This window comes from Malus sylvestris, chromosome 10, assembly GCF_916048215.2.
Source record: "Malus sylvestris chromosome 10, drMalSylv7.2, whole genome shotgun sequence".
NCBI classification, from domain to species: domain Eukaryota; kingdom Viridiplantae; phylum Streptophyta; class Magnoliopsida; order Rosales; family Rosaceae; genus Malus; species Malus sylvestris.
The window spans coordinates 33,083,061-33,202,474 of NC_062269.1; the positions used below are offsets into that span (position 1 = coordinate 33,083,061).

Below are 119,414 nucleotides of genomic sequence, written 5' to 3' on the forward strand. Positions count from 1 at the left end.
TCAAAAAGTACACTATTCGTCTATTAAGAACTTGCCACGTGATGGCTTGGTGACAAGAGTATCTCTTATGTCAGTTGTCTTTGTGTGTATAGTGAAAGTAAGGACTTAAAGCATGACGAAAATTTCTTTTTACAATCACAAATTTTCCTGGTGACCACATTCAGGCTTCAGCAATGTAATAATTCCCAAAAAGAGCATATAAGAGGTGACGTTATTATGGGAGTATATAGAAGCAAAGTTTCACGTGAATACAATCAAAACTTTTTACATATAAGTAATGAATGATTTCCTTCTTGGGAGGGTTTTGGGAAAGGATGTACCCAGTACGCCTCTCCCCGTTTCTCTCTACTACATGTAACCATTGTGTTTGGGTTTTAGTGCTTAACGGGTGCTGGCATAGTACTTCTCTGAAGAGATGACTCTTCGAAGATTATGCAATTATCGATAGAGTCCCCAACTACAGGATGAATAGCAAATATCTCAATAAATTTTCTAGGTTGCGATATACTGTCACGTTTATAGCCTTGCATACATCATTGAAAATCAAACTTACATAAAAGTGGGTTTTTTTTTTTTTTTTTTCAGTTTACAATTCTGCAGAAATTTCAGCACTGAAGGAGTTGTTCTGTATGTACCTGCCACATGAGGATTTCACATTTACGGAATTTCCTCGCTTCTCATTTTTGAATACTAATCTGAATAATAAATGGAAGTATCGAACTCACAATTCGATTGCTACTTACAGTTCTTGTAAGCTTGGCAAGCTAGCCAATTTGTTATTCTCTATATGCCTTCAAAATCGGCAACAAATAAAAGAAATGCAATTACTGAAGAAAAAATATGTTCTCTGAATTCAAGTATGTAAATTCGGAGCAAGATTTGAAGATCTTACAAAGATGATAAGGTTACTAATGTGAATATGCCCACATAAAACAAGTATGTGGCTAAGGATGGAGGATGAAAGCAAATTATATGGCTCAAATACGTAGAAGTTTAGTTTTTACTATTTTGGAGTGTAAGTGGAAATCTCTCTATGTATATATAGAGGTATGTTTGTATCGCACTGGTAGTACAAAGTGATGAACAAGAGAAATGAACACTATGTTTATTTTCTTTACTGAAGCCAAACAAAACACTATGTTTTCGTCCTTTGCCCTTCTATAATTGCATATGCCGTATAGGACTAGGATTTCCATGGCTTTTTTTTTCTTTTCTTTATGCTACCCAACCCATCCATAGACTTGAATTTGCCACATAATGCAATGAAAGCTCCAGTTCAATCCATCACTTTGTTGGAAACATTTGGCCTTGATGCTTTGAATTTGGATGGAGGCATGTCCATTGAGGGGTAATATTCTCATTAAGTCCTTTTTCAATCATCTTTCTGTTCTACTTCTAAATGAATGTATGATGCAAATAACCTTGTTTCCTCAGGGCCTATGATAATCATCACGCGGGTCAAGAAGACATAACACTACCAGGTTGTAGAAGTTAATTGCTGTTTGGAATTCTCATCTTTATTATTTGTATTTATCTGCACCAAGAATCAAGTTATATATCTTTTAAGTACTAATCAAAAGTCCTTACAAGGTGTTTTGGGGCACAGACACATGCAGAGAAAAACAAATACAATATAATATAAAAAGTATGAAATTTAATCCAAAGAAGAAGCAAACAAACAAAATATCCATAAATCGAGTCATATCTTAGTTGGAGGATTCAAAACTTCAAAATTACCATTATCAATAGAAAAGCTTGTTTTTCTCTATAAGAGCTATTAGAGTTTTAGCCGGAAAGAACGTAGTATAAACAAGGGGTGATGCTAGGGTAATATAAACAATTAACATTTAAAATTTAAGGAAAACTAATGAAAAGGGCTTGAAAACTTTAAGTTTTAACGATAAGGATAGAGTGAATAGTACTATGATTGACTTTTTAATGTAAAAATGTGGTTTTTCGTTAAAGTGAACAGTATCATGAGCTTTTTGTTAAAGTTCCTTAAAATTTAAGTTGGATGTGGAAATAAATTACAAGGGTTTAAATAAAATTTCCTTTTATAAAATGTTAACGAACGAGCCCTTTTACTCTTTGACGTTTGTCAATGAATTAGGAGTTCCTTTGTGAGAGCATACATAAATGAACAAGATTTGAAGAAAAAGAGAGGACCCAGCACTAAAATGAGGAGGGCAGATGATGTATAATTATAAGTTGCCATTTGTAAACAATATCCGGATGGCCCTTTGTAGTACTTTTCATTCTCTTGGTTCTCTTACCTCTTTCATTTCTCTCTTGCAATCAATGCATAGTCTCTCATGCAACCAATGCATAGTCTCTCATGCAACCAATGCATAGTCTCTCATGCAACCAATGCATAGTCTTTGGAACATCACTCATTTGACGAACCATGTGTTCAAAAAATGAAATGCTCGGTCAATAAAAGCTCACCACATGACGTGTTTTGATCACATAAGAGAGTATCTCCTTTTCGTTAGATATAAAATTCATTTTTGTTTAGACAGAATGTAAGCGCCAGATGCTGGCTTCACTTGGTCAGATATTGTACTAGATAGATACTCCACGAAACAAAGAGGCAAAAATTGTACCAGATAATATACATTCCAGACCAACGATCTAACCGATTGTAAAGTGTAAAAATCATATATTTTAGAGCTCGAGGTTTTGGTCGTCGTGTTTTGAAGACGAACCGAGTTCAATTACAGGGCAGTACTCCTCAATCACAGTAATAAGCTGAGAGAAACTTCTAATTCACCAAAAAGCAGTCCTAATCAGTTCTGGCTCCATTCAGGCAATTAACCCTTTTGGATTGCTCCGTTCTCCTTCAAGTACTCGACAAATTCGTCAATAAGATAAGGCCAGGCACCTTCCGCGTCATAGTTTGACAGTGACGGATCCACAGCCTACAAGCAGAATATCAAGTTAACCAATGAAATAAAAAGAATGGGTAGCATTGTTCCTGTTTTTTGGTTACATAGATGCTTGATATAGTACCGTTGCAAACTCCAATAGTTGAGACCATGTGTCCCTCGAAATGGCCTTGTTATGCCGAGCCTGAAACGATGGAATCAAGGACGGAAAATATATTGACAGGAACAAATCAAGAAAATAATAACCTAGAATACAAGAAATTATGATACTGTGGCAGTATGGGAGACCACAATATGTTTGCTGGTAATTTTGTATTTCTCACAATCAATTTGGGATGTCTAATGCCATTTCAACGAATCAACGCAAACAAACTTTCTAAAGATGTAACAGGCGTGACAATGATTTCGTAAAAGAATGATGCAGGAATAAAGGTAACAACATGAGGCCTCCATTTTGCAGAGAAACTGTAACATTTATCAGAACTCCTTGGCAATGATTCCTATCCGATAATATAAATGATTACTGCAAGCCCAGCGTAGCTACTTTCAACAAATAATAAATTTTGTAACTTACCGGTAAGAACTGACACCAATGTTCAACATACGGCCACTGCTTTTCAGCAAACACTAATTGCCACATTCCAATTGCAGTATCCAATGCCAAAGATTTCTGACCCTGAAATGAAAATGAAGCAATATACGTGTATATGATTATGAACACGGAATATAATCACGCGTGCACACACACACACACAAATTAATACCAGAATTTATTTAAGATACCGTATCAGATATATTTTTTTTTTTTGTTTTGTTCATGAATCATAATATATGTCAAGGAACTCATTTCTAGTTTTATCTTTCAAATTTGAGAAATAAGCACTGTCTAGAATACAACAAATAAAATTCTTCATGCGCTAAAAAGTAAAAACACATACCTTTTCTTTTGCCCAGTCAAAAGCAAAATTATATATCTCTCGAAACTTTTCTGGAAAATAAAAAGAAGATCATGTCAGCAATATAAAGGTACTCTCGCAAAATTCAAGTCACATGAATATCTTTACATTACAGTTAAGCTATTTGAACAAATACATGTTAACATCATGAGTATCTTCCACAAAAAACCAAAAAAATGATGTACAAATAAAAATTTAATTACTTAAATAAAACTATAATCACATTTCACTTACGTTCATCTTTCAGCTCGGATCTCATAAATGGTATCTTTTCACGGAACTTGTCCAAAGAATCTATCCTGCCATCAGATAACACAAACTTCTGTTAATTGAATTTCTCTAGTTATAGACTATGTACCTATTATAATTTGAGGTTTAGAAGAATATAAAAAACATCAAAATCCTTTGTACCTACCCTAGTGGTTCTAATCCCTCTACGAACTCCTCTTTGGAAAATTCACACATGGTAGCTGCCTTCATGTGCCAAGAAACAACTAACTGCATCAACAGCCCATTGTACCAAAAATAACCAGCCAAGTCACAAGGTTAAGTTGAAAAAATGTAGGCAAATAAAAAAACAAAAGTTAACCAATCAAATTGGAAACATATATTTGATTTTCATGAAGCTTACTTTTCATATGACAATATCTTCATTACCTGCATCGCAATTTCTCTTTTATGTAGTTCAAGGTAAATTTCACCAATGTCCCAAAATTTTAGCCCGCTACACATTAGTCTCCAAACTTGAAAATGTAACATTTAATCCCCTAGAAATCTATGTTAGACTGTGCCCATACATGTGGAAGGCCCCAGCCAGAAAATCACTATATCTATATGAAATTTTGTCAGAATTTCTGTTGAATTTTCAAGCAAGAAGGTTCTTTAGTTCAAATAGACAGAACTTCGTAGAATTTAATTTTTACATTGCCTAAACATTAATTTGGCGGACTTGAAAGGAACTTTGTAGGCATGCACATCTTAACCATAACAAGGTTTATTCGAATATACCTACCATGACTATATCTTGAGGATCCACCTGTCAAATCATGACAGCTAGCATGTCAATCAAAATAAAAGAACAAGAAAATGAAAGAAAACAATCATAAGAAACAAACAATATTAAAGACAAATGATTGAGACAGGTTAATATCTGCACCAAACAGTTACCTGAAGATCATTGCAAAGGAGGCTGATACCATCAACAAGTATCATATCAACATCTGGATCTGAGGAAAAAAAAAATTATTCTATTAGTGAAAAGAAAATTCTGCTAACCATATAAACTTAGGTTAAAAACTACCAAAAAAAAAAAAAAAAAGAAGAAAGAAACATTTGTTGGGCCATTTGATTTTAGGTACAATGCTATCACAGTATCACTATATCACAAATGAGAAATTTATATATGTACGTGCAATATTATCACTAATCCTCTAGTACATAAGTATGAATCAATCCAGTATCGCGAATATATATTTGAGTAAGACACAGCTGATGAAGAAGCTTGAAGGAAAAAAAATCCATTGGGTTCACAACTAAAGTAATAGGATTCCAACCAAATTCAGCTATTACAAACTTGATGACACCGCATGCTTGTGAATTTATAAACTGATTACATCTCTGTCTTTTCAATTTCCTATGAATGTGAACAAAAGATATACACTAATGTCTAAGATTGAGGATAAAAGTGAATGGAAAGGTAAAGCTTGCCTTTATATGTATTGTATAATTCCTCCAATTGTCTAGAATTAGTATTAGAATCAGTATTAGAATCAGTCTCTGCTTGCAGCTGGGGCTGAGTGTAGAAGATATCAAACGCTCCTTCAAGATGCCAATCACTCTCCTTCAGAACCTGCAGAGCAACTTTTTCACTGCATATGATGGGAAGTTAGACTAGTCAATCCAAGAATCATACAAAAAGAGTAAGGGTAGAAAAAGGTACGATACACGCCCACCAGTCTAATACAAAGCACATATGTGTGTGCACAGACCAATTAAACCAATTCAACTTCAAAAGATACATAAACAAACTGACGATTAAAACTGCTCAACTCAACCAAATCTAACACAACACAAACACATGTCCCTTAGAAAGACAAAAATTATGATGAAGTTATATGTAACATTTTAAAATCCTCATGATCAATTCAACATGCAACGCCAACTGGTTTTAAATGGTGCTCTAAATATCAATGCATGACATGCATACGCTAGCAAAACCACTGAGCAAAACTGCCATGGATTTCAAAGACGTGAAATGAAGAAAAACAGAAAAGTTGCGTATGATTGTCGGATTACCTTGCTCCAGTTATCATGATGAACTGCTGGAGCTTATCGCGTTGCCCTTTACCCAACTTGTTCTGTCAAAAAGAGAATCCAAGGTGAAGCGGAGAGAGGGAGTACAAAACCAAATTATGCATGCATATTGATTCAGGTATTCGCAAGTGTATGCGCGCACAAACAAATGAACGTATATGATTAGCATAACATCAACATCCACGAACTAATTTTTGCAAAAATGCAACTGAAATGTGGGTAATCTTTTAAGAGGACAATGAAAAGTTGGGTAATGGGCTCTGTCTTGTGTTACCAATACTATAGGTTACTTTTTACGTCAAGAAAACCCAAATATAACCAAATTTTCCTCAAATTCACATCAACAAAGGTTTTCCCTGCCATAAATTTAATTTTACATCAATTTTCTTCAAAACCTAAGAAACCAACAGCCTCTTTTTAACTGATCTCACTACCAAAAAAGCCCGAAAACTCCCTAACCAGTGTACGTTCTCGAACTCAAAACACACATCTTTTAATCCCTTTTCTCAGCTTTCCCAACTTCTCAATACATGAAATATTACTAAAAATCGAAACTTTGGTCTGACAGGAGTGAAAAAGTTGCTATAATTTGCAGAACAAGTCACATCCAGAACAAATCATGAAAAAGTGAAACATTACAGAGTAAAAGTTAAAATTAACCGTAGAGAAGCGAGAGACTGGTCAGGAACAATAAGCATACATGAAACTGAACCAATCAGAATCGAAGATATTTAACACAAAAATCATGGAATAAGAAAATAAAGCTGAAAAATAGAGAGTGCTCACCATCTTTGAGGTGGACGATGATGAAAACGCAAACCTTGAACTGCTCCTAGAGAGAGAAAACCAGGGTTTTGCTCAGTTTCTGTGTAATACGTACACAGAGAAATACAGAAGAAGAATCTGTCTGTATCTCCCTCAATGGGGTCTGGCTTTCTGGGTTCCTTGCATATTGTGTTTCCAATTGGTTTTTATTTCTGTTTTTCCTTTTTTTTTTTTTGTTTAATTGCTTTTTTCCGAGGCCACGGGCAGCGACCGTTAAATGCGTGTGGATTTACCGTGAGGGCCGCGTGTTTAATGTCCAGTAAGCGATTATAAATACGTGACACAACTATCTTTAACATTCGTTTGACCGCTAAATACGTTCGAGATTTATTATGAAAACTGTGTGTAAACGGCTGATAATCGTGCATGAATTGGCCGTCAAATGCATGTGAGGTCCACTACAAGAGTCACACATATTCATGGTACATAATCGTTCATAAAAATGTGGGATGACGATCTTTTAACGTTCATCGACAGTTAGATGCGGATGAAATTATTTAGTGAAAGCTATATAAGTATTACAAAATGGTTCATAATTAGTAAGCTTCTGCCGGACGCTATGCCCTACCCGGCTACAACCCTTCAACACTCAATGCAGGAGCAGGACTGCATTATTTTTTAAAAATAAAAAATAAACAATATTTGGGTAAAATATCTATGTAAAAAGGAACAATATGCGTTTCGGTTCAAACTCTCTTTTCTTCTTTATTGTAGATTAGAGTAGAGTATCGCTTATAATAAAAAAATATTCATTATTAAACTCTTGTAGTTTAGTAAGTGTTGCAACTCGAAAAACATGTTTTTAATTTTTTCTTAATTCTTTTTCTTGATGTGAGTAGAATATGTGGTATAAGAGGAACATTATGGAAGTGTAAAACACCTAACGCATGGTCTTAGAGTTCTAATTTTGTCGGAAAAAACGAAAGAAATAATTGGAGTTAAATTGCAACAATTAATAAATTACAGAAGCTAATTCGCAAAAATGAGAACTATAATATCATTGGCCTTTCAATAGCACTTCAAAAATTTAACTCATGCATCACGTCGGTCCCCAGACTCTAAATACGTCACTTTATTCACCCTAATGAGTAGTATTTTATCTCAGCAACAAATACAACTTTAAACATTACCAGATAATGTATGCACCCATGTGTCTGTATCTCTCATCACGTAATATAAAATACTACGATGCAAATACACTCCAATCTCTGAAAACTGGCATTAAACTATCAATAAGCCTATACGTTTATTTGCCTGTGTTAGCTTTGTATACTGAGTTGCCATTCTTTGCCTCGCAAACAAACTCTTTCTGCTGAGAAAAATGGTGGCGGATCTTCGAACAGATTCTTCGGATTACCGGACTGAGCTCTTGTCGCCGGACGTGATGGGAGAGACAGTGAAAGTGCCAACTGAGGCATCATGGAGGCTCAACATGTATGGATTCAAGCTTCCAGCTGAGAGAAGCATGGATTCTTATTTTGGCCTTGGCTCTTTTATCTAGTCATTAAGTAAGCTCTTATGTCCTTCTCTTAATACTTTCATATTATTAAACTCAAAGTTTCAATGAGATAAACTCATTTTATGAGATGGGTTTTTGGCCTGGAAGTTTAACACAGGTTTGTCGTTAATTTAGTTGTTTTAGGTCAGTTGGTTAATGCACTGTGCTCGTCACCTTACAATCAAATTCAAATTTTCCTCCCTGTAGATTAAAGCAGTTTAGAAGATCACAAACACACGTTTTTTTCTTAATTGTTGCAATGAATTTTTTCGTTGTCTTGGATCTATCTTGCTAAATAACGAAGAACTATATAGAGAGCTCAACCGTAAAATACAAGCTGGATGGATGAAGTGGAATAGTGTATGGGGTGTGTTGCGGTATCGTCGTATGCCACTAAAGCTCAAAGGAAATTTTACAAGACAACAATAAAGTCAGCCATTGGCACGAAATGTTGGGCGATCAAAAAGCAATACGTGCAAAAAAAAATGAGCGTAAAGAAGATGAGAATGCTTTAGTTGGAATGATCCAAGACAAAGGTAATGCACTGTAAGCCAACTCTTCATATGGACGAGTTAGACATATGGATTAATTTAGACATGAACACATCGGTTCTCATGTCTCAAACATTACTCATACTAACAAAATTGCCCAGAAAGAAAATCTGGATAAGAGTTGAGTACATGATCAAAATCTCACATCACTCCGATACAAAAACTGTGGAAGTTTTTGACAGTCAAAATCTATCGTTCCGATAAATAAGAAAACTACAGAACACTTGATTTAAGACTAATACTAGCAAGACTTGATCTCATATCTAGACGGTACAAAGTATTGGCAAGAGAGCAAATGGCTAAGAAAGTTGAACCCAAGCGAATTCTTCTTTGTAAACCACACTTGCATCACAAGAGGCTTCACATGTATACACGGCGATTGTAGCCCAATCAAGAGAGTCCACGTCATTCTTCACGTTGAAGTAAAATAGCAACTGAGGCATAATCTGAAGCCAATAAAACTCACAAGGTTAAAATTTTGACTAGAACGAAAAGGGCAGTCGTGGTAGTAAAAGAAACTGAAATGCACAAACTTGGAATCGAGCTTCAATCAAAACGAACAATTGTTATATCTGGTACCTGAAATTCAAAACACATTGGGCCACTACAATAACTACATTTAGGAATATCAGCCGTGGATGGCCGGCCACTTGACACAGGCCATAAGGGTTTAGCACCGGAACTCCTACAATACCTGTTATTTGGAAGAAAAAAAATGGAAATGGATCAACTATTGTGAAGTAAAATAGTGGTTATGATCAATGAAAGCCAAGGAATGTAACAAGCGCAAAAAACTTTGAAGTAACACTCTGCACCAAGTCACATCCTTCAGAAATCTGTATCTTGATTTGAATGGATTTATCCAAAAAAAAATTCACCTTAGTATTTGTTCAGGGGCCAGGGCTATGCGCACGTGGAATGAAGCCCAGCTCTTTCTATCACCATCACCCTTTTACAGAGGTATAAACGTGTAAGAGTTCAAGCAACTAAAAACTATTATTCTCTTATCAGAGAAAAAATGAAGGAAGAAGAGCACAACTTTCATTTCTACCAATACATAGACAACATAAATGTTAGTTATGCGAGAACAACAATTAATACCGTAAAATTGTCTGCTATCGACATTAGCCCATCATCCATTCGGTTACTAGAGACCAAGGAATTAGTGCCCACACTCTCATCAGGCATCTCCGTGTCATATGAACTTTCAGGCTCCTGTATAATTTTGTACTCTGGCCATAGATTATTACTTGCAACTGTTCACAATTGAAAAACAAGAGAGTGTATTAAGATCTTGAACCCAACCCACCAAATCTCAAAAGTGCAGTTAAATTGCCGACCCAAAACTCCTCCCAAGAAAATACAACTTCGTACTTGCCTTTTAGAACTACAGCAGAAGTGGTTTCACTGTTAGCAGAGCTACTGTCGGCCAGCTGAATCCTCAATCGTTGACAATCATGTTCATGACCAGACCGAGAATGCTTGACCTACAAACCACCAAAACATATTTGGTATGCTTTAAGGATGGCTGATGCTACTTCAAAGGGGAAAAAAGATGCTGCAGAAACCCAAAAAATCCAATTACCCAATGTTTCTCTGAGCAATAAAGTGTTTTTCTGCAACCAGTACAGCGTTTACTCCCCTTCCAGGTACCACACCAATTACATAGTGCAGCTACAACAATCAAAAGGCAAATATCATCAAAAGATCCCTTCAATTGGAAGAGTGTTTAAAAGACGTCAAATTGCAATACTGAAGGAGCATAAATATACATAAACAAGGTTGAACAAGCTAAAACAATCTGGCAATAATTCATAAGCAAAAGCTAGCAACTGTAAATGCTAACTGATACAAGATGCTACCTCCAGCCATAAGAGGATCCTCCGTACTATCCTTCTTCGGAGGCTCACTTGAGTAGAAAGGATTATCGCGAGGTAATTGGCAGCGGAAAACCTTCACGCTATAAGAAAAAACATCACATAATCAGAAGAAAAAAAACCACAAATCCTTTGGTATAGACATGATAGGGAGAACAATACCTTCTAGAGGGCTCGTCCCGCTGGCATTTCCATTGTTCATGTTGATCACGACGAAGACACGCCATTGACGTACACATAAACACAAACAATGTTCGGTGAAATGCAGATTCCTTCTCCTCTGGCGCATATACCTAGCCACGCAATAAAGACCAAATATCACAATCTAATTGTCAACTTTTACTACTTGAAAATGGCATAAAAAGCGCGACCCCAAGCAAACAAGGCTTCCCGCTCTGCGAAAGTCGGGGAGGAACTCGTATGTATGCTGCTTTACTCTTGCTTTGCATGCAAAGAGGCTTGTTCCACGATTCGAACCGTGACCATTTGATCACATGTCACAAAGGAGCAACGTTTCCGTTCCGTTACACCAACTCGCCCTCGACTTGAAAATGGCATGATAAAGATATAATCTGATCAATGAAATTCAAGCATCCCTCACCTGAAGCACAAATTGCAAAGGTTCACCGCATATATCGCAGCAGCAAGATCTTCCGGACGGCAAGTTTTCTGGATCCAGCCAAGCCTATATGACAAGCCAAAACATCAGAAAAGTCCGACTAGTATGTAAATTGAAATTGAAGGGTTTAATGGCATACGGGAACGCCTCCAGCCTTGGAAGGAAAGAAATGGCGAAGAAGAGAGCGGGATTTCTTAGGCTTTTTCACAAAACCTAAAATCACAGAGTTTCTTGCTTCTTCGTCTTCCTCTTCTTCGTCATCGTCATCCATAGCAACCTCTGGCTCTTTCTGTTCTTCTTCTTCGTCGCTATCATCGTCCAGTGATGTGATTCTAAGGCCTTTAAACTCTTCCGTACCGTCACCTTTCACACTGCCTGCCATTTCCCTTCACAATTTAAGTAGGGTGAAGTTTGCGGCGGAGCTGGTGATGTCAGCTGAGCTTACGGCGGATGAGCTGCCGTGAAGGTTGAAGACGAGAAGGAGGAGAAAGGGGTGGGTGAGCTGGGCCGGATATGGGCCTTTATTTTATTTTCTCAATTTTCTCTATATTACTGGACACGTGGCTTCTTCTGATTGACCTTTCAGATGTGTACCATGTTCCTTCGCACAGTCTATCACAACAAACAAACCTATATATCCTAAACCCCCGAGCACTTCCCTGCCCAATCAGTTCACCGCCTTCTTCCTGTTGGCTCTTCATCTCCTCCTTCCGTCTTCTTCCTAGGCCCTAGGGTTTACTGAAACTCACAGGTATGAACTTTGACTCCGACTGGTTCTTCATATGGCGTTTTTTAATTCCATATCTTTTCTTGAAATTATTTTGTTTATTACTCACCTCCTGTTTATTTATTGTCAAATTATTTTCTGAAATAAAAGAGGTGAAATATGTGATTGCGTATTTTGGCTAAACGTGGGTGAAAGGAAAGAGCAAATTTGAATATGTATTTCTGCATTTCTAATATATGTGAAGATATATTTCAATTTTTGGGGTGAATTTAAAGCTCGAGTCTTGAGATTTTGAAGTTGCAATGCTGTCTGTGCAGAGTAGAATTTTCTGATGTTTGTAACTTTGTATGATGTTTTGGAGTTGTGATTTGTCCTCCGTTTCGATAAGCACTACCAGAATTCTGCTCATAGGACATGATTGTATACGCAGAAATGTGATTTTACATTCGACTTAAAAAAAATGTGATTAGTTTTGTGGATTGAAACCGTGTGAATTTAGGGTGCATGTTAGACAAAGGGCGGAGAGGGAGATTCGGAGAAGCTCTTTATTTGGGTTTTTATAATAAAGTGAAAAAAGGGTGATATGCGTTTATAGGGTATACTAGTGCTGATATGTGAAAAAAGGATGCTATTTTGTATAGAACTATGGGATCCGGGGCTAGAGCCGCTTAATTCCAAAACATTTAACCCACAAATTAGAAACCCTAGCCACAGATAACTCACAGAGTTCCTTTCAAAGTCCTTCCTCCTCATCAACCCTCTGTCAAACCACTTACAGCCGCATCTCCTCCTCTCAGCCTATCCTTACTCTTGTCTCTCTAGTCTTCGACTAGTTTGAAAGTTTAAATGACTGAAATTTTGTTTTGAACGTGGTTGGTATTGGATGATATCACAGGATAGGAAGTAAGCCAGGTCAAGGAAAATTCTTTTTGTTACTGTTAGATGGTTATTCTTTTTTTCTTTTTTTTTGGTTCTTTTTTTCCCTGATAGTTAACCATTTTAGTTTCAATTAAATTTATGTTTGTGATTATGGTTTTATAGATTTGTCCTGAGGCTTACTGTGTGACAGTTTTGCTCTTTGTGTGACAGTTTCTGACAACAAACCGGGAGTGACAAATTTTTAGTAGCTATGGTTTGTTCTCCATCTCTCTTTGCTGTATTTCGTTTAAGCGTTCATAATGTGTAGGACGCATTTAATATTGTATGGCAATGTTTTTTTGTGAAATTCAGCCGCAGGGAGATTACATAGACCTTCACAGGAAGCGGTATGGGTACCGACCTGACCACTTCGAGCGAAAGCGCAAGAAGGAGGCTCGTCTCGTCCATAAGCGTTCTGAGACTGCTCAGAAGGTCAATTCCAATCCTTTTCCTTTATTTTTCGTGGAAAGTGACAATCAAATTGGAACTTTAAGCTTATTTTGTTCATTTGGAATGTTTGTATTGGAACAGGCCCTAGGTATCAAGGGTAAGATGTTTGCTAAGAAGCGCTATGCTGAAAAGGCTCTCATGAAGAAAACGTGAGTTCTCTAGTGTCTTTTTCCCAGTAGAATAGACTGTTGAGATGTACCTTACAGCACTTAAACTACATTCATATGATGTGCTTCTAACAGTTTGTTTCATATTGCACTTGTCATGACTATTAATTTGCTGCTGCATATACACATAGACATAGTTACATTCATATTTAAACTGCATAAGCTACACTTTACATAACCTTATTTGTGGCTTTTTATATTGTTTAGTGGCTATTGTCTTTATGTTGATTCCTTATTGTATCTTTTGTTTGTTATGCTACTGACGATTTACATATATGTAGAGTTAAATTTATGTTTTGTGAATGCCCACAGGTTGATTATGCATGAGGAGTCATCAACTAGGCGCAAGGTGGATGATGATGTTCATGAAGGCTCTATTCCCGCATATTTGATCGATCGTGTCAATACAACACGTGCGAAAGTACGGATTTCCAGCTATTAATAGATATTTTTCTTAAAAAGGAAGATATTTGTTCATGTTTCTTATCTGACGTTATGCTGGAAATAGATTCTGAACAACACCATTAAGCAAAAGCGGAAGGAGAAAGCTGGGAAATGGGAAGTCCCACTGCCCAAGGTAAGAGCACATGCCACGCTTTTTCTTTTTTTCTCTGTTTTCCTGTGCGACTCATTTTTTATTGTATGCTAATCATTGATATAATGTTCTGACAGTTTTATATCTTCTCTAGGTGAGGCCTGTGGCTGAAGATGAGATGTTCAAAATTCTTAGATCTGGAAAACGCAAGAGTAAGTATCTCCAACTTCTTCCTCTCTACTTCCATAGCAATCAAAGTGTGCTGTTGGTTCATTTATTGTCTAAATTTATCGTTTATAATGATTTCCGGCCTAAATGCGATCAAGCTAAAGTTCGTATAACATGACATTGAGGATAATTGAAAGTTTGAAACTGATGCCAGTATTTTCATGTGAATGTATTACTTAGTCCTCTGTTGCTTATTTGCTCAATTCTTTTTTGTAGCCAAGCAATGGAAGAGGATGGTCACAAAAGCTACATTGGTGGGACCTGGTTTCACGAGGAAACCTCCTAAGTATGAGCGATTTATCCGTCCCAGTGGATTGCGATTCACCAAAGCTCACGTGACACACCCTGAACTTAAAGCCACTTTTAACCTTGAGATCATTGGTGTGAAGAAGAATCCTAATGGTCAAATGTATACATCTCTTGGTGTGTTGACCAAGGGAACCATCATTGAGGTAAATCTTTCATTATGTGATCATTTATGACCATTTATAATGCCAATCCCTTGGTGTTTTACGCTATCTACTTATTTTGTGGATATCAGGTGAATGTCAGTGAACTCGGTCTAGTCACACCTGCTGGGAAAGTTGTATGGGGTGAGTTCAGCCTTTTTTGTGGTGGTCGGCATTTTATCTGATGCCATCTCATTTATAGCTTTGCCATCACTCTTTTAAAGGCGGATAGTTTAGATTCTGACTTGTTGCTGCATTTGTCTCTTCTTTGTGGTTGATGCAGGGAAGTATGCTCAGGTGACAAATAATCCAGAGAACGACGGGTGTGTTAATGCAGTTCTGCTCGTTTAAGAGGATCGCTTGATGAACATCAGTGAATTGTAGTAAACTGATGTCGTCTCGTTTCGTGGACCACGAAATTTTGGGGTGTTGAGTGCATATTGTGGCTTGTTCAGAATAGTTGTTTATTTCCAAATTAGCATCAACCGAGAAGTTTTTTCCAACTGACCTGGATGCCTGAAATGTATTTTGGTTGAGGTCACTACAGAAGCAGGCTTGCAATTATTTGTCATTTCTTGGTACTGTGGTAGCACAATTTGTACTGATTAGTCTGGTAAAATTACGTACAACTCAATAGCATCACTCAGATATGCATGAAAATTAATGTTCGGGTCGAGCGTTAATGCTCGATAAGGGGTGAATCTGCTAAGACGCGTTAAAAACCGATCATGTTCGTGTTATATCGTGAAATTCACTAGTGATTTGTTAAGAAATCCAACATAAATTTCACGTAGAATAAACTTTACATAGAATATATTTCTTTCCACACGTGAGACCAAAACGTGTCTGTAAAGAGGAAAACGGATCAAAACGGAGACTAAAATGTGTCTGTAAAGAGGAAAACAATCAAAACAGCAGTTTAATTCAACGTGTCTTTGAAGAGGAAAATGGATCAAAACTCGGTTTGATTCAAGCAGTAAGCAATTCTTTTTTCTTTTGTATTCTTTCAAATTTGTCACCCCAATTACAGTAGCAGAATTTCATAAGTTGATACATAATTTTGTTTTCCCAACCCATGAAATCATCCTAAAATTCAGCATAAGATCATACTTCAAATTTACAACGAAGGTGTCGATTCATTTTGTTTGAAGCCCGGTTTACAAAAGCTCAATCCACAACAACTACACTCTCCGTACTTCTCTTCGCAACGTTGAAAGATGTCACCAAAGCACCGAGCATCACTAAACTAAGATTGAACACTCACTTAAGCAAACTAATATCGACGGAGTGGACCTAGCTAGCTAGCTTGCATGCCAGGAGATGCGACTTCCAAATTCAAAAGTGAGACACCGACCGACGCATTGACGCATAACATATTCCTGCATGATTGAATGTTTACCAAAAGGATCATCGGCCAACTTTTCCACCCAAAACCATCACGGGTGATCTCGTGGTTGAAGATGAATTTTAGGTTCGTATTCTACACAGTACGTTCTAGGTTCGATTTCTAACATTGGTGAATCGCACGATAGTAGAGATGTTGAAATGCCTCTGTGAGTCCCGACTCTCAAAAAGATGAATTACCGTGATGAAGCCATCAGCTAATCATTTTTAAAAAATTAAAAAGAATGCTTTTCCCATCCAGTACCAACAGATTATCTAAAACGGTGTAAAGTTTAAAGCATTGCATTTATTTACGAATAATATATTGTTTGAGTAAGAACTTCATATTTGTCGAGGTTTGTCTCGCCCCCCCCCCCCACCATGTCCTACTTTTTCCAAAGTGGAACAAGATAATTAGTATTTATTAATTTAATTTGTTTTTAATTACCAGGATTCCACTAATATCCCACCAATGCTCTTCCTCTCTGATTTTTCCTAGGAGAGGATTAGAATTTCGCATCCCATTGAACGTACACGCATTATCTTTTTGTATTATTTATTTATTTATTTTTAAACAAATAACTTTATCTACACTCACGGGATTGGTGTGCTAAGTCAGGCTAGCAATAATGTGGTTTAAATTTGTATTTGTCGAGAATCGAACCATTTACAAGTGAAAAGATATATCACTAAATCATAATACTAAATAGCTCTTTTTGGATTATTGTGTCATCGTGCAATTATTAAAATTTATTTTCCTTCTTGTTATTTTTTTTTTTTTTAAGATGTGTTAGATATTAACTACGTACAGCACTATAGCTAGCTATCCAATGTTGCAAAAGCAAAGCAAAACCATATAAGTTATCTTGAGAATTACAATAATATATATATATATATATATATATATATATATATTCTTAAACCCGATGGATGACTATTGTTCATTAACAGTGGGCTTCCTGTTTCATCTTTTGTTTTCTTCATGGTTTCAGGTTTTTTCAGGTTGTATAGTGATTTGCCGCTTTTGCCCTCTTCTTGGTTTTGTTCCCGCTTGTTGGTGATGCTGGAAACATGTTTTGATTGCTTTTGGTTTACATTGTGCCGCGTGTTGATCATCCTTTGCATTTGGCTTTTCAACTTTTCTCTTTTATTTTTCTTTACTTTCCCGCACATTTGCTCTCTTATTTCTCTTTCTTTTTTGTTTCGACTTCTACGTTTCCTCCCCTTTCTGTATTGCTGCTTGCAAATATAGGTTTGTAAACTCTTCTCTTTTATTTTTCTTTTCTTTCCCGCATGTTTGCTGTCTTATTTCCCTTTCTTTTTGCTTTTGACTTATGCTTTTTCTCCTCTTTCTGTATTGCTACTTGCAAACCTGAATTTGTAAGTTTGGTCCTTATTTTTGTTGTGCTTTTTGCCTTTGATTTTGGTTTGCTTTCGAGCTTTTGTTTTGTCCACGGAACTGTGACGTTGTTTTGCCGTCTATGATGTTCTTTCGTTGGAGCATGCATTTTTAATTTGTTTTTTTTTACTGGAAACAGGTTCTGTGTTGAGGATTTATGGTTGGAGTTCTTGCTTTCTTTTGTCAGGTATTAAGTTTTTTTACTTTTTCCGTTTGTCAATTTATATGGGTGTTATATCATACATTTTAGTGTTTAGTTGAATTTATGCTGTTTTTTTTGCTGGTTGGTTTTGCTTCTGTTTAGAAATTGTACTATGATATCTGTTAATGTCACATCCTAGTCTCGACTCCGTCGTAGCACCCCCTTTCTGTTAGTTGATGTGGGATCTTACAATCCAATCCACCCCACTTAAGGGGAACCTGGCATCCTCGCCGGCACATCCACATCGAACGGCAGAGTGGCTCTGATACCAAATTGTCACATCCCAGCTTGACTCCGCCGTAGTACGATATTGTCCGTTTTTGGCTTACAATTCCCTCACGGTTTTGTTTTGGGTTTCGGCGCGAGAACTTCTATAGGGAAGGGAGCATGTACATATAAGGCACATCACCCCCTCTTCGTTGGTCGATGTGGGATCTTACAGTTAATATTTCACACTATATAAGTCTAACTATATACTATATCAAGTGTTGTTATTAAAGTGGTGATGGTGATGCTTCTGTTAATATGGACTCTGTATTATTAAAAGTGGTGACAATGATGTTTCTGTTTATTGCTGCTTGCAAATATGGGTTTGTAAGTTTGGTCCTCATTTTTTGTGCTTTTTGCCTTTCATTTTGTTTTGCTTTCAAGCTTTTGTTTTTCCCTTGGAACTATGATGTTATTTTTCCGTCCATGACATGATGTTCTTTCGTTGGAGCATGCAATTTTAATTTTTTTTTTTTTTTGAATCAGGTTCTGTGTTGAGGATTTGTGGTTGGAGTTCTTGCTTTCTTTTGTCAAGTATTAAGTTTTTTGGTTAATCTCAGTTTACTACCCTAAACTTTCTTGATTTTCAACATTTGATACATCAAGTTTTTTTCATCCCAGAGTGGTACCTGAAGTCATAATTTTGGGACAACTTCATACCTCCATTAAGGTTACTGTTAAATTAGCCTTTAACTTGTGATGTGGCGTCCACGTGGACAATAACTGGACGTCACATGTCAATATGGGTCCACGTGGATATTAAAAAAATTTAAAACTTCAAAAATTCAAAATTAAAAAAAATTCAAAATCAAAATTATTTTCTCTTCCCCTTCTCTTCGACTCCACTCTCTTTCATACCCAACCCACCTCTCCCTCACTTCTCCCAACTCCTTCCTCTTATAGCCATCCCTCACGAATAGGTCATCTATGTAAAACCCATCCCTTTCCTCCTACACCACAGTGGCGCAGTACCATTTTCCTCAACTGTAACCACTGCTGCTACTGCATCTCTAATCAGCCCTTCGTCATCTTCAGCCTCACATTCTCTGAAACCCAAACCTTCTGGGGCCTCATCGCCTCTCAGTTTTCGTCATCTTCCACATCTGTCAAATCCGTCCTCATCTCCACTCTTATCGTCGGTGCCGTAGTTGTCTTTGTGCACGACACCTTTAAGGTTCCCAAAGACCTTTTCCTCTACGAGCAAGAGCCTTCCCCCTCCACTGGCTTCTTTTCCTTCCTCAACAGTGTCACACCCTATGTCGCTGTCAGCACATCCCCAGCCGTCGTCGCCGCTTACGGTTGAACCTATCTACCTCCCCTAAATCGTAATTAGATCGCGCACAAGGCGAATATGGTATAATAAATTTGAGGTGTTTGTCATATAAATATATGTAGGGTGGATTTTCTTGGCGAATTTGTATGGATCTAGTGTACCTTCTTCGTTCTGATTTAGATAGAAAAATTCATGGTTCTTGGTAGATCTATAAATCAAACTTATGTCCTTTCATTTCTTCATTAAGTCATGTAGTATATTGGGGTCAAGCTCTGGGGTACGTCGTTGAAGGAATATGGGGCTGGGGTAGGTGGCGGTTGTAACATCCCACATCGTCCAAGAGAGTGGATCTTGTAAGCCTTATATGTATATTCACATCTTTACCTAGCATGAGGCATTTTGGGAGTTCACTGGTTTTGGGTTCCATCGGAACTTCGAAGTTAAGCGAGTTCGCGCGAGAGCAATCCCAGGATGGGTGACCCACTGGGAAGTTCTCGTGTGAGTTCCTAGAAACAAAACCGTGAGGGCGTGGTTGTGGCCCAAAGAGGATAATATTGTGCTACAGTGGAGTCGAGCCTGGAATGTGGTGAGGGCCCGGGTTGGGATGTGACGATTTGGTATCAGAACTAATCCCTGGCCGAAAGTGTGCCGACGAGGACGTCGGGCCCTTAAGGGGGGTGGATTGTAACATCTCACATCGCCCAGGGGAGTGGATCTTGTAAGCTTTATATGTATATTCTCATATCTACCTAGCACTAGGCCTTTTAGGAGCTCACTGGCTTCGGGTTCTATCGGAACTCTGAAGTTAAGCGAGTTTGCTCGAGAGCATTCTCAGGATGGGTGACCTATTGGAAGTTCTCGTGTGAGTTCCCAGAAACAAAACCGTGAAGGCGTGGTCGGGGCCCAAGGCGGACAATATCGTGTTACGGCGGAATCGAGCCCGGGATGTGGTGGGGGCCCGGGCCGGGATGTGATAGCGGTGCAGCGGCGACCATAGTTGCGATTGGGAAAATGGTATTGGCGCCATTATGGTTTATGAGGAATGGGCTGGGGCAATGAGGTGGGTCAAGAATGAAGGAAAGTGTAGTCAAATAAGGAGGGGAGTGAAAAAAAAATTTTACTTTTTAATATCCACGTGGACCCATATTGACACGTGACGTCTAGTCATTGTCCATGTGGGCGCCACGTCACAAGTTAACGACTAACTTAACAGCAACCTTAATGGAGGTATGAAGTTGTCCCAAAATTATGACTTTAGTTACCACTGTGGGATGAAAAAAACTTGATGTATCAAATGTTGAAAATCAAGAAACTTTAAGGTAGTAAACTAAGATTAACCCTAAGTTTTTTTACTTTTTCCTTTTATCGATTTATCTGGGTGTTATATGATGCGTTTTAGTGTTCAGTTGGATTTATGTTTTTTTTTTTTTTTTGCTGGTTGTGTGGAGCCAAAAATAATCAAGAAAATCACAAGGGCGACACATAGACTTTTGGGTAAAAAAGACAAAATTACCCTCGAGGCACACCGGGATTCTCACGCGCATGCAATGGACAATAGCGGCTCAATCGAGGTCAAAGATGATCAAAATGGTATTCTTTTAAACCCTCTCATCACTCCTTATTAAATCCTCACCCACAAGGTAACTCTCGATCATCTTTTTCAAATTAGGATTAATTGCCAAAATCAATTGATTAATTTCCTAATTAATTGATTAATTGCCAAACTAATTGCAAGGTATTATTTTACATAATATATTGCAATCAATCCCATAAATCAACCAAATGTGGCCGGTCCCAATTCTCCTAATAGGGTTGGCCACACTCCTATATATAGCCACTCATTTTCTCCAAAACCTAAGTCCAATTCTCTCCCAAAAATTATCTAAACACTTTCTCTCAAATTCTAACTTTGGCATCGAAGATTCTTCGGCCAAAGCCCCCCCTCCCCATTCATCATGGGCGTGAGAGGCTCTTGGCCTTGATCTTAGGTGTTGATTGTTTTACACGTGCATTTTCGTCAAAGGAGAAAAAGACGGAAATTTGCATCTACAGGTTGGTTTTGTTTCTATTTCGAAATTGTACTATGGTATCTGTTAATATATCATACTATATAAGTATAATATAAACTATATCAAGTGTTGTTAAAGTGGTGATGGTGATGCTTCTGTTAATATGGACTATGTATTATTAAAAGTGGTGATTGTGATGTTTTTGTTTATAACCAAATAAGAACACTATTAAATTAATCGTTTTCCTACTGCAATTTAATAGCAACTACTTTCATTCGAATGAATGGCTATTCACTATCAATTTTGAAATCACCGTGGCTAATCTACAGCTGCTTTCATATTGATTGGCCAAAGAAATCTTATGATTTGGATTTCACTTGGCTGTGAATATCAACCATAATTCAGAGTAAAAAAGATAAGGTTTCTTTGGTAAATCAATTATGGTTTAGATTTCACTAAGCTGTGAATTTAACAACAGCTACTTTCATTCAAATGAATGACTGTTTGCTATCCTTTTTGAAATCACCATGACTAATCTACACCTACTTTCATGTTGATTCACCAAAGAAATCTTATCATTTAGATTTCACTAGGCTATGGATTTCAACCATAATTCACAGGAAAAAACATAAGGTTTCTTTAGTAAATCAATTATGATTTACATTTGACTAGGCGGTCAATTTAACAACAGCTACTTTCATTCAAATGAATGGATGTTCGCTATCCATTTTGAAATCACCATGACTAATCTACACCTACTTTCATATTGATTCACGGTATTGATTCACCAAAGAGACCTTATGATTTACTTACATTTCGCTAGGATGTGAATATCAACCATAATACATAGTACAAAACATAAGGTTTCTTTCGTAAATCAATTATGGTTTAGATTTCACTAAGCTGTGAATATTTACATTTGTTGGTGGTGTTGACCTTTGGTGTTTTTCCAAGTTGTTTAGCTTGCTATTGCTATATGGCATGTAGGGTTTTTAGTTGGTTCTCTAACTATATTATCGTGGTGATTAAATTTGGCGTGATGTAAATTAAAGTGTCTGGATAAAACTAGGAACAGGTGATGTTCATTGTTCCCTTAGATGGAGTAATGCATTAGTTTAGCTTATGAGTCATAAATTTTTAATTATAATTTGATCGTTAGTTAGCTTAAATCAGAGCTGATATGATTTAGTATCATTTGCCAATTTGTTGATAAAGTCTGAAAATACTCTTTATCTTCATTTTAACTAGGTTATGGTGTTCTGGACAGGCCTATTTAATATTTATTATTTGTTGCATCAAAATCATCTCAATGCTTAATGAAATTTGATAGGATCCACAAACAATAAATTTTTAGTCTAATTCTATTAATCCAAAGAGACTGACAACTGATTTAGTGATTGTGTGTGTTTTGATTTGATTATTATTATTGGATAACTATTCTCACTCAAAATTAGATTTCAATTATAGTTTCTCTATATGTTTATAATATTTATAAAAATGGATATTATAGTGTGGCTGGTATTTTAAACTTTTTCCTTACGCCGTTTATAAATTTATAAAATTTGTATTTCATTTGTATAGATTAAATGGAAGACGAAGGTCCAACTTCGCTTGATCAATTGGTGGCATATAAAAAGGTTGTCAGAATTAAAGTACGTGTTTGTAGGATATGGAGACCAAAGTATCCAGACATAGGCGACAAATATACAGGCCTGCACTGTATATTGGTTGATGAAAAATTTTGTGATAATTTTTTTATCAAATTACTTTATAGACATTTGATCGTCTATGTTAAGAATGAATTGTTTGCTTTAAAGCACATAATATAGTTTTTATACTCTCTGTACTAAACATTGTGTACAATTTATTTCTAAACTCTTTATTCTCCAATTTTATGTTGTCAAATCAAACATTTGTTTTGGCGTTTACTCTGTGTACTGCACAGTTTTTTTTATGCGTATTCATCTCCTTTGAACTGTTAGTTACAATTGTTTGTTTACTATTGCTATTTACTATCCATGTTGTTGTTTAATATTGGTCATCTATGCATAATTCCATGTTATTTCAACTATAAAAGTTAGAACAATTTGCTTATCCACAGTGTTCTCAATGTTTTTTTTTCTTGTTTTTTTATCTCTTTTATTGTCAAGCAACAAGCTATCGAAGCATCTTCTAATGAAATGGACTATGAAATAATAGTTCCAAAGATTGAAGTGGGTGCTTGTTATGAAATCATGAATTTCCATACTAACATGGCAAGTGCTTAGTATAGAGTTGTTCCGCATGACACCCACATCATATTCACTTACAAGATAGTTTTTAAGAAGTTGGCATGTGTCTTTCCGCCTATTCCACGACACAAATTTTTCTTGCAAGATTATAGCATATTGTATCCTCGGTTAAACAAGCTTGATATCTTAACAGGTAATCATATACATAAATAAGCATATTAATATGTGTCAGTGCTTATTTTATTCAACGTTTTCCTACCAATTTGGTTTTTTTTTTCAAATTTGAAGATGTTATTGGCCACCTGATTGTAGTCCAGCCTTTAGAACCAATACAGATCAATCAGAGAATTGATCACAAATGTGATTTGGTTATACAAAACATCAGGTCATTTCGTGTCCATAATAAAATTTAAATTTTTTTTACCTCTCAATTCCATCTCAATAGTCTAATAGTCATATTCTTCTGTTAAAAATAGTTTCAAGAATTTTAAATACAAAGTTAAGATTTTCATGACTTTTAAATTTTTTTTTTTCTTTTTGGCTTTTGTTGTTTTACAAAAATGAAGAGGGTAAGATTACACTGTGGTCAGATGTTGCACATGCCTTTTCTACTTTCGCATTAATAGAGTTGCCCCAACCAATCATTGTTGTTTTTACAAACCTGAGGATAAAACTGTTTGCTGGTATTTACTTTAATATTTTTTTTTTTATAATCTGTTTAGCTATTAAATTGGCTTTTGTTGCGCTTGCAAAACCATGTTAGGTGATTTTATTTTATGAGAAGTGTATTAAAACATTGACTGCATTAATGTCTTATCTCTTTATGTCGATGCACAACAAAAACAAATGTTATCTTATGATGTTGCATCATTACAAGTATAAATTAGCAATTTTTCTAGACATTAATAAATATATTTTAGTTAATCATAATCAAAGATAGCTTCTCACATAAAAAAGAGTCAAACTGCTGATGAGAGATCCACATCATGTTTGCAAAAAGGATGTTATTACCATAATAAACATATTGTACATGTTGTTTTTTATACAAGAAACTTAATTTTCATCCTGCCCTTTTTGTGTTATATATGATTTTATTGTGATACATAGTATTTAAAATCTATAGAACGATCTTAAATTCTATAACCTATAGTTTACAATTTTTGTTTGCCTAGATTGAAAACTATTTCAAATGTCAATTATTGCATAATTTTTCTCTTTTTCTATCTTGACTTTTGTTTAATGTACATACAACATCATCTTGAACAGCACTAGTTCAACACTTTTCTTTATAGATCCAAACATTCCATAATTGAATACGTACAAATCATTGTGAGTCCATTCATTCTGCATCACGTGGTTCTCATAGAATGATAATCATCGCGTGGTTATATTTAAAAAAAAAAATTATCTCTCTATTTTTCCAATCTTCAATCTAAATTATTACAGGTTTTCAAGTTGGCCTCATTCTATTAAAACACTACCTCCTTCTTCCAAGCAAGCCAATGAGGAAGACATTTTGCAAACTAGGAAAAAGGTGACAATTGAGGACTTAGGATGACTGTTAAGGTGGAATACTAGGTTAATCATTTTTGTATACTGATGATCAGGTATTTGATAATGTCTTTTCTGTAAATTATATAAGGGGAAACTTGATATAAATCCAATTTTTTGAGCCAATAGTAGGAATAGTCCACTTTATTAAAATAAGTCCAATTTTTTATATTTAATTATTTAATTATCAATAGTTATTTGTTCAATGATAAGATTTATTATAAAAATCAAATTTCTTCCCAATTATCTCTTTGCTTATTTTTTTTTATTTATCTTTTTGTTATTTCTCATTCTTCCTCCTGCTTTAAACCCCATTTATAGATTTTATTTTTAATTTTTATAATCAACATATATCACAGGTTAATTATATTTATCTACCTATATGACAGATTCTTTTTTTATAATCAACCTGTTATAGATTAATGTGTTTTGCTTGTAGGTATGTTATGTTTTTTTCTACCTTTTAATTAGGTTTCATATCTCACGTATAGGTATTATATACATTCATATTTTTGTTACTTGAGTTAAGGTAGATGTTTTGCAGATAAATTTATGTTAGTATATTAGTTTTTTTGTTATAAGATATTAAATATATTTTTTGGAGTTTGAAAATGCATAATTTTAGAAGATTTTAATTGACTTTTAATATTTTTAGAAAATATAAAATGAGTATAAAAGAAATAAAAATATATAATTAGATAACTTGATTCACTCTTAAAAATACTCTATGTTTTTGGACCTGGATCTAAAAGCCCCTTATTATATAAACTTAGACAGCTTTGTAAAAATATTTGCTCCATTTTCTGTTTAGTATTTATAACACTATTTGCATATTTATATGTTACAAACATAATCTACAATTATATTTTCACTTCCGCAACAACATATAGGTAAAATTTACTAGTATAGATATATAGCTTGATGGATTACTTAAAAAATGGTTTCTTAAAGCAATGAATAAACATATCCAACAAGTTTTGCTTTGATTGAGCCAAGTCTGGTCTCCAATGGAATTCCCAATGACACAGCATACGCCATCAGCATCACATCACTCGCACATTCTCACGTATTCTCAGATTTCTTCTTGGAGATGAAGTCAAGAATTTCTTAAGATTTTAGACTGCCGATCAACTGTGACATATTAATTAACATCGGTATTATTTTTTGAGTTTTTGACAAAAATACTCATTATTTGCAAATCTAAATAAAAAATACTCAAACTTTGAATCTTTAGCTAACTATATACTCACTTTGACTAGGGTTTATTCACTACTTTAGTCCAGAGTCTTGCTCTCTTAAGATCCTCATTTTAAAGGACGTGTGATATAAACTAGTACAATCTTGTGGTTAGTATACATTTGGTGGAGAGCATGCCTCTTAAGCCCTTGATTTGTTTGCCACCAAAATTCCTGCAACTTGAACCTCCATCTTCAACAAATTTGACCTAAACACCAGACTAGTGACTTATATCTCCATCCCCAATAATCTTCAACAGCTCGTCATGCCCTAAGGAAAGGGATCCTTTCTAAATCCCTTCCTCCTAATCCATCAAGTTTTGGGATCCGGACCATTGAAATTTAATCCAACGGCTACAAACATGGACCCATTTTAAAAGTTATTATGACTTTAACCGTTGGATCAAAGTTCAACGGCTTGGATCCCTGAACTTGGTGGATTAGAAGAAAAGGATCCTTTCCGGATCCCTTTCCATGCCCTAAAGCCCTTGTCCTTTTCTTTCAATATTAATATCTCTCCACCTCATCCTGGACAAAACGAAAAGTCTAAAATCAACAAACAACTAGTGGAAGGGCTAGGATTGTACGTGAGAGAGACGCGGGGGGGGGGGGGGGGGTTTACAATATTTATGTGTATACTAAAACGGATTGAACTCATTGGTCTTTCCAGTCGTATTCATTAACACAATGGAACTCGAAAACTTGAAGAACTAGCCTTGGTTGTACCTTAATTACCTTGGTGCCCAAAGAATCCTCTTATTATGATGCAGTTTAGACTAGCATGAGCAATTGGAGTACACAAACCGAAACACCTCTTAAATTCAATAGAATAAAAATATTACACAAACTTAGACAACCAAGTAAGAGGTAGAGAAATACAAAGAAATCGAATTTGGTAGAAAAAAAGAAGGGTAAGGGAAAAGGTTTGCAAACAATGAAGGGGTGAGTTGCTTTAGAAAAGAGAACGGAGTTTCACATACATTTTTTTATTCTCTTACACATCCATTTTTAATTTTTACTATTGGTTCCATTTGATTTATTCAATCTGATAATCATAAATAAAAAGAGGTGTTAGAAACTAAAAATGATGTGTGAAAATCATTTCCGCTATAAAATAATAGAGTACATATTACTCTTGTTGAGAAAATAAAATAATAGCAGGGTTGCTTTTTCTATTCAAGATTGCTTGTCTCTTATAAAAACTCCCATACCTAAACTCATTGTTTCATTAACACAAAAAAATAGAAAAAAAAAGTGAATTACTATGACAAAACCACCCGCTGATCTTTTTTTAAAAATTAAAAAGAATGATTTTCCCACCTAGTACCAACAAATTATCTAAAACGATATAAAGTTCAAAAGCATTACATTTATTTACGAATAATATATGTATATATATATATATTTTTTTTTTTTTTTTGAGAAAAAACTGGAAATATATTACTAAAGCTAAAAGCCAGAGCGCTACAAGAAAGCCTACCGCGAGGCCAATAAACAAAACGAATAATATATTGTTTGAGTAAAACTTCATATTTGTCGAGGTTTGTCGCACCACCCCCCAACCACGTCCTGCTTTTTCCCAAAGTGGAATAAGATCATGGACAAAGATTTCTTAGGGATCCCGTAATGATGATTAATTTTAAATTTTAAATATTGAAATGATTTCTAACCGCATAATGTACAATAAACGGTCACGATCACGGAATCCCTAAAATTCTCAGGAAAAGAATCGAACAATGATCTTTTTCCCAAGATAATTAGTATTTATTAATTTAATTTGTTTTTAATTACAAGGATTCCACTAATATCCCACCAATCCTCTTCCTCTCTGATTTTTCCTAGGAGAGATTAGAATTTCGCATCCCATTGAAGGTAGACGCATTATCTTTTTGTATTATTTATATATTTATTTATTTATTTTTAAACAAACGACATTATTTACACTAACAGAAGGGTTGTGCTAAGCCGAGCTAGCAATAATGTGGTTCAAATTCATATTTGGCGAGAATCAAACTTAAAACTTTTCACTTACAAGTAAAGAGAAATATCACACCGTAGTACTAAGGGACTCTTTTTGTATTTTTGTGTCATTGTGCAATTATTAAATTTTATTTTCCTTCTTGTTAATTTTTTTTAAAAGATGTCTTAGATATTAACTACGTACAGCGCTATAGTTAGCTATCCAAAGTTGCAAAAGCAAAGCAAAACCATATAAGTTATCTTGAGAATTACAATAATATATAGCTTGATGGATTAATTAAAAATGGTTTCTTAAAGCAATGAATAAATATACCCAACAAGTTTTGCTTTGATTGAGCCAAGTCTGGTCTCCAATGGAATTCCCAATGACACAGCATACGCATCGGCATCACATCACTCGCACATTTTCACATATTCTCAGATTTCTTCTTAGCGATGAAGTTAAGAATTTCTTAAGATTTTAGACTGCCGATCAACTGTGACATATTAATTAACGTCGGTATTATTTTTTGAGTTTTTGACAAAAATACTCATTATTTGCAAAGCTAAATAAAAAATACTCAAACTTTGAATCTTTAGCCAACTATATACTCACTTTGACTAGGGTTTATTCATCACTTTAGTCCACAGTCTTGCTCTCCTAAGATCCTCATTTTGAGGACGTGTGATATAAACTAATACAATTTTGTAGCTAGTATACATTTGGTGGAGAGCATGCCTCTTAAGCCCTTGATTTTGTTTGCCACCAAAATTCCTGCAACTTGAACCTCAATCTTTGACAAATTTGACCTAAACACCAAACCAGCAACTTATATCTCCATCCCCAATAATCTTAAACAGCTCGTCATGCCGATAGGCCCTTGCCCTTTTCTTTCAATATTAATATCTCTTCACCTCATCTTGGAGAAAACGAAAAGTCTAAAATCAACAAACAACTAGTGGCGGGGCTGGCTAGGATTGTACGTGAGAGGGGGTTTTCTCAAATATTTATGTGTATACTAAAAAGGATTGAACTTATTGGTCTCTCCAGCCGTATTCGTTAACGCAATGGAACTCCAAAACTTGAAGAACTAGCCTTAGTTGTACCTTAATTACCTTGGTGCTAGGGACAGAGCCAGAAATTTCTTCTAGTGGGGGCAACCGAAACAACTAAGAAAATTTTATTATAGTATGGTTATACGCAATATGATATTAAGGATGGTTTCAAATGATGATATCACAATTTCAATGTTACAAAAATTTCAATATAGTAGTGAAAAGTGGCAAAGTGATGAGAAAAATATAAGTACATGATAGGTGGGAGAAGGTTTTTTTGATTTGAATGAACAAGAGCACTATTGCTCATATAATATTTGATATGGAGTATAAGTAGAATGAATGTATGTTGGATATTAGATACATATATTTTCTTCAAAGATAACCCGTGTATATTATATAATTGTAGTCTGCAACTAAACAAATGAATTGCTTGAGTGGAGGCATCTGCCCCCAGTGAGCCTTCATTGACTCCGTCGTGCCCAAAGAAACCTCTTACTATGATGCAGTTTAGACTAGCATGAGCAATTGGAGTACACAAACTAAAAGACCTCTTAAATTCAATAGAATACAAATATTACACAAATTCTGACAACCAAGTAAGAGGTAGAGAAATACAAAGAAATCTAATTTGGTAGAAAATAGAAGAGTAAGGGAAGAGGTTTGCAAACAATGAAGGGGTGAGTTGCTTTAGAAAAGAGAATTGATTTTCACACTTTTTTTATCTTCTTACATACCCAAGTTCAATCTTGACTATTATTTTCGTTTGATTTATTTAATCCGATGGTCATAAATAAAGAGAGGTGATAGAAGCTAAAAATGATGTATAAAAATTATTTCCGCTAGTAAATAATAGAGTGCATACTCTAGTTGAGAAAATAGAATTAATAGCGGGTTTGCTTTTTCTATTCAAGATTGATCATCTCTTATAAAAACTCCCCTACCCAAACTCATTGTTTCATTATACAAAACAAAATATATATAAAACCCAAAAGACCAAATGATGTCGTTCTCCTCATCCTCTCTCGTGAAGCTTAATAAAAGTTAGAGCCAATGGGTAGATTTCATACGCCTTTCTCATAATTCACAAGTCAAGACGAACGTGTGACCACTCTAATCAATATATTCTCTTGAGCTACAAGATATAAATGTCAACAGAAGGCTATAATATTGGGATATTCCAACATCAAAAGATATAGGAGAAGGATTGTCTGCCCTTCCACTTTCGGTTCCCTCATGTGCTCTCCTATTTTGTGTGGTCACGGTTAAGTCACGTTAACATTTTATATTTTTTTTATAGAGATAATAAGACAAAAATAAATAATAATTTAAAATATTAACATGACTTAACAATGACCACACAAATAAAAGGCACCGAAAATGAAATGGCAGACAATCATTGTGAAAAGATATATTGACAAAATATGCAATACATATAGGTTTGGCTGCACAGTGACATAGACCTTGTGGTGCCGTATTTTTACTTTTCCCTTAAATTAATGGGCATCACAATATCCTAGACCGCTCACATTTCTCATCATGCCTCTACTTATCACTAGGCTTCACATTAATGATAAGACTCATTTCTATTACAACATTGTCAGCAATCTAATTAAATTTGTGTATCTAAATTAATAAGAATGAAAATTTTTAGGATGAGCGTGAAAAAGAGATTTTATAAAGAATGAAATTTTAACGAAAATTTTTATGTATCGTTCATTTTAATGAAAAATCATATTTTTACATTAAAATGTTAATTCTGGTATTATTTATTTTACCTTTTATTTTATTCTTATCGTTAAAACTTAAAATTTTCAAATCATTTTCATTAATTTTCCTTTCAAATAAATGAGAACTCGAAACCTTTGGACATCGTTTGGGTCATTTTCATCATTGGAAATTGAAAATGCATTTTTGTGATTCATCATGATTAAATTATTTACACGAGGAATGCTGACTATTTTTCCCCATTTATCTTCACCACTTAGTGGATGCCATATAGACTTATCTTGCACCAAATTTATGCCTTCATTGTGTTTAAAATTTCTTTTGTCTTGTTCACTAATGCCCCATTTGAAAACCCATTTGTCAATTAAATCATTAATCATCCAATTATTAATATTTATAATGTTATAATGTTTGTTTAAATATATATATATATATATATATATATATATATATATATATATATTAATAATGTTATAGGATAAGTATGTATCTCTTGAAGGTTGAAGCGAGATGAAAGTAAATATTAACGGAATGGCATAAGCAGTGGCCATGAATTGATAAGTTGGTTACATTGCATATTTTTTTGTATTACACAAATTATGAGCTTATAATGTGATGCAGGATGACTCAATCTCTATTTAATGTAATAAATATATGTTAGTGGGGTAGATTGAGTGGGGTTAATATTAATGAGTTCATTAACTCTAGCAATGATGTATGTATCAGTAATTATTAAGAGGGGGTTAGATTTTTATAAATTATGAGTATTTTGTATTCTAGGGGGAAGATGATGATGAATTGAAAAAAAAAATTGAGTGCAGTTTGAGAGAGTTTTCTTATTTTTGTTCTTGTTCTATCAACTTGGATATTCCAATGGAATTAACAAGGTATAGACACTCCAACGATCATTGGCCATTCTCATGCAGAGAATCAACAACGCTCATGTGATAAACTTCTTGGCATTCATGGTGAATCAACAAGAGGTTTAGGACATGAAATTCGGTATTGTCTTTGACAATCAACGAATCTGCGAGGAAAAGTTACGCATTTGGTGTGTTTTTGTTTTAACATTCGTACTCCATTCGAGGATCGATATCCAGATTTGTTATAAAGACAATACCGAATTCCACAATTCTAAACCTCTTGTTGATTCACCAAGAATGGCAAGAAGTTTATCACACGAGCGTTGTTGATTCTCTACACGAGAATGGTCAATGATTGTTGGGGTGTCTATACCTCGTTAATTTTGTTGGAATATCCGAGTTGATAGAACAAGAACAAAAATGAAAAAACTCTCTCAAATTGCACTCAATTTTCAATTCAATTCATCATCATATTCCCCCTAGAATACAAAATACTCATAATTTATAAAGGAGTGTGCGGTGTGCTATCCACACACCAATTTTTACTTCTCTCACACCCCTTGTTAATTTCTATCATTTGATATTCTTCAATTCATCCAATTCTACGGCCAAAAATTAAAAGGGTGTAAGAAAAGTAAAAAAATGTGTGTGGATATCACACCTCTTTATAAAAATCTAACCCCCTCTTAATAATTACTGATACATGCATCATTACTAGAGTTAATGAACTCAATAATATTAACCCCACTTAATCTACCCCACTAACATATATTTATTACATTAAATAAAGATTGAGTCATCCTGCATCATAATGTTAAGTTGTATTGTTTGACTAGGATGCTAAGGTGAAAATGTTCAAAATCAAACTGTCCAGAATGAAGCTGGTGCACCAAGCTACAATTTTATTGGTTTTGCACCAGATGGGAAATGTTCAAAACCATGGTTGTCCATGAATTGTAGATGTTGTTTTTGCACTACAAGAGAACCAAAGAGATCATGTTGTTTTTGCACCAGATGAAAAATGTTCAGTTAATTATTCTTGGAGTGTGAAAATTTAAGTAGTGAAATGTTGTAGCGAGGTTTGTGTTAATTTTTCTTAGTCTCGAGTGTGAAAACCTTTGGACCTCCTTTGGATCATTTTCATCATATGGAAAATGGAAATGCATTTAATTGATGGATCCTGCAAGAGCTCAACTGGTTAAAAATATTCCTAAGTTTGATTTACTCTTCTTCTTTGTATCAAAAAGCAAAATTTTGATTCCTATGGCACACAAAAAGTAACGTTGTATGAAGAAGGTTAATTCCCAAAGAACTCATTCTACAAACCAAATTATACTTAGAATCCTACATGCAATATCACAAGAAATTTCTCCCCACGGAAATATGAACAACGATCCAATTTCGTCTATGAAGAATTTCGAATCCCAAAAGATTAGGACCACAAGGTCTATCTAGAAAATAAGATAATCGAGATTAATGAATCTCTCTCTAGCATGATATTAATCTCACAATTTACATGACTTGCGAAAATTTGTAATAACTATGGGCGTATTTGGCATGCCGGATAACACACCGGATAGTACTATTTAATACTATCTAGTGTTTGGTGTCATTCCGTATTAAATAAGCACCAGATTATTTATGTGGTCCGGCCTATTTTATACGACGTACGCCGGATAACTTATACAGTCCAAATCGTCGGTATTAATTAGTCGGGTCGCTGAAAACAAAATCAAGCTGACTCTTTTTCCATCTCTCTTGCTAGTTTTAAATTGTGAAACTCAGTGTCATACATGTTCTTTAATCTCCTTTTGAGTAAGTAAATGAACATGATAATCTTTGATGAATTGAGTTTTTAATCTGGTACTGCACCAAACGCCCGATTAAATAGTTAGTACTATCCGATGACAAATTATCCTATCCGACTGAAATAGTCAGTACAGTCCGACCTGTCAAACGAGGCCTATATGTATAAACTTGTTGTAGGTAAGTTTTTATGCAACACACAAATAGTGTTTTCTTTTTGCCAAACATGATCAACCAACAACCACCACAGGTGATCCAGTGGTTGGGAAAGAATTCTAAACCCGTATTCCACACAACACGTCTTGAGTTCGATTCTTTACATTATATAAAATCACATGATGGCGGCCATGGGAGCTAAAATACCTGAGTGGCTTTTCATTGCAAAAAAAAAGAAAAGAAAGTAAACTACCGTGACGAAGTAATCAGTTGTCTCCTCTTACAAAAAGAATTCATCAATCAGCGTAGAGACGTGTAAAAAGAAAAGCATATGAGTCGGTACGCGTAGATTCTATGCATCTTGCAAGGGAAGGAAATATTGCCGCTACCTTTTTGTGTGTTGGGCATGCAAAGATTTAACCCCAACAAAACTTATTCCATTTAAAGCCACTTTGTTAGGAGTACCAATGAGGAAGGTTCGCGTATGAAACAAAATCATATTTCTTTATGATTATTTTTCTTCTTAATGTATATTTTTGGGGCTATTTTCAACTTTCTTTTAAATATCATAGCTTAGGAAAACTTGAAATTAAATCCTTATAAATGAAGATAATTGGCTCGTTTGGAAATGCTTCTAAAATGACATAAAGTGGTTACAGTACTTTTTTAGAATTCACTTGAATTTGTTACTAAGGATTAATTTCAATTACATTACCATAATGATAACTTGATTAATTATTTTTGTTTTTGGAATTATAATTCATTTAGTTCAAAACACAATTATGGGAAATTTTATTTAAATTCATGTAATCTCTTTCTATACCCAACTTAAATTTTAAATGTTAATTATCTTTTTTATCCTCTTGCATAATTACCATCAATTACAAGATGAAATTAATAATAAAACTACAATTTATCAATAAACCCGCACATTATAATTAAACATTACCATCACTTATTATCTTACGTTCATTCTGACTAAAATCCTAATAACTCTTATAGAGAAAAACAAGTTTTTTTTTTTTATCGATGGCTACAATCCTAATTCTAGCAAGGATGGAGGAGCTGGATGAACCAGCTCTCACTCTCAAACCATTTGAATTAAATCAATTAACAACATATAAAGTACAAATAAAAGCCTTGAAGATGTACCTATGTTACAGACCACATCTTTTATTGTCTCAACAAACCTTCTATAATCATGGTCAGTTGATGTGCTCTGGACTCAAATCTCCAAGGAGTCCCCTTGAAATAAAAGGACCTGCATGAAAACTAGGAGAGAATTTATAGCCAACACGAATCTGCACTATGTCCGACATTGCCGGCCATGAGCGCTCTATGGCTTCGTGAAATTTTTCCTCCTATTTCTCGCCTCAGCTACTGCAATTGCATCCGTGAGGGGTACAAGTAGACCTAGCATTTGTATCATGTTTTCCGTGTTCGAGTTGTTTTCGTGTCATACCCGATATCTTAACGGGTCGTGTCGTGTAACACCCATTAAAATAAACGAGTAAAATGACCCGACCCGAAATTGACCCGATAATATTAACAGATAATATGACCCGACCCGTTACCTGTTAAGGAAAATATATTTTAAACCAATAAATAATCAAATGAAAAACATAATACTAAATAAGTATATACATATCATATTGTCACATCCAAAACATAAAAATGCATTTTTCTTTTAAGTATATTTTCACTTACCTAAAGTCTTTAATAGTTTTTTAATTAATGTAGAAGTGTAAAAAAAATATAGAAAAAAATATATAAACGCTCGTAATGACAAGCTTTACAACTTTCATGAATAGCTTAACTTTGAAATTCACCACTATAATCATATAAATCATAGATCAAATTTAACCGTTGATTGTTGCTTACATTTATGCTTCATTGTTCTCATCAATTTTTTTTTTCTTCAAATTTTCTTTTTTGAAAACTTGATCTATTAGAGGATGCATGAAGATGAACGGTTTGGATCGTTGATATTATATTCAGAGTTTTATGGTTAGTGAAAATATTGCTTGATGTTTATAAAGTTTCTACAAACTATATGACATCGACTCATATTTCAGTTAACCGTAAATATCTAAACATGATATCAAAGATCTGAACCGTTCATCTTCTTACATCCGCCAGATGATCATGTTTTCAAAAAATAAAATTCAGTAAGAAGAATAAAGCGTAAATGGCAATCGACGGTTAAATATAAATTTAAGGTTTATGAATTATAGTGTTGGATTTTGAAATTGACCCCTTCATGAAAGTTGTAAAGTTTGTCACTATGAGTGATTTTATTTTATTTTTTTACATTTTTTACACTTCTACAATAATTATTATTAATTTTATTAATTTTTCCCTCAAATAAAAAACATTATTCATGAAGGTTTGGAGGATTTTAAAAATCTAAACGATAATGTAAGTGTAACCATTATCTACTCGTGGAGGAATAATGATGAATCACAAGTGTTTATATATTCTTTCATATTTTTCATACTTGTATGTATGTCTTCTTAGTTTTTGCCTATACAAATACTATATTAGTTTATTTTAATTTTGGACAATAACATGTTAAGTAAAATTTATCTTAGTAATGATAATAAGGAACTCTCATAATAAAAATAAATAATGACTAAAACTTTTTTTTTTAAACTTATATAGAATAATAATACAAAACTATATATTTAATATAGAATATATTGTATATATTAATATGGCTATTGTATTTTATAATAAATCTTGTAGTAATTAAACTTTAAAATTATCAAAATATTTTTTTTTCTTAATGGGTCGAAACGGGTTACCCACGTGTATACCCATTAAGAACCCATTATTAACAGGTTCTTAACGGGTCACTCGATAATGACCCGATAAGTTATCGTGTTGATCCGAAATCCGTCGGTTTCATGTCGTGTCACCGTGTCGTGTCAGAAACTGCCGGGTCTAGATACAAGGGACCCATAAGATTTTTTACTTTTGAATTTCTTTGAAAACAAAACTACTTAGTTTGAAATTTTGTTTTATAAATGGGTGTAAAGAGAAATTAACATCTTGATTCTTTGAATTGGGTATGGAGGGTAGTTTATGTAATAAATATAGGTTTAAAGAGAGATTAATTGACACACCCCGACCGAGATCGAGGCATGCTGGCTGTCACGTGAGGGTAATGTAGCCATGTGCACAGTGCGGAAGCAATAAAGATAAGAAATATATGGATAAATAAAAACCAAAAGCTAATAAAGTGCACTAATAAACAGGAAGTGTTAGGAGAGAGATACAAGTGTAAATACTCCTAATTAGAGCATAGAAAGTATATGTGCAGTCCAGTAGGACAAGTACTAATTATACAATACCAGAAAATGTCCTACAATTATTTTATTATGTCAGAACCGCCGAAATCCTCGTACGCCACCAACCGCAAGTTTACCTAAAACCTGAAGGGGTGCAAAACAGAAAATGTGAGTGGGCAAAAACAAATGTTTTCAAATTCATTTCATTTCTCAAAAGTTCTAACCCCTCGCCGGAAAACATGTATAATTTTTCCCAGAAATAGAATATAAACATATGCATAAATATATATATATATATATATATATATATATATATATATATATATCTCAATTCAAATCATGCTCCACATAATCATGTTCATAAGTATGCCATGCCAAAACATAAAATAGAATAAGTAACTTAGGTGAGAATAAATTAATGGAAAATAACATATTAGCCGAAACCCATGTATAAGTCTGTACGGCTGAATTCATAGCTCATTATTCAATCTAGCCGGAGTCACTACAGTGACCTATACAGCACTACACAGCACATAAGTCGGAACCACTAAAAATGTCTGTACGACAAGACTGGGTGTAATATAGTTATGCTCAATACTACGCTCTCATGATAGCTGGGCGATAAATCGCTAGTCACCTACAAGTCAGAACCACCTATGATGGTCTGTACGACAAGACTGTGCACCTAAATTGGATCCAATGTGAGCATATAGTGCGGGATGTGACATTATAAACAAGCATGTGTCATATCTCTGGCTAAATCACAATCACCCTAGGTGCAGGTTTATGAGCTCAATGTTTCTCAATCACAACTTTAATCACATTCACAATTCATAACTCACCTGGGCTTACCTGAGCGTCCACAGCACCACAATTATATAATATGCATCATATACCAATTCATATACAAAATATAAGTTTATATGCATGGCATTTCAAGGCATACTTTCATTTAAACGCATTTTTTGGGAAAATATCAAGTATATAAGTGTATACTAAAAACCAAAAGCCCACTCACTGGTATGTCGAAGGGTCGTAGCCCCGAGTCGCCCTTGACTGCGCTCGTCCTCGGGATAAGTCTCCCCTATATGCGAAACAACTATAAAAAGGTTAATTTAAAGCACATAACCAATACTAGCTAATAACTTCTCATACATTGCTCAAATGACGTGTTTGATATACCAACGTGATCTACACAACCTCACGAACATCCCTATATTTTTAGAAAAAATTTCCGACCACCCATGCGCCACCACACGCCAATCAAGGCACGACCAGACGTGCCGCCCACGCGCAGGCATGTGCCAGGCACACTGACGGTAACCCTAACGGCGTTAGGGAATATTCAGTCCAAAAACAAGCATATACCGTTGATTATTAACGGCGTCATCTAACGCTGTTAGCATATTCTGTCAAAACTGACAAAATATGCCTTCATCTTCTCCGACGAGTTGCCGGACGCTGGTGACTTCGCCGGTTTCTAGGTTTAATTTCAAAACTTTATATCTCTCTTGTTTTAACACCAAACTTCATGAAACTTGAACCATTTTGAAGATCTCACCAAGACAAACAAAATCATACCTGAGTCAAGCCCTGAAACCATCGAAAACCTGCTATAAAAAGCCTCGATATTCCAGCAATTCTTAAAACTCGTGGTTTTCGATAGTCCGACGTCCAAATTCTTCCAACGAACCACTCCGAGCATCGTGAGGACCTCCTTAAGCTACCTATACAATTGAAATCCCCAAAAACACGTGATTTATGAATGCATGAATAGTACCTAAATCGGAGTTCGAGAGAAACTAGGGTTTTCAAAGGTTTCAAGTTCTAAAAATCGTACGAATAGACTCAGGAGCTTGTAGGGAACAAAAACATTACCTTTTTAACGTCGATCCGTGCCTGAAATGGAAAGCTTGGAGTTTTTCCGTATGTTTTGTACAGATTTTCTGAAAAATCCGAGAGGAATGAGAAAGAGAATGCACGGGAAAGAGAGAGGAAAAGTTTGTGTGTGTGTGTGTGTGAGTGGTCCACGTGGGTCACCAATCAAAACCACAAAAACTAAGTTCTAATTTGGTCCAAAAATTAAGGAAAAACATAAGTTTGGGCCACCACTAACATGCATAACACACACCACAGCACTCACGTCCAAGGGTAAATAGTCAACTCACGTCATCGCTAATTTATTTCGGGACGGGCTGTGACATTAATTCTTAAATTAAAAATAATATGGGTAAGAGAGTAAGTTAGGTGTAGAAAGAGGCTACAAGAGTTCAAATAAAATTTCTCAAAAATTATACTTGCAGTCCCGAGTTCGAATCTCTCCCCCGTAAATACTACTTGTATGCATGTAGCATCAAACAAATAAAATCCTAGTGATAGTGACCTTTTTGAATTATTATTTGAAAAGATTAATCTCAGTTTACTATTCTGAAGTTTTTCGATTTTCAACATTTGATACATGAAGTTTTTTTCATCCTAGAGTAGTACCTAAAGTTATAATTTTGGAAGACTTTCAGACATACCTTAACTTTTCTGTCAGAATCTCTGTTAATCGATGACATGGCGTCCACGTGGACAATAATTAAGGGCCACATATCAATATGGGGGCCCACATGATTATTAAAAATGAATAAATAATAAAATTTTAAAATTTTAAAAAATTACAAAGGCATCTTCCTCCCTTGCGCCTTTGCTCCCCCTCCCGTCGTCTTCCCTGCAATACAAATCTGCGGCGGAGGGCGTCGTCTCTCATCCATATTTGCATCAGTCAGAATGACTAGCCCGAACTCCATTCTAGCACAAACACATACACAATCAATCTCCTCTTCCATCCAAATCCACAACCTCCCCTCAATTCCCCAATTTATGCAAATTCAATAATCTCAAAATCCGATAAGTCCTGGTCAGATCCTAAGGATTCGTCACTACCGCCTAGGTCATCATCGTCGGCTTCGTCACCCTCGTGGTTCTCTTCGATCTTCGCTAGAAAAACGCAAAATCAAATGAAGCATCTCTACGCTGACGAGTCCTCCGGTTGCCCGAGACCTCGCAGATTGTTGTATCAAAAGTGAGGGTAAAATAGGAAAAATAGGGATATGATTATCATTTTCTTAAAAGATACAAAATTACTATTTTGCCCTCATTATGTAAGTATTGTGTATCAAAAGTGAGGGTAAAATAGAAAAAAATGGGCAAAAAGTTGACAAGGAGTTCTCTTAATAATATTTGTCCTCCTTATATAAATATTGTGTATCAAAAGTGAGGGTAAAATAGGAAAAATAGGGATATGATTGTCATTTTCTGAAAAGATACAAAATTACTATTTCACCTTCATTATGTAAGTATTGTGTATCAAAAGTGATGGCAAAATAGGAAAAATGGGCAAAAATAGTACTAGCATATGGGCACACACAAAGTGTGAAATTTTTTTTATTTTTGTTTTTGAAATAGAATGAGAGAGGAAGAGGGTGATAGAGAATGTGAGAGTGAGAAATTATTATTATTATTATTATTTTATTAGAGATATGTTAAAATTACATGTATGTGTTTTGCCCTGTTTTGCCCTCATTATGTAAGTATTGTGTATCAAAAGTGAGGGCAAAATAGAAAAAAATGGGCAAAAAGTTAACAATGAGGTTTCTCTAAATAACAGTAAGTATAGATATAGAAGAATTTCTAGATAAATTTAGACGTATAAACGATAAACTTATATAGTAATTCAGTCCACGTATAAAGCGGGGGTGGTTACATATCCTATAAGTTGGCAATTTCCGGAGAAGTTGCGTTCCCCAAAATCCCCAACAACAATGGAGATTAGTTCGCCCACTTCCGGAGGCCGCACTGAACCACTTCTGGTGTCACAAGACGACGCCGTACAGCCGGCCGGAAATACATCGTGGAGACTCGATGTTAAGGAGTTCCGGCTGCCCCAGCAGAACGGTACTAGTGGTGACGACCATGACAGTGGAAGGAGTCGTTTCGCATTCCGTCGCCTCTGCGCCCCCAGTAAGGATTATGTTCGTCGTTTTATTTATCACCCGTTTCCTTCTTTGTGTGCATGCAATGTTAGTAATCTTGATCGTATTAAGTAAAGATTGAATCGTGGGGTTTATCTGCAAAATTCACTTTGTTCTTGGGCTATTTGGTTATTAATTATTTTTCTTAATGCATAATTTTAAGAGGATTCAAACTTGAAAGATGCAAACTTTTTGGAAGATTGGGGTTCACCTGTAATGGTTTTATCAATAATGATAAGCTTAGGACACTTTCATTTCATTGGCTTTTTGGTTTTACGGCCTTTTTCCTCACTGCCAAATATCATAGGCTCATGAATTTTTCTTGCTTTGGCTTTTAAACTCAGGGAAAAAGTACAAGGTTGAAGAATATTACAAGAAACAGGAAAGGCTTCTTGAAGGGTTCAGTGAGATGGAGACCATGAATGAAGAGGGTTGGTTGCCCGGAAGTCTTACGGAGGTTTGTTCAATTTGTGTATTATCCCTCTTTTTGTATTGAGATTTGGATATTCGAATTTTATTTTCATACTTCTTTATTTTCAGTTTGTGGAATTGAATGCGTTTTAGTTATATTTTGAGGGAGAGGGCGCAGAAGCTGCCGAGTCCGGTTAATGAGCGGTCGTTGTTTCTCACAGCATGAAATTTCTTGGAATGACAAATTTCTCAATTAAACTGTCTTTTGTATACATCTCTTCTCAGGATCAAATGAAGCAGCTAGCGAAGAGCGAGCGGATGGCAGTCCATGCATCAAACGTAGCTAATTTGCTTCTTTTTGCTGCAAAAGTTTATGCTTCAATTATGAGCAGATCACTGGCAGTTATTGCGTCTACCTTGGATTCCCTCTTGGATCTCTTATCCGGCTTTATTTTGTGGTTCACTGCTAATGCCATGAAAAATCCCAACCAGTTTCGCTATCCTATTGGGAAGAAACGTATGCAACCAGTGGTAAGTTATCAAGCTTGGTAACAATGGCAATTCTGAAAATAATTGAGTCTTTGTTCCCACAATGATTGGATGAGTTGGAGGGTTGGATCTCTTGTCCGGCATGATTCGTCCTATTCTTTTTTCTCTTTTTTTATTTTTTAGTTTTTGTTTATCTTTAATTGTGTTTGATCATGCAGGGTATCATTGTCTTCGCATCTGTTATGGCTACTCTTGGACTGCAAATATTGATCGAGTCTGGTCGGGAACTCGTCTCTCAGGCAGGTGACACCTTTTTAATATTTTTCGTCGCACTTCCATCTTTAAAGTTGGACTAGGAAGGAACCTTGCCAGGTTTCCGACTCTTACTGCCCAATAACCAATTTGGTCCCGAGGTAAGGAATAACCAGTTACACCAAAAGATGCGGTCAATACACCCAAAACCACACCCGTAACCCAAGTCAATTCACGAGGTTTTTTAAAGCCGCCGGTGAGATACACGCGAAATACGTGCAGGATCATCATTAGGACCATCATACTTGCCGACCATTGATGAACTCATCGGATTGGTTTTGGGAAAGCTCTGATACGTTCCGGTGTTCCCTTTTAATTGTCTTCTATTATATTTTTGTGGAAGTGTAACATTAGATTTTCAGTTTATTATGGAACCGATTTTGAATCTCAATCCTGAGGATGGTTTCTTAGCCTATTTCTAGCTGATGTTTTTTCTTTTGGTCTGAGTTGCTTTGTTATGTAAAATATGATTGTTTATTTTGACATTACTCGGTCGTTTTTTCTTCATCGAATGAAGGAGTTCATGGTCCTATGTGCACTGATTTGTTGAAAATATATGGTTATTGTGTAGATCTTAATTTAGCTTGTTTTGTAATTAATGTTGTTGCTGTATCCTTTGCATCATTTTGTGGGTGCAGTCACCACCCGAAAAAATGAATAGTACGCAGGAGAATTGGATGATCGGCATCATGGTCTCAGTCACTGTAGTGAAGTTTGTGCTCATGGTCTACTGTCGTAGATTTAAGAATGCAATTGTACGGGCCTATGCACAAGACCATTTTTTCGATGTCATTACTAATTCAGTTGGTTTAGCAGCAGCAGTCCTAGCTGTCCGGTTCGTCTGGTGGATTGATCCTACTGGTGCTATTATAGTAAGTTCTTCATTCACCATTTTCGCTCCCGCTGATCTGCTGTACCTTTTATTCATTGTTTTAACTTCATTCTCGAACACATTATGTAGATAGCACTATATACCATTAATACATGGGCAAAGACAGTCTTGGAGAATGTACATGCGCTAATTGGAAGAACAGCACCACCCGACTTTTTGGCAAAGTTGACATACTTGATATGGAACCACCATGAAGAGATCAAGCACATCGACACAGTGAGGGCGTACACATTTGGTTCCCATTACTTTGTGGAGGTTGACATTGTCTTGCCAGAAGACATGCTACTGAACAAAGCGCACAACATTGGCGAGACTCTCCAAGAGAAGCTCGAGCAACTCCCTGAAGTGGAACGGGCTTTTGTGCATATAGATTTTGAGTTCACTCACAGGCCGGAACACAAGAACAGTGTATGATAATGATGACAGCGGTAGTGAAGATGGTAGTAACTTGTAGAGCTATGTTTTTGCACAGACCGAAGTTTTTTAAATAACCGGCGGGTTGTGCATTCATTTTGTTATTGCTATTTGCTTGTACAACCAATGTTTGTAGAACTTTATGGAGTTACCTTTACTGTGTGGCTTTTATTTTTCTCAACAGTGAGTATTTACTCATTTCTTGATGTCAATTACATTCTTTGATGAAGCAATCACCAACACACACCAACCATGATATGCTAAGCTCTTCCCAAATGTCTAAATAAAGAAGAAGTTTTTCGGGGCAAGAGTCAAGCGGCCACAGATTGATACTTTTTCACTCTTGTTTAACGAGCGTATTTATAAGACTTTGATTGGAGACACCATGTGACGGTTAAACTTGTATGCCTTCCCACAATTGGAATCGCTCATTCAACCTCTTCATTGCTCGTCAATCAAGCAATGCACAACTCACAACACTTTCACGTCTAAGAGGTGCTTTGGAACACGAGACCATAACCTAAGGGGCAATTAACATATCAAATGACGTACGAAATGAATAAGGTTTGACACTACTATATTTTTCGTTATCTAAGGTGAATTATTTGGAAATAATAAGAAAGACAATCAATTAGGTGGCGTTTGGTTCGTGAGTATGGGGATTAACAACTTTGAAACACCCGTTATGCAAAAACTTTTATGTACGACATAGTATGAAAAAAAGATTTACCGAATTTTAAAAAAGGAATATTACCAAACCAAAGGAATAGCTAGACGGAATCAAACTTATCAAAGGAATACCAAAACTCGTGAACCAACCTTCATATCCCAAGTTCCTATAAAAACAATTTGGGCTACCATTGTCTAAGATGGGCCTTCATATCCCAAGTTCCCATAAAAACAATTTGGGCTACCATTGTCTAAGATGGGCTTTAAGTTCCTTAAGATTGCCATGGGCTTCACAACAAAACCAAACCCATCTGCGCCAAGGTCACAAAGGTAATTTAGCACAACTAGGGTTTCGATTCTTTCTCCTCACTACTGTTTAAACCTGCCTCTGAAGTCGCCTAGGCACACCTCAGGGCTCATTTTTTAAAACACTGACTAAGACTAAGATTCAATTAATTAAAATATGACGCTAGCAAATGACTTATTAGTTACAAACTCACATAAGCATAAATTACAAATAAATATACTAATTGTCAACACTTATAATAGTCATTACAATTATAATATGTTAACACTTATAGGGGGCGTTTGTTGCGCCGGACTATCTCGGACTGGACTAGCTTCAAGGACTAAGCTGGACTGGCTTAGACTAGACTAAGCTGGACTAACTTAGTGAAGCGTTTGGTGCAGTGTTGGACTAAGAAGCTGGATAATAACAAATTCTAATATTATATTATTTAATATATAAATTATTAATATTTTATTATGATCTAGGTGACCGAAGATGACGAGAAGTCTATCGGGAGTGGTTGTTGAGCATGACGAGGATGAGAGAGGATAGTCTTAGCTAGTCCCATGGTTATTGGGGGGTCTCGCTAAGACCTCTTAGTGAAGGGTTTTGTCCATGCTAGTCCCCTTTAGTCTCATTAATGTTAGTCCCAGCATGGAACAAACACAGTATTGGACTAACAGCTAGTCCAGTCCAGTCTAGTCCCACTTAGTGAGGGCAAACAAACGCCCCCATAATGTGCTTAGGAAGATCTCTGAATAAGTTAAATTAATAATTAAAATATATGGTTTGTTTGGTTTGGTTTGATTTTTAAATTGCATTTTATTTTATTCTTGATCAAAACCAAATCAACCACCCAAAACAGTTTGAATCGATCAATTTGATGCTATCCCTACAAGCTATACAATGAGTCGGTCATGATAGTTATCAAACCCATCATGCATTTGAGTCAAAGCTAAAATTTCAAATTTACAAGTGAAAATAGTTTGATACCTCTACAAGCTATACAACGATCACACTTCTAATAGTTTTGTTTGTTCGTGTTCCACAATACAATCATTACCATTAAGTGTGCGAGTTCAAAATAACGCTTTACTTCTTTCAATATTAAGAAGAGAAATACCATAAACTAGATGAGCCAACGGTAATGCCTCAGATGGCTTGGACGAGCATGCATTTTTTCCGCCATGGAGATGATCAAACTTTCAAATTCAACAGAAAGATTTTTAGATTCAAGTAACTCTTACACAAAAATTGACGCCCAATTGAGCGCCTTAGGTGCACCTTAGCCACATTTAGGCGAGTTTTCGCCTACTCTCATTGGGCAAATGTGATTTCACCGCCCTGCATCAGAAGTTGCCTAGGCACGCCTAGGGGCTCATTTTTAAAACACTGACTAAAAATAAGATTCAATTAACTAAAATCTGACGCTAGCAAATGACTTATTAGTTACAAACTCACATAAGCATAAATTACAAATAAATACACTAATTGTCAACACTTATAATAGTCATTACAATTATAATATGTTACACTTATAATGTGTTTAGGAAGACCTCTAAATAAATTAAATTAATAATTAAAATATATGGTTTGTTTGGTTTGGTTTGATTTTTAAATTGTATTTTATTTTATTCTTGATCAAAACCAAATCAACCGCCCAAAACAGTTTGAATCAATCAATTTGATGCTACCCTTACAAGCTATACAATGAGTCAGTCATGATAGTTATCAAACTCTTCATGCATTTGAGTCAAAGCTAAAATTTCAAATTTACAAGTAAAAATAATTTGATACCTCTACAAGCTATACAACGACCACACTTCTAATAGTTTTGTTTGTTCGTGTTCCAAATTACAATCATTACCATTAAGTGTGCAAGTTCAAATTAACGCTTTAGTTTTTTCGATATTCAGAAGAGAAATACCATAAACTAGATGAGCCAACGGTGATGCCGCAGATGGCTTGGACAAGCATGCATTTTTTCCGCCATGGAGATGATCAAACTTTCAAATTCAACAGAAAGATTTTTAGATTCAGGTAACTCTTACACGAAAATTGACGCCCAATTAACCGCCTTAGGTGCACCTTAGCCACGTTTAGCGAGTTTTCGCCTACTCTCATTGGACAGATGCAATTTCATCACCCCGCATTCAAAGTCGCCTAGGCACGCCTCGGGGCTCATTTTTAAAACACTGACTAAGACTAAGATTCAATTAACTAAAATCTGACGCTAGCAAATGACTTATTAGTTACAAACTCACATACGCATAAGATACAAATAAATATTGTAATTGTTAATAGTCATTACAATTATAATATGTTGACACTTATAATGTGTAACATCCCACATCGCCCGACGGGAGAGGGAGTGATGTGCCTTATATCTACATGCTCACCTCTATATAGCACGAGGCATTTGGGAACTCACTGGCTTTGGGTTCCATCGGAACTCCAAAGTTAAGCGAGTTCGGGTGAGAGCATTCCCATGATGGGTGACCTCCTGGGAAATTCTTGTGTGAGTTCCCAAAAATAAAACAGTGAGAGTGTGGCCAAGGCCCAAAACGGACAATATCATGCTACGGTGGAGTCGAGATTGGGATGTGACAAAATGGTATCAGAGCCACTTTATCGTGTGGTGCGAGTGTGCCGACGAGGACGTCAGGCCCTTAAGGGGGGTGGATTGTAACATCCCACATCGCCCGACGGAGAGGGTGTGATGTACCTTATATGTACATACCCACCTCCATATAGCACGAGGCTTTTTGGGAACTCACTGGTTTCTGGTTCCATCAGAACTCCGAAGTTAAGCGAGTTCGGGTTAGAGCATTCCCAGGATGGGTGACCCCCTATGAAGTTCTCATGTGAGTTCCCAGAAACAAAATTTGTGAAGTTCTCATTACAATTATAATATGTTGACACTTATAATGTGTTTAGGAAGACCTCTGAATAAATTAAATTAATAATTAAAATATATGGTTTGTTTGGTTTGGTTTGATTTTTAAATTGTATTTTATTTTATTCTTGATCAAAACCAAATTAACCGTCCAAAACAGTTTGAATCGATCAATTTGATGCTACCCCTACAAGCTATACAATGAGTCAGTCATGATAGTTATCAAACTCTTCATGCATTTGAGTCAAATCTAAAATTTCAAATTTACAAGTGAAAATAGTTTGATACCTCTACGAGCTATACAACGACCACACTTCTAATAGTTTTGTTTGTTCGTGTTCCACATTACAATCATTACCAAGTGTGCGAGTTCAAAATAACACTTTACTTCTTTCGATATTAAGAAAAGAAATACCATAAACTAGATGAGCCAACGGTGATACCGTAGATGGCTTGGACGAGTGTGCCTTTTTTCCACCTTGGAGCTGAGCCAACGGTAGTTTCCTTCTCGGCTAAGTTGTGTTTTATGTATGTTTGTGCCGCCTAACGGTTTGTGTGGCCTTGCTTCTTAGTGATGTATATTTTTGGGGCTATTTTCAACTTTCTCTTTAAATATTATAGCTTAGGAAAATTTGAATGGAAAACTAATGAAAATAGCTTGAAAACTTTGAGTTTTAATGATAAGGACAAAATAAAAGGTAAAGTGAATAGTACCAGGATTGACTTTTTAGTGTAAAAATGTGGTTTTTCGTTAAAGTGAATAGTACCGGGTGCTTTTCGTTAAAGTTCCCAAATTTGAAATCAAACCCTTATAAATGAAGGAAAATTCTTTTACAATAACTTAAAGTGTTTACAGTGCTTATTCAAAATTCGCCCAAATTTTTATCAATGATTAGTTTAAAAAACATTTTCATCAAAAGCGCTGACGCTACCATAATGATAACTTGATTAATTCTTTTTGTTTTTGAAATTATAATTTATTTAGTTCAAAAAAGTAGAATTATACTTGCAGTCCCGAGTTCGAATCTCTCTCCTTAGTAGTGATATTGACCTTTTTGAACTATTATTTTAATTTTAAAAGCTTCTAAATAAATATAGACGTATAAAGTTCTCAACGATAAACTTATATATAACTCGTTTGGATGTGCTTTTAAAATGACTGAAAACACTTTTAGAGAAAATATTTTTGAGTTCCAATGAGAAGCACCAGTTATGTGTTTCTTCAAGGAAGCATTTAAGTGTTTTTTTTCCAGGATTTATTACCATTTTTACCAAGGACTGATTTAAAAAATATTTTTATTAAAAATATTTTCAGTCATTTTAAAACACGTCCAAACGAGATCATAATAATTCAGTCCACTTATAAAGCCGGGCTGGTTACATATCTTATTAAGTTGGAAATTTCCGGAGAAGTTACGTCGGCAAAATCCCCAACAACAATGGAGATTAGTTCGCCTACTTCCGGAGGCCGGACTGAACCGCTTCCGGTCTCACAAGACGACACCGTACAGCCGGACGGAAACACACCGTGGAGACTCGATGTTAAGGAGTTCCGGCTGCCCCAGCAGAGCGGTACTAGTGGTGACGACCATGACAGTGGACGGAGTCGTTTCGCTTTCCGTCGCCTCTGCGCCCCCAGTAAGGGTTCTGTTCGTCGTTTTCTTTCTTACCTGTTTCCTTCTTTGTGTTTGTATTGCATGCAATGTTAGTAATCTTGATCGTATTAAGTAAAGATTGAATCGTGGGGTTTATCTGCAAAATTCACTTTGTTCTTGGGCTCTTTGGTGATTTGGTATTAATTATTTTTCTTAATGCATAATTTTAAGAGGATTCAAACTTGAAAGATTCAAACTTTTTGGAAGATTTGGATTGTGTGCAGAAAATAAAAACAGGGTTGTTCTGTTCTTTTTTTTCTTTTTTTCTTTTTGGAAAGGATAGTGGGTCAATTTCATTACCAAACACAAAGGAACAATACAAGGTCCAAAGATACAGAAGCATAAACAAAAACAAAACAGGCCCAAAAGACCCAACAAACAGTAAATGCCCAAGCTCTACAATACAACAAAAGAAAACCAAAGCTTCCCTTGCAGCACCCGCCGCCGAGCATCCCTACCAGCACAAACCCTCGCCATCAACCAACCGACGCCTCACCGTTGCAACATCCAACCAGGAGCACCTGTCCGAACACAGCCACACAGACGAGAACCAAGAACCATGTAAAGGAAGCCCGTGGGATTCCACGAGCAACAATGCCAACAAAGGCAGACAGTGAAAAGGTGGTGGTGTTGAACACCCCGAGCCGGTGGGAACACCGGAACTCTACACACCATCTCGAAGTACCACAACAAATCGCGGTTTTGAAGCGGCTGCAGATAGGAGCAGAGATGAGCAAGGAGAAATGCCGATGGGGGTATGAAGAAATGGGGCAGATCGGAAAGGAGAGCACGGGAAAAACAGCAAAAAGGAAGACAACATTACAAAGAAAGCACAACCACCGACCCCAGCCACAGCTAGGGTCGGCGGCATCGGATTTGATCGGAAGTGGAACCCTCACACAAGCGGTGGTGAGAAAGGTCTCTCAAGCAGAGAGAATTAGTTTGGACCTAACCCAAGATTCTTGTTAAAGTGGAAAATCTTAAGAGTGAATTAATTAAAGGGTGATTACTAATTTTGGATGTTCAGTGTGTTATCTGCACTGGCTTGTCTTTTATATTTTGGCATTTGTAGTTTGCAAATAATTTATTCTGTGCTTGGGGAGATCATCGAAAGATGAACGTTGTGATATTTTGACATGATTTATAATTTGGTTTTTTTTTTTTTCTTTCCAAGTTTGCAAGTCATGTACTTTAATTGACCTTGAACTTGTCTAATGAGTTCCTTTGCATATTTTTCGTGAATAATTTTGTGTTCCATCAAATTTTCCCATACTAATTGCTTGATATATTTTGTTGAACTTTATGGGCCTCATGTTGAATTAACCTGTAATGGTTTTATCAATAATGATAAATTTAGGACACTTTTGGCTTTTAAACTCAGGGAAAGAGTTCAAGGTTGAAGAATATTACAAGCAACAAGAAAGGCTTCTTGAAGGGTTCAGTGAGATGGAGACCATGACTGAAGAGGGTTGGTTGCCTGCAAGTCTTACAGAGGTTTGTTCAATTTGTATGTTATCCCTCTCTTTGTATTGAGATTTGGATATTTGAATTTTATTTTCGTACTTCTTTATTTTCAGTTTGTGGAATTAAATGCGTTGTAGTTATATTTTGAGGGGGAGGGCACAGAAGCTGCCAAGTCTTAGCAGTTTGTTATCCTTGAATTTTATTTTCTCTACATTAGACATATAAGTGCACAAGTCTGGTTAATGAGTTGTTTCTCACAGCATGAAATTTCTTGGAATGACAAATTTCTCAATTAAACTCGTGTCTTTTGCATACATTTCTTCTCAGGATCAAATGAAGCAGCTAGCGAAGAGGGAGCGGATGGCAGTTCATGCATCAAACGTAGCTAATTTGCTTCTTTTTGCCGCAAAAGTTTATGCTTCAATTATGAGCAGATCATTGGCAGTTATTGCCTCTACCTTGGATTCCCTCTTGGATCTCTTATCTGGCTTTATTTTGTGGTTCACTGCTAATGCCATGAAAAATTCCAACCAGTTTCGCTATCCTATTGGGAAGAAACGTATGCAACCAGTGGTAAGTTATCAAGCTTGATAACAATGGTAATTTTGGAAATAGTTGGGTCTTCGTTCCCACAATGAGTGGATGAATTGGAGCTGCATATTTTCTGTGTTCTCCAATTGGATCTCTTGTCCGGCTTGATTCGCCATATTATTTTTTGTGTGTATATCTTTAATTGTGTTTGATCATGCAGGGTATCATTGTCTTTGCATCTGTTATGGCTACTCTTGGACTGCAAATATTGATTGAGTGTGGTCGGGAGCTCATCTCACAGGCAGGTGACACCTTTTTCTATATTTTTCTTCGCACCCCATCTTTGAAGTTGGACTAAGAAGACATCTGGCCAGGTTTCAGACTGTTTTATGGGTTCTGAGAAAGCTCTGATATGTTCCGGTGTTCCCTTTTAATTGTCTTCTATTATGTTTTTGTGGAAGCAAAACATTAGATTTTCAGTGTTATTTGGAACTGATATTTTGAATCTCAATCCTGGGGATGGTTTCTTAGACTATTTCTGTCTGATCTTTTTTCTTCTGGCCGCAGTTGCTTCGTTATGTAAAAACAATTGTCTAATTATGTCCTCACATTTCACTTGCTGCATTCTAGCTAGTTTTTATGGTCATCCTAGTGCTGACAGTTAAAACTGGATTTCATGTAAATCAGAAACAACAGATAGGTCTATTTGACATCCCTAGGTCTTTTTTTCTTCATCAAATGAACGGAGTTCATGGTCCTATATGCAATTATTTGGTGTAAATATATGGTTACGTTGTAGATCTTAATTTAGCTTGTTTTGTAATTAATGTTGCTGCTGTATCCTTTGTATCATTTTGTGGGTGCAGTCACCGCCTGCAAAAATGAATCGTACGCAGGAGAATTGGATGATCGGCATCATGGTCTCAGTCACAGTAGTGAAGTTTGTGCTCATGGTCTACTGTCGTAGATTTAAGAATGAAATTGTACGGGCCTATGCACAAGACCATTTTTTCGATGTCATTACTAATTCAGTTGGTTTAGCAGCAGCAGTCCTAGCTGTCCGGTTCTTCTGGTGGATTGATCCTACTGGTGCTATTATAGTAAGTTCTTCATTTACCATTTTCGCTCCTGCTGATCTGCTGTACTTTTTAATCATTAATGTTAACTTCATTCTCTAGCCAACCCCACTTAGTGGGAAAAGACTTTGTTGTTGTTGTAATGTTAACTTCATTCTCGAACACATTATGCAGATAGCACTATATACCATTAATACGTGGACAAAGACAGTCTTGGAGAATGTACATGCGCTAATTGGAAGAACAGCACCACCCGACTTTTTGGCAAAGTTGACATACTTGATATGGAACCACCACGAAGAGATCGAGCACATTGATACAGTGAGGGCGTACACATTTGGTTCCCATTACTTTGTGGAGGTTGACATTGTCTTGCCAGAAGACATGCTACTGAACAAAGCGCACAACATTGGCGAGACTCTCCAAGAGAAGCTTGAGCAACTCCCTGAAGTGGAACGGGCTTTTGTGCATATAGATTTTGAGTTCACTCACAGGCCGGAACACAAGAACAGTGTATGATAACGATGACAGCGGTAGTGAAGATGGTAGTAACTTGTAGAGCTATGTGCAGACCGAAGTTTTTTAAATAACCGGCGGGTTGTGCATTCATTTTGTTATTGCTATTTGCTTGTACAACCAATGTTTGTAGAACTTTATGGAATACCTTTCCTATGTGGCATTTATTTTTGTTAATAGTGAGTATTTGCGCATTCCTTGGTGTCAATTATATTATTTGACGAATCAATCACTAACACACCAACTATGATATGCTAAGCTCTTCCCAAATGTTTGAATAAAGGAGAAGTTTCTCGAGGCAAGAGTCACGCGGTCACAGATTGAATCCTAAAACATTATTGCGCTTGGTTCTGTGTCACATTCTCCGTTAAATCACGTAACGGTTAAATTTTTACATCCAACAATTTATCCAGATGAAGAGGGAAAACTTGAGTCATTTATCTGCCTTCCCACGAGTGAAATCTCTCATTCAACCTCTTCGTTGCTTGCCAAACAAGCAGTAAACAACTCACAACACTTTCATGTCTCAGAGGTTCCTTGGAACACGAGAGCGTAACCTAAGGGCCAATTAATGTATCAAGTCACGCACAAAATGAATAAGATTCGACACTATTTTTCGTTCTCTAAGTTGAATCGTTTGGAAATAATAAGAAAGACAATCAGTTAGGTGGCGTTTGGTTTGTGAGTAGGGGTAGGCCTAGCATTTTTAACCCAACCCGTTAACCCGACCCGACCCGACCCGTTAAAATTAGTATTCGGGTGGGTGGTTAACGGGTCAACCCGTTAGTCACCCGTTACATAACGGGTCAGTTTGGGTGAACCCGCGAAACCCGTTAACCACCCGTTAACACCCGTTAGTAAGGATTTTTGTGTAATTTCAATAGCCCTAATCCAAAACCTCAGGACCTCAGCCGTCAGCCCTCACGTTCCTCACTTTCTCTCGCTGCCTCACACGCCATTGCTCTCTGAGACTGAGATCGATGTGCAGCATGTGCTCCTTCCTTCTGGCTCTGGTTATCTCCCTCATCTTCTTCCCTCAAAAACTTTACTGAACTCCACCACTCTCTCTCTGGTAAGCTCTGATTTCCTTCCACCTCTTCTTTCATTTTGATTACTTTTCGTTTCTGCAGATTAGATTTTTGGTTGTGTTTTGGATAATGGGTTTTGCGTTTTGTTCATGGGTTTTGTACAGAGTATTGATTTAGACCCTTATGTTGATTTCTTGGAAATTTAGCGTCAGCTTGGTAACAAACCTTTTAAAGAGGAATATCACCAAACCAAGGGAATAGCTACATGGAAGCGAACTAATCAAAGGAATACCAAAACTCACGAACCAACCTTCATATCCCAAGTTCCAATAAAAGCACTTTGGGCCACCATTGTGTAAGATGGGCTTTAAGTTCCTTGAGATTTCCATGGGCTTCACAACAAAACCAAGGTCACCATGGTAAATTGGCACAACTAGGGTTTCGATTCTTTCTCCTCACTAGTATTTAAACCCGCCTCCAGGCTCTCATCCATCATCACAGCAAAGCATACCTCCGGCCTCCTCTAACCCTCTGTGTCTCTCTCTTAATTTTTTATTTTTTTTTCATTTTTGTGGTGATGAAATTGGCCTGTGATGTTTTGATATTGTATTGTCCGTACCATCCGAGATATTTTGGTATCTTTGATGATTCAATCACTAGCCTCTGAGGCCTCCTCTTACCCTTTTAATAAAGTATTTTAATTTGTCCAAATTTTTGGTAGTTTTTTGGCGAAGAGAGGCAGTGATGATTAAATCTGTGTACCATCAAACTTTGAGAGCTCTGGATTTCGGGCTTGTTGATGCCAACTTTACACTCTGAGCCTTTTTTTTTATTCATAATATCTGAAATTTTTGTGTTGATTTGTGTTTTGTTTTGTTTTTCGATTGGGTAATTTGGGTTATTGAGAAAGCATGGGAATTTGTTGGGTTGGGTGATTGGAAAGGCAACAAATTAGAGTCTCTGATTCGCTTGTTTCGATAGCGTAATTAGTGCTGTACGTTGCCGATAAGAAGATGGGAACTGAGATTCTGGCATTTGCCTTTTACTTCCATAAGGTTTATGCATTCAGATGTTCCCACATCCTAATTAAAATTCAAATTAATTGTATTTGTGTAATTTTATTGGAAGAGTCTCTAATGTTCTAAATGCAGATTGTTTCCATGCTATTTGATTCTGGGTGTTTCAGCCAATTGGGGTGCTTCTGGCCCATTTGGTAAACTGTTAATTTGTAAATGTCTCCATCTTAGGTGGGTAACATTTTAAATCTGAATCCTGTTTGGGGGTTTTTTTTGGAATTTATTTGATGAATTTGTTTGAGTTGGAAGTGGGATTTGGCAAGAGTGATGATTCAATTAGATGTGTGAAAAAAGGAGAAATCTTTTTTCATGAACTCAATTATTTGAGGCATTTGGAATTGTCTGACTTGCTTTCCATCATTATATATATCTTGTTTATTGCTGAAATTAGTTCACTTGCGTTTGTTGCGCCGGACTGTCTCGGACTGGACTAGCTGCCGGGACTAAGCTGGACTGGCTTAGACTGGACTAAGCTGGACTAACTTAGTGAAGCGTTTGGTGCAGTCTCGGACTAAGAAGCAGGATAAGAAAAACAGTACTGTTCACCAGATTTGTGTTTGCTTAGACTAGGACTACAAATTTTTGTCATTGTGTAATAGAGTAATGCTACAAATCTCATGATATGGGTTAATTGGAGCATATTTTTGCCATGTATATTATGAATCTTAAAAAAAATTGACAATTGTTTTGTTTCTATTACCTGCTAATAGAATTGGGTTTAATTTGCAAATGTAGCTTGATTTAAACTCTATCACCCAACAGAAGAAAAATAATAGTGGCCAATACATGCAACTTCAACAAATACAAGTACATAAGATCTCCATAATTTAGAAAATCCTAGTTAACATTAGTTAACATTAGCCAAAATAGATCTCCATAATTTACAAAATGGCTAGTTAACATAAGCCAAAATACTAGTGCAAAGCTAAGTTATAAGTCATAACATAAGACTGTATGATTAATAAAATACATCCATGTTAACGTTAATAAAATACATCCATGTTAACATTAGCCAAAATCCTCATCCGCTTGCGTTGTCTCTTAAAAGTCTTTGGACGAACACTTTCTTGAGTTCCGGTTTGATTGCCCTGAACACTCCCACATTTTTTGGTTTATCCAAAATAAGAGACAATGCATCAATTTGATCCATAGGAGAGAGACCCATTGCTTCAAGTTCATTAGCTATGTCAGTATGATCTGCAGTACCTTGAACTAAAGCTTCAGTTACCATTTGCATCCTCTTCCCACTTTCAACATAAAAATCTTTCAGTCCACTGATAATTGCCTCGGTTCCATCACTTGAACTTCCCACAGCTCTTTTCCTCTTTCTTTGGCTATTTTCAGATGGGGTGCTTTGTTGGCTTTGTTGGTTCATTGAAGAAACAAAATTATCACCTCCAATATCACTTTCACCAACATGATCATGACTTTGTTCCTCCACCATTTGAGCAGGGGTTTCGGCTACATTACCCGTAGCCCGATCTTTTCCAAATATATATGCAAATCTATCAAACAGTGGAAAAGGTTTGCTTCTCCATCCATCGGCTTCTTTATTTCTCTAAGATTATATCAACATAGCAAAACTAAAATTTAGCATGCGTAACAAATATAGGAGCAAGAATATAACTAATGCATAAATAAAATAGGATATGAACCTGCACATAAGTTTGCCATGCGTCATCACTGTCAACTTCAACGCACTTTTTGACATCATTCCATGCAAATCCACTTGTGTTTATCATGTCAACGACCATACTATATGTTTTTTTCCATTTCTTCAACTTGGACTCAATATGTGGATTTGCCTTTATATTTGAATGAGGACATAAAACATTGACAGCTTTTGCTATTTCAACCAAAGTACCTTGTTTGAAAGCACCGGTGTCACACCGTTGCTTCCGAGCAACAAAATCCTCAAGAACTCCTAGTAATACTTCTTCCTCAAATGCTTCCCATTTACGCCTTCTTCCTTTTGGCTCTTGAGTAGCATTCAAAATATTTTCGTTATCCATACCTAAACAAAAAATATTTTAATGAAGGAAAATACCATACAAATAATCAATTTGCATAATATCCAATCAACTTGCATAATATCCAATCAACTTGCATAATATCCAATTAATTTGCATACCATCCAATCATTGTGCTAATATCTAACAAATGCATGATAAAAAGGAATACTAAAATAAAATGTTATCATTAAAACATATAGCTAGTTCGGTTGCTGGTTCCTAATTGCTCTCCACTCATTATACATTTCCTCAGCCATATCATTCCTCATTGCAGTCCACTGGTCCGATGATTGAACACTACCAACATATTCACCTTCTTCTGTATTTTGTCCATCTTCTATTATTGGCAAATTCTCCATTGGATCTACTGACATCTCTTGCCTAATAAGATTGTGTAGTAGGCAACAAGCGGTAATTATTCGACCTTGTGTCCTTATCGGATAGAAAGATGGACTCCTTAGTATCGACCACCTTCCTTTTAGCAAGCCAAAACAGCGTTCAATTACATTCCTTGCCTTAGAATGCTTCATGTTAAAATATTCTTCCTTATTAGAAGGTGTTCGTCCCTCCCATTCAGATAAATGATAAGGTATTCCTCTATAGGGTGCAAGGAATCCTTCACCATTTGTATAACCACCATCTACAAGGTAATAACAACCTAATGAAAAAAAAAAACAGACCTTATTAGTGTTTTGTAGTTGACAAACAGAACTAAACCTAACTTAGAAAGTTGAGACTAAGTAATAGTCTTACCCGCTGGTACCTTAAAACCATTAGGCCTACTAATTGCATCATGTAGCACTCTAGAGTCTGATGCGGAACCCTCCCACCCCGGAAACACATATATGAACTGCATATCTCCTGAACACACACCTAACACATTAGTTGCGACTCGACCCTTTCTTGTTCGGTATCTTGGTTTGTCAATTTCAGGTACATGCACATCAATGTGTGTTCCATCCAATGCTCCCAAGCAATTCTTAAAAATAAAAAATAAAAAACTTTTTGTTAATTTATACAAAGGGAATGAAGAGTTAAAGCTTAAGGAAAATGAAAAATATTTCTCATCATACCTTAAAACATCGCCACCTAGCATCTGTAGAATCAATAGGCACAGGCTGTGGGACTTTTAGTAGGAAACCTTGTAATCGCAAAATTCCTTGCAATACGCTATTGAAATACCTACTTATAGTCTCTCCCGACCTATAAAATCTACCGCCAACACTACGATTCTTAGTATGATGTGCTAATATTTGTAAAGTCATACACACCTGTTCCTCTACAGACACCAAACCATCAGTTTTTACCCTCCCATCTTGACGAAGTAAGTCGCATAATATGCCAAAAGTCCTTCTATCCATTCTCAATTCGTTAACACATTCAGTATCAGTATTCCCTATTATACCATTCAGATAACACAAACTAATCTCTCGTCTAATAAGTGAACGGTTAGTCAATGTGGGTCGTTCAACATGTCTCTGTTTGCCACGTAGCATCATCACCACAAGAATCGTACAAATACAAATTGTTTCCAAATAAGACATCTCTAACAATAAGATCAATAAAAGCTTCCTTCGATCCATATCTATCCAAACAAAAACAAAAAACAAAAAACAAATTAACTAAATCATTAACCCGAGGCAACAAATATACATATGGCGTTGAAAAAAAAAAGTTTTCATTAACCCGAGGCATCATATTCAAAATGTTCTACTCTTATACATCTATAAACATTTGTCTAAGAACACTAGTATGAGGATTGCTATCATTGCTAGGCATTGCATGTGAAAAGGGAAATTAAAGGACACCTGTAATGCAGTAGCCTTAGCCTTAGCCTTCCGTTTATGCTCCTCTTCTCTGCAACCAACAACCACAACAAATTGCAATTCAGCATCAACCCCACACAATACAAAACATTCACATTGTATACACAGTACATACATACACACTGCAAACACAGTACATACATACACTGCATACACTACACACACACTGCATACATACACACTGCAAACACAGTACATACATACACACACTACATACACTGCATACACTACACACACTACATACACTACACACACACACTGCATACACTACACACACACCCTGCAAGTACACACACAGTGCATACATACATACACACACTGCATACACCCTGCATACACACACACTGCATACACAGTACACAAACACACACACTGTATACACATTGCACACACAGTACACAAACACACACACACTACATACACTACACTTACACACACACTGCATACACTACACACACACCCTGCATACACACTGCACACACACACACTCACACTCACACACTGCACACACACACACACACACTACATACACTACACTTACACACACACACTGCATACACTACACACACACCCTGCATACACACTGCACACACACACACAAACTGCATACACACTCACACACACACTGCACACACACACGCACACACTGCATACACACACACACACTGCACACACACTCACACACTGAACACAGTCACACACACACACACACTGGACACACACATACACACACTGCATATATACACACACACACAAACTGCACACACACACTGCATACACACACAAATTGCACACACACACAAACTGCACACACACACACTGCATACACACACAAACTGCACACACACACAAACTGCACACACACACACACTACATACACACACACACTGCACACACACTCACACTCACACACACTCACACTCACACACACTCACACTCACACACTGAACACAGTGACACACACACACACACGGGGACAGAGTGCAACACACTCTTACCCTCACACACACACTCTGTTTTTATACTCACACACACACACTGCATACATACTTGCATACACACACACTGCACACACACACACACACACTGCACACACACACACTGCACACACACACACACACTGCATACATACTGCATACATACACACACACACACACTGCGCACACACACACACACTGCACACACTGCATAGACACACACACATTGCACACACTGCATAGACACACACACACTGCATACACACTCACACACACACTGCACACACACACACAAACTGCATACACACTCACACACACACTGCACACACACACACACACACACACTGCATACACACACACTGCACACACACTCACACACACTCACACTCACACTCACACTCACACACAAACACACACACACTCACACTCACACACAAACACACACACACACACTGCACACTTACACTTACACTCACACTCACACTCACACTCACACTCACACTTACACACACACTGCATACATACTGCATACATACACACACACACTGCATACATACTACATACATACACACACACACACAAACTGCACACACACACACTGCATACACACACACACACTGCACACACACTCACACTCACACACTGAACACAGTCACACACACACACACACTGGACACACACATACACACACACACAAACTGCACACACACACTGCATACACACACAAATTTCACACACACACAAACTGCACACACACACACACTGCATACACACACAAACTGCACACACACACAAACTGCACACACACACACACTACATACACACACACACTGCACACACACTCACACTCACACACACTCACACTCACACACTGAACACAGTGACACACACACACACACGGGGACAGAGTGCAACACACTCTTACCCTCACACACACACTCTGTTTTTATACTCACACACACACACTGCATACATACTTGCATACACACACACTGCACACACACACACACACTGCACACACACACACACTGCATACATACTGCATACATACACACACACACACACACTGCGCCCACACACACACACTGCACACATTGCATAGACACACACACACTGCACACACTGCATAGACACACACACACTGCATACACACTCACACACACACTGCACACACACACACACAAACTGCATACACACTCACACACACACTGCACACACACACACACACTGCATACACACACACACTGCACACACACTCACACTCACACACACTCACACTTACACTTACACTCACACTCACACTTACACTCACACTCACACACAAACACACACACACACACAAACACTTACACTCACACTCACACTCACACACACATTTTACACACACAACTCACACACATACACACAAAAACAGATTACACACACACACGGACATATTACACACACATTTTACACACACAACTCACACACACACACTGCAAATAACACAGGTTACACACACACACACGGATAGATTACACACACATTTTACACACACAACTCACACACACACAGATATTACACAGGTTACACAGATTACATACACACACACACACACAAACACACTCACACACACACAAACACACAGACAAATTTTTTTCGGTACACACAAACACACACACAGAGAGCACACACCTGAGACTAATCTCAATTTCATCTTATGAAAACCCCAAATTCTAATCTCAATTTCACCTAAATAACAAAACCCTAATTTGTTCAATTGCAAATCCACTTGTATATTATGAATTTCTCAAACCCAAAACAACAAAATCAAATAAACCTCAGTTAATATCACAAACAAATCCACACAAATCGACGAAAAAAAATCCAAGATTCGAAGCTTACCGACTAGAGGCAGATGACAGCGACCAGATGCAAGGACGACGATGAGCGTGAGGACGATGTGGGAGCACGGCAAGGACGACGACGAGGGCAGACGCAGAGATGAGGACGATGTGGGATGTGAGATGTGGGAAGACGCGATTTCTCTGGCTTACGAGTCCGCCCGAATTTGGGATCCCTCGTGAAGAACGGCTAAGCCCCCCCTTAGTCCTAGCGAATCCCACCTAAGCTCATTAAAGCTAATCCCGGTACCCACCAAACACTGGACTATAGTCTAGTCCAGTCCAGTCCCAGCGAATCCTGTCAAACAAACGTGCCCTAAACCTTCAAATTATCATAAACCCAACTAAACCTTCAGAAGGAAGACCCTAAAGGGACCCTCCCGATGGAGTTTTTTCACTGTTGCGCAGCTATTATGCATTCGTATGTTCCCACATCCAAATTTATATCCATAATTTGAAGTTAATTGTAGTTGGTGTTATTTAATTGGGGTTTGGAAAGGCAACAAATTAGAGTCTCTGATGTTCTAAATGCAGTAGGGCTTTCAGTGCTGTACGTTGCCGAGATCGATTGATTGGGAGTTGAGATTCTGGCATTTTCCTTTTTCTAAGGTTTTATGCATTCAGATGTTCCCACATTCCTGAACTTCACCTTAAATTCTTAAAGTTCTTACTTTTTTTACTCAAAATTTTAAAATTAGGACCAGCAATCGGGACTCAAGTCCTGGTCACCATTGCTTTGGACCAAGGAAGAAAATATCGGTAATATCGGAAATATCGGTAGTCCGAAAACACAGAAATATCGATGGAAATATCGATAAAAATTACATGGAAATCACGGAAATTGTAAGAAAAACTTGGAAATTTTTATTGAAATTTTGTAGGATGTTTATTTAGTAATTATCTATTAGTTTATCACAAAAAATTAGAAAGAAATGCATTGCATGATGGATTTAACATTATCAAGTTGATTATATAGCGAGCTGACAAACATTGTGAGTGTAGAAAATATGTAGTAATTAATGAAAGAAGTCTAAACACATCATAATCATTTATATATAATGAATTAGTACAATATTTTTACTATCTTCATCATCTCTACGTGTAGAATGAGTGTATTGTGAAGAGTAGTTATCAAATGATAAATCTCCAAAATGGTTTTGCATGTAATTGTTAACATGCCACCCATATGGATCCGAGATTGGTTGAGGTTGTCCATAAGAAAAATCATTTGAAGATTGAGTCTGGGATTGTTTCCATGAGTCGCTCGATTCCATCCCAACAGGATTGAGATATGAAGGGTAGGGAAATGGTTGGTTATGAGTATAACCATAGTTACTACTTTCCAATCCAACAGAGTCTGAAGTTCTAGATAACGAGTCATCTTCTTGACTTGACAAAATCCCCTTGCCTCTTTCTCTGCGAATATAGTCCTTCCCTATGGCACCAATTCCTGGTCCTGCTCGCCTACTGCCATGGGCCTACTGCCATGGTCATCATCCTGTGTTGCATGCGTGAAGTTTGCCTCACCAGTGAAGGGGCTCATATATCCGGGAGGGGGTGGTCCATAATAGTTTCCATATCCACCATCACTACATCCAGCTCCACTATGTCATTCATCATTCCCACCTCCGGTGGTAGGTGAGTCTCTTGATCTTGTACTAGAGCTATCATTAGTATCAGCACGATGTTGTGGTTGTGTAGGATTGGAAGAAGGTGGAATTCCAGTGTTTCTTGGTGTTGGGCGCAAAGGTTCTTCCAAAGAGTCAGTGCTGCTAGATCTCACCTCCTCCTCTAATACTCTTTCTACATTTATCCTTTCATTATGTGCTTCTTCAGCAACTCTGGGAGCTGGGTTGCCTTCATCATCATCTAGATGAAGAGGTCTAATCCATTGAAAAAGTTGGTTACTCTCTGTATCATCATCTTCACCAACAATATCAAACACATCTAGTGGGTCCCCACGGTCGACATGATCTATTTCTGCTTCCTTATCTCGAATTTGAAGCTTCATGTTGTAGTAGCAATAAACTAATTTTTCCAAGCTACTATGAGCCAACTTATTTCTTTGCTTTGTGTGTATGAGTGCAAATGTGCTCCAATTTCTTTCACAAGCAGATGAGGAAGCTGTTTGTGATAATACTTTGATTGCTAACTTTCTCACAGTTGGTGCGTCAGTCCCACACATGATCCACCATTCAGCTACAATGAAAAACAATGTTGATAAGCCTAATAACTCCAACAAATTCTATTATAAACTTATAGTGAAATATGTTTATACTCACTAGGAGACATATTTGTTCGAGCAGCAACTGATGTTGGTTCTCCAAAAGTTCTTCTTGCATCTTTAAATCATGTTAGCTGAATTCAATAAATCATGTTAGTTTAATCCAACAAAGTAATTATTATAATTTAAGTAATTGTCTACCTCATTTCCAAATTAGCCAACTGCTGGTGATGCAGGGTCTAATTTAGAGTATACATTATGTACAGCACGTATAAGGTTACCATCATCTCCAACACCGGGTCTGTATTGGTATCGGAAATTCAAATAATATGTTGTTCAAAGAAACACATACTCTAATAAGAGAAATAATACTTATGCAACTAAAGAAACGAATTGCAAAATTATGACATAATTTATACCTGCTGCATGCAAATCGTGGTATAATGTTTTATACCATCGGTCTTCAATTATCTTTATGACCCACCTTGCACCATGTTTTCTTTCCAATTCATCCTTCACTACACGCATCAACTCATATACTGCCCCCATAGTAGGATACACCTCTGTGTCAACGATCCGTAAAACTTTGTAAAGAGGCTCAAACACTTGGCACACATGTTCTGATTGAGTCCAAAAGCATGATCAAGCACTATACTTTCCACCATACGACCTGTATTTGAGCGGCTCAAATTGTGGTTGGCCCAATCGTCACTAGTGAATAGTTGCTTTAACCCTGCTTTCTTCTTGAGTATGCTGTCTAATGCAATATAGTTGTAGGCGAATCGAGTGGTAGCTGGACGAATAATTTATCCTTTGCAAAATTCACGTATCTTTGCCAACAACCAACCGTGATTGTAAATATAATTTGTGATCGTTCTAGCTCTTTTGACCACAGTAGCAACATTCTCTCTCTTCCCCATTGCCTCAAACATGAGATCAATACAATGTGCTGCACATGATGTCCAAAACACATTATGATGCTTCATTAACTTTTTTTCCAGCTTTGACAAATGCAAAACCGTTATCGGTCACGACTTGGACAACATTATGCTCTCCCACCTCCATGATTACATCCCTCAATAATTTGTAAATATACTTGTAATTCTTTATATGGTCTGAAGCATCAACAGACTTCAAAAAAATTGTCTTTCCCTTGGAGTATACCATGAAGTTGATGATAGACAATCTGGTCGGGCCGGTCCATCCGTCACACATGATTGTGCAACCATTAGTTTCCCACTTTGACCTCAACTTGTTAACATACTCGCCAATGTCTTTATACTCCATATCCAAATATTTGTTTCTTATCTCATAGGGAGTGGGAGGTTGTACTCCAACACCGGCCTGTTGACATCCCACTACCATATTTTTGAAATGATGTGATGATGCCTTCGCAGCAGGGACATTTTCATAGATAAAGAACTTGCTAATTAGACGCCCCATTCCCTCCTTCACATTACCTCCAGTGAAATAACTCCAAACACTCTTTTGACGTGCTTTGGATGACTTATATAAACTTGGGGCTATTGGTGATGTTGGTTGTGATTCTCTAAGACTGCCTCCCCGTCTCATTTGTGCACCACCACTTGTCCCGGAACCTTGTGCTCTATTAGGAATTTTATGAAGGTGTTCTTTTTCCCATGCTGACTGTTTGGAGGCACATAATACTTGTTTCAAACTGCGTCATTCTTCAGGTCCCATGTCATTATCACATTCGTCCTCATCGTCATCATCATCATTGTCAAGCTATTGGCCATAGACTTCTCCCCGTAGCCCAGCTCGAATATTTTCCATTCCCTGTGTTATCTTTTCCTTCTGCTGTTTTTTATTTTTTAATAATGTGCTGATGAATGCCTTCACTTCTGGGTGGACATTATCGCATCGTTAGACATTTTTTGCTGGATCTAATCCACTAAGATGGTACTTAAGTCGTGTCACTCCGTCACTCTTCATTACCCGACCACAATATTTGCAAATTGTGCCATGTTTGTTTCCGTCTATTGGGTATCCATGTTCCCAAGCTGGATCACGTTTAGTAGCTCCACTCGACATCGTAAATGTACCTACATTTATTTTTCATGAAAATTAGACAAATATTTTTTGGCCAAAAAATATAGTAGTGATGACGGTTATATAAGAGAACCTAAATAATAAAGTTATTCTACAGAAGAATTAAATATGAAGTAAAGAAAATGATTGTAAAAATTTAAGTAATTAAAAAAATAATATGGAATAATAAAACCTAATATTAATGAATAATAATCCAATTTGATAAAAAAATAATCCTAATATAAATGATGAATAATATTCCTTTTTGATAATAATCCTAATATAAATAATCCTACTATAAATGATGATAATTATGTTTCATGAAAATAATCCTAATATAAAACATAGTGATGAATAATATTCCTTTTTGATAATAATCCAATTTAATAATAATCCACTTTAATAATAATCCAATTTAATGAATAATCCAATTTGATAATAAAAAAAACCTAATATTAATGAATAAAAATCCTATTTGATAAAAAAATAATCCTAATATAAAACATAGTGATGAATAATAATCCAATTTGATAATAATCCAATTTAATGAATAGTCCAATTTGATAATAACCCAATTTAATGAATAATCCAATTTAATGAATAATAATCCAATTATCTTAAAAATAATCCTAATATAAAACATAGTGATGAATAATAATCCAAATTGATAATAATCCAATTTAATAATAATCCAATTTAATGAATAGTCCAATTTGATAATAAGCCAATTTAATGAATAATCCAATTTGATAATAATCTAATTTAATGAATAATAATCCAATTTGATAAAAAAAAAACCTAATATTAATAAAATAATAAATAACATTAAACATATTAAAATTATCCTAGGGAATAATTATACAACATTACTTAATTACTTAAAAAATTAACATGTAATTGTTAACATTACTTAACTACTTACAAAAATTAACATGCAAGTATTAATTACTTAAAAAAAATTAACATACGAGCACAAATTTATTTGTTGTTGTATAAATTACAATAATATAAATATAAGTTTGTAAACTTACCTTAAATATGGAACCCTTTGTGTTCAAGCTTTGGAATGGAGCTGGAATGGCTTTGAAAATGGTAAGGGAAATAAAATAATAAATAACATTAAACATATTAAAATAATCCTAGGGAATAATTATACAACATTATTTAATTACTTAAAAAAATTAACATGTAATTGTTAACATTACTTAATTACTTACAAAAATTAACATGCAAGTATTAATTACTTAAAAAAATTAACATACGAGTCCACACAAATTTATTTGTTGTTGTATAAATTACAATAATATAAATATAAGTTTGTAAACTTACCTTAAATATGGAACCCTTTGTGTTCAAGCTTTGGAATAGATCTGGAATGGCTTTGAAAATGGTAAGGGAAATAAAATAATAAATAACATTAAACATTACTTAATTACTTAAAAAAAATTAACATGTAATTGTTAACATTAATTAATTACTTACAAAAACTAACATGCAAGTATTAATTACTTAAAAGAATTAACATGTAATTGTTAACATTACTTAATTACTTACAAAAACTAACATGCAAGTATTAATTACTTAAAAAAATTAACGTGTAATTGTTAACATTACTTAATTACTTACAAAAACTAACATGCAAGTATTAATTACTTAAAAGAATTAACATGTAATTGTTAACATTACTTAATTACTTACAAAAACTAACATGCAAGTATTAATTACTTAAAAAAATTAACATACGAGTTCATACAAATTTTTTTGTTGTTGTATAAATTATAAGAATATAAATATAAGTTTGTAAACTTACTTTAAATATGGAACCTTTTGTGTTCAAGCTCTGGAATGGATCTGGAATGATTTTGAAAGGGGTAAGGGAAATAAAATAATCAAAAAGGCTCTGAATGGCTATGATACTCGACCTCTTGAAAGAATGCAGCTTTGAAAGAATATCACAATGGCTCTGATACTCCACCTTTTAAAACAATATCGGCACACGGTTTTGAATGAAACCACCATCCATGGTCTGAAAAGAATACAAATTATAATTGTAAAAGTGAGTCTGTCAAATTGTCAAAATAATTGTAAAACTTGTCGGGAATACTGAGTGAGTCTGTCAAATTGTCAAAATAATTGTAAAACTTGTCAGGAATATTGAGTGAGTCATGTGTCCTCCTGACAGGAGGAACCCACACACACACACACACACAAATGACACAACGCACGCAACCACACACGCACACAACGCACGCACACAAACATCACACACGCAGACCACGACCTCAGTCTCTCTCTCTCTCGATCCTTCTCGATCTCTCTTCTCCCTTCTTTCTCCCCCCCCACACACACACACAGATCTCCGATCTCTCTTCTCCCTTCTCCCAAACACACACACACACACACAGAGATCTCTCGATCTCTCTTCTCCATTCTCCGATCTCTCTTCTCCCTTCTCCCACTCACACACACACACACAGAGATCTCTCGATCTCTCTTCTCCCTTCTCCGATCTCTCGTCTGTGGCGGTGCGCCGCTGAACACGTTTTCAGGTGAGATTCCATTGAAACCCTAACCCCTAAACCGACATCACATATGTTGAATCGTTTATTACCTCTTGCATGCGTGAAATTTGAAGTTTATATGTGAAATTGAAGTTAAAAATTGTGTTTTTGCAAGGTTTTTGGGACGAAATCGGCTCGGGAATAGGCACACCATCTCCGGCGTTCATCTCCGACGTTCGGCTCGGAGTCCGATTGCACAGTTCACAAAAATATCGCGATATTTCCAAAATATCGCAATATTATCGATAATATCGCGATATTTGGCCGAAAACCATTCGGATACCAATTAAAATATCCATGTCTCGAAAAACCGATAATATCGGCGATATTTCGCCGATATTATCGGCATTTTCTTCCATGCTTCGGACTCAACCTACGAACGATTGTGATCTGCATTTGGCATTAAGAGTAGGTTGCCCATGGCCGTGATATGGACTAAAGAACCCTGACACACGAAACTTAAACTTGATCCCTCGGTACCTCGGACTCTTAACCCTAAGACCGTAGCACCTTGGACTCCAACTTTAGGAGCAAATCTTAAATTTTGAATTCTAAACCCACTCTAATTTGCCCCAACTCTTAAGCCAAATATGAGTTTTAACTCAAATCTTATATTTGTCACTTAGTGTTACGGTCTGGTAGTATTTTTCTTTATTGGGAAGTGAGAGGTCTTACGTTTTAATATTGTGGATAGCGTATTCGATACCAAATTAGATTACTCGGCTTATTTGAACGTATAGATGTACTAAAAAAACTCAAAGCTCATTTTTTGAGCAAATTTAAGTCAGAATTTCAGCATGAGTTGGTGAGTAGCCCATCAATAATGTGTATTTTTTTTAGATTTATAATTATAAATTCATTGAACTTAATGGTTAAGATTTAATATGATCAAGTTCAACGGTTAAAAAAAAATATGAATGGTCTAAATTTAAATCCAATGGCCAAAACAATTAAAACAAATTCTTTCATGGCCATAAGTTTCATGACGTTGATTTAGTGATTTTTTAATATTTATTTGAATATAAATATTTCTAGTTTAAAATGTTCAAAAAGTTAAATTAAAATAGTCAACATATCTTTTAATTTAAAAAAAGTTACGAAAAAATTTATCATAAAGTCATTCATTAGTAATCTTGGGTAAAATATTTAACCCATCAAGGTTGAAACAAAAAAAACGGTTTTGGGTTAAAACTTAAATTTTTTGAATAAAAAATTTTAAATTTTAACTCAAGAATTAGAGATAATCTAACCTAGTACGTATCACCAAGGCAATGCTCCTATTCTGACTCAAAAGTTTGCCTAGTTCACAGTTGATATATTCTAAAAGGCATGGGCTTTCTCAATTTGATGATTCTTTGCAGTCGCTTCTTAACCTTTTGCATTGTTTTGTGCCTTATTTTTACGTATGTCTCTTGAAACTCGATTTTAATTTCAATTGCTCTCTGTAACTTAAAATTCTTCATTTTACTCCCACTCAATATCCGTTTTACTTTGCCTCTTGAAACTTGATTTTGATCCCAGTTTGTCTCCCTGATTTGGGTGAGCTAGGCTAATCAATTGCTTTTAAATTTTTTTCATCTCTTCAATTTCTTTTAAACTTAATGTTCTCTGATTGTTGAATTGATGCATAATGGAAATTTATAATCAAGTTTATTGCACATGTGACAGTTTTATTGGGTATTGAGTCTCATAAATGTTTTAGGAAGTGATTTATAAGTTTCAAGGAGAAGAGAAATTCCACAAGCAAAAGTGTAATAGAACGAATTTTGAGTTTTAAGGAGGAGTTTCAAAGAGGAAAATGATGGCTTTTAAGTCATAGAGGGTAAAATAAATAAAGTTCCAAGAGGCGTACCTTAAAAATAAATCTTGTTTTGTCATTGCGTACTCTACATTCCAATCAAACTAAGGTAGACAATTAGGCATGAGTCCACCTCATAGACAATTGGGTACTTGTACATTTCTAACTTAGATTTGGTCTTTTGACCTTTGGGGATAAGATTTCATTATCTTCTTCGATTTCTATCCTCCTAGCATCCAACAAGAAAATGGGTTTTGATCATTTTTTTGTTATTACCATTGAGGAAAGTTTGAACCTGTGATGTAGTTGATCGAAGAGAAAGATCATATACGCTAGGATAATCAACCGCTTAAATAGGTTTGGATCTTATGAGATATTTGGATAAAGATTGCATACTAGTATATTATTATGTGTAACATGTGTTTGAATTCAATACTCATGAAACGTGAAACAAACATCAATCTCATTGTTGAAACTTCTCATTTCTTTATAGGATGGATGGCCAATGTGAAAGTTTAGGATTTTATGTTTTATTTCCTTTTACAAGTGATATTAATAGAGGAGAAAATCAAATGGAAGACCTTGAATGTCGGAAAAAAATATTCTTTAATTACTTGGAGATATAAATCCTAGGTTTCAATTCTTTTTCGTTGAATGAATTAAAAATTAGAATACAACTAAAAGTTGAAAAGAAAGGAAAGGTCTTGAGTGTAGAATGGAAAACATAATGTTCTAACTAAACTAGTTAAACACGTGTCTCTGATATTCAACTTTGCGCAAAAAAATTTCAGCTTGTTAACAAATACGACCATCCTCACATTTGCAAAGAAAAATGGGTAATAAGAAAAATTTAAGATGCTAACAAAGTTATTTATGGGAGAAGGGGCTTGGGAGCAACAAGATTTTTGCATCTCTTTGATTTCAAAGAAAAATTGAAACGAAATAGAGCAAAGTTAAGGGGAAAGAGTGCAAGAACCACAAATAATAGTTCTCTCAGTTTGTCCGCTTTCAACATCGAAGCACTTCCAATCAATCGGAACACAGGACACATTCATGGCCACGTTCAATACCACTCAATATACCGGAGATTTTGATCGACACACGGATGGTATCTAACATGTCGTTATACAAATATTGTATTCCGATTATAATAAAAAATTTGTCTGATATACCAACACCAAAATCAAATTAAGCTCTCTTCCAACCCACACACGGAGAACACAAAACTCTCAAAAATCATCCTTTCTCTCTCTAGAACTCCAAATCCTTTCCCTTTTTATCTCTAAAGTTCTCCACATGAGAAGGTGTATTGAAGAATAACAGGGAAGGCAATGGCTTTTCTGCTACCAAACTTCTCTCCCTCCTCCCCACTCCTCCAAACCAAAACCAAAGCAAAACCCATTCACCAAACGCTTGCCCAGACAAAACCCAGTTTTTCTTTCTCTCACCTCTCTCCTCTCGCCAGCGTACAGACGCCCACTTTGTCGGAGGGTGCGCAGCTTAACACCTCCAGGGTTGCGCAGGATAAGCAACAAAGGGACGACTTTTATGTCAATCTTGGCCTGGCCGTACGGACGCTTCGTGAAGATATCCCCTTGATTTTTTCCAAGGACCTTAATTATAATATTTATAGGTGATTTTCTCGTCTGGGTTTCTTAAATTTTCTTCATAGTGTTTGGTTTGTCAGGAAGTTCGTAAATTTGTTAAGAAATTTGATATTTTTAGAAATTTGATGGATGTAATCATTTGATATGTTATTGGAAATGTAGAGTTACATTTTTTTGGATTCATTTGTGGAATTTGATGAATTTCAGGGATGATATAACATTTACGGATCCTTTGAACACATTTACTGGCATTGAGAATTACAAATTGATCTTCTGGGCTTTGAGATTTCATGGAAAGATTCTGTTCCGCGATATCTCCCTCGAGGTATATAGGATTTGGCAGCCTTCGGAGAATGTGATACTGATTAGATGGAACATGAAGGGTGTTCCTCGGGTTCCATGGGAAGCGAAAGGACAGTTTCAGGGCACCTCGCGGTATAAATTGGATCGAAGGGGCAAAATATATGAACATAAAGTCGATAACTTGGCGTTTAACTTTCCACAGAAGCTCAAACCAGCTGCATCAGTGTTAGACTTAGTAGCAGCTTGCCCTGCAAGTCCTAACCTGACATTTCTGTGGGGTCCTGCAGATGCGTACTCATCTTCGTGGTTGGAGTTTTATCGAGCAGTGAGGGGGACTTTGAATCGGGATAGTTACTTGCTTCCACAAGATGGTTTGGTCAGCTGATTAGCTACTTCAGATATTAATCTATACGGTAGAATAAGTAACGTATATGAACTTGCGCACTACGATTTGTATATGTTGGTAGATAGCAGATAATGGTTTTTGCTGAAGAACAAGGTTGTATATACATAGGGAGATCCTGCAGAGTTCAATATACTTCTTGTGGTGGTGGAGGCAAAGAAGCGAGGGTACATTTTTTGAGCTTATACAGGTCGGTATACTATATATGAAATCTTGCTTCATTTTATGAAATTTGTTTTGCGTTTATAATGTTGCTTGACATGATCGATTCTGCCTCCTTTATCGCTTGATTGTCTGGTCCGGTCACTATTATCAGTAGTTTCTTGTCATCACTAATATCAAACATGCGTATGTTCTACTCGGAGTTATGTTAATCTCTTCCAGATTTACATTTCCGTAGTACAAAAACCTCAATGCCATCTCTACTTGTGACCTTTTCGCTTCTTTACTTCGAGCCTATCAAGCATTCGGAAAATGTTCTGCTTGATATCATCCATTAAGCTTTATTTCTTAACAGAAACTGCTGTCTAACTAACTGCATCCCGGACAAGCCAATTTCGTGCATTTCAGAGCAGATAAACCGGTTATTGAGTCGAAAATCAGTTCTGCTATGTCCAATGTGAGAACTGGTTTTGATTTTTCTTTGAAACGGGAATCAAATCTAGGATCTACCGTCACCCTACCCTTGCAACTTGAGTTCAAGCTCATCGGGAAATTTGTTTGCTTTCGTAAGCACGCATGAGTCATTAAAATCAGATTATGTAATGTTAATTGAGAGCTAATTTAGATGTATCAACAGATAAAAGGAGAAAATGATTGATCAATGCAATATGGTACGTACCATTAACAAGAAACTAGATTCACACAACAATAGTTGTTACAACAACAATGTTCAGTTCTCACATCATAATTTCCTAGCAACTACATATTGTTAACACTCCTGTGAGCTCGTAACATCAACGCGTGCAACACAACATACCGATGTGAACTGCGGTACCAAGTGAACAAAGATTTTACAATCCAGAAAACCCTAGAGTAGACAGATGCCATCAGTAGGAGCGCTACAGAAGATGGCTTCTTTAAGACAAACTTGATGGATGCCCTAAATCGGGTAAGATGAGTACGATATACAAGCAGAATTTAGTCCTACCACACAGGCTTCAACAACAGTAGGGGAAAACATGTCTACTAGATGATGCTGAAGTCCATATCTCTCGAATTGTTAGCATTGTTATCTTCACTCCTCTGAGCTCAATCAGAGTGGAAGTGCGTCCAAGGGTTTTATCGCTGCAACACCACTGAGATCAGGGCTAGAGTACTTCTCGTATGTGACCTTCAAACGTCCCACTCTAGCAGCTTTGTGAAATCTTAAGATCAACTCTGCACAGTCTCTGCAACAATCAAAATATCGATCGTCAAAGTTCATTCTGAAGCAATCACTAGGTAAGGAACAAAAGTTATTTACTTAGGTTTTAAAGAAGTACCTGATTTGGGATACTTCATAGCGAGCATGTTTGCAGAGCAGTGGAGTCCAAGCCGGAGTAATCTGCAGGGTGCACCTTGCGACATATAGCGCTGCTGCACACAGCAGCGAGGGCTTGAACCTTAAAGCTTCATATTCAACTAAGCACAACTCGATGAGGTAGAATGCCAGATGTTCAAGCTGCAGCAATGTCCACAAAGCAACAGACTGTTAGCAAACTTAAAGTTTCACTCAGATATGACTTTATTGTTATCCAATCCTTAACTAATACTTCCATTAAGCTGTCGTATTCAACCCATTATACTTATAGAGTTAATCGCTAATCAAATTATCCGTTTTGTATACCTTTGTTTCCGACTGAGCAGCCTTGAGAAATCTTAACATGAAGACATATGGAGTAGGTGCATTAAGACGAAACTTCAACTTTTTAAGAAAAGCTTTCTCCTGAAGAGCAAATCCAGTGTTTACTGTTAGGACAAGTGAAAAGGGAACTATAGAATGCAGCAGGATATTTCCCGGTTCTAAGAAAAACACATACCATTCCAAGCACCTGTGCTCTTGTGTACGTCTCAGCTGAGATGCTAATTAAATCTTTGACCTGTAATTTTTCTTGCTGTAGAGAATTAGAAAGAAAATCACGAAAAATGCATACGAGTTGAGATACTAATATTTACCCTCGGATGCCAAAAGTCCTCATACTTTGATGCCAACAAGAGTGCAGTGAGACCAACTAACTGCATGTCATCCTTCTTAACTGTGACTTGAGAAAGATATTGGTCGAGCAATGTCACCATGAGATAAAGAGTTTCTTGCATTAACTCAAATTTGTGGTGTACCTGTTCCCGGATGAACAAAAAAGTTAGCACAGCAAAATCAAGGGGACAGCCAGCTGATGAAATGTAAAATTGAACTAAGCAAGACGAAAAGAAAAAAAAAACATGACAGTTTATCAAAAGGTAAAATCAGTACTTCAATTAACCAGTTGACCAATATGCCTCGCATATGAGGAGTAATGTCTGCCTGAATCGACAACAAATTTTCTGGAGGTGGATTCTGTGCCTGCAGTTGAAAAGCAATGTAAAAAATCCAAGAAGTCAGAACTCGAACTGCTGGAGAGGAGCCAGAAAGCGGAAACGGGAAAGAACTAGAACTACATGAAATATAGTCTTTCAACCCATAAGACAATCATGAAAGTAAAATGGAGAAACGTAACAAAAACTTGACAAGACCTATGGACAATGCTACTGAAGGCCAGCATGAATTGAGTCCCTTTTATCATGGGGGAGGTAAATTGTTGAAAGTATGAAGAAAATTTTGAAGCCTACTATCCTTACCAGACTAAGATGAAATCAATGGTATTAGAGAGAGCATAACAATTACCTCAGAAACCCAGTAATACTGATAGATCTCATCAACATAATCGGAAACTTCCAGTTGATTGCAATCATCATCAATGCTTGGTAGTTCTTCCTCCTTCATAGCTTCAACACGTTCCTCTAGTAACTGCAATTAGGTATAAGTGTGATTAAAGTCCACAAATAAGAATAAAGGTATCACTAGAACATGGTAAGCCCCAACCTTTGATCCGGTCATAAGTAGAGATGTGTAAGATCTCCTCCTATTTGACTTTCTCCTGGAAATGATAGTTGAAGCACTCTGTCTGCTGTTTTCTTCAGATGGGAGCTCTACCTGAGTGGCTTCATGCTTAACATTATCAGGAAGGAAAGCCGTAATGACTTTTTCAGTTTTGGATGAAGTTGCAGCAGCAGAAACTAATTTGTTTGGACCTGATGCACCCTTGGATTTCAAAGTCCTTTGCGACTCATGCGCCTTCAGTGTGGACAAAGTTGGCTGGATCATAATAAAAATAAAGGGAATATAAGTAGAATGTACATTGATTTCATATAGATCTAACATGCCAAGAAACAAAGTCAGGATGATGCAGTATTCTCATATTTATAGATACCTGAGATAATGTACAGAACACTAAATAAAATATAATAATGTAAAGCAATCACTCAGGTAAAATGATAAAATGAATGCACTGCCATGAAGCTTCAAGTTGATGCCAATACGGTTGCTGTGTTGAGCAATAACACAGATTCAACAGATTTCAGAGACCAAATGATGTAAAAACATTGACAGATTGTTTCAAGTACTGAAAAGAAAATATGGCAATGCAATTGGAAGTGTTTTACTGTTTGAAATAGACAACGGTCGAGCAACTATATGTCACAACTGGTCCAACAAAATGACATTAATTTTTTCCCCTTTGGGTGAGGTGGGACATGAGTTCTATATCTGATTACACTTACCCTGACAGAATTTCTTGGCAATACACGAGCATTTGAATTGCGTTGACCCCTGCAATCTCAAAGCACATGCAAATTATTAATAGATAGGAGGCTTACCCTTGTTTAACTAAGACATGAAAGATTAAATGATCATTCAATGAAATAACTGGGAGGAGCCACAAGTTTCAGAGAATTTGGGGGTGAACTGCAGAATACATGTTCTTTGTCTTACTCCCTTATAGTTCTACTTCTAAATGCATCTGCTGTTGTATGTTTTGAGAACAAACAATCCTATCCATAAAAATGCAAGAAAGATATTGCCAGTCCATTCATTCAGAAACAAAATGAGATTTAATGGAATAAGGAGCAACATCAGCAAAATCTTTTAACTGGATTTAAGTGGGAAAGAAAACTAGTAGTATGGATCACTGTCACTTACATAATCACAAAGCCATCACTCACTCGATTCCTCAACAGATGGCTCCTAGCATTAGCGTTTACTCTAGATGCTACTTTCTTGCCAACTTTAACCTTAACTGTATTCCAAAATGCCGTTTGGTCAGACATCCTGTGCCATGCACTTGTCAAATTAAATAATTCACGCCATCTTACCATTACACTCACTTTTCCTTCCAGAATTTTCAGAAGTACCAGCATTGTCCTACAAGCAGGAGAACAGAAAAAGATAAATGTCCAACTTATAATCCTACTCAAGTTAAACTAAACCAAAGACCATAAATATAATATATCACACCAACCTTTGGAATACTTGCTTGTTCAGGGTTGACCTTTAGCACTGGCAGAGATTTCCTTTATAATGGAGAGGGGAAATAGAAAATACGTCAATAACAGATGCACATCTTATTCACAGTAAATAAACAAACATGCTTTGCATATCAGATACCTTAGCAGCTTAAACGAAGTATAAGAAGTGCTCCTGAAAAAAAGAAGAAGGAAAAGAAATCTAATCAAGGGTCTTTATATATGTTTAGTTTCATAAGCATAGGAGCCAGAGAAGAATTTTTTGAAGGCACAACAAAAAAATTGTGGCACAAATTCTAATTTCTAATAAAAAGGTGGAAAACAAAGGTTGTTCAGACCTGCCATAGGTAACATCAGACTCACGGTTTAGACCAATAGCCTTGGTCCCTTGATTCTCTGAAGGGGCCTTCAAGTCTTTAATACCTAGAGTTTGTGCATAATGGAAGATTTTCAAACAGTATTGTTTAATCTGGGATAACCACATTTTGGATGTATTAAAGTTACCTCTCTTGGAAGTCTGTAACTTAGAAGTAGCTTGGCTAGGGCTTTCTCGCCCTTTTCCCTGATAGAAGTTACAAAATAATCAATACTTGCAATTGGAAGAATATATTGCAATATATGAAAATGATTGGCATTGATACTTGCTAAGCCTTTCTAGAAAAATAAAACCCTGTCTTTGTGCTGTCAAACATACAACGGGACAGTCGAAACAACAAACTGAGTTGACCCTTAAGAAGCAAAACATGGACAGGAAAAGGCATGCTAGGATTTAGCATTCTTACCAGGAAGGATCTCCTTGATGATAAATTCAAAGTCCTAACGCCTGTACCCACTGAAACCCTAAAGAGATACAAAAAATACAATACTAAATTAATGCAAAATCAAAGGGTCTTGAGCCTGCTCACATCTTTATTAGCATCTATAGTTATATCCATCGGTATGCATATATGCCAAAAAGTATTGACCTCACAAGCGCAAATAAATATTATGATATCAAATGCATACCGCTGCAAAGATTTAATTCTCTCACTTTTACCAGTCCTGCATTGAAGATAGCCCAAACTTAGAACTTCTTAGCTCAAAACCCAAAATGGAGGAACTACTGGAGCAAATGAGAAGGTACCAACATTTTTTTAGAGGCATCACCCCCTACAATCCTAGAAGAATTGCTTTTGACATTGCTGACATCGGCCAATGCTCTTCTTCCAACATTTGCATTTGCTAAGATAAGGACAACACGAATTTTAAGCAGGAACTGATTCAAGATGTGTAACTCAACTAACAAGTACAGTCCGGTTGAACCTTACCTGCCGAGTTACCAAGTATGCCTTTTCGCTTCTCCATACTTTTCAAACCAGCCTTGATAACAAAACAATTTACAGAAAGAGAGCAGTAAATATACAATTAAAACAAAAACTCCTTATTACACAAGAAATAACACTCCATCCCAATCCACCACCAAAAAAACAGACGAATGAGGAGGCCATTGGTTACCTTTAAAGCAGCTGTATTCTCCTGTGTCGATACTTTGTTAACTGCTGCATAAGTCCTGAAACTAAAAGGGGCAAACAAATATAATTCCCCCTACAATCTAAATGGTTGCCAATAACTAAACCTTCATGTTGTAAAACAACTTAGATATTGATTAAAACCATAACATTCGATAATCGAAATGAAATTACACATGTTTAAAACTACAATTACCTGCTCCCGGCATCAGCTTTAGCAGTGTCACTTTCTGTATAAACCTTAAAACTTGCGACACCAACTGCTTAAAAAATCGAAATATAATGTCAGAAATCAATAAATCACCACCAGAAGAACTTTAAACCAGCAGAAGAACCAAGAATTGCGGTTCCGCACCACTAGAGCGTGTCGAGTTGTCTTTTCCCACCCGATTTTGTCCTACGCTGAATTTTGGCTGAAAATTTGAGAAAAACCAAGCAGGTTTCGCAGATGTTAGAATCATTTCACCCAAAAGAAACACCAGAGAAAGAAATAAAAAACAGTTAACCGGGAATCGAAAATCTTAGGCTTTCTTTCTGACCTTAGCAGCCAACATTTTGCTTCTCTCTTGAAGTGTCACAGCGCTCTGTCGATGATCCAGTTTCTTGAAAGACAGAGAGAATTACAATCAATTCAAGCTAAAATTCAAAAGAAAACAACTTCCAGAAAAGAAACCCCTAATTTCTGAAAGCTAAACCCTAATTTTTTCAAAAGAACTTCGATTTTGTATGAACAGTAAAATTCAAATTTCAAAAAGCATCCCTACTTGAATCGATCCTTCGAATAATTCGATTTATAAAGAATTAATTGGAAACGATAATTTCTTGCATAGATTCGTAGAAGGAAGCGTACCTTAAACGACGTCATTTTGGAGATAGACCTTGCTCTTCTCGGATTCTGATCTTCGGAGATGGGGAGGAATGAGAACGGTCGACCGTTGCAAAGTTCTGAGTCTTCTTGTTAAAGCGGCGGTCTTTATTTTCGTTTTTTGAAATAAGGATGCGATTTTACTTTACTACCCCTGTTCTCAATTGTTTTTGTCAAAGGTACCCCTGCTTTCCTCAGTGCAAACTCCTCATTGTAAGATTTTCTGAATAAAATTTAAAAAAAAAAAAAAAAAGATTTGAACACTCTTTCTGACCTCATACACATTCCTTTAATTTCATAGCTGTTTCGAAGTAGATGTTTATTTTAAATTTGTAAGGTAGTTTTAACAATCAAACATGTTAATTTAACGATATTTCTCTTTTCAATGTTAGAAGTCTTCAGATCTTAACTGATTAAAAAAATATGAGTAGTGCTTAATGCATGTGACAAAATCCAAAATTATTTGATTAGTGATGGACTTCCCATGTGACAAACCAAGCCAAATAAGTGCTCAAAGCCTCAAACCACAAATTATAAGTTATAATTTGTTCCAAAAGGTTTAAGGAATATTAGTTGTTCTCACCACTAGCGTTTGGATATACCCATAACCTCGAGCTGAAAACACTTACGCAGGGCATACCCACAACATTCTTAACGAAGAACATGGAAAATAACAATGTAATCAAAATTATAATTGCTCCAGTTACTCCTTAATCTAGGTTGCACTTGTAGTTGCTCCCTCTTCCAGACTCATTCCCTTAAAACCTATCAAACTGGTTTATGAACACTCCTAGGATCCACACCAAAATGATTAGACTTAGGCTTCTGCGTCTTCGTGTTGTACACATACGAGTTTTCTTCCTTAAAACAATAGAAACTGAACTCATCACCATCAACACTCGCTGGAATGATCAAACCTTGACCTTCAGGAAGAGGCAGAAGTTTCTCCATAAATTTGTGTTCATGTTGTGCTATAAAAATTGTATGCATTTCGTACCTTTAAATTTTGGTAAAATTGAGACTGTGATTATGATCGGGCATAAAGAAAATTTGAGAGGAAGAGAGTAACTCGTTTAAAAATGAGACAAGGAGATACGCCCAGACGGAGAAAGAGCAGCAAGTCTAAGAGTGAGCGAGGATTAGAACAATGAAAGAATAAATAAGAGTCAAAAAAGGAGTTCTAAGGGCAATTTTGTAATTTCATTCAACACACAAATTACATTTTTGGTCATATGGTTTGACTCATTTTCCACTTCAGTTTGTGTTATTTCAATTTTAGTAAATTTACTCTAGTTTCAATTTCAATAATGTTTTTTTTATTTTTTGTAAAACGATATATTTACACTAAAGGGTAAGGAAATAAATTTGTATCAAACTTGATATTTACGAAATTAAGATATTTTACTATTGTAATAATAAGTGACTAGTAGTAATCAAGTTTAAATCATATGCTCTGTTGCAAATGGTGGATTGCTCTATTAGTTAAAGCATTCCTCTTTAACCCATTGCGGCGGCCCCCCGGGACAAAATTATATGTTATATGCAACAACTGGATAACTAAAAGGTTCAAATTCAATTAACATAACAACATTCTTAAAGAAGAACATCATCTAGAAATTAACATAACAACATTCTTAACGAAGAGCATAGAAAAATAACACTGTAATTGAAATGCTCCCAGTTACTCCTCAATCTTAGCTGCACTTGTAGTTGCTTCCTCTTCCAGCCTCATTCCCTTAAAGCCCATCAAGCTTGGCCTATGAGCAGTCCAACGATCCACACCAGAGTATAAATACTTAGCCTTCTGCATCTTCGTGTTGTACACAAAAGACTGTTCTCCCTGAAAACAATAGAAACTGAAGTCATCACCATCAACATTCACCGGAATGATCACATCTCGACCTTCCTGAAGAGGTGGAAGTATTTTCTCCATAAACTTCAACGGAACAACGATCTTTTTCGGGCTCCATTTGTTCTCCTTGGAGTCTTCACACACCAAGGCATGAAGGGTGGCATTTACTATCTCAACCACAGCCACATGCTTGTTCCAATTGATGACGCAAACTTTGTTCAAATCGGGAAAAACTCCCTGAGGTAGGGTTGCTGTTAAGACAGACTCATCCACCAGATCAAGGCGTTGGACTTCTAATATTGACAGATCTTGGCCATCTCTTTTCATAAACTCGGCAGAATAACAAACCCTACCATTCATCTTTTCAGCTGCAAAAAAATTACATCTCACTACCCTTCTGCCTTGTTCCTTGAGCAAACCCTGATTTGGGTGCGTCCAGGGTCTCCACTTCTCATCTTTCCCAACGGTCATAATTTGAAACCCTAATTCATTGTTCTCGACATATAAAGTTACCACTTTGATCTCACCAGTCGATAAATTGAAAGCAGATGACATTCTTCTCGCACCATTATGAGCTTCAGGCAAGTTGAGTACTCGGCGGGTTGCCGGATTTCTGATGCGGCAAAGGTGAGTAGTAATATGCTTCTCCAGAAACATCCCAGCAACACGTCCCATGCCCTCGTAATTTGAATCAAAGTAAGGGGCTACATGGTTCTTTTCGCTTTTAAGTCGAAACTGTAGATGGATAGGACTGACCCGTTTCATGTGCTTTAAAATGAAGTTGTATTCTTCAATCAAAGAGCACCATGTTTTGCTGACACACTTGAACCGGAGTAATGCCTCTACCGGCAACCAGCTCAGAATCTCAATAATGATTTCAAAGGGAAGCTTTGGTTCTTCTGGTTTGGGGTCCAATCTCCTCCTCCTCCTCCTACTTCTCAGGTGGTAGCCGTGCGCCATCTGCATATGAGTGTACCACAATGCTCATTGTAAATCGTTAAAATTGATAAATCTGAAATAAATGCACTAATAGACTCCGAGTATTTAACTATTTATGTAAGTTAAATTGATCCTATCTTCCCTTTTTTCTTTTTCTATCCCTTTGTCAACCCAATCTTTCTCCTATAATCCTCCCTCTAAAGTTTACCTTTTCTAATTCAATCATTTTTTAGTAATGCGAGATTTTTAGTTGTTAGTTCGACTGTTTTTGGGTGCTAGGCTTGCTACTTTTGTTTCTATGATGTCTTATGCATGGTGTACACTTAGGCTGTGTTTGATTGGTGAGGAAAATGGCTTGGGAAAGATAAATTCTTTTCACATGTTTTTTTATTTTTTTTGAACAAACGATATAATAAATGTTTGAATATAGGGAAAACAAACCCTTGAGCCTCTATGTTAATTTGTTTCTTCGAACATTAATTAACATTTATTATAAATATTATGACAAAATTGTCCTTATTTAATGTTGAAAGACCAATTATACCTACAATATCTTCATATTCCACTTTCTTTCCTTCAACTTTATCCCTATTAATGTATAATATTTTTTATCCCTATTAATATATAAAAGGCTTTTTAGGTAAAATAGTCTCTGAAATTGGCATAACTTCGTACTTTGATTTTTAAGATTTAAAATCGATAGATTAATCCCCGAGTTAGCCCACAGTCAATCATTTTCGTCATTCCAAGAAAAATCTCTGTTAAATAATGACCAAAATTACAAAAATACTCTCATTTTTTTGTCAAATCATTTGTCCCGTTATTTATTAACTTGAGGGTATTTTTATCATTTTGGTCACATAATTTTTTCACGAAATGATCAAAATGATTGATAATAGACAAATTCAGTGACCATTTCTATCGATTTTAAATTTCAGAAACTAAAATGAAGAGTTATGCCAATCTCAAAAACTACTTTGACTAAACTACCTTAATAAAATATCAATATCTTCTAGCAGATTTCCCATTGTTACCCAACAGTGTAATCGGGAAAGTGCATTGCTCATCTTCCTAAGAGGAACACATATAATTATCTTATAGTTTATTAAATAAAAAATTTCTTTTGATACGAAAAATGAATAATCAATAAAAAAAACAATCCACTGCTCTCACATCAAATCGTCAACAAAGTGAAATTTAAAATATTCCTGTTTTTTAAGATTTATTTTAAGCAAATATGGCCATCATCATGCTAATCTAATAATCTATGTATTAAAAAATCAATGTAGCTAAAAGAAAGTTAAACAAAACAGAATGTAGCTTAGATTAAGGATTTTTTTATTCTTATGAGTTTTCAGACTAGAAATTTTCCATATTAACAATCATCAATAAACCAAATCTAAATGAATAACTCATTTGACTATATAAAATGTATGATTTTCGTACCTCTAACTTTTGGCTAAAATTGAGATTGAGATTCTGATCCGGTGCAAAGAGAATTCGAGAGTGAGAGATTTCTGATCTGGTGAAAAGAAAATTCAAGAGTGAGTGAGTAACTCGTCTGAAAATGAGACAAGGAGATGCACCGAGAAGGAGAGAGAAAATTCCAACCAGCGGCGAGTCTACGAGTGAGAGAGGATTAGACCAGCGAAAGAATAAATAGTAGCCGGAACGAGGACTTCTAGGGATTTTAAGGGCAATTTAGTAATTTCATTCAACACGCGCATATGGTTAAATTACATTTTTGGTCCATATGGTTTGACTCATTTTCCACATTGGTTTGTGTCATTACAATTTATAGAATTAAATTTTTTTGGTTTTTAAATGCAATAGTATATGTACACTAAAAGGTAAGAGAATAAATTAGTATCAAACTTATCATCTACAAAATTCAAACTTTTCATTTACAAGTGAAGATATATATTACTATATTAATTAAGCCGCCAATTGTTATCAAGTTTAAATCGTATATTCTTTTAAATTTATAATGTGAATTTGTGAAGACAAACTAACCATGTCTATTGTCTAACCAAAGTGTGTCATGTTGATATGAGCTCAATATGCCTAGATTACCCTTGACATTGCAAGCAGACTGCTATCTCAACCCTAATGGACGAAGCAGACATCATGTCCCTTGAACAGAGACATGCGTCTACCCCTCGCAACTCTCTCCGTATGGCACCTAAGCATGCATGAGAATGCTCTACCGAGTCTCTACCATGTCAAAGTACTCTCCCGCCTGATTCCATGTTCGCCAAGATTATCTCTTGCATGTCTGAGTCCACGAACGAGTCAATGACCTCTAGATAACTCTGCCTAGGCCGGTCATCTGCAAAGGGATACACCCTCCGCCCGGTAGGAAGACTGCTTCGCCGGTCAACTTGCCTAGTCTTTTTGTTTTTTTTAATAAACGATGTTATTTACACTAAAATGGTGGATGAGTGGGCTAAGCCTCACAATGGGCTATTATTAATATGGTTCAAATTCGCTTTTAGTGAGAATTGAACCTAGCTAAGACCTCTCACTCATAATAAGTTAAAGATGAATATCACTAAACTTTAGTACCAAGTGACATCAACTTGCCTAGCCTTGCAAGCTAATGATTTATAGACTTCTTCCTCTATAAATAGTCGAGTTGCACAAAGAAAGTGATAACGAAAAGTTGAACTCAGAACTATCTACTACATTCAATTTCCCTTAAATACTTTCTGAGTTAACCATCCGAGACCCTTTGGCAAATTGATCTTACAATGTTATTTGTTATGAAAATTTTTTGGTCAATCCGTCATGGCAATATGCAACCACCAAATGTGAGGACATTTTGTATCTCCAAAACAGTTGCAATCATCCCAAAATTGTAAGCACTCCGTCTATATATTTTGCTAATTAGATTTGTACGATCTTATTATTGATTAATTGAACAAAAGTAAAGGAAGAGATGGAGATAAAAGTTTGTTTGTACCATACTTGACCAATCCCGAAACTACCGAGCACCGGCCAACGCTATACTGTCAAGGACCCAGAAGAGTTCCCCTCCGACCAGGAGGCCAATCACTACTCGACACGTGTCAAGATTAGAAGCCAATCAGAGCGCAGCACGTGTCGACATCAAGAACCAATCATAACATGACACATGTCAATGTGACAAAGCTACAAGTTTTTCTATAAATAGGGGTCATTCCCCCACAATATGGCCTAATGCCATTTTGGATTAAATCATTCACAAGAACTCACTAAATTGAGAGCTTGATCCTTTGTACTTGTGTAAGCCCTTCACTACTAATAAGAACTCCTCTACTCCGTGGACGTAGCCAATCTGGGTGAACCACGTACATCCTGTGTTTGCTTCTCTGTCTCTATTCATTTACGTACTTATCCTCACTAGTGACCGAAGCAACCAAGCGAAGGTCACAAAACCTGACACTTTCTGTTGTACCAAAGTCTTCGCTGATTTTGTGCATCAACATTTGGCGCCGTCTGTGGGAAACGACACTTATTCCTACTCTCTTCAGCTGTGTCAAGCTGGTTTCTATCATTCGTACACTTTCTTTTGATCAGGCATCCCTCTCCAACATGGGAAGCGAAGGAAGCCACAACACACAGAATGACACCCCCCTTGCACATAGTGCGAAACAACGAAAGAAGGAAGGAAAACGAGTTCTTCTTCAAGCTAAAGTCGATGAGTTGGAAGCTCAGAACAACAAGATAGCAATGAGGAATGAGGTCCTCCAGGAGCAATATGAGAAGCTCTTCGAGACACTCCACGAAGCTAGGCAAGCTCAGACACGCGAGCTTGTTGCCCCCGTGGAAGTCAACCATCAACTGGGTGCCCTCCAACATGGAGGGTCACATGCATTCGACATAGATATCCCTGATAGGGAACAGATTACCCCTCGACTTGATAATCAACATGAGGCTTCTCTTAACCCAGTTGCTTCGACCCGAACCATGAGAAGTGGATGGAGACACCTCTTTGCTGAAGGGGCAAAAGGATCGAAAGCCGTCTTTCGCGATTGTCGGGATTTCCTGAAGCAACGTCGAGAGAATTCCATCCATATAAGCTCAAAGATTAATGACCCAAGGATTTCTGAGAGACTCGGTCCCCTGCCACGGCCCAAGCCGGCCACCAATTTGGGGAAGGGGCAACAAGTCCTAGAGAGACATGAGGGTACAGGGGACTCAGAGGTGTTCCGACAGACATACCCTGGAAGCCAGTACAGCGAGTCCAGGGAAAAATCACATGCCCTTGATCAAACCTTCCTAATTCCAATAGGAGATGGAGATTTACGAAAGAAAGCTCCAGTGACACATAACTCCGCTCAGGACCCCCTTGTCCTACAACTTTTTGAGGAAGTAAACAAGTTGAAGGCTGAACGTCAGGCTGAAATACCTGACTGGAACCAACCCAGGCCTGGCCCTCTTACAAGGAGGATCCTCAACACCTCCCTTCAAGCAAAGACAAAGCAAAAGCTTGGCTTGCAACTTTATACTGGAAAAGAGGACCCGATTGAGCACCTTAACCTCTTTGAGTCCACCATGGCATACCGGATGCACACCGACGAAGAGCGATGTCTTCTCTTCCCCTCCACCCTCTCTAGTGGAGCTCTAAATTGGTATTGTCGTCTTACACCTGAGACGGTAGACTCATTTGAGGAATTGAGGAAACTATTTGTTTCCCAACACATTTTCCAAACCGATCGCTTGCACTCTGCAGATGACTTGTACACTATCCGCCAGAAGCCAGACGAGTCATTACGTATGTATGCTGGCCGCTTCAGCCATGAATACTTCCGGTGTGCCGAGGCAGACGACAAGACTGCCCTCAAAGCCTTCACGGCAGGCCTACGTGATTGTTTCTTTAAATACATGATCAATGCCAATACTTGGAAGACTTACTCTGAGGTGATGGCGCAGGCTTATAACCATGCCTCCGCCGAGGCAAAGACATATCAGGAGAAACCCCCTACAACCATCCTTTATCAACAAGTGGGAGGTGGAAGCCAGACTCACCTAAATGAGAAGACCTCGACTTTCCAAACAGCAGTGGCACCTCCCCATGCCTTGCATAATGCTTCACCGAATCAACAGACATATCAATTTCAAGGCAAGAGGAAGGATTTCCATCCTCACCACTCTCCTTTCAGTAAAAAGAGTAAGGGACACTATCCCGATAACCAAGGGTATCGCCACAATAACGCTCGCCCCCAGGCAGTCAATGCAGTGGGTCAAATCTGCGTCAAGATACCCCCTACCCCAAGGTATGAGACATACACGCCCTTGAATGCCACATGCGCGGCCATTTACCCCAGCATAGCTCACCTGATACCAAAGCCAAAGCCGAGGCACCCAGATTACACGCCCCCGAATAACGCTGGCATGTTTTGTTGCTACCATGAGCATAACGGCCATGATAGCGAGAAATGTATCATCCTCCGTGATCGTATTGAAGCTTTGGCACGAGAAGGAAAAATTGATCAATTCCTTCTTCACCCTCAAAGGGATAACCGTAACCAACGCCAGGTGAATGTCATATATTCCATAAGCGGCGGCACACCCATATCTGAATCTTCCAATAGGGCCATGAAAAACAGTGAACGAAGTCTGAGGCCTGGTCACCAAGTGTTTCATGTGGAAGACATCAGGGGAGGGAAGTATCAAAAACCTAACTGGGATCCGATATGTTTCTACCCTGAGGAAGAAAGAGGCATCATCTACCCTCATAACGACCCATTGATCGTGGAGGCTCACATAGCCAACTTTGATGTTCGACGAATCCTCGTAGACACAGGGGCTTCGGTCAATATCATGTTTGCCGAAGCTTTCAGGGCACTCAGTGTAGCTGAACACTTGCTCGATCGCTCGATTTCTCCTCTGATAAGCTTCTCCGGTGATATCGTGCAACCCTTAGGGAGCATACATTTACCCTTTACTATTGGTACAGGCCCTTACACGGCTACCATTACCACTAACTTCCTAGTGGTTGACTGCCCAACGGCATACAATGTCATCTTTGGGCGCACATGCATCAATGATCTCAAGGCTATGGTATCCACGCATATGCTGTTGATGAAATTTCCAACCCACCATGGCAACGGCTACATCAGAGGAGATCAGCTTAGTGCACGATCATGTTACAACACTTCAGTTAAGCAACAACACTTGCCCAGACCCAAGGAAACCCTGTCTGTACATGACCAAGTCACAAAGACCAGCCTAGATGAAGCGACCTTGGATCTTCCTGATAGCAACAATCAACCCGATGATCCTCGAGATGACTCTTTCACCCAGCAAGCCCAACCTGCTGAAGAGTTGGAGAAGGTACCTATCTCAAGAGATCATCCAGACCGCATGGTGAATATTGGCACCACATTGTCACTAGCATTGATATCTTTTTTGAAAGAGAACACTGAAGTCTTCGCCTGGTCATACGAGGACATGCCAGGCATCTCTCCCGATGTCATCTGTCATCGTTTGAGTATTGACCCCAAGATCAAGCCGGTGAGACAGAAGCGAAGATCTTATGACGCTGAACGATACGAGGCAATGAAAGCAGAAGTTGAAAAACTCAAAGGCATAGGCTTTGACCGCGAAGTCAATTACCCGACATGGGTAGCAAATGTGGTCCTTGTTAGGAAAAATCCGACCAAAGAAAGTCTTTCGCTTCAAAAGGTCTTGTGGAGAATGTGTGTTGACTACACCGACCTAAACAAAGGGTGTCCGAAAGATAGTTTCCCTCTTCCTCTTATTGACAGGCTTATAGACTCTACGGCAGGGTGTGAGCTCTTGAGCTTTATGGACGCTTATTCAGGATACAACCAAATCCTCATGAACCCCTCAGACCAAGAACACACGGCCTTCATTACTGACAGGGGACTATATTGCTATAAAGTCATGCCTTTCGGCCTAAAGAATGCAGGAGCAACTTATCAGAGACTGGTCAATTCAATGTTCGCCGAACAAATTGGGAAGAACATGGAAGTTTACGTTGATGATATGCTAGTCAAAAGCAAACATGCTGACCAACACATCACCAACCTATCTGAAACTTTCACCATTCTAAAGAGGTATCGAATGAGGTTGAACCCCAACAAATGTGCCTTCGGCGTGGGCTCTGGCAAATTCTTAGGCTTCATGATTAGCCAACGAGGCATTGAAGCTAACCCTGAAAAGATCAAAGCAATCCTCGACATGAAAGAGCCAATAACTTCAAAAGACATCCAAAGCCTTACTGGCAAGGTGGCAGCCTTAACCAGATTCATCTCTAAGGCCACAGACAGATGTGCTCCTTTCTTCAAAGCACTCAAGGGAAATAAGAAGTACATTACATGGACGGAGGAATGTGCCAAGGCATTCAGGAACCTCAAAGAGTACATGAGTAAAGCCCCTCTGCTCTCCAAACCAGAAGTTGGTGACACTCTCATCATCTATCTATCGGTTTCGGCTTCAGCAGTCAGTTCTGTTCTTATTCGAATGGACAGTGGTGTCGAACGGCCCATCTACTACGCTAGCAAGGCCCTACAAGATGCGGAGACACGATACTCCAACATTGAGAAATTAGCTCTAGCATTGGTCATGTCTGCTCGGAAACTTCGCCCTTATTTCCAAGCACACGCCATCATCGTGCTTACCAATCACCCTCTTCGACAGATACTCCAGAGTCCTGACACGTCTGGGCGAATGATCAAATGGGCGATAGCATTGGGTGAGTTTGACATCTCCTACCAACCAAAACCAGCCGAAAAAGGTCAAGCAGTAGCAGATTTCATCGCCGACTTCACATATCCTGTTGACATTGCTTCTACACCTGAAGCAGTAGCTTCATTACCATCGGAAGCTCAGAAAGTAGAATCAACGACCTCAGCATGGAGTCTGTATGTTGATGGCTCATCCAACCAACAGGGCTGTGGAGCGGGACTAGTCTTGACTACGCCCGACAAAGTAGCAATGGAGTATGCTCTTCGTTTCAAATTCAAGGCATCAAACAATGAGGCCGAGTATGAAGCCCTTCTAGCAGGATTACGTTTGGCCAAACACCTCGGGGTTAAACAAATTGATATTTTCAGTGACTCCCAATTAGTGGTCAACCAGGTTACCAACAACTTTGATGCTAAGGACAGCTCCATGGCAGCATATCTTGCGCAAACACAACTTTTGCTCAAGCACTTCCACTACCAGATCACCCAAGTTCCTCGAGCGGCAAACAGTCATGCAGACGCCCTGGCTCGCCTCGCCTCAGCTGTGGAAGACAAGATTGGAAGAAAAATTCATGTCGAACTGTTGGCAACACCAAGCACCATGGCCGCAGAAGTATGCAACTTACAACAGGGGGATAGTTGGATCACCCCGATCTATAATTTCCTTGCTCATGGCACCCTCCCAAATGATAAAGTCCAGGCTAAGCAAATTCGATACAAGTCTACCCGCTACCTGATCATCAATGATCAACTCTATAAGCGAGGTTTTAGCCTGCCATACTTAAGGTGTCTTACGCCTGCCGAGGCGGAAATCGTCCTTCGGGAAATACATGAGGGAGTCTGTGGAGATCATGCTGGATCTCGGTCCCTAGCACACAAGACTTTTCGCCAAGGATATTACTGGCCAACACTCAACCAGGATGCCATCAAAGTATCCCGCTCATGTGACAAATGTCAACGATATGCAACTATTCCTCATTCCCCTCCAGAGCCTCTTACTCCTATGATCAGCCCTTGGCCCTTCGCCCAGTGGGGACTTGATTTGATCGGCCCAATGCCGGCAGGGAAGGGCAAAGTCTGTTACGCAGTCGTTGCAGTGGACTACTTCACAAAGTGGGCCGAAGTAGAACCCTTGGCAACCATTACTGAGGCAAAGATAGAAGACTTCGTGTGGAAGAACATCCTTTGTAGATTCGGCATTCCCAATGCGATAGTCACTGACAATGGGCGACAGTTTGACAACAAGAAGTTCAGGTTGTTCTGCTCTAAGTTCAACATCAACTTATGCTTTGCCTCTCCAGCTCATCCCCAGTCTAATGGACAAGTTGAGGCCATCAACAAAATAATCAAGCGCACTTTGAAAACCAGCTTGGACAAAGCTAAAGGCTGTTGGCCAGAATTTGTACCCCAAGTTCTTTGGTCATATCGCACTTCATATCGGACTTCAACAGGAGAAACTCCATTCTCACTTGCCTTTGGCACAGAGGCGGTTGTCCCTGTTGAGCTCGAGCAAGCAACATTCCGAGTCCAGAACTACATTCAAAGTGAAAATGACAAACAACTCACCCTCAACTTGGATTTAGTCGAGGAACACAGAAACCAAGCTCACTTGAGGAATGTCGCCTACAAGCAGCGCATCTCCAACTATTATGACTCTAGGGTCAAGCCTCGTTCTTTCAAAATAGGAGACTGGGTCTTAAAGAAAAGATTACTCTGCGACAGAGTCCCGAGTGAAGACACACTTAGTCCAAACTGGGATGGACCGTATGAAGTCATTGGCATCAGTCGCCCTGGCTCTTACACACTTAGAAGCTCCGATGGCAAGACCCTTGGCCATCCATGGAACGCTGATCACTTGAAGTACTACTACAAATAGACTCACGATGTACAAGTGTTGAGCTATAGCCGTTCGGCATCCTATGTAATGAAGGCCATTTGGCAATGAATTCAATAAAGAGGTAATTTAGCCAACTCAGCCCTCACTCTTTTACATTCATAGCAAGGGAACACTCAAGTGTTGAAACCTCAAAGCAGATATATCCAACACGAAACAAAATCTAAGTATGTGTCGACAAGACTATACAAAGAAAGGAACAACCAAACAATGGCTTATATCCAAACAATAGATCTATTCATACATAGCCAAACATGCATTAATAATAGTGCAAACACTCATAAACACCTAAAATCCAAAACTCTCAAGCTTATAACATGGGCACATGTTATACACACATCAGACTACTACATCCAGAATACATGCAGATAGTAAAGACACTGCTATTCCTTCTCATCTGAAGCCGAACCCCTGGCAGTATCACTCCGCGTCCTACCATCATCCTCTGCATCCCCAAGATCCTCTTCACCATGCTGAGTCTGTGCATCAGCATTACCTTCATTATCAGACTCATCTTCGCTGCTAGGATCAACAGCAAGGACAAATGTCTCGCCCTTTCGATGATGCTCATCTATATCTTCGTGGTATTTTAGAAGAATGCTCCCATCATCATAACGATCAAGGACGGCCATCCATTTCCTTTTTTCAAAGCGAGCTTCTTGAGCACAGTAGGGTTTAATAGCAAGATGAAAGGTCGAAGAACTTAAGTATTCTTGCACAGCAGCCTCCCTTTCAGTTGGAATGCTCTTCTCCAGTTCAGAAATCTCAACTAAGGCACCATCAAATTCTCCCCTAACCTTGGATACCTCCAAGGTAGCCACCTCCAACTGTTTTTTAGTTGCCTCAAACAATTTCTTAAGCCTTAGGTTCTCACCATTTCGCCTTTTCAAGCTCTCCATGGTTTCGTCCTTCAGTTGGAGAGCCTGAGTCAAAAGTCCCTTATTCCTTCGGGCCTCGTCCACAAGCTGCTTATTCTCCTTCAGTTTTGCCTTGTACCGCTCAACCTCTTGCAGTCTGTCGTGATACTCGGCCATGACCTGCATGGCAAGACGATCATCACTACCTAAATAATGACAATAAAGAGGAAAAAGTAAGGAAATGACAAAGTAACACTCACATATGAAGACAGCTTCAACATCCGGTCGCAATCCGATTCATCCTTAGCTAAGGGCTCTCCGAGCTCATCGAAGGCAAATCGACGCCCTGCCAAGCAATTGTTGATATCCTCAAAATCCTTTGGCCGCGTGGCAACCCTCAAGTCCTTCCACGGGACACTGCCAGCTCTTTCCTTGCCTTTCCCCTCATGGCGGGAACCAGGATCACTTTCCTGGACAGTGTGCTCCATAGTAAGAGGAGGAGGCAACAGTCGGCTCCCTTCTCCTGCAACTACGGCAGCAGCATTTTCAACGGCCTCAACTCCAGTCTTCCTAAAGGCAGGCCCCTTAAGGACCCCATCTTGGGACTTAGGTCTAACGGATGGTTCCCCTCGGAACTTATGAATTTTCTTATGCGGTAGGATGTCTTCCGAAGGAACTAACACTGGTGCTTTCCTTTTATGGGTGCTAGTCCCTGTTTTCTTGCTTACCTTCTCCACTGCATAAGGAAAATCAAAATAAGAAATACAACTTTCCAAATAAAGTAAGGAAAAGAGCAAAGTTTACATGAAGGATACAACTTACTCGATCGTCCCTGGCTCTCGGAAACTAAGGGTTGGAAACCGTACCGACGAAATAAGGGTCGTAGCTTGCTTAAGTGTCTATCCTCTTTGGGCACCCTCAACACCTTCTCTATGTCAGATAGCTCCTGCCCAAACAGTTTGATGGTGCCCCGCGTCACTACATGAAGCAAAGTGTTAGAAGCAAGAAAAGACCACAACAAATAGCAAATAGTACGAACGGTTGATACGTTACAACCTACAGTCTGGAAGTGAGTAAGCACACGTCGCTCAGGCGTGACACCCTTATCATACTCCCAATCATTATACAGAAAGCACAAACGGTTTTTCCATGTGTAGTATGCCTTTTTCTTACCATACACAATACGCTCTCTCTCACTCCGACATGCACACTCGGCATAACCAGTGCATGATTTTGCTGGGCGCATCTTGTAACAGTAACGCCACTGATGGAAGGAAGGCTCACACAACCCACACTCCATCCAAATGATATAAAATCCAATCAAAGTATCCCAGAAACCAGGATTGAGTTGCCCAGGTGCATATCCGATCAAAGATAACATCTTTTGCAACCACGGATGTAAAGGTAGTCTCACCCCTAAAGTCAGTAATATCTGGGTGTAGAACATAACATGACCCTGGGGAGGCTCAGAAGGCCATTCTTCATCATGTACCAAACGTATCCCTACACTACGAGGGATATTACATGACTGCCTTAGCGCCTCAACCTGCTTCTCATTATCTAACAAGTTATTCTTTAGATGGTCTGCTGTGAACTCAGAGCGAACTATGGGTATGGCATCAAAAACAACCCCTTCACCCAACGCCATGGAGGAAGAACTAGCAATAGCTAAAGTTTGACGGTTGGGAAGATCATCCAATGTTTCTCTAGTACCAGACTCTAACAAAGACCCTGAAGACTCCGACATTGCAGACTCAGACTTAGAGCTAAAGCTAGAAGAGCCCTCATCACTAGAACTTCCAGGCTCTGACATCTACAATAAGAAGAAACAAATTCTATCACTACATGCATGATCAAAACATAAGGAAGTTCCTATATTACCCACATGAAGATGGTGCAAAGCGATGCCGGAACCCTTCTCAATCAGAAAGCAATCCGTCTTCCACAGTCACTACAAAACAAGCAAATGAAGACCGTGTCAAGCGCCAAAAAAAAAAAAAAAAAAAAAAACAGCTTCATCCAAAAAGCTTCACCCGAAAAGCTTCACCTCCAAAGCTTCACCCACAAAGCTTCACCTAAAAAGCTTCACCCAAAAAGCTTCACCCGAAAAGCTTCACCCGAAAAGCTTCACCTCCAAAGCTTCACCCACAAAGCTTCACCTAAAAAGCTTCACCCACAAAGCTTCACCCAAAAAACTTCACCCGAAAAGCTTCACTTAAAAAAGCTTTACCTACAAAGCTTCACCTAAAAAAGCTTCACCTAGAAAGCTCCCTCTACATACTTTCACCATCAAAGCTTCACCATCAAAGCTTCACCTAGAAAGCTTCATCTACAAAGCTTCATCTACAAAGCTTCACCATCAAAGCTTCACCTAGAAAGCTTCAACACCAAAGCTTCACCTACAAAGCTTCAACACAAAACCTTGCTCCAAATAAACAAATTTTGTTCACAAAACCCAAGATGCCCTTGAACTTGTACAAAAACACTTGGGTAAACATAAACATTTTTTGTTTTACACCCACAAGGGCCCAAAATCTTCCTTCTTATTTATTCACTTATATATGTTCCCAAACATATTATAATAGATCAAATAATAATTCAAAGTCCAAAATTTAGTTATGGACAAAAATACAAGCAATTCACCAGTACTGAAGTTGCTACAAAAACTGGAATCTTCCCCAGCCTAGAAATCCAACAAAGCTTCGCCTCCTTTCCTCTATCAAATTTTTGCAGCTGCTGCTTTTCTCCAATGGAGCTGAATTTTGGACACCCTCTAGTTCTTGAGCAGATGAACAACTTTCAAGAAGGAATCGTTTCTGTTTGAGTGACGGAAATTAAAGTGTTGAGGCTCCAAACATGATAGTCGGCTTCTTGCAGATTTCGAAGCTGTTGTGATGTTTCGAAGATCTGGAAATATTTAACCGTTAGTTCATCCTGAATTTTTGATATGTTATGAAAGAGTCGATGAGGAACAACTTCAATGAAGAAAGCATGCCGATCTGAACAATAGAAAATGGAGTTTCAAAGCTCACAACAAATCTGACGGGTTGACAGAAAAATAATAACCAGTCATTCATCATACCTGGATTTCTGGAGTTATACTGCTCCGAGGGATCTCAAATTTGGATATGTTGTAGTTCACGAGCTGCGGAACAACTTCAATGAAGAAAGCATACCGATCTGAACAAGAGAAAATGGAGTTTCGAAGCTCACAACAAATCTGACGGGTTGACAGAAAAATAATAACCAGTCATTCATCATACCTGGATTTCTGAAGTTGTACTACTCCGATGGATCTCAAATTTGGATATGTTGTAGTTCACAAGATAAGGAAAAACTTTCATGAAGACGACTTTGCAATCTGAGCTATAGAGAATGGTGTTATCTTGCATCCACTCAGGCTGATTAGTGGAAACGAAAAGCAATTCCACCAAAGAAAAGATGAAAAAGAGAGAAAAGCTACTAATTGCACTTGATCTTGTCTAGTCAATAGCATGCAGCATCAAACACACAAAAGTTGGAAATATTTTTAGATAAAGCATATACGAATGTGTGACATCGAAACAAGGATTCGTTACTTTGACAAATTAGTAACACGCGAGACACCTCATTCGGCAACTCTCTTCGCCTGAAGACTTGGGGGACTCCCACCATATGCTACTGCACCTTGATACTCGGCAGTCTCACAACCACTCAGTGACTTGGATTTTTCAAGTCTCCAACCGAGAAGTTTTCCTCACTCGGGAAATTAAGGGAACACTACCTCAAACTACATGCTTCACTCACAAAGCTTCAACAATACAGGTTTCAACAAAAGCAAAAATTCAAAGAACTTTATGAAGAAGGCTTTGGTGTATTTAACACAATATGTTGAAATGAAGCAAAGCTTATTTATTAATATTTTCGATAAGCCACAAATATGTACATATACATGAGTCAAAATAAACAAACAAAAGGGAGCCTTCACAAAGGTTGCTTAGGGGAAGTCTCAGCAGTCGGTAGAGCCCCAGAAAGAGAAAGCACCGGAGGGTGGTTATCCGGAGTCTCAGTACTTGACAAAACCCCAGAAGGAGGAGGCATTGGAGGTTCATCATTTGAAGTTTCATTACCAGGTACAACCCTAGAGGACGAAGGCAATAAATGCCTTTGGAACAAACCCACAAACCGCTGATGATCAAGTAAAACCTTACCATCAGATTCCTTCATCTGGTCAAGCTTCCTCTTCATGTTTGTAGCATAGTCATGGGCGAGCCGGTGCAACTGCTTATTCTCATGCTTGAGCCCTCTAATCTCCTGTTTGAGACTCATCACTTCAGCAGCCAATGATTCAACTTGGCGGGTTCTAGCAAATAGGCGTTGGGCCATATTAGACACAGAACCTGCACACTGAACACTAAGAGCCAGAGAGTCCTTAACAGCCAACTCATCAGACCGTTTGGAAAGTAGTCTGTTATCTTTGGGAGTGAGAAGGTTCCTGGCCACCACTGCAGCGGTTATATCATTCTTCATCACAAAATCCCCAACGGTAAGAGGACCAGTAGGGGATATGAAGGATGGGCGCCATATGTTGTCTGGAGAAGGCGTGGCTGTCTCTTCTCCAAGGTTCAAGTCAAAACGACGGTCGGAGGGTCCAGACATTTTCAAATGTGTTGAAGAGGGAAGAGGTCAGACAAATCAAGATCTTAGAAGTGCAAGAAATGAGCTTCTACTGGTAGAGATTCAAGTGTGCTGTGGAACTTAATGCCAGCCTCTATAAAAATCTGCACTCGACGGAGCTTCAGAAATCGAAGAGGCGTTTGCTTTCTCAAAAGCTGGGCTGCTCAGAGACCACAAGGGCCGATCTCAGAAATCGAAGAAGCACCTGCTTTTTCAGCCTCGTCAGCACCTGTCACATGCACACTCAGCTTTGCGGAAATTACGGGCAATCTGTCGAAGATTTCTGGTGAAGTAGAAAGCACGTGAATCTTACTGTTCAATCACCGCTCTCCATATGCACCATCAACTCCTCGGGTACCACATATAACTTTGTCAAAGATCTCTGACAAAGTTTAGGCACGAGAATTTCGAAGTTCCAGCTACCCTACTATTACCCATAAGGGTAAAGGAACAGCACCACTGCTTGACAACTGGAAAGTCCCTATGTGTGTCGACCTCCGTGTTTTGCGGCAAGACAGGTTGGCAAGAACGTCCAACCTTTACTCACATTCGAGAAAAGACTCCCAACATAATTACTTTCTCAAAAACTGGAGTAGCACCGCTTTCCGAATCTCGAGAGTCAGATCCTCGACGGGATTGCTTGTTCGAAAACCGAAGAGGCACAACTCTCAGAACTTCGAGAGCCAGATTTCCTTAGATAAAGCTTGTCTGTAATCTTCACACGTAATATCAGCTTTCCAGATACCACATACCACTTTTTCAAAGTGCTCTGACAAAATTAAAACACGTGAAGCTGGCAGCTCCCACTACATTGCTGTGACCAAGAAGGGTAAAGGAATAGCATTACTACTTGTTATTGGGAAATCCCTATATACATTGATCTCCCTCCTCAACGGACAGGCAAACCTGCAAAAATGCTCAACCCTTTCTCGCATTCGAAAAGGCACCCTCAACATAACCTCTCGAAATACTCAGCTTTATTTCCCCCCGATAATACCTCAGCAAATAAGCCACACCAAGAACAAGAGTATCTCATATCATCAGGGTCGAAAGCAAGAGTATCCCATATCATGCTTTCTCCCTGTCTTTGTCTTTGTCCTTGTCCACACCTGCAGGACAAGGAGAAAGAGAGCAGTCAGTCGGAACCTGAAATCAAACCTCCAATTTGGAACTGACTACCTGGAGCCTTTGCCTGGTTGCTTACTTAGCATTGCTCTCGAGTACTCATCCTCAACTGCTGTCAAGGTCACGAATTCCACCGGCAAATACCTCATGACAGTTGATCAGATATTGGCTCTTTACACTGAAGCTGCCAAGCGGGGATGAGTCACTATGAAGGAATGTTCTGAAGGACCATTTAAATGCAAAGGTTGCACACCACTTCTGCCATGCAAAAGATTGAAGCAGAAGGTTCAACGGTGGGCTGAAACAGATCACTACAGCACGACACCTTTCCATACCACATTCATTATGCCGTCAACAGCAAAAGTATCCCATATCATCAAGGTCGAACGTACTCTAGATTTGATGGACTTGTTTTGACCCTCAAATTTTTGAGTCGGCCTGATACTCTGAAGGCACCAGAAAACCCTCCAGCACAGTTCAAGAATAAGCCTGTGGAAAGTTACTTCTTCAAAAGCAAAAGTATCTCATATCATCTCTTATCCATTTGCTTCTCCTTATCCTGACAGTTGAATGAGAGACAAGGAGAAGAAGAACAATCAACCGGAAGCCGAAGTCAAACCTCTGATCCTGGGTTGCTTACTTGGAAGTTTGACTGCTTACCTTGTCTGTCACCTCTTTCGGCAGATCTCCTAGCTCGGCGACTTGGGGGACTCCTACTATAGGGTTTGTATCACACTTGACTAAGCCCGAAACTACAACTAAGCTTCAAGTGAAATTGATACATTACCTTGTGCGTCAACATCAACTAAATACACCATTCCCGGATGGAGGAAAGGTACTTCCAGAGAAGGGCAGATGAAGATCAGACCACACTTCGGTACTTAGAAGTTTCGTGATTACTCAAGGGATTGGATCTTGCAAGTCCCCAACCGAGGAGTTTCCCTCACTCGGGAACTTAGGGGAGCACTGTTTGTACCATACTTGACCAATCCCGAAACTACCAAGCACCGGCCAACGCTATACTGTCAAAGACCCAGAAGAGTTCCCCTCCGACCAGGAGGCCAATCACTACTCGACACGTGTCAAGATTAGAAGCCAATCAGAGCGCAGCACGTGTCGACATCAAGAACCAATCATAACATGACACATGTCAATGTGACAAAGCTACAAGTTTTTCTATAAATAGGGGTCATTCCCCCACAATATGGCCTAATGCCATTTTGGATTAAATCATTCACAAGAACTCACTAAATTGAGAGCTTGATCCTTTGTACTTGTGTAAGCCCTTCACTACTAATAAGAACTCCTCTACTCCGTGGACGTAGCCAATCTGGGTGAACCACGTACATCCTGTGTTTGCTTCTCTGTCTCTATTCATTTACGTACTTATCCTCACTAGTGACCGAAGCAACCAAGCGAAGGTCACAAAACCTGACACTTTCTGTTGTACCAAAGTCTTCGCTGATTTTGTGCATCAACAAAGTTAAAATGGGTCAAAGTATAAAGATCGATAATGTTTCTTTATACAGAAGGAAACATTATATTGGCATCAATAGGAGTGATCTAATTCCTTATAAGTCGTTACATTTTTTTTTATTATAAAATTTAATGTGGGACAATTCTTCGCATCCTCGTAAGACTACATGTCAGTGGTGATCTAAATGGTGATCTATTATAGATTGAACTAAGGAAATAGTTGCAATTGCATCAAGAACAAATCGACTGAGACAAACAGAATGCTACAACAATGTGGATTAAATTATCATTCGACGATGAAGGATGAATACAAATTATTGTCTAAGGGCTTGAAGAATTAGCCAAAAGGAATACAAAAAAAGAATCTTTATTTGAAGTTTTGAACATAGAAAAACACTTGATGAATGAAAACTTCCCTAATAAAACCAACAATTCACACTGCAACCATATTAGTTATTGGTTTCTCTCCTCTTCATATCATCTATCTTAGAATCCACTTTCGCTTTGAGACGTTGCATGAAAGCCTTATATTTCAGTAGTTCCTCTAGTCCCCAGTTTTTATTTGGCGCAGGCAACAACCGCTTGATCTCTTCCACTTTCTATCCCTCTTTCTTGCGTTCCAAGTCTTCGTCGCCATCATCATCGTCATCGTCATCATTATCATTGTCATCATCGTCGTCGTCATCATCATCATCATAACGTTTAGATGAAGTTCCTTCACCAAGAAAGCGATCCAAGACCTTGTTCACAGAGGGGTTTCCATAGGCGTAGGGCTCGTTGGCCGGTGATAAGACGACAACAGCCATCTCGGAACCAGGCTGCCGGGAGCAAATTTCTTCGGCTTCACGAAACAAAGTGTCGCGACGCTCCGAGAAGGTGGACTTTAGGCAGTTCTTGCTGTTTATCTTCTCCATGTCGATCTTCCTGCTTCCGATGAATGGATTGTAGATGTATACACGAAACGTTTCTTCTTGATCTGTAGAATTTGCTCAAAAGAATGTTGTGACTTGTGAGTACTCACAAAGGAAGAACTAGGGTCTCTATTATACACGACAGCTTGCCTGTAATTCATGAAGAACTAGAGTTTCCTTTTCTTTGGAGTGTCATAAGTCAGCAAAATATGGAATTGCCATTTTTTTTTTATTAAATTGATTTATACAATAATACTATGCTTACCATTTTTCTTCTTATTTAATACAAACAGATAATGCTAGGAAAACCATCTATTGGTGACATATCACATAATTTGTAAATTTAATCCAAAAAAATGATCTACCTAGGATTACTAGGTACAAAAATAACTAAAAGGGGGTAACCAAACCCTTTTTTTATTCGAGAAAGGGTAAGTAATAATGGAGGAGTATGACATCATATTTCCTATATTTTGGATTGTCTCTTAAGCCAACCTAAGAAAGAAGGGGTTATGTGACCGACTATTACTTGGCAATTTGGCTTTTGTTTATTCCTGAATTTTGGATCGAAGGATGTAGAGGAAAAATCAAGAAACAAAAATGACTAGGGTATGTAAATTCATTTAGTATTATGATGGTATATATCTCCACTTGTGAAGGAATTATCAGGTTCGAATCCCAAAAACGATTAACTTGATGACTATAGTTGACCTATTATGAGATTTCAGCCCAAATTTCTCTCGTTGTATAAATAAGAACATTATAACGTTTGATCCAAAGTCGTGGACTCGTGGTTCATCTTCAACGTTCAACCAATAACTTTATTTTCTGTCATAAGCGAATTTTGTTATTGATGCTTTGGCCTTAATTGGTCAAATTAACATATCCAACAACAAACTAAATCTTTCCATTCAAAATTAAGATTTCTATCGGGCCATCAAAATTGTTATCCAGCCACAGCAACATACAAAAACTGCGATTACGAACCCATTTACGCAACCAAATTAGTCTCAATCTATAGCAGCATTGCCAATTTGCCGGAAGATATTAAGCTATAGTAAGTAGATTACAACCATACCAAAAACTCCTGCATTTCGACAGGAGTAGTAAATCACTCATCTAACTTGGCCCTAACCCTAAAGCTAAAGTATATCACCAACCTCTTACACTTTACGAGCCAGGGTCCTCTGCTTGGTCGCGTGCTGTACTACTTTTTCCTCTACAGGAAGGCCCTTCTTCCGTCTTACACCGTTAATTAGTTTCCTTGCAGTATTGGGAAGCATGCTAGACCCGTCACCAAACTCCTCAATTTCTTCTTCTGTTTTTGGCACAAAGAAAGGATCTTCTGGAAGTGCTTCCCAGTGACTAAGCACAAGAAGAGCACTTGCAGCACCAGCAGTCCATCTTCTAAGCTCATCCGCAAAACCAAAGCTTTCAGAAACTGGCACATATGCATGCACAGTGAACAATGGGGAGCCTTCCTGCATTTCCTCCTTTAAAACTCTAGCCCGCCTTCGCCCAAGCACAGCGTACATAGAACCCAAATGCTCAGTTGACGTATTCAACTCACAGAAGTACATGGCCTCCACAAGCCGTGGCTTCTTTTGAAGTACAGCTTCTCTACAAGCATCTTTTATGGTTGTCATTACCTGTCCTCTGAAGATACCATATTGCTCAGGTTGGTGGTGGGAGGCTTCCCCTTCATCAGACTGAGCCATCAATGGTTCAATTTTAGCCTCGATAATAAATGCTAAACCCCGCATAGGTTCATCGCATAAAGGTCCAGCAGCTGTCGCCACTTGAAACCCAGATACTACACTGCTTTCAAGGCTCTCCGCCTCAACTAACAATGCTTGAGCTACTTCTGAAGATGTATCAGCAGGTGTATTGCCACTGCCAGAAGCATCCACAAACCCTAATTTTTGAGATACGTGAGAGGAACCGCAGATGAGGACAGAGCCATCTGAACCCTTTCCTTTGAGGTCTGGAGTAAGGAGGATATTAGGACCTACTTGCGAAGGGCCAAGCGCCCATATCCTTTTAAGTAATTTTTGCCACTTTAGTTTACACTTCTCAATCCTATCCTTGTCGTCATCACCACTAGACAGAATATCACTCTCCACAGCATCCATGATACGTTTCTTCAGTGCTTCAATCGGGTTCTCATCTTCAGCAATCCTTGAAATCTCTGTGTCAAAACTTTTACTGGTCTGAGAAGCTCTACCTCCAAGGATATCTCCAAGTAAATCAGAACTATCTTCAAGCACCTTAGTTAAAGAGGGTGGGAGCTTTATGACTTGCACCTTTATCGTACACCTACCGTTTGCTGTCTTCTTCTCAACATAATCTGAGCTTGTACGAAAGAATTTCAAATTCTCAAGTTTGTCGGCTACATTACCCTCAATGGTCTCTTTATAAGACACAAGAGGTGGAGACACTTCCAGGCTTACCCTTGCAAATCTCTCCTTCAAATCTTTTATGCATCTTTCAAGATGCACCTCTCCTGCAGCAGACAGCACATTTTCTCCCCTATCAGAAACTGTTACCCCAACAAACGGGTCAGCTCGGTTCAGCAGCCGTAAACCCTTAGTCAGTGCACCCATATCTGCAGGATGAGTTGGCTCAATTGCGACTCTTAGAGTAGGAGCAATCTGGAAAGCCATACTGGAGAAAGGCCAACAGTTTTTTGTCGATGAAAGTGTTGCACTTTTCAGTATATGCTGGCCAAGGCCTCGAATTGCCACAAGATTCCCGGCATGGGCAGAGGCCACATGTGTTAAGCCTTGGCCCATCATGAGATACAGAGATTGCAACTCAGCCACCTGCAAATGCTTTTTCACTGACTCCCCTTTTAATGGATCATACAAAGCCGAAAGCACATAAATTTTCTGTCCTGAATAAAGAACCCCACTAAAGATCCTTGCAAATGCAAGGAAACACTCATTCAATTCACCCTCATCACTTACGTTGTTTTCAATTTGCCCATCCAATCCCCTCTGTGGAAGTACTTTCATAGGGACAGCAAACATTTTGGATACAAAAGCAACACAGGGAGCTTCAGGGCTCGAATCACAAGCTTCAACCGATTTCCTCACAAGCTCCGCCTCTGCAAGCGCATCAGAATCAACCCCATCACTCAAAACTTGTCTCTTTGGAAGCAACCGCCCTATCCTAAACGCCTGTGCTGCAACCGGGTCGGGCATACACCTCACAACCATCGACAACACAGCATCAGAAAGTGGAAGCCAACGACTCATCACTGCTTGAAGCACAACCTTCTGATCCTTGTTCTGAAGCTCACGAGGCGGCACATTCAAATTAAAGGACTTAATAACTTTCTCAAGCATCACTTTCCCACCGCCATCATCGTCCAAAGCGGCCTGATAAACCTGCCAGAGCGGCTCAAGCACAAACTGAACAAACATTGGCCTAGCATTTTTCATACCAGCTACACCTTTCTTCCCCAAAATCATCTTGGTTTTCGGATTAAAGTACCTAGGTCCCCACAAAGCCTTTGTCAATGCTGCCGCACTCACCCCAAATTTCGAAGAGTAAATCTCAGCAAACTCACTAATGCAGAAACCCCAACCGTCCAAAGCACACACAAACGCCACATTCCCTTTCTGGGGTTGAAACGTATCTTCCTCATCATCCTCCACATCCAAAAAGCTCAGATTTTCATCACTACCCACATCCCCCGCCGGCCCAGAAAGTATAGCATCCACGTCGGACAAGTATTTCTCGCTCTTATACGCACTCACAATCCAATTAACCTCATGAACAATACGAACTAACCTCGTGTAAGCTTCCATGGGGCTCAATTTCAGCTCGGAGATCAGCCGGTCGATCTTGTTCAGCACCAAGCACGGCGTCAGCTTCTCAATCCAGGCCTGGCGCAACACGGCGTGCGTCTGGATGTGGACGCCCTCGACGGCGTCGACCAGGACCAGAGCGCCGTCGCTCAATCGGGCGGCGGTGGAGACCTCGCTGCAGAAGTCCATGTGGCCCGGGGAGTCGATGAGATTGATGGAGTGGTCTTTGTAGTGCAGCGCAATCGAGGAGCTTTTCATGGTGATGGCCCGCCTCTGTTCCTCGTCGAGATAGTCCATGAACCGGAGGCGCCCGGCGAGTTTCGGGTGGACGACGCCGGAACCGGTTCCGGCGATTAGGTGGTCGGCGAGCGTGGTCTTGCCGTGATCCACGTGCGCCAGTATGCATATGTTTCGGATATTTCGGGTGTTATCGGCCATTGGAAGAAATATGAGAGCCGGGAAATCGAAGGTTTCGGATTCTTTTGTGGAGCAGACGACGACGACAACTTGGCCGCTCTGCGGAGGAACTTCTCTGGTTTGTAGCAATTAGGGTTTTTCAGTTGTTTGAAGGGTAAATCTGGTATTTAACTCAGCCTTTTTTTCAACTATTTTTTTTTTATTAGAGGTTCGTTCCTCACGAAATAGAAATTACGGAATTTTTTTCACATCGATGGAGTATTAAATGCAATTTAAGCACTAACCGCCGTTGTATACAACTACTTAAGCATCAACTTACCACTTCGTGCAAACACGTCCTTAAAAATTCTCCGTCAACATCCGTTAGCAAACGTTGTTATTAGAAGCACGTTAATCCTTTCATTGAAAACACCCTTGATGCTTATCCAATGAAAAGTGAAAACTAATAGTTGAAGAAAAACAGAATTCTTTATTTCTTAAGCGACAAGGCACATGGTCGGAACTCCAAGATCTTGAATAAAATGTACGGACATTTAACGAGGAACGCAAACACGAATATCATGACAAACAATTTCTTCGGGTCAAGAGAAACGATTAGCCCGAGTGCAGTACTAATGAATTCATGAATACAACGATAAACAAGTGCTGGCAAATCCAAGAAGGACAGCATCTTATCTCACATTTGATCCTGGTCTGCATGCCTTCAAGTGTAAACATTGCGGCTCATCGAACGGGGGAGGCTGCGGTACAATGTCACTCCCCTTCCCCCAACACAGATAAATACCTGAAATAAAAGGGAATAAAAACCGTATGTAAGTAACAACGGGAGCAGACTCAAAGAAACAAGAAATGGAAGCAGTTGCGGAAAAAAGCAGAAGCCATTTTGGTCAGACTCTGTAAAAGTCCATCGCCAGGCAGCATATATGTTGGCGGTGACAAGTAAGAAACTCCTTAAACTCTTTAACATTGATTTTCTTATGAGAGTTCTAGACCTATATATTGCCTGGAGGTGTAAAAAGTACATGATCGAGAGTACCACAAAACGCTTAATTCTGCATCTTTTTGCCCCAACCTGCACGGGTACAGGGCTGAGGGTGGATCTGCTCTCCTTTTACTCTAGGATGGGCTTTTACACACCACCGATTCACAGTAATGGGCAACATAAGAAAAACAGACAAATACTTAATGTGTTATACCACCATCTTACCAATAGAGTAGCTTCAAGTCTTCTAATCGCGATAGGGTGTGAGATCAATGTTGAAAGGTTGCTTCCCCTTGCTTACCCTCTAAGAATTAACAACAAAACAGAATATCCAGGTCAATATCCAGTAATAAAACGAAAAATCATATTATTAAGAATGAAAAAATCAAAATGAAAAATCATTCTTGTTCTTTATTTTTCACTCTCTAGCCTTGTGAGAGAAAGCCAGGGAAGGTTTTGGGATGATAGACTATACCATATAAAATATGTCTAAATAAGTACTTCTGAATTGTTTGAAAAGTTGTTAAAAGAATCTAGTATTCATAGTACAGTTAACACTGCATTTCCATGGTTAATGTAACGACTATATATTTGACTCTCCCAAGTAACCAAGATGTTATACTTTCCATTTACATGAATTCTCTCAAGTAGTTTTTCAACAATTAACACAAAAATGATCATAAATGTAAGTGCTCGTATTACGGAAGGGACTTACAGCAATTGCTATGAGCTCTACCAGCAGTTCCTCCAAGTGGCGCAAGGGCTAAAATAAAAAATTAAAAGTATTTTAAACAGTTTAACTTAAGAAAGTACTCTTTAGTTAAGCAATGCCCACATATTCAAACATCCCAAAACAGGAATGAACTTCCAGAAAAAAATGCGCATGCAAATAAGAAAGCATTACTCACCCATTGAGTTGGACCATCAACTGGAGCGTTAGAAGGATCATCATGTACCTAAGTAACCAAAGGAAAATCTTAGCAACCCAAAAGTCTGTATGCAAGCGTGACTAAGTATGTGTGTATGAATCTATTCATAATGAAGAAGACTACCCTAAGAAACATTTGCAACTGCAGCTTCGTATGTTATGGCGAATTCGTATTGGACACTTTCGAATTTGCATGCACATTTTTAGTTACAGATAACTTAAGAGAAATTATTCATAAAGCTCCTTCAAGCGAACTCAAAATGAATTCAAGTTACTTTTTGCATTACTGGTAAGTGGAATTAGTTAACATCACCCAATTTGTTTTAAAGTAAACCCCAGAATTAAAAATGATAATCCTCAGAGAAGGCGAAACAAAAAATGCAGGCATCAGAACTCAGAAGATTACTTTACCTCCATGAAAATTCCATCCACCCCAACAGCGACTGCTGTCCTTGCAATACATGGTATCAATTCGCGAAGACCACCACTGGCAACACCTCCATTGTCCAACTATAGGATAAAGTAGGGTTCAGCCATTTGAAATGGGAAGCAAAATTCGACAATAAAATAATATCAAACTAAATTCAGCATATTAAAGCTGTGGATGCTTAAAAAAAAAGGGTACAAATATTGCAACATCACGCTTAGAAACCTGCAGGTCATAGTTAATGCCAATGAGACATGAAGATGAATAAATAATATTGGTTACAGATTTCACGGGAAATACAACAGAATATATAATTTGCAGCTATAATAACCATGTGTTTCTAAGAGAGGAAGCTGCAGAGCACAACAAATTTTCTCACCTTTTTCCCGGCAGGCTGTTGCAAAGCATGTGTGACGTCAGCAACCTGTAGTGAAACAGTTGAGTTCAGTCACATGGTGTGGTCTTCAGATTGTTAAATGAGAATGGAGGCAGCACGTTAAGACAAGTGAAAACTGGGACTGAACGAATGCAAAATACAAAAGAATCATCTGACAAGAACCAAGGTCTGAAAGCATAAAGTTGTTAACCAGCTTCTATATCTATATTGCCACATAACAGTCAGATGACTTGGAGTCTTGGACCAACTAGCAACATAGAAACACATATCCCAACCTCTTTGTAATTGACTTCATACTCAACAGGCAACACTTCCTACAGAAGCTTCCTATACATACTTCCAATATTCCTCACAACAGAATTTCCGGAAATAAAGCAAAACAAAACGAAATTGAGTATAAAACAACAACAGCACATAAAAGAGCAAAATTTAACATTAACTTACCACAGGACAATTAGCTTCTCTGATCCACTCCAAATTGCGAGGATCAACAATTAAATCATCTATGAATCAAAGAAGAGACATAGGATTAATCAACTGAGTAAGAACAATTTATGAGAATGAACAAATAATTTCCTAGAATGTAGGTCAACTGTACATCTTATACAATATGAATGGGGAGTCAATGCATGAAAGTTTAGAAACAAAAAGGGGACATGATGCAAGCAGAATTTACTTTCACTTGTGTTAAAGCAGTGGATACAGATAGTGGGGCAAGCATAGCTTAATACATAGCTGCTGTAAGACTTACTATAGCCAAACATAGTTCCCCTCTCACAAACCATCACGTTTGGATTTCCAGCCAGTCTAACCTTCTCAGCAGAATTTACCATGACCTGAAATATGAACACTTTCAAGCTTAATAACTGAAGCACAAGGATACAAAATATTTTAAATGAGAGTAGTCAGCAGAGGTCTAATCAATTAGGTCAGAGAGAGAGAAAGATCACTCACAGAAGGAGCACAGAACTGGCCCTTCTTAATATTGATAATTTTTCCAGTCTTGGCTGCTGCAACTAGAAGATCTGTCTGTCATCATAAGAAGTCACAAATAAGATAAGATTCCAGCTATTGCATCCTTTCAAAATTTCCTTTTCAACTTTTTATTCCTCTTTCTAGCAACACATCCATAAAAACATTTAATGAAAATATCTGCTGGTAGGAGGCACAGTGTTATTCCTTCACCTGGCGGCATAAAAATGCAGGAATCTGAATGATATCTGCAACTTTACCAACTGCTTCACACTAGAAAAAACAAAGAACAAAGAAGAAACGTGAAAAACAGTTCAAACTTTTCTTTTTGTGTAACATGGGATGGCAAAGAAGTAGACAAGGATGGATGGCTTTTTCAGATGTGCATGCAAGTATTCAAGATAGAACATATGGATTTATTCATAGGGTTTTTTGAGAAGAATTTATTCATAGGGTTCAGGATCAAGAAATTAGTAATGGAGTAGATTATAATCAATGCCAGAGTCTAACTTCTCGTTATCCACAGTCCACACACATTGTTACAGAGACATATAGTGATGAGGATAGTATATCCGAGTTACCCAAATGGTACACATTTATTCAGCAAACCAAACAGTGTTTTGTCAAATGAAATTCGATCATTTTACTCTTACGGCCTTATCTTTGACCCACAAACTTTAAAGCTTAAGCGAACAAGTATACTAAGAACAAGGTCTAAACTTTTGTGTCTGAAGAGAGAAGACGGAATGCTCACCTGGCTAGCTTCATGTACATCTGTAATTATAGGGAGGTCATATGCTGTTTTAACCTTCTCAAGGATCTGAAAGAAAAAGGGGAAATAAAGAGGAATTGGTGATTCTAACTTGAATGTCTTCTATATTGAAAATTACTGCCAAGTTAAACGTTAAGAAAGAGAAATCCTACTCTCAAAGAATCAAACCATGGTTTCTATATGCCCGTAGTAAGAACACATGTCACAGAAGAACTTCTAACCTATCGACTAACCACAATGGGAAAAACTGATCAATAACACTGAATTGAAGTCTTCTAAATCTGATGACACAAATAATCACCTTGAACATTTAACAATATCTAATACGTTCTCTATATTTATTACCGTATCAACCAAAGCGATTCATATCTAAACTTAGAATGAGAACAGGATAACGAACAGGGGTCCACCTTTAAGCCTTCTTCCAAGCCAGGACCCCGGAATGATTTTGAGGACGTACGGTTGGCCTTGTCAAAGCTCGACTTGAAAACCAGTGGCAATCCAACTCTACAAGATTAAACAATAAATTATCTATCTTGCCAAAAACCGAAAAAAATACACAGATTTAAATCCAATCTTCATCCCATTTCGACAAAATGCATAAATCCCAAAGAGAAGGAGAATACTTTGTTGCAACACTCTTAATGTGCTTGGCCATCCGGAAAATGTGCTCCTCGGATTCAATCACATTGGGACCGGCTAACAAGAAAAACGGTTCTGCCGCCTGTAGGGATTGAAACAAAATAAAATTAAAGTGCCATTGGAGCAATAAACCATCCGAATTTATATACCCTATAACGTAAGACTTCAAAAAATCCCAACAAAATTAAACCTTGAGCTGGTTATATAGCAGAACTGATGAATCCATATCTTCCCACTTAGCTGAAACAATACAAACAAACAACTGCAGCTACAGATATCAGGATTCAATCATAACACGTAAATCACTGACCACATTACTCAAAAATTGTTAATTTAATCAAAGCAGTAACCAAAATTTTAATAAATTTTCATAAATTTTTTTTTTTTTTTGGGGTTAGGGAGGGGCAAGAATTTTGATAATTCAGAATGTCGATACTCAACCGCAATTTTCTGGTCAACCAAACAGAAATTTAAACGAAATTCGAATGCGAAGTCATACCCAACTGCAGTTGATTTTCACAGACCTATCAAGGAAAGAAATCTACCTCACTTCAATCGCGAAAACAGAGAGAGAGCGCTTCAGTGAGTGGAGGGTGTAGAAAGAAGCAGGGGCAAAATTTCCTTTTTCGTTTTTTAATTAAAAAAAAAAAGTTAATTATGTCACCGACTCTCTGTCACTGTCGCTGTCTATATGTGAGGGTCCAAGAAAATCGGAGGCCCATGTTAGAAATTGAAGGCCCAAGTCAGAAAATTGTCGCTGAAACTGGAGCTCTTTTTTTTTTTAATCGAATCTGATGAGCCTTTTTTAGAGAGTGAATTATATTGTTATCTAAAATGCTTTTTATTAAATGGGAAAGCATTTCCGCATCTATTTATTTATGTCTTTTGATTTTATATTTATTCATTTAAAAAGTTAAAAATACACGAAGAAGAATTAAGCGTGTTTTTTTGCAGAGGATCGGGTCGGAAATAATCTTTTCAATTTTTGCTTCAAAATTTCATAATTGGATCGGATCATATCACAATTTACAAATTTGGAATTTTTGGCCAGTTCAGAAATTTCAGAAACGGAGTAATTTAGAAAATTTTAGAACATAATTTGGAAATTCATATATTTTATAAGTTTTTTTATTACACTCTAACTTTATTGTTCATGCAATTTGTTGTTCTTCTTAATATTTGTTACATGTATATGCATAAATTCAATTTGTTTTGTGTTATACTAGTGTGTGTTTAATATCAAAACAATAAACAAATGTATCCAAACTAAATATAAAATACAAAAAAATTGATTACAAAATATATAATAAATGGGAATAATTCATAAGTTTTTTTTTAATGGAAATGTGTTTGGACAAAATTTGTAAATGCATTCCTCCATTCCAATTTTTCTAAAAATATTAAATTCAGAATTTTCATATTTGAATTCGAAATTTTACTATCAGAATCGAAAACACCACTCCAACAACTTTCGGGAAGAAAAATTCTCGGAGGGTGACCAAATTACAAGGTATTAAGTACTGGTTTGGTACTGAGGTGCTTTTATAAAAAGTGAGTATAAAAAAAAGCTGAGCTCAAAAAAGTGTTTGGTAAACACTTAAAAACAGCTTATTTTCACAGTTTTTTGTGAAAAAAAAAAGCTGAAAACGTGGAATAGCAAAAATGAGCTTATTTTCACAGCACATCAGAAATAGTTTTTTTTTTTTTCAAAGCACAGCAATACCAAACCAACCTTAAGTGATTTGTGTGTGGCGACGGAACGACTTCCGGCGACTGCTCTTAATTATTTCTCATTGTCCACGGGGCCTAACGTCCACCATATTTTTCCATCCCAAGATGTTTTTCATTATTTTCAAGTTCTTAAAGAAATCAAACAGTAAAAATTAATGAGGGTGAACCAAAATTTTAGAAATTTGATATATGAGAGTTGGATGTACGGATGAATATTTTGGTTGTATTCATCTTTCTTGTCTTGCGGGTATTAGAACGGCTAACTGAGATTGTCAGAATCCAATCGCGCAAATTCAACCTTGCAATGCACCGGTGTATCTTACACCGATAGGTTGCATGAATTTTAACGAGTAGCAAAAGAATTTCTTGACTCTTTAATCGTTCTTCCTTATCTGCAAATCACAGTCTGATACATATACAAACTAACTTATTAAAAACACCATACAAAGCTCTTGCACTCTTGTAGATGAACATTTGTTTGTTAGGAGAAATGACTTCTTATACGTAAGGGATCAAAGTATTTTTCCTAGCGTAAACAACAAAGATGTAAAATAAAATTGGCTAAAAAGGATGAAAGTACTATTCACTCTCCATTCAAAGAGGACATTGGGGATGAGATTGCCTGCTGAGTCCAGACGACTCCACCTATCTCAACAACCTAAAAGTCAACGGATGTCAGTTAGGCTAGTTGGTCAGTGAATAAGCGTCTGCCCCCTTGCTCTCAAGTTCGTATTCCTCTCCCCATAAATTAGAGTACCAGTACCAAAGGGACAAAAAAACCAAAAGAACTTTCGCTATGAACTATTTTCCATCACTTCTTTCCCTCTCTCCCTTTCCCATATCTCAAAGTTCAAACCATGTCGCTCAATCTTCCAACATGTTAAAGATAATCTCAATTATACTTCTTCTATTTCCCGCCATATACGGAGATTGTACGTGTGAATCCGAGACACAGAGCACAACGAAGAAGACGCACTCAAGTGTAAAGTAGGCTCCCTTGCTTCCATTCTTGTTGCTGGTGCTGTTGGGCTGATTCTGCCATTGCTAGGCAAGAAAATCCCAACTCCAAGACCCGAAAGTGCCATCTTCTTCCTGATCAAGGCATTCGCTGCAGGCGTCATTCTACAAACGGGGTTCGTTCACATGCTACCAGATGCATTTGACAACCTGACTTCACCCTGCATCAAATAATCCATGGGGGAAGTTCCTATTCACCGGTTTAGTTACCGTGTTATCTGCCATTGGAACACTTATGGTCTATTCGTAGGCAATCGGGTACTATCAGATATCGAATGTAAAGTCCAACCAGGTGACAATTCATGAACTAGAAAGTGGTGATGATGGTCGTGCAGGTCATGTAACTGGTCACACATATTCTACACAGGGCCATGTTCATGGCTCCGAAGAATTGAGGTCATCAGAACTAATCAGGCACCGCGTCATTTCACAAGAACTTAATCAAAGAAAAACACCTTATTTAAGAATAACAATCTAATTTTTTATCTTGTAGGTGTTGGTGCTGGGGATCCTAGTGCATTCAGTTATAATTGGAATATCATTGGGTGGCCATTGACTGTTATCTGAGTAATTTCATCGGCCGATGTTGCTGTGGTATCAACACTGAAAACCACTGTGTCCTAGCATAACCGTGTTCATATCGTATCCAAGCCATGCTGTCATCTCATCAGGTAACTAACTTAGAATTCATCAAATCCATCAGAGCTAACTTAGAATTTGTTATTCGATGAATTATAACATAAACATAATTATAAATGACTAATTCCAGAGACAATTATCACTGAACCGCAGCAAGAATAGTTCCCAACTCACCAAATAACGAAGCACAGATCTTGAGGCAACCCCTGGCTTTGTACATCCAGGCTCAATTGCGCCCATCTGCATCGTCTGAATTGATTAAACCTGTAAAAGAAGCTGAAAAGGTACAGAATCCATCATCCACTTTTTACCAAAGCTCGTCTCTTCGGGACTTAAACAAAAGGATACAGTGCCTTATGTAAGGGCTAGGGGGGAAAAGGGGGAGTCTCATGAACTCACACAATAATTCAAACTTAAAAGAGAAAGAACAATGAACTTGCTGAAACTTTTTATTATATACATGTATAATTAATTTCAGAGAAAGGTCAAAAATCAACAACTTATACATTTTCCATTTAACAAATGCGTAACTAAATGTCGAATATATCCTCTATGTTTACATTGCTTTTCTTGGCATGAGCATTTTGGGAGGGGCCAGAGACCTTAATTCAGGTGCAGAACTAGGAAAAAGAGTGCTCAGCTTGTGCATGAGGATGTCAGACCTTGATGGAATCTCATTCAGAAGAAACTGTTGAACAAAGGGTTTCTTAAACCACTCCATGACAGCATCTCCTGGAGCCCTCAGCACCACTTTGCTAACCTCGAATGGAGATTCCACCAAGTTCAATATCTGTGCAACCACAATCTTCAAAGTCGGTCCTGTGACCAATTTAATGCGTCTTGGGATGACACCATAATATAACATTCGTTTTCTGAACCTATGGAGAGTATGCACAACCGCTATCAGAGCAGCTCCAACTGATAAGTTCCTGACGTCCAGGGACCAAGCAATTTGCTGATCAAATACTATTGCCTTTGGGAAAAGCTTATTCTCATAGGCAACTTTCCAAACACACCGGGCTCAATTTATCTGCCCCATAAGAACAAGATAGTTGAGGAGAACATTGACAAAGTACTTAGCAGGCCCCTCTTCAAACTCATAATCGATACCTTGAAAAAATTCCCTCACAAAAGATAACACTGGTTGTTTCCTCTGTTCTGGGCCCTTGAAGAGTCCACACATAAAAGCGTGTGCCTTATGTCTTGTGGCACCAAGTATTGACATCAAATGCCTCTCATGCTGTTCTTCCTGGCACCTTACGAGATAGGCTAGAATGGATGTGTAAAGTATGAGGTCGACTTTTGCAGCAGAATTCACATACATTTCTAAGAGAGGCTTTGCTGACTCGTACATACCACTCTTCATACATGACTTGAACAACTGTCTGATTATAAAATTATTTGATCTAATCCCTGATGAGCCCATGAAGCGCAACCACCGCAAGGCTACATCAACAGAACCCTCCTTGATATACACCATCAAAACATCGCTAGCGCTCACATCAACAGAATAACCCATGGGCTTCATCTCAAGCAAAATCTTGGCAGCCACGTCCACAAGCTTCTTATTAGCCAAAAGCATCAAAAGAGATGTGTAAGTACTTAGACCTGGTCTTAAACCTGCATTAGTCATTGAGTTATACAGCTTCATAGCAGAATCTACTTGTCCAGAGGCAGCATGCATTTCCAATAGACACGAATATGTGGAAGGAGTGGGTAGAAATCCAGCCTTCTCCATATCGGTAAAGGTAGACATTGCAGTATCAAGTTTCCCTGATTTTGCATGGGACTCAACAATCATTGTGTACAACCCAAAGTTAGGCCTAAAGTCCACTCTCTTCATCTCATCCCAAAGCCTAAGGGCAGCATCTAATTTGCCAGCCTTTACATATGACTCAATCATAGAAACGTACATGGGAGCAGATGGCCTGAAACTGTAGCCCTGCATTTCCATGTATAACTTCATCAACGTGTCCAACCGCCCATCTTTTCCCATTGAATCAACAAGTGATGCAAAGACATTAAAGCTGGGATTAAAGTTCCTTTATTTCATTTCTTGGAAGAGCTTAAATGCAGCATCAAGGCGGCCTGATTTCGCCAAGTTTGGTACCATCAACTCATAGGTTGATCCATCTAATGAAAAGCTTGCAGCTTGCATGCTCTCATATACCTCAAATGCCTTATAAGGTCGTACCCAGTGCACAAGGCTCCCGCTTTACGCAGGGTCTGAGAGAGGTGAATGTCGGCTAGCCTTACCCCCATTTATGGAGAGGCTGCTCCCAAGTCTCAAACCCGAGACCTACTGCTCATGGGCGAAGGCACTTGCCATCGCACCAAGTGCGACCTCTTAAATGCCTTATAAGGTAAACCCTTATTTAGAAACAGCAATATAAGTGAATTTTATGCCTGAGTATCAACTTCAAAACCCGAATCTTGAATCTTCTTAAAGCAACAAAATGCCACCTCCATTTTATCTGCTTTAGCCAAGAACTGAATGATGCGATTATATGCACCAGATGACAAAACCCCACTACTACCTGAATCCTGCACCATTTCATCAAACAAGGATTGGATTCCATTGAAGTCCTTACTTTGGTTTAGGCCATGAAACAACACCACATAACACTCATCACTCGGCAAATACCACGGCTGCCTCTTAGCCCATCGAAACAAACTCAAAGCACCATCGCCATCCTTAATAACCTTCAAGGCTTGAGTAATGTGAGTCATGTTTGGCACAAATTGGAGTTTGCCTAATTGGGTCTCCAATTCAGGCCCCCATTTCCACCTCTTCACAACCTCAACAATCTTAAGCAATGGCAGAGGCATTCAACATCGGCTTTTTCAACCCGCCTACCATTACATGGTCATCGAACCCTGGCTCGACCGACCGTATACCTTTCCCGGTGTAAATAACACTCCCTGATTCATCCAAATACTCAATTTCCTCAGTCCACTCATCACTCTTCTTCCTAGAACAGTATTTTCTGATCAAAGGGCCTAAAGATACCGGCGTTTCAACCAAATTCGTATCCGAAAAACCAGAGCCCCCCACAAAATTGGGTTTTGCTGGTACAGAAAAATTATGAGAAATTGAATTGAAACCCGTTATAGAGCTCCATAACCTGAATCTTCCTCCATAACTCTGAAGTTCATTTGCACATAAATTTGGGTACTTTGAAAGGAAACTACGAAATGCAGGGCTGACGTAGGGTTTTTGGTGAGTCTACAAATATTTATAGGGCAAAGCTTCCTCCTACAAAACATTGAGTTATTGGGTATACAGAACTATTAGGGTTTATGGAGGTTGAATGTGTTACCTGATTGTTGGAAAGATGCCGTCTTTACAGCAGAGCTTAAACCCTAGCTTTCAATGGGCAGCTGCAGCAGACTGAAGTACTGGTTTGTACTGAGATACAGTACTGGTTTGGTACCGATACTTTTATAAAAGTGGGTATAAAAAAAAGTTGAGGTTAAAAAGGTGTTTGGTAAACACTTAAAAACAGCTAATACCTTATTTTTATAGTTTTGTGTAAAAAAAGCTAAAAATGTAAAACAACAAAAATGAGCTTTGAAAAAAAAAACTAAAAACGTGAAGCAACATAAATGTTGGATTATGTTTCTGGTTAAATGTTGGATTATGATTTTTTAATATACGTTGGATTATATGTTTAAGATAAAGTTTATAAATATTTTTCTTTTAAAAATAAAGTATATTTAGTAATTTACCTTTATTTGTTAAGAAAATTAAATTAATGGCACATCTAGTATTATATATTTTTGCTCATTTCATACAGTTACAATTGTTTTACATAAAAGTTTATCAAACACTATAATACCGTTTTTTTTTTCAAAAGCACTTTTGCAAAAAAAGTTTATAAAACACTGTGCCACTTTATTTCACAGCTGTTTATTCTCACAGCACAACAGAAGCAGCAATACCAAACCAGCTTGAAGTGTCAACCACCTACTGTGCTGCAAATACCTGAAAGAAAGCGTCCTTTTTTAATTGCACTTTGCACCCTGTGATTTGGGATGGTTATCAATTTGGTCCCTATTTTTTGAAACTGTCAATAGCAACCCTAAATTATCAAAATATTACACTATTGGCCCCCCCTGTATAACTACTATCCTTTGATTAGGAAATGTGTGAAATGGTTATTTACATCAACGTTGGGTTGCTGTGGTGTCGCCGCTTGGGTCATTTTTTCATCATTTTATAGTGTTTGAGAAAAAGCTCTTATTTATTCCTTTTAGGATATGTGTAATTTCATTTAATGTAGAGTTTAAATAAATAAAAATGAGTTTAACGTGTCACGTTAAAAAGTAACAACTTACTTGACAGTTAAATGGATCAAAAGGACAATAGTCTAACACATTGTAACTTTAGAATGGTATAATGATTTATATTAAAACTGTATATAAGAATATAATGATTTATAAAGATCATGTTTGCCACCACAAGACTCATGTCTTCTGCAATTTGATTACATGTAAAAGTCTATAGATAGGTTATGATACGAATAACGCTCTTAACAACTTGAGCTATAAGTTAATAATTGATTAGTTAAACTTTTGAATTTGGTACGAGGTCGGAAGCAAAACGGGATAAAAGAACATAGAGAGCAGTTTTGATTCTAAAATCCCACGACTCTGATGAGACTTTGGTGAATGTTGCATGTTCTCGAATATGGCATTGCCTTCATTTCTTAATTTGTCAGATTAAAGCACTAATCAGCCTTCAAATAGATTAAGGAGTATTAATCCTTGGTGGGGACATGGTGATTAGGATAACCCATTGAAGCAATTTGTGTTAAAGGCATTGTACGTTTCGTAACCAAACCTGCAAATGTACTTTTAACCAAACATGTAAAAGATCATTTGAACAAAGCAAATCCAAGCCAGTAAGCAATCAGAACAAAAGTGATTGTAACAAGCATTCTTTTGATGCAAAGTGATACTGGGCGGCGCGCACGGGGGAGGGGGGAGGGGGGGGACATCGAATACAGAGTAAACGCTTGTAATTACTTAAACTATAAATTATCCTACAGTATATATAACTAGTGGCAGCGCGCACGGGGGAGGGGGGAGGGGGGAGGGGGGAGGGGGGGGGACATCGAATACAGAGTAAACGCTTGTAATTACTTAAACTATAAATTATCCTACAGTATATATAACTAGTGGCGGAGCTACCTCGAGGCCAAGGTAGGCTCGTCCTATGTTGAAATTGTTTTTTCCTGTAAACCTCTACTACCATTAATCAATTTTACCACTATCAACTTGAATTTGTAATTGTGTGTGTTAGTCAAATTAACTTCAATCCAACAAATACAAAGCCTTTAATTTTTTACATCAAAGATTTGAAACTATAGTTCTATAATTGATCATATTCTCTGTTTCTTGCCTATATACAATTTTTCCCCTTTGCTTGGTGACTATTATTTTTTGGTTTATTTCTCATTTTCCTCTTTTATACCATCTAAGAAATCAAAAAGAGAGAAAAAGATTTCACGTGTCCAAATTAGCACAAAAACCCTTCAAATTCTCTCATTCCTAATGTTTTTACAAAAATGTTCTCC

General features: G+C 37.7%; 10 protein-coding genes, 1 long non-coding RNA gene, 3 other non-coding genes and 1 pseudogene across 24 annotated transcripts; 6 read left to right on the forward strand and 9 right to left on the reverse strand.

Moving 5' to 3' along the window:
* Positions 1–2,550: 2,550 nt before the first annotated feature.
* LOC126588013 (uncharacterized) lies at positions 2,551–7,205 on the reverse strand. Of its 2 annotated transcripts, XM_050253137.1 has the most exons (11): positions 6,941–7,204; positions 6,137–6,198; positions 5,549–5,709; positions 5,009–5,067; positions 4,854–4,877; positions 4,257–4,339; positions 4,076–4,140; positions 3,824–3,873; positions 3,460–3,561; positions 3,010–3,069; positions 2,551–2,918 (listed from the first exon to the last, which is right to left on the reverse strand). In XM_050253137.1, the coding sequence occupies exons 1-11, from the start codon at positions 6,941–6,943 to the stop codon at positions 2,811–2,813; spliced, it is 777 nt and encodes a 258-aa protein (XP_050109094.1). In that variant the 5' UTR covers positions 6,944–7,204; the 3' UTR covers positions 2,551–2,810. The 2 variants fall into 2 exon arrangements, with proteins under 2 accessions (XP_050109094.1, XP_050109095.1); XM_050253138.1 differs by lacking the exon at positions 4,854–4,877 and having other exon boundaries at positions 6,941–7,205.
* A 1,812-nt stretch (positions 7,206–9,017) lies between these two features.
* Positions 9,018–12,038, reverse strand: LOC126585946 (uncharacterized). Its single transcript, XM_050250577.1, has 10 exons — positions 11,664–12,038; positions 11,507–11,590; positions 11,068–11,198; positions 10,891–10,988; positions 10,614–10,702; positions 10,407–10,515; positions 10,130–10,284; positions 9,907–9,977; positions 9,608–9,722; positions 9,018–9,474 (listed from the first exon to the last, which is right to left on the reverse strand). The coding sequence occupies exons 1-10, from the start codon at positions 11,904–11,906 to the stop codon at positions 9,328–9,330; spliced, it is 1,242 nt and encodes a 413-aa protein (XP_050106534.1). The 5' UTR covers positions 11,907–12,038; the 3' UTR covers positions 9,018–9,327.
* Positions 12,039–12,149: 111 nt separating this feature from the next.
* LOC126585948 (uncharacterized) lies at positions 12,150–15,579 on the forward strand. 2 transcript variants are annotated; one of them, XM_050250585.1, is made up of 10 exons: positions 12,150–12,275; positions 13,341–13,383; positions 13,482–13,601; positions 13,701–13,768; positions 14,099–14,207; positions 14,295–14,363; positions 14,476–14,533; positions 14,766–15,001; positions 15,091–15,142; positions 15,282–15,579. In XM_050250585.1, the coding sequence occupies exons 2-10, from the start codon at positions 13,381–13,383 to the stop codon at positions 15,347–15,349; spliced, it is 783 nt and encodes a 260-aa protein (XP_050106542.1). In that variant the 5' UTR covers positions 12,150–12,275; positions 13,341–13,380; the 3' UTR covers positions 15,350–15,579. The 2 variants fall into 2 exon arrangements, with proteins under 2 accessions (XP_050106542.1, XP_050106543.1); XM_050250586.1 differs by having other exon boundaries at positions 12,178–12,275; positions 13,321–13,383.
* A 25,578-nt stretch (positions 15,580–41,157) lies between these two features.
* LOC126585947 (metal tolerance protein 10-like) lies at positions 41,158–53,230 on the forward strand. 6 transcript variants are annotated; one of them, XM_050250581.1, is made up of 6 exons: positions 41,158–41,411; positions 41,767–41,879; positions 42,119–42,364; positions 42,541–42,621; positions 43,273–43,506; positions 43,596–44,138. In XM_050250581.1, the coding sequence occupies exons 1-6, from the start codon at positions 41,213–41,215 to the stop codon at positions 43,938–43,940; spliced, it is 1,218 nt and encodes a 405-aa protein (XP_050106538.1). In that variant the 5' UTR covers positions 41,158–41,212; the 3' UTR covers positions 43,941–44,138. The 6 variants fall into 6 exon arrangements, with proteins under 6 accessions (XP_050106538.1, XP_050106536.1, XP_050106535.1 ...); XM_050250579.1 differs by lacking the exons at positions 42,119–42,364; positions 42,541–42,621; positions 43,273–43,506; positions 43,596–44,138 and adding exons at positions 51,241–51,486; positions 51,665–51,745; positions 52,311–52,544; positions 52,695–53,230 and having other exon boundaries at positions 41,172–41,411; XM_050250578.1 differs by lacking the exons at positions 41,158–41,411; positions 41,767–41,879; positions 42,119–42,364; ... (1 more) ...; positions 43,273–43,506; positions 43,596–44,138 and adding exons at positions 49,206–49,432; positions 50,831–50,943; positions 51,241–51,486; ... (1 more) ...; positions 52,311–52,544; positions 52,695–53,230.
* A 1,419-nt stretch (positions 53,231–54,649) lies between these two features.
* On the forward strand, positions 54,650–54,736 carry LOC126588123 (small nucleolar RNA snoR117). Its single transcript, XR_007611346.1, has one exon. It is a non-coding gene; the product is annotated as a small nucleolar RNA snoR117 (small nucleolar RNA).
* A 64-nt stretch (positions 54,737–54,800) lies between these two features.
* LOC126588122 (small nucleolar RNA snoR116) lies at positions 54,801–54,887 on the forward strand. Its single transcript, XR_007611345.1, has one exon. It is a non-coding gene; the product is annotated as a small nucleolar RNA snoR116 (small nucleolar RNA).
* A 75-nt stretch (positions 54,888–54,962) lies between these two features.
* LOC126584604 (uncharacterized) lies at positions 54,963–62,574 on the reverse strand. The gene is made up of 2 exons (XR_007610034.1): positions 62,272–62,574; positions 54,963–55,490 (listed from the first exon to the last, which is right to left on the reverse strand). It is a non-coding gene; the product is annotated as an uncharacterized LOC126584604 (long non-coding RNA).
* LOC126588110 (small nucleolar RNA Z266) lies at positions 55,392–55,496 on the forward strand. Its single transcript, XR_007611334.1, has one exon. It is a non-coding gene; the product is annotated as a small nucleolar RNA Z266 (small nucleolar RNA).
* On the reverse strand, positions 55,914–61,938 carry LOC126584603 (protein ANTAGONIST OF LIKE HETEROCHROMATIN PROTEIN 1-like). 2 transcript variants are annotated; one of them, XM_050248934.1, is made up of 5 exons: positions 61,840–61,935; positions 58,961–59,009; positions 58,226–58,737; positions 57,906–58,131; positions 57,203–57,810 (listed from the first exon to the last, which is right to left on the reverse strand). In XM_050248934.1, exons 3-5 carry the CDS (start codon positions 58,733–58,735, stop codon positions 57,353–57,355), a joined length of 1,194 nt encoding a protein of 397 aa, XP_050104891.1. In that variant the 5' UTR covers positions 58,736–58,737; positions 58,961–59,009; positions 61,840–61,935; the 3' UTR covers positions 57,203–57,352. The 2 variants fall into 2 exon arrangements, with proteins under 2 accessions (XP_050104892.1, XP_050104891.1); XM_050248935.1 differs by lacking the exons at positions 57,203–57,810; positions 57,906–58,131; positions 58,226–58,737 and adding exons at positions 55,914–56,698; positions 56,796–57,154 and having other exon boundaries at positions 61,840–61,938.
* Positions 62,575–71,328: 8,754 nt separating the features above from the next.
* Positions 71,329–73,032, forward strand: LOC126586754 (uncharacterized). Its single transcript, XM_050251695.1, has 2 exons — positions 71,329–72,103; positions 72,285–73,032. The coding sequence occupies exons 1-2, from the start codon at positions 71,802–71,804 to the stop codon at positions 72,763–72,765; spliced, it is 783 nt and encodes a 260-aa protein (XP_050107652.1). The 5' UTR covers positions 71,329–71,801; the 3' UTR covers positions 72,766–73,032.
* A 567-nt stretch (positions 73,033–73,599) lies between these two features.
* LOC126586752 (putative cyclin-B3-1) lies at positions 73,600–79,799 on the reverse strand. Of its 2 annotated transcripts, XM_050251693.1 has the most exons (24): positions 79,681–79,799; positions 79,370–79,432; positions 79,186–79,243; positions 79,027–79,093; positions 78,817–78,877; positions 78,630–78,681; positions 78,450–78,543; positions 78,328–78,363; positions 78,105–78,162; positions 77,827–77,884; positions 77,661–77,745; positions 77,465–77,497; positions 77,319–77,370; positions 77,173–77,221; positions 77,000–77,096; positions 76,582–76,630; positions 75,845–76,117; positions 75,647–75,769; positions 75,236–75,325; positions 74,941–75,102; positions 74,805–74,864; positions 74,612–74,710; positions 74,268–74,446; positions 73,600–74,174 (listed from the first exon to the last, which is right to left on the reverse strand). In XM_050251693.1, exons 1-24 carry the CDS (start codon positions 79,693–79,695, stop codon positions 74,039–74,041), a joined length of 2,049 nt encoding a protein of 682 aa, XP_050107650.1. In that variant the 5' UTR covers positions 79,696–79,799; the 3' UTR covers positions 73,600–74,038. The 2 variants fall into 2 exon arrangements, with proteins under 2 accessions (XP_050107650.1, XP_050107651.1); XM_050251694.1 differs by lacking the exon at positions 74,612–74,710.
* A 20,988-nt stretch (positions 79,800–100,787) lies between these two features.
* LOC126584485 (agamous-like MADS-box protein AGL29) lies at positions 100,788–101,102 on the reverse strand. The gene has a single exon (XM_050248844.1). The coding sequence runs from the start codon at positions 101,100–101,102 to the stop codon at positions 100,788–100,790; it is 315 nt and encodes a 104-aa protein (XP_050104801.1).
* An 880-nt stretch (positions 101,103–101,982) lies between these two features.
* LOC126586783 (uncharacterized) lies at positions 101,983–105,578 on the reverse strand. Its single transcript, XM_050251733.1, has one exon. The coding sequence runs from the start codon at positions 105,347–105,349 to the stop codon at positions 102,263–102,265; it is 3,087 nt and encodes a 1,028-aa protein (XP_050107690.1). The 5' UTR covers positions 105,350–105,578; the 3' UTR covers positions 101,983–102,262.
* Positions 105,579–105,777: 199 nt separating this feature from the next.
* LOC126586790 (2-dehydro-3-deoxyphosphooctonate aldolase) lies at positions 105,778–111,097 on the reverse strand. 2 transcript variants are annotated; one of them, XM_050251742.1, is made up of 15 exons: positions 110,994–111,097; positions 110,639–110,710; positions 110,433–110,530; positions 110,217–110,313; positions 109,789–109,854; positions 109,248–109,307; positions 109,017–109,091; positions 108,814–108,898; positions 108,507–108,565; positions 108,045–108,089; positions 107,650–107,748; positions 107,219–107,266; positions 107,026–107,073; positions 106,536–106,614; positions 105,778–106,112 (listed from the first exon to the last, which is right to left on the reverse strand). In XM_050251742.1, the coding sequence occupies exons 2-14, from the start codon at positions 110,672–110,674 to the stop codon at positions 106,558–106,560; spliced, it is 873 nt and encodes a 290-aa protein (XP_050107699.1). In that variant the 5' UTR covers positions 110,675–110,710; positions 110,994–111,097; the 3' UTR covers positions 105,778–106,112; positions 106,536–106,557. The 2 variants fall into 2 exon arrangements, with proteins under 2 accessions (XP_050107699.1, XP_050107700.1); XM_050251743.1 differs by having other exon boundaries at positions 110,948–111,051.
* Positions 111,098–114,273: 3,176 nt separating this feature from the next.
* On the reverse strand, positions 114,274–117,236 carry LOC126586792 (pentatricopeptide repeat-containing protein At1g79490, mitochondrial-like; annotated as a pseudogene).
* Between the last annotated feature and the right edge of the window lie 2,178 nt (positions 117,237–119,414).

Excerpts from the sequence above, each read along its gene's own strand:
- LOC126585947 (XM_050250581.1), top strand. The coding sequence starts at position 41,213 with ATGGAGATTAGTTCGCCCACTTCCGGAGGCCGCACTGAACCACTTCTG. Across the intron at positions 41,412-41,766 it reads CCGTCGCCTCTGCGCCCCCA|GGAAAAAGTACAAGGTTGAA; the intron begins GTAAGGATTATG and ends TTTTAAACTCAG. Across the intron at positions 41,880-42,118 it reads TGCCCGGAAGTCTTACGGAG|GATCAAATGAAGCAGCTAGC; the intron begins GTTTGTTCAATT and ends ATCTCTTCTCAG.
- LOC126585946 (XM_050250577.1), bottom strand. The coding sequence starts at position 11,906 with ATGGCAGGCAGTGTGAAAGGTGACGGTACGGAAGAGTTTAAAGGCCTT. Across the intron at positions 10,989-11,067 it reads CGGGACGAGCCCTCTAGAAG|CGTGAAGGTTTTCCGCTGCC; the intron begins GTATTGTTCTCC and ends TTTTTCTTATAG. Across the intron at positions 10,285-10,406 it reads TTCTGCTGTAGTTCTAAAAG|TTGCAAGTAATAATCTATGG; the intron begins GCAAGTACGAAG and ends AATTGTGAACAG.
- LOC126585948 (XM_050250585.1), top strand. Across the intron at positions 13,602-13,700 it reads GTTCTGAGACTGCTCAGAAG|GCCCTAGGTATCAAGGGTAA; the intron begins GTCAATTCCAAT and ends GTATTGGAACAG. Across the intron at positions 14,364-14,475 it reads GGGAAGTCCCACTGCCCAAG|GTGAGGCCTGTGGCTGAAGA; the intron begins GTAAGAGCACAT and ends TATCTTCTCTAG.
- LOC126586790 (XM_050251742.1), bottom strand. The coding sequence starts at position 110,674 with ATGGATTCATCAGTTCTGCTATATAACCAGCTCAAG. Across the intron at positions 110,531-110,638 it reads TGCTATATAACCAGCTCAAG|GCGGCAGAACCGTTTTTCTT; the intron begins GTTTAATTTTGT and ends CAATCCCTACAG. Across the intron at positions 109,855-110,216 it reads GCTTGGAAGAAGGCTTAAAG|ATCCTTGAGAAGGTTAAAAC; the intron begins GTGGACCCCTGT and ends TTTTTCTTTCAG.
- LOC126586754 (XM_050251695.1), top strand. The coding sequence starts at position 71,802 with ATGGCTTTTCTGCTACCAAACTTCTCTCCCTCCTCCCCACTCCTCCAA. Across the intron at positions 72,104-72,284 it reads CTTAATTATAATATTTATAG|GGATGATATAACATTTACGG; the intron begins GTGATTTTCTCG and ends GATGAATTTCAG.
- LOC126584485 (XM_050248844.1), bottom strand. The coding sequence starts at position 101,102 with ATGGAGAAGATAAACAGCAAGAACTGCCTAAAGTCCACCTTCTCGGAG.
- LOC126586783 (XM_050251733.1), bottom strand. The coding sequence starts at position 105,349 with ATGGCCGATAACACCCGAAATATCCGAAACATATGCATACTGGCGCAC.
- LOC126586752 (XM_050251693.1), bottom strand. Across the intron at positions 75,103-75,235 it reads TGGTCAACTGGTTAATTGAA|GTACACCACAAATTTGAGTT; the intron begins GTACTGATTTTA and ends ATCCGGGAACAG. Across the intron at positions 74,447-74,611 it reads CTGCTCAGTCGGAAACAAAG|CTTGAACATCTGGCATTCTA; the intron begins GTATACAAAACG and ends ACATTGCTGCAG.
- LOC126588013 (XM_050253137.1), bottom strand. Across the intron at positions 4,878-5,008 it reads TCCTTTGCAATGATCTTCAG|GTGGATCCTCAAGATATAGT; the intron begins GTAACTGTTTGG and ends ATGATTTGACAG. Across the intron at positions 4,141-4,256 it reads GAGGGATTAGAACCACTAGG|GATAGATTCTTTGGACAAGT; the intron begins GTAGGTACAAAG and ends ATCTGATGGCAG.
- LOC126584603 (XM_050248934.1), bottom strand. The coding sequence starts at position 58,735 with ATGGATCGAAGGAAGCTTTTATTGATCTTATTGTTAGAGATGTCTTAT. Across the intron at positions 58,132-58,225 it reads CTAGGTGGCGATGTTTTAAG|AATTGCTTGGGAGCATTGGA; the intron begins GTATGATGAGAA and ends TTTATTTTTAAG. Across the intron at positions 57,811-57,905 it reads TGGTTTTAAGGTACCAGCGG|GTTGTTATTACCTTGTAGAT; the intron begins GTAAGACTATTA and ends TTTTTTCATTAG.